This window comes from Podarcis tiliguerta, assembly GCF_965153285.1.
Source record: "Podarcis tiliguerta genome assembly, chromosome: 6".
NCBI classification, from domain to species: Eukaryota; Metazoa; Chordata; class Lepidosauria; order Squamata; family Lacertidae; genus Podarcis; species Podarcis tiliguerta.
The window spans coordinates 71,770,355-71,914,533 of NC_139539.1; the positions used below are offsets into that span (position 1 = coordinate 71,770,355).

Genomic DNA, 144,179 nt, shown 5'->3' on the forward strand with positions numbered 1-144,179 from the left:
GTTTTAATTTTTAAAAATTCCAATCATCCCTGACCACTGGTCCTGCTAGCTAGGGATGATGGGAGTTGTAGTCCAAAAACAACTGGAGACCCAAGTTTCGGAAACTCTGATCTAGTCCAGCCTCCTGCAATGCAGGAATCGTTTGCCCAGTGTGAGGTGTACTGTTTGTCAATGGTGATGTGGCTCATTGTGAGACTCTACCCCATCGGCCTTGCTGTGTACCTGAACAAAAAAGTTTCCATGCCAAACTACAGCATTCCTGCATCTAACCATTGTTGTTGCATGTCTCCAGAAGGCATGAGATTCATTCTGAGAAGGTGCTATTCATTGATTCTTCTGTTCAGCTTTTGCAAATGGGCATTCCTCCTAGTAGGGATGCGGGTGGTGCTGTGGGTTAAACCACAGAGCCTAGGACTTGCCGATCAGAAGGTTGGCGGTTCGAATCCCCACAATGGGGTGAGCTCCTGTTGTTTGGTCCCAGCTCCTGCCAACCTAGCAGTTCGAAAGCACAAAGTGCAAGTAGATAAATAGGTACCGCTCCAGCGGGAAGGTAAACAGCATTTCCGTGTGCTGCTCTGGTTCGCCAGAAGTGGCTTAGTCATGCTGGCCACATGACCCAGAAACTGTACACGCCCCTAGCTGCAGCAACTTCAAAAGAAACAATTAGGAGGAAGCGAATGCACATATTTCAAGGAAGAAGGGGGAGTAAAGACTGCTAACTGAAGAGATCTCTGATAAACAAGATGGGTCGGAGGAACAAGGATAAATCATGAGAAGACACACCAAGACTCGGTATGGCAAAGGGACTGGATGGGGGAGGGGGGAAAACTTTCCTTTCTTTTCTCTATGTGAGAACCAAGAATCCCCCCCCCCCCAAGTCACAAGTTAGTAATGCCGTGTAAATGACTTAAGCTGTGGATTTATGACTGTGTGGAGATAATTTTCTAACCAAAGCATGTTTCAAGAAGATCGTGGAAAGTATAAGAGCTTCGGAATGACGCAGTAAAAAATACCGTCGCCATGTTGGCAAGTTCTGTAGGAAGACTTAAGTCTGGGAGGAGGAACAGAGCTGTTTTTATATTGTGGGTGAGACTCCTCAGAGGGACTTAAGAGCAACAGTTTTGCGAGATTAATGATGGAAAGAGTGATGTTATTTATGAAAGCGATGATATATGGAAACCATCGTGATATGAGGACTGGACGAACGGAAAAATTCACACAGGATTATAATTGGTGTTTATCTGCTTAAGGAGATTATCAGAAGAGGTCATAAAGGGAAAAAAAAGAAAAAATATACGAATAAGATGAGATGTGGAAACAGCAAGATAAGACTGGATAGAATTATGAACATTATTTGGACTGATTTGTGGATATTAACGCAGTAGCAAGAAGATGATCGGAATCCCCCTTGAAATATGGGTCCCCTCAACAAAAATTTAAAATTCGGCTTTGTAATTCGGAATTTATGTGATGTGATTTGATTTGATTTGATTTGATTGGTCGGTTAATAATTTTTTTTTTTTAAAAAAGAAACTGTACGCTGGCTCCCTCAGCCAATAAAGCGAAATGAGAGCCACAACCCCAGAGTCGGCCACGACTGGACCTAATGGTCAGGGGTCCCTTTACCTTTTTATTCCTCCTAGTACAGAGGAATTTTGTCTTCAAGAGCCTGTGGGTTGCTTCACGTGGTCCTTGAGACCACTGTAGTAGGTAGGGGCTGATATTTCATTTGAAGTAAGATGACAGTTTGATACGGTGACCGTTTCTATGGTGGTAGCCTGAGTGTTTGAAAAAAGTTATTTGAGGTAATAAAGGTAGGCAGAAAATGCAGTACTGGGACTGTTGGTATTCATTTTGTGGTGGCCTTGTAGGCATCTTTCTGGTGAACCAACAGACAACCTCATTTTGCAATTTACATAGAAAATTATAATATTGTCAACCAGCCCACATAAAAAACCCTGAGTAGTTTGTTGAATGAAGATAAAATTAATCACTTTGCATGTTTCTTAAGGGCATCAGTAAATCAGATTGCAAATGTGTACTGTACTGTCACCAAAGATTAAAAATGAAGCTGTTGTCAGATGTATATTCTATAGCCAGTGAAATATTGCTAAAAAATAGAAATTCCTTATAATTATAGTATACAAGACTGCTGACTTTTTGCCTCAGGGTCCCCTTTTACCTCAGTTATGTACAAAATGGGCCCAGTTTGATTGTCTGTTACACAGTATTCATTTATTGACATAATTAATTCCATTTAAGAATCATTTCCCAAAGAATATCTCAAAGCAATTTCACAATAAACACACCAATGATAAAAACAACCAAACAGTTTGATATATGAAAACCATTATAACATATGTCAAAACAATTTAAATCCAACACAGATGCAAACTGGGATAGCACTTTTATTTATTTGCATTCATTGATTGATTACGTTGTATGTACAGTATTTATAGGCCACCCTATATCAATCCTTTTTTTTAAAGGAATGCTACGTTAAACAAAAATGCACTGGACCTAATCTGTCTTAATGTCTCCTGTCTTCGCTTAAAGTAGTTTGTAATGAATAGTGAATTGTGAGGGTCAGGTTTCAAGGTCCAATGCGGGGGGGGGGGGCCTTCAAAAAGTTTCATACAAGTTTAAACTTATTCAGCAGAAACTAAACTTGGAAAAGTGCTAGGTTCTGGCCAGAACAGATGAGCTGTGTCAGCCCTGTTATATCCTAACCACAAAAGTGTGCAGAATCTCTTGTTACCTCTGGTGCATATCATTTTCTGATCCTTAGAAAGTACCTGAAGCAGCAGAAACTGTCAGGATTAGCCGCCTCCCCTTTTTAAAGTTTCCATACAATGAGAAAATCAGGGCTGGCCCTGTCATTAGGCAAAGTTAGGCAGTCTCCTTTGACAAACAGCGGCAGCAAGATGGTGGAAGACTAAGATGGTGGAGGGTGTGCAACTGTTCCAAATAAGGTGGCCCTGCTGCCTTCAGGTGTGGTGATGTTAGGGACTGGACTGAGGAGGAATGGTGGAGGCCACCCCCCCTCCCTGAACCTTCCTGAGAAGAGGAAGACAGTATAGATTTACAGCAGAAAGTCATGACTCTGAGACAGAAGAAGGATAGAGCTGGGAGATAATGGAAGGGGAGGAGAAGGAAGCAGCAGAGCCAAAACAGCTGACTGACACGTTATCATTAGAAAGCATTCCCGACCCCCCTTCTCATAGAACCAGGAGGGCTGTGAAAGTGGAAGAGCAGAAAGCAAACAGACAGAGGGCCTTACGCAGCTACTGTATATAGGGTGGCGCCACAGGCGATGGAGAGTAAAAGGGGGAAGAAGATTACTTGGGAAAATGCCATGAATGAATGAATCTTTATTTGCTTCAGCCATCGGCCACACCAATAAATCAACAATACAATATACAAAGAACAGAAATAAAAAGTCAATTATATAAAATACATTTTAGGGTTTTGAATCAATAGTCAAATAGTGGATCTTATTCTGATTGCCCCAGCTAAAAACCTTGCAACCTTTGCTGTCAGCTGTTCATCTTGATCTGCCAAGAGAAAGGACACTGTGGCAGTGGCTGGGCGACCCAGAATGGACAATAAAAGAGGGGTGATCATCTCATTCCTCAAGCCTTTATAAAGAGTGCAAGCCAGAAGGGCAGGCACCATCAATTTGGTACTGCCATCTCCACAGGGACATAAGCGTTTTTTGTGTGGAATCTGCTGGAATTGTCCCTCAAGTACAGCCGAGGGCAATATATTCCATCTTGCAAGAGTAAAAGCATGTCTATATTTTAGAATTGCTAGGTTATGCAATTGATTAATAGGGACTACATTCCTTTCTCTCTGTGTGTAAGTCCAGAATAAATTACGTGGTAAGGACTCTTCTTGTTACCTGCTTTGTTTTGCTGCCACCGGGGGAGGGAAAGGATTCCTTGAACCTTGACAGGTGGATGCAGCCGCTGTGTTGAAGTTAGAAACATGTGATGGAACTGCAGGAGAAGGCGCCATCTTGCTTCTTACTTCAGGCAACAAAATGCCTCGGTTCAGTCCTGAAAATACTGGAGACTTGTGCTGGTTTTTTGAAACACATTTTTCTTTACCAATATTTTGATTGAGTGGAAAACAAGTACAGTGGTACCTCAGGTTACATATACTTCAGGTTACATACACTTCAGGTTACAGACTCCGCTAACCCAGAAATAGTGCGTCAGGTTAAGAACTTTGCTTCAGGATGAGAACAGAAATCATGCTCCGGTGGCGCGGCAGCAGCAGGAGGCCCCATTAGCTAAAGTGGTGCTTCAGGTTAAGAACAGTTTCAGGTTAAGAACGGACCTCCGGAATGAATTAAGTATTTAACCCAAGGTACTACTGTACGCAGGTAGACAATCCAAAGGCAGCATCAAGGGCGCTGCCTACTATGGCTTTGGAGATGAATAAGGCCTAGTCCTCTTTTCTTGGGTCTTGTACACTGGCTCTATGATATTATCTATGATCCCCACAGATATGTCCCCATCAGTGTATAAGAGGAATGGGAAGCTAATGGTCCTTCAGATGTTGTTGGCTTCCCACTCCCATAAGCCCCAGCCAGCATGACCAATATTTTGGAATGATGGAAGTTGTTGCTCAACAACATCTGGAGAGTCACAAGTTCCCCATCCCTGGTATCTAGAAATGACTTGATGTGGATATACAATCTGGAGTAAGTGAAAAACAAAACAAAAATAGCAACACCAGAACAGAAGGGCTGAATTAGACCAAAGGTCTATCTAATCCAACAAACTGTGTCCCTGTGGCAAACCAGATGCATGAGGGCATTTCCTATTGGTATTCAGAAGCATGCTATTCCTGATCCTAGAGGTTGCATATTACCATCATGACTAGCAGCCACTGATAAACTCATCCTCCACAAATTCAGGGCATTTTTAATCTGGAACTATCCGGAACTCAGCTCTGGCACCTCTCAGGTGGGCACTATTGCCATTCTAAGAGAATAAAGGAGGTGCTCATTGTGAGTTCTGGAACCCCTTTTTCTAGAAAAATAGCACTGCATAATTTTGTATAATCCCCAAAGCCATCAAGAATGGTGGCTGTAAACTAGGGGCCTTAACCCAAACCCTGAACATCGCATGGTAAGCCTAGAAGTCACAGGAGATTTTTTTTTTAAAAAAGCCATAGAAGAGAAGAAGAAGAAGGGTTTTGATTTGATATCCCACTTTATCACTACCTGAAGGAGGCTCAAAGCGGCTAACATTCTCCTTTCCCTTCCTCCCCCACAACAAACACTCTGTGAGGTGAGTGGGGCTGAGAGACTTCAGAGAAGTGTGACTAGCCCAAGGTCACCCAGCAGCTGCATGTGGAGGAGCGGAGACGCGAACCTGGCTCGCCAAATTACGAGTCTACTGATCTTAACCATTACACCACACTGGCCATATAGCTAAAATGCTGTTTATGAAGTGATTTCTGAATTTCTATGATGTAGTCCCATGAGTTTTTCAGTAGTTTTTTCAGTGATGTTGGACAAAATGAGAATTTTAAAATACAGCTGATCTTTCTTTTTCAAAAATGAAAATGAGGCAACCAGGAGCCTAATAAGAGTGGTGGCAAGAGTTCTAGGCCTTGTATTTCCTGCCTGCCTGCCTTTGTAAGTGCGTGTGAAAGAAAGAGTTCAATTGCTACCATTGAGAGTACATGAAGTCAGTATGGGGAGAAGAACTCACAGTCTCACAGCAAATAGGAACTAGAAAGGTTTTTGTGAAGTCATGGAAAAATGGCCTTCACACATCTTCCCAGAAATAATGAAGCCAGTCTCCTCAGTTACAGTTAGCTTGGACTCAGACATTTGTCTTCATTTTTCTCATAATTGGCTGGGCATAGGTATCAATTTTCAAGCAAAGGGCTTAAGGCCTCTACAGAAGTGTCGGGAATTGAAAGTTAATGTGTGCCCGTGGACAGCTAAATATTGAGAGAGAACATAAATCTCCACACATAAAGGTGACTGGCGGGAGGGACACAGTCTTCCTTGGTTTGAAGCTTCAGGAATTTTGGAAGCTGATAAAGCAATCTTTTTGTAACCATGATAGAATGGCGGGGCAGCCCCTTTATGTTCATCTTTATTCTACCTATACAAGTTGATTAAACAATTGGTTGCGTTAAGTTCTGCCTGTGTGTGGACATAGCACTTGTTTCTTTCACAAAATGTCCAAAGGTCAAACTGAGTGATATACACCAAATCCGCCATGTTAATCTTGATAGGTGGTGGTGGTTGTTGTTGTTAAATTCTAATACTGCGTTTTTAGTGTAGAATTGTAATGTTCTATATGAATTGATGTGCATGGCCTATATTCTATAAGAATTCTATATGAATCTGGTCTGTATTGTGAAATTCTACATTTTATTTGAAAGCATGGTTTATAAATCTTTAAATGAATAAAAATTAAAATCAGAGCCAGGTGCATGGTGGTCTTTGGAAATGCTGGTGTGCTGAAAACAAGCATGACTATACTTTGCAAAGTTCTGAAAGCTACCAGTCTTCAGTAGCTGGGCAGCTGCTCTGGGGATACTACCAGACAAAAGTGTGTGCTGAAATGGAACTTCCAACCTGCTAAACCAGAGGTTCTCAACCTTTTTGAGTCCATGGCTTCCTTGACCAACTACATTCTTTCTGTAGCTGCCCTGGCCAGCCCTATTCACCTGGGGAGCTTGTAGCCAGGGCTGCTGCAACAAACAGATGTGCAAGCCTTTGGGAGGCAGATACGCGAGAGGGCATCAGAGGAGGGAGGGGAGGAAAGAAAGAGGGATGGGGCCAGTGTTGCCTGTGGCAACCCTGACTATCCTTCAAGGCACACTGGTTGAAAACCACTGTGCTAAACGGTTGGGCAACTGGTCCTGCCCAGTGAAATAGCTGCAGCACATGGGCGTAGCCAGGATTTATGTTGAAGGGGGAGAGGACACCCACCTGCCACCATCCTCTGTCTCTTTTCGTTAAGTATTTTTATTCATTTACTTGATTTTGGGGGGCAGTTCCCCCTGCTCTCCCCTGGCGCCGCAGTATTAAAGAAGGCAGGCAAGAGCAACAAACACGTAGAAGATATGGAGGCAGTTGTACATAGTGGTTACGTACACTTGATAGCAAGTGACCTTTTGATAAATGAATGGTCATCTGTTCTTACCCTCTTTGAATTAAGTTGGAGCTGTTGTCTCCTGTCTCTGTTGCACCGGTGGTGCTAAGAAGCTTTTAAATGGCAGAGGCACTGCTAGCAGCTGATAAAAACCGATGCATATGAAATGGTCCTGTAGTGTAGGAAGAAGATAGGTCCAAATGCTTTTTCAGCTGCCCATTTTGCTATTGAATAAGGCAAGAAGAGTTCTGCATATGTCAGCTTATTCACCAGTGTGCTGTCTCATCAGCCCTGGATAATACTACAGTCCCCAGGCTATTTCTTGTATCCCCGGGGGGGAATTGTTCCAATGAAATTACTTACACGTTTATTGAAAGCTGATGAGACTGGGTCATACGTTCTTAATTATACCAACTGAAAATTCAATTTCTACCCAACCAGTGGTGCCAAAAAGTGCGCCAGACTTTGACAAATGCGATGCAATTTACAGTTTTCAGTCCGGTGCCAATTTGTGAGCGTGATTCAATATTATATTCACCCATCTTGGCAATAAATGGGTGACGGTTGTAATAATTTTCTAATTCATTTCCTAATTTATATTTCTTACACCAGGCAAAATTCGGACTGCTTAAAATCAGGGTCAGCAGAAGAGAGAGAGCGGTAGAGTCATGGCCTGCTTGTGATGGATTGTTCAGTGCGGGCTAGATGCTATGATTTGCAGATCGCAGGCATGGGAAACCTGTGGCCATCTAGATGATGCTGGATTCCCAACCTCCATGAGTCCTAGCCAGAATGGGCAATGGTCAAGGATGATGGGACTTGCAATCCAGCAACATCTAAGAATTGGCTCTTTCCCTCTCACAGCCTCTGTTGGGATGGTTTCTTAGGAACATTTGAAGTAGCCTTTATACCAAGCCAGACCACAGGCAGGGGCTAATCTGTCAATTTCAGTTTATGCCAGTTTCTGCCATTTTCTTATTTTTCCAGCCTTAAATTCAGTTCACATTTCTGCATCAGAAAGCCTTTCTTTTTTTAAAAAAGGGTCTTCATGAAAATTCAGCAGCATTTTAGTGTGAATTATTTTGTATGCAGTTTTGTCTAATATACACATTTTTGTAAGCAAACTCCCCAGGGATAGGTCAACCTGTCAGTTTCGGATTATGTCAGCTTCGCATTTTTCCACTTAAATTCAGTTCTCCACATCTCCAGATCAGTTTGTGAATCTTTTCTTTTAAGTCCTCTTGAAAGTCTCATCAGCGCTTTGGTGCAAATTTCTCCTAATATATACAATTTGGTAAAGCCATTATTCCTAATATAACAATTTTTGCATGCTATTTTAATGCACACTTTACCCCAGTATGTGCATTTATATGCACATTAGCTGGATGGAGAACTGTGTTGCAAAATTCAGAGAACTGTGACTCTCAAAGGACGGCTGTTTCGGTTTGAAAATTAGGCAGGCTTGCCTTTAAATGTGAGTTGATTCCTTCCCAATGCCTAACAATTGGTCCATCCAGACTAGTGTTTTCCCAACCTTGGGTCTCCAGCTGTTGTTGGACTACAACTCCCCTCTTCTCTAGCTAGCATGGCCAGTGGCCAGGGATGGTGGGAATTGCAGTCTGAAACCAGCTGGAGACCCAAGTTTGAGAAACACTCACCTACATCAGTACTATCTGCACATGGAGCACTGAGTGCTTCAGATAGTCCTACCTAGTCCTTCCTAGGTCCTACCTGAGAAATGCCAAAGATTGAACCTGGAGCATATGGCCTTCAAAACATGTGCTCTGCCGCTGAGCTTTGGTCCTTCCCTAAGAGATTTTCCTCTGTGTGTAGGCAGTAGGGGTACCTGCAGGTGAAGATGGGAAACTCCATTATGCTAGCACTCATCCTTGAAGTAGCCTTATTATTCAGCTGAATACAACCCATAATAATAACAAGAATAATTTATTATTTATACCCCGCCCATCTGGCTGGGTCCCCCCAGCCACTCTGGGCGGCTTCCAACAAAACACTAAAATACAATAACCTATTAAAAAGCTTCCCTAAAGAGGGCTGCCTTCAGATGTCTTCTAAAAGTTTGGTAGTTATTTTTCTCTTTGACATCTGGTGGGAGGGCGTTCCACAGGGCGGGTGCCACTATCGAAAACGCCCTCTGCCTGGTTCCCTGTAACTTGGCTTCTCGCAGCGAGTGAACTGCCAGAAGGCCCTCAGCGTTGGACGTCAGTGTCCGGGCAGAACGATGGAGGTGGAGACGCTCCTTCAGGTATACTGAACCAAGGCCGTTTAGGGCTTTAAAGGTCAGCACCAATACTTTGAATTGTGCTCAGAAACGTACAGGGAGCCAGTGTAGGTCTTTCAGGACACAAGAAGCTGTCTTATGCCAAGTCAAATGCTGGTCCATCTAACTCCAGCATTTCAGACAGGAGTCTTTCCTCAGCCTTACCTGGAGATACCAGGACTGAAGCTAGGACATTTTGCATTAAAAGCATGTGCTCAACCACCTAGCTCCAGTCCTTCCTTGCCAAAACAGGTGATTGTTTTACCAAACAACTGATTCCATGAGCAGCATGATAAGTTAATGTGGCAAAGGGTCATTTGTATTCACTCTTACACATTTGCAGCAGTGTGCAGGATTCCTTTGTTCCCCCCTAGGAAACATTTCAATCCCTTTCTTTTTTTCTTTCTTTTTTTAAGGAACAAAAGAGTGACAATTTCAACTCCTTTGTGCCATCACTAATTTTGCACAATCTATGTGTGTCTTTTTCCCCGTTGAGCATTCATACACAGCGCCGCTCTTTGCTTCTTGTTCATCAGACTCTCTCCGAGAGCTTTGAAAGCATTAATTACTTTAGTCATTTAATCAAGTGCTAAACAGCCGATGGGCTGAGATTGTGACTCAATATACCAATCACAATTGAGTTCACTGCCACCTCGTGTCCTCCCGCCCCCGTCTTTTCCGATTTCTCTGCTCAGGCTCTATACAAGCTTCCTAAGCTCTTGGGAGAAGAGGGAGGCAGGATTTGCAGTGGAAAAAATATTGGAGGTAGAAGCTGCAAAAAAGGATTTCCTCTGACGGGTGCACTGGAAGTTCAGCCCCATTTCATTCCCACCAAAGCAGGTGTTGCAATCAGAGTCCTGCTTCAGTTCATAGAATCATAGCATTGTAGATTTGGAAGGGACCCCAATGGACATCTAGTGCAACCCCCTGAGATGCAGGAATCTCAGCTAAAGCATCCATGACAGACTGCCATTCAACCTCTACTTGAAAACCTCCACTGAAGGAGCCTTCAGAGAGAGACCATTCCACTGTCAAACAGCTTTTATTGTCAGAAAGTTAATCCTGATATTTAGTCGGAATCTCCTTTCTTATACAGTGGTACCTTGGGTTACAGATGCTTCAGGTTACAGACTCCGCTAACCCAGAAATAGTACCTCAGGTTAAGAACTTTGCTTCAGGATGAGAACAGAAATCACATGGCAGCGGCCTGGCAGCAGCAGGTGGCCCCATTAGCTAAAGTGGTGCTTCAGGTTAAGAACAGTTTCAGGTTAAGAACAGACCTCCAGAACGAATTAAGTTCTTAACCCGATGTACCACTGTAAATTGAAGCCATTGGTTCAAGTCCGGCCCTCCAGAGTAGGAGAAAACAAGTTTGTTCCCTCTTCCAAATGGCGGCCCTTGAGGTATTTGAAGATGGCTGTCATCTCTCCTCTCAGTCTCCTTTTCTCCAGGCTAAACATACCCAGCTCCTTCAACTGCTGCTCATAAGGCTTGGTTTCCAGCCCTTCCCAGGTTGATGAGCCCCATCTGCCCCTTCAGCACATGCAGAAACCACCTTCTTGACTGTTGGACTAACTCTTGGTCTCGTCCGCTTAATCCAGGGGAGCCTGTCTTCACATGCAGGGGAAGTCCCTAACTCACCGAGGGCAATGGGGTGAGTGTGTGAGTAGAAACAAGCTTCCTGTACAAAGGTAACATTTACATTCACTGACCCTCCCACTTTTGCCTCTGGCCCCGCCCACCACTGGCTTGTGGTCTCCAGAAATTTGTCCTGAAGGGGATTTGGCCCTAAGTCTGAGAAAGTTTTCCTGTCTTGGTCTACTGCCCCATTCTTCTCTTATCTTTCTTTCTTTTTTTGAATTTTAAAAAATTAGTTTTCCAAATTTATAACAAACGAATAAAAAAAGAACATCAAAAAACAAACAAACATTTATCCCAGCTGTAATAGTTCCACTTTTGTTAACATTGTTGGGTGACTTCCTTCAATCCCCCTGGCTGAGTTTCCATATAAATCATTGTAGCAGTTTTCCAAAACTATTTTCGCTAAGATTTACTTAATCAATTAACATCTTTCTTTCTTTTCATTTTAACTTTTAACATAGTATTCTACAACATCACATATTTAAATCCTAGGCCTATCTGATACTCACATTTATATTTAGCTAAGTAGTCTTTGAATTTCTTCCATTCTTCTTGGTACTCCTCCTCCTTCTGGTCTCGGACTCTTTGGGTCAAGTCGGCTAGCTCCCAAAAGTCCATCATCTTCATCTGCCATTCCTCCACTGTTGGTACTTCTTGTAATTTCCAATTTTTGGCCAATAAAATTCTAGCTGCAGTTGTGGCATACAAAAACAATCTGACATCTTTCTTGGCCAATTCCAAACCTGTTATTCCAAGTTGAAAGGCTTCTGGTTTCTTAATAAATGTATACTTCAACATTTTTTCCCCAATTCATTATAAATCTTTTCCCAGAAGTCTTTCACCTTGGGACACGTCCACCACATATGGCGAAAGGTACCTTCTTTTTCTTTACATTTCCAACATAAGTTCTCACTCTTGTGGTAGATCTTTGCTAGTTTTACAGGGGTGAAGTCATTCTTGTCTTATCTTTCAGCTTCCATACTATGAGTAGATTTTGTTCTCCTCTTCCACTTGTAAGATTTGGTTTCCAGGCAGACAAAGACGACTGGGTTGATATCAACAGGACTGAGACTCTGTGCCTGTTCTGTTGTGGATCTTGACATGTTCAGTTTGTTTTAAATTTTTGTTTCTAACCTTTATGATTCTGGGGGGCAGGGATCCCTTAGGGAACAACATGATTGGAATTCAAACATAGGAACTGGTACAACAGACAATTAAGCTATTTTTTCTTTTTCTTTGCTGGTATGTATGCTTGTAATCCAATGTTTTCACTACTAGACCTTAGTAAATGTCACTTCGGATCTCAATTAACTGATGATCAGTTCCAAACATCCTAAGACCTGCCACTTCTCATCGCACTTTAGAAATTGCACAAATGGCATTGCAGAAGCAGCACAACATGCCTGCAAGCTAAATGCCATTTAAGAGGGAAGTAAATAAGTTCATACCCTGGATTCTGGGAGATTGGCTGCTCTGCAACTGAAAACAGTGTTTCTTTTTTTAATTTGACGTTTGTTGGTGCTATCGAAAGGTTATGAAATTCAAGCTCTTTGAAAGGAAGCATCCAGGCCAGACTATAAGAAAGCTCAAAGTTGGAGACAACACTAATACACAGAACTATATTCCATCAGCTTCATAATTCCATATCTACAGTAGTGTATCAGAATTTCTGCATACAACCACAGTGGGGACTCCATTTACAAAGAAATTTTGTTACTAATGCCTTATTTACCCTCAAGTTGAAATTAGTTACAGCAGTTACCGAATAAAATAGATGCATGCAAGACTCAAAATTAAACAACAATAATGGAAAACATCATCACAAAATAGTCAACTGAGACAATCAGGTTGACGGTTTGCGTAAATGTTAATATCACCCTGTATTTATTAATGGAGACCACACATGAGGACCAAGTGACCCATACAACATCACTTTGCTATATGCTATTACCATTAGCATTTGGGGAGGTCACAGTTTTCCCACCTGTGGGCTAGAGGAATGATGAATGACTTGAAACACCTTTATTGTTCTAAGATCAACCTGTAGGCCTTTTTGAAATACCTGGGGTTATGTGAACGTAGGGCAAGTCCTCAACTTACCAACTTCTTAGTACTAAGACAGTGGTTTTCCACCAGTGTGCCGTGGCACCCTGGGGTGCTTTGAATGATGGTCAGGGGTGCCGCAGGCAACATTGGCCTCTGTCCCTCTTTCCTTCCCTCCCTCCTCTGATGCCCTCTTGCGTCTCTGCCTCCTAAAGGCTTGCACAGCAGTTTGTTGCAGCAGCCCTGGCTGCAAGCTCCCCAGACAAATAGTGCCTCTAGGGCTGGCCAAGGGCTGCTTCCTAGGCCCTTGTGGGGCAGTGGGAGGAGACACCTCTCTTTGGGGCAGGGGTGCAGATCAGAGACCAGGTGTGGCAGCAGTAGTTGCCCGGAGGACTCCCAAGGAGATGGGAGAGGAGAGGAGGCTGAGGGAACACTCCACAAAGGAGGGTGTTTGAAAAAGACTGAGAGGCTACCGGCTCTGCAGCCAAGGGGTGACACATCTGGGCTCCTGAGCCCCAAAGGGGTGCTGCAGAACTAATAGAGTTTGTTAAGGAAGCCGTGGACTCATAAAGGTTGAAAACCTCTGTACTAAGGGAATACCTGTGAATTATAAGCTTTACCATTACAGATCTCCACAGTCCAGCCTTAGCTGCGCCACTGCAAAGAGAACATACCCAATAGTTTCCTACCAGAGGATTCTAGTCCATTTATGCTAGGAGGCAAGCATGAAAAAAGTCATGCAGAAAGCCTGACTCCTTCATTGCTTCAGACATGTTGGGTACACCTCTTCAAGTGTGCCATCGTGTGTTGCTGAATCAGTGGCGTAGTGTGGGGGGTGCGGGGGGGCCGGCCGCACCGGGCGCAACATCTGGGGGGGGGGGGGGCGCTCGCTCGCACTTGCAGCTCTCTGCCCCTACCTGGCTCACTCACTCTCTCTCACTGCAGTGCTGGCTGTGCGAATCCGATCCGAGCCGCCGGGTCGCCGCCCACTGTGGAGGGGAGGGTGCCAGGTGTGTGGTGCGGTGCGGAGAGAGAGCAAGGGACTATCTGGGGGAGGGACAGTGCAGCGGGGGGGGGGGGCGCAAATTACTTGCCTTGCCCCGGGTGCTGACAACCCATGCTACGCCACTGTGCTGAATGCATGGGAGTCTGGTCATCTATACACTGGGATTTTTCAAACTAGTGCCCTCTAGATGTCATTGACTCCAATTTCCATCAGCCAATGGTGAGGGATGATGGGAGCTGTAGTCCAACAAAAATCAGGAGGGCACCAGGTTGGCGAACGGTGATCTGTGTGCTCATAGGTAAAGTGGCTGGAATGTTTTTTGACTACGAGTTCTAGTGAAGTTTATTTAAGCAGTCTCTCTCCCTCCCTTTAAGAATGCAGATTTCCTATTCTGGAAGAACAACTTTCTCTGTAAGAACATACAAGTGAGCTGAGGACAGTTATACGTTCGGAAATGTTTGCTGCACCTGTCTAGTTGCATTTTTTCATCAATGAAAACTTTCTTGCTTTTTCAGCACACTGTCTTCCTTAAGTAAGGTGCACAACAGCTGCTTGTCAGCATCTGGTTCTTCTGAGCTACGGTTAAGTGCAACTGAATGTTGGAATAGGTGACCTGCATAAATTTAGGTTTGCCCTTTCGTATTCAGAAACTGTGCTTGAAGACGGGAAGGGGAGCTTTGCTCAACTTGCCTTGCCCTGCCAAAGCTTTAGCAGCGCAACTGTAACCAGGTCTACTTGGAAGTAAGTCCTGCTGAATTCAATAGGTCTCACACCCAGGTTAGTGCAGTTAGGATTGCAGCCTTAGTGACTCGGGAAACTTGGCAAGATTCTGCGGTTCTTGTAGTGGCTGCTGTGAATGTTCTACTTCAACTTGCGAGACACATCCCAATGATTAATTCAGCTCATTAGGAAGCAAGCTTACCTAGCTTATGCATGGCACAGCACAACGCTGCTTATGTGAATGGCCTGGGGGGATATAATGCCTCTCCCTTTAAATAGATAAACAGGAGTGCTTTTTTGCATTGCGTTATTCAACTAACCGGGCTAGATGGGGACATAAAGAAACACCATGGAAAACTAGGTATTTCAGAAATCCAAGAGGCAGGCAGTTTTGAATTTTTATTGCAATTCTGCAAACACTTTCCACTTCCATATTTTGTGTTTTACTACCATTTAAGCAATTGTTTAATAAAACATCTGATTTTTAGTAGCCAGCATTTGACTTTTTAAAAAATGCACTAAAGTTTTCCTCTTGATAATATCAAGAAGGCAGCCCTGTATACGGAAGTTTTTAATGTTTGATGTTTTAGTATGCTTTTATATTTGTTGGAAGCCACCCAGAGTGGCAAGGGCTAACCAGTCAGATGGGCAGGGTATAAATAAAATAATGATAATTATAACGATAACGATGATAGATTTATTTGAGTTGGGAGAATGTTTCACTTCATTCTTTCATAGCAATCATTCAATCCTTGGCTGTTCCCCCACCTCTCTGAGGCTGTGCATACACACACACACACACACACACACACACACACACACAGGACCCCTGGACGGTTAAGTCCAAAGGCGACTATGGGGTTGCAGCGCTCATCTCACTTTCAGGCTGAGGGAGCCGGTGTTTGCCCACAGACAGCTTTCCGGGTCATGTGGCCAGCACGACTAAACTGCTTCTGGTGCAACTGAACACTGTGATGGAAACCAGAGTGCATGGAAATGCCGTTTACCTTCTTGCCACAGCGGTACCTATTTATTTACTTGCACTGGCATGCTTTCGAAGTGCTAGGTTGGCAGGAGCTGGGATTCAAATTGCCAACCTTCTGATTGGCAAACCCAAGAGGCTCAGTGGTTTAGACCACAGCACCACCCATGTCCCAATCCTGTGCATATAGGAAGTGACTAGGAAGCATTGTGGATTTTGGAGGGGAAGTTCCACACCTGTCACAGGAAGTACTGGTGGGCATAGTTGCTCCTGTGGCACCACACTGGCAAACTCTGGTGTAGGGTAGCAATTGTGGCAGTGGGGGAGGGATAGCTGGAGAGCTGCAAATTCAAAGAGTACATGTAGTGAGGAGAAAAGTAAATGTAGTGATGGAAATTGTCCTTCTTTGTATGAAATCAGTACAACCTACATTAGAAAGCTCAGGTCATGCTCTCTTTAATGTCTTATTTAATTCAATAGCTAGATATTTGGGAAGTTCTTTTCACAGGGCCTTTTCTCCAGTCCGATAAAAAGAATTTGGAAAAGCCACACAGCTACTGGCATTGTAAGTCGCCTCAGAAACATACACCAGAGATGCCATTGGCAGCGTTTGTGTGCATGCTAACTGTTGACCCCCAGGAAAGTTTGCCACATTAGCCACAAACCCAAGCATAGCAAAAACATAATTGCTCCAGGACAAAACCAGTATTAATGTTCCATCAAGGCCAGATTTTCATGGTAGTTAATATTCCATAGATGTGCCTAGGAGAATATTTTATTCCGGACCTGCAGTCCCAAAAATACATTGCATAGAAAACTGCATGACTCTCGCTGCACTGCACTGGCTCCCGGTGGAGTACAGGGTCAGGTTTTAGGTGCTGGTTTTAACCTTTAAAGTCCTATGTGGCTTAGGACCCACGTACCTACGGGACCGCCTCTCCTGGTATGCCCCACGAAGGACCTTAAGGTCCACAAATGACAACATTTTGGAGGTCCCAGGTTGCAAGGTGGTTAGATTGGTCTCAACTAGGGCCAGGGCCTTTTCAGTACTGACCCCGACTTGGTGGAATGCTCTGTCACAAGACACTACGGCCCTGCGGGACTTGACATCTTTCCACAGGGCCTGCAAGACAGATCTGTTCCGCCTGGTCTTTGGTTTGGACTCAGTCTGACCCTTATGTTTCCCTCCCCTTATGGTTTTGATCTATGGGCTACTTTTAAAATGAGGCTGCATTTTAAATTGCATTTTAGCCTGTATTTTAAATTGGGTTTCTTTTCCTATTATGTTTTTACTGTAATTTTACTGGTGTTAGTTGCCCTGATCCCAGCTCTGGCTGGGTATAAATAAAATTATTATTATTATTATTTATTATTATTATTATTATTATTATTATTATTATTATTATTATTATGTGTGATGGATACACATGTAGATCCATTTCACCAGTGACACTGTGTGACAACCTTATCCTGGAGATATGCAGCCCTGCCCCACAGAATTGATGTCGGCGCAGGAAAGTTATCTTGTATGAAAACAGCTGCATTGATAAAGAAAGTATTACGCAGTATCAGTGGCTCAGCTACATTGTCTCATATGCAACTGTTGCATCCAGTAGTGTTGATGGAACAGAGAGGAAAACCTTACACCCACATACAAACACACAAAAATACACACACTGCAATACTCAAGCAATTGCAATCCCAAATGTAGCATGCAGTTTTCCAATGGAAGAAGATTGACTCTGTAGCAGTGGCTGCATCCACATTATACCTTCAAAGCGCATACCTCAAAGAACGAGGGGAGCTGTAGTTTACCTCACACAGAGCTGCACCCTTAAACTACAGTTCCCAATGATTCTTTGAGGGGAGAAACGTGCTTTGACAGCACACTGTGTATGCAAGGGAACTCTTTGTGTGCCCTTTGTTTATTCAGTATCCCGACCCTTCTTCCATCATGAAATTCAGGGAGGCACACAAGGAGATTCTGGGTGGCTTCTCATCTGGGTACTGGCCAAACCTAGGAGATTTCTGGATTGTCACTATTTTCAGGTAGGACTGAATCATGTTTTGGCAAGCCCAGGTTGCACAATGACTGCTGACTGGAGATTTTTGGGCTTTTTGCGATAAGGAAAGTGAGGAGGGGATTGCGCTAGAAAGTGTGGGTGCTTTGATGGAACAACATCTAAACGCAGGTCAATAGTGCTGCTGAAGCCAGAGCGATGCTAGATGAAGTTGTGGCTTTTCCCGTTGGGCAGCCCTTCTGTCGTTTGCACCAGTTTGCATAAGAAGCCTCTCAAGATGGTTGGATTCTGAGAAGCGTCTCTTGTGTTTCTAAGCAGCTAGTAGGAGCTGAGAGCCAGCTGCAATGCCAGAGCTTGCAAGCAGCTAGTTCTCAAAGCAGGAGGAGGAGGAGGAGGAGGAGGGAGAGAAGGAGCTATATATATTATATATATATAATATATTACACACATGGGAAGCTGATGCTTCGATTGACGAGCACGGGGGAGTTACTGCTTCCGCTTCTTTCTTTAAGGGGGAAAAAAGCCACACACAACCAAAAATCCTTAATAGGGGAGGAAAGACGCGAGCGAGAAGGAAGCGCCTTTTCAAAATCCACCCACCTCTCTCCCCACCCCCTCCTGCTCTCCGGCAGCCTTGGAAACGGCATTTGCGCTGCCTCCGCCGCTGCGTTCGGGCAGGGACCGGTTCAAAGCAAGGCAAGGGATTAAGCGCAGGGCGAGCTTTTCGCAGGCGCGGGGGCAGCCAGCGGAGAGGCGCCGGGGGGCCGCATCCCCGCGGCGAAGGATGGAACTTTGAGCGCGCCGGGGGCAAGGAATCCGGTCCTGGAGTGGAAAGGATCCCTCCGATCGTCTCCAAAGCTTGTTGGATCCAAGTCTCCAGTCTGAGGGATTTATTTAACTGGGGTTTTTTTTGGAACGACTTACTGATATATATTTTTTGCACGCAGGCAAATCTGCAAGAGGAGACTTCCGTGCGCCTGCGGGGGCCTGAGTCCACTACCCACTCTGATCTATACGGGACGCTGCGGGATTAAAGGACCGGCGACCGCCCCCCCCACAAATCCCCCCCAGTGGTCGCAGCGGAGCGCTGTGCGCGCGCGCGCCGCGACCCGTTTCCCCGGCGCGCAGTTGCTGCGCTCTCCTGCCTCGCTCGGAACGTCTTGGAGAGCTGCCGCGGACGGAGCGCGCTTAGGACCCCTTCCCCAGCCCCTCCAGCGGCGCCCGGGGCTCCGCCTGCCGCGGGGGAAGCCCGTGCTCGTTGCCTCCATCACTCCCCCGGAGGGGCCTTGCCCCACGTGCGCGATCCTGCGCCCAGGACCTCGCCGCCTCCGCCCCTTGCCATCCATGCGCTCGGCCGTGCGCCCGGACGCCTTTGGTCCTGTTCTTCTTCCTGCTCCTGCCTGGGACTAAGGCGCCTCCTCCTTCCCCCGGTGGATGCCTCCGGGAAGCGGGCGGAGCGCGCAGCCGGGGAGGGGGGCTGCCGCTGCCGCCGCCGGAGTACATGCCAGTGCCCTCTCCTCCTGCTCCTCCTCCACCTCCTGCTGCTGCTGCTGCTCTGCTCACCAGAATGCTTTACTTCCAGATGGTGATCATGGCAGGGACTGTGATGCTGGCTTATTACTTCGAGTACACCGACACCTTCTCGGTCAACGTGCAGGGCTTCTTCTGCTACGAGAGCGCCTATCGCAAGCCTTACCCGGGCCCGGAGGAGAGCAGCGCGGTGCCCCCCGTGCTCCTCTACTCGCTGGCGGCGGGGGTGCCCGTGCTGGTGGTAAGCGTCGCTGTCGGCAAGCGAGGTCCCTCCCCTCTGCCTCTCCCACCCTCTGGGTCTGTCCCCCTTTTTCTGGCACACCCCCACCCCCGGGAAATATATACAGTATGTGCTTTTCGCCTTTTAAGTTGCTCAACTTGTTGATAAGGTGTCAGGAGGGCACAGGGGTGCCAACTTGAATAAAATATGGGGGGGGGGGAGAGGCAGCTAAGCCCCATCCCACATAATTGATCACATGATGGGGCACACCCACACCATTGGAATGCCAATGCCTATCAACTTTGGGGAGGCCCTCAAATATTTTATTGGGGGGTCGGAAGGCAAAGGGACCTCAGCCCCTAGGAGTTGGCACCTATCGGAGGGCACAAGGAGAGAGCAATAAATTGAGGGGGGTGGAATCCACTGTCAGTGGGTCAGTTGTTTGGAGGTAAGACATCCTCCTTCATGCTATGCCTTGTTGTTAGTATTTTGAGTGCTGGAATATTATCCAACATTCTTGCACTTCTGTTCCTTTATTGGGATGAGATAGCGCAACCCCCCCTTTTTTTTTGCTTGAGTCCAAATATGTTCCCTGGTGCCTTTGAGATGGGTTCAGTAATTGGGCCACCAGTTGGACTCTCTCATTTGGGGAGGGGGCTCTCCACTCTTCTCAGCCATTTTCTAAGGACAGCTAGTTGAGAGAGGGCCTTCGGGTTTTCAGAAAAGCTAGATTCAGTGCTAGTCTGTTTCGGAGAAGGAATAGTGCCTCCACAGCCCCCATCCTTCTTTAAAAACCAAACCCAACCCTGACATGATTTTTGTTTGGCTCCATTCAAAGCATGCGTTAGTCACAGATCCGGTGGGTAGCATTCTGGAGGAGACCAGTTGCTGATAATAGCCACATGTTAATATTTCAGCCAACGGGAAAACAAAAAAAAAAAAGACAAGCTTGGTTATTTCTGACAGTAGATCGCTATTTAAAATGGAGCAGGTGCTTCTTCTGATTTCTGCCTAGTACATTTAAGAGATACACGGAGTGGCACGTGGCATGATGTGCAAGTGAAATCCTAAAATCCTGCTACTTATATGTGGTTTTCTGTACATATCTTTTTTAAAAATAGAAGTAATTACACACACACACACAGAGAGATATGTGGCTGTGTTGTAATGCAGTTCAGCTGGGTTCTCAGCTGGGGGGTGGGGAAGAATATCAGCAGCAAAGCAACAAAACATCTGCCTTTAAACGGCTCAGTGTACAAGTTGTAATGTCAGCTGACAAAAGCATTAGCATCATTTAATAATCCTTGACCATATTGAACAGATGAACAGAAAGGGGAGTGTGTGGCTGTTAGGGCTGGATTATATATAGACATGAACGCACACATGCGTGCATGTACACACACACACACAGATACTGCATAGAATTAGTCTTGTTCTCGAATCTGCTGATTTCCCCCTTGGTAGCAGTAAATATTAAGGCCATAAAGATGAATGGTAATATTTTGGAATTTGCAGTTTAATAAAGCCATGGTCTCCTCGGAAATTCTGAATGGAAAAATAAAACTCAGAGAGAATTTCCTTTCCATCACAGCAGGGCTTTGCTTAGGAGTCTCTTTAATTATAAATCAATCACACTTGCAACCCTGCGAGTCTTCATAGTGATTTTAAACCTGAGAGCCAACTTATGCCCTAATCAAGAAATAATTGAAGGCAGGGCTAGCACAGGTTGCCTCCCACCTTGCAAATGTTAAGGCAGAGTGTTGGATAGAATGATATTGTGCTTTTCTCAGGCCAGGAAGAACTGGAAAGGGGAAAACTTTTTGAGTGCCCTTCCAAGAAAACACACACAAAAACTTAATGTTTTAAACTATGCAACTGCCTGTCCTCTTTTTAAAAGCTTCTTTGCTTTTCAGTATATATATATATATATATATGCAGGTTTTGGTGTCCTCGGGTGTCTTCCGGGTTGGCGCCATCGCCGAATGGCGGACTCCCTCCGAGCTCCGGAGGGAGTCTGCTCGGCAGGGGCTGGGTCCTACCGCACCGGCGATGCGGGGACCCTTAGAAACCACGGCCACGGAGGCCGTGGACATGGAGACTCGGCTTGCACCGTTAGCGCCCTCCCGACTCGTGAAGGAGCCTTTTTAAAGGCTACGGATCGGGTGCCGGGGAGAAGCGTGGTGCCTTGAGTCCTCTGCTTCCCCTGCTGAGCGCAGCCGCATGCCATCCGGCGGAGAGCGCTGACTTCTTCCATTGAAAATTCGGACTTTTCAACAATAACCCGTGAGTAAATCTGGAAATCGGGTTCAAAAGGAGGAAAAAAGAAATTTTTTTTTCGAATTGGATACGAGCGGGGGGGATTCAAAAAGGAAGTCAGTCCCCTCCCTACTGTAAATTGTCTAAAACAAAGACGGGGAAACCAAGACCCAAAAAGGCTTGCATTGCTGATAAAAATTACAATTCCACGATGGGGAACTACAAGAACTGTGCTGGAGGAGGAACTGGAGAAGGGAAACACAACCCCCCCCCCTGGGAACCGGGGCGATTGAAGAGAGAGCCTGGTGAAAGGAGTCGGAGAGTTCGACAGTTTTCAAAATAGCTGTCAAAGTCGGAAAGTGGAGTGGATTTTATTATGAGAACTTGGCTGGTTAAATTTGCTTCAATTTGCTACAATTTGTTAAAATCTGGATACAAAATGGCGAATATGGATAACAACTTGACTTTTGGACTAGAGGAAACAAAGTTATAACAATCCCCCTCGAGGAGCTTCGGGACATTACAAGGACTGGGAAAGTGGAAAAACACCAATGGAATTTTACAGAACTGGTTACCTTCTGGGAAAGCTGCAAAACGGAAACAACATCTCGTCTGCAGGGTGTTTTCTGCAGACAATAGACTTTTCTATTGAAGAAAGGAAGGGACTGAACGTAAGGTTTTGCCCCTGAACAACAACCATCCCTGCAGACTTACCAAACTTGCGAATTACAACGTTTAAGCAGCGGAACAAAAGGAAATTAGACTACAAACCGGAAAGAACAACGGAGGGAGTTTCACTACAGTTTTCTTAAAGACTGAAGTTAAAGCTTTGGAGAATAATAATAATAATAATAATTTTGATTATCAAAAAATTTATTTCTAATTTTAAAAAAAAAAAAGGGAAAGCCAGCTGGAGTTGGGGAAAAGTTGTGATTTATGGCCTTAAGAATTCCAGGCAGATACTAGGGGTTGATGGTCAGGGGGAAATTAAACCGGGGACAGGGGGGGGGAGAACTAAAACTCCAAAGGCTTGCCAACTTTGTTCTTTTTTGTTGAATTGGTCTTTCTTTTTTATTATTCATTATATCTCTTATTTTTTACCTTTTCTATTGTTATTATCTGGGGTGTTTTTTTTTATCAAAAATGGAAATTGTGGAATGAAAGGGGGTGGGTCCTGGGGAAAGAACATTGGGTTGTTTATTATTATTAAGGGTAAAACAAATTAAGCTTTAATTTGAAAGGGGAATTTGTGTGGCCAACAATGTGAAACGGGAATATGGTGGGGGTGGGGGAAGGGGGGAGTCCCATAAGTGATTATGCATTTTTTGAAAAATTTTAATAAATATTATTTAAAAAAAAAAAATAAAAACGTACAGTGGGAGAAGATCCCTAAAAAAAAAAAAAAAAAAGTGTTGTGATGGTTTTGTTGCTTTTCATTTATCCTTGTAATCTGCTATTTGCCTGGAGCAAGTAAAATGTACGTTCTGGCAAATGCAAACTTTGTGTCTTTCTGCTTCTCCTCACCTTTAAGAGGTACTGAGCTCTAAACCAGGGGTGGGGAACCGAATCTGACTAGCAGACCAGATGTGGTGTAGTGGTTAAGAGCGGTGGACTTGTAATCTGGTGAACCGGGTTCATGTCTCTGCTCCTCCACATGCAGCTGCTGGGTGACCTTGGGCTAGTCACACTTCTCTGAAGTCTCTCAGCCTCACTCACCTCACAGAGTGTTTGTTGTGGGGGAGGAAGAGAGAAAGGAGAATGTTAGCCGCTTTGAGACTCCTTCTGGATATCAAATCCAAACTCCTCTTCTTCTTCATGATCTCCTCATAGGGCAAGTTTGGCATGTGGGTAGCCCCGCCAACAGTCAATCACTATTACATCACCATGACAACAGTTCAGCATCCTTCTTGCTCTGAACTCTGCTCCAGATAAGAGCGGCCAACTTAGGGGTGCTCCCAGAGTCCCCCAAACTCATCTTTCCTTCAGAGGTGTCTTGGTAAGTCCCTGGCTCCTAGCATAGGAGAGCTGAGACTCTTCTCATTGTCAAGCTCTCCTTGAGGTTAGCAGACAAATTCCCTTCTCACCTCCCTCAGTGTCTCTTCCAGTAAGGAATTTACTTCCTGGGTTTCTATATCAGGTTGCAACCCAGAAGGATTTCCCTGTCATCTCTGAGGCTGAGACAGTGTTTCTCTGTTTATCTCTTCCTTCCAAATCTATGCTGCTCCTCTGGCTGCCTCCTTCCCACCTTCTCTTACTCTTCATAGTATGCAGAGGAGCAAAAGCACCCCTCACACAGCTGTGAGGTTCCATGGAGGCAAGGCTCAGTTATGTCAAGCCCATGACAAGTCCCAGCTTTCAGCCAGCCTTTGACAGCCAGGTGACTCCCCCCCACCATGGGTTTTGCAAAGTGCTTTGCAAGGTGTTGTGTTAAGCAGCTGTTCTGAATTCCCCAAGCTGCATGCACTTTTCCTTGCCACGGGAGGGAGGTGCTTGGAAAATGAATCTATTCCCCCTCTCCAAATAAACACATTCAACAAGAGAAGGTTTTCTATTTGGATTGTGGCTGGCTGGTGCTGGTGCCGCAACACACTCACAACAGTTGCAAGAAACAGTTGAGAGAGCTGACTCAGATACTCAGCAAACAAAAGGGGCTTCAACATTCTCAGGGCTCAACAAGAGTTTCAATGAGAAGGAGGGATCAATATTTTTAAAAAACCTTTTGCGCAAGCACAGTAGTAGTTGACTTTGGGTGCCTGGAGTGCTGAACATTGACCTTGTAGCTACAGAATGTCGTTTAACATTCTAGATAGACATTGGCTTGTAATGCAACAGAGAATCATAAGCAGGACAAGTTCATAAACCAAACCAGATTCATATTCAAGCTTTGGCAATATCACTGCTTGAGAGACCAAGGACCATGTAGGAGCAGAAATGGTCTCCCTACTCTTCATTACCAGTGTTAGAAACTCAGATTTATAAGCTAGGACCAAATGACTCCTTAAACCAAGGTTACAGTCACCAAAACGAAATGTCTAGTTGTCATTTTGGGGCAAGACAGGTCTCAAGTCTTATTTTTGAAATGATGGACTGACTGTGAGTGATTATCAGTTAAACATCTGGCTAGTTCAGATGACAACTTTGAGTTAGGTTAAGAGCTTTGAGAACTTAAAGAAGAAAAGTCGCTTGATCCAGGGATAGTCCACATATATATTGGCTTAGTCCGACCTCTTTTCCTTAATGGTGACGTGGACCATTCATAACACAGGGATATTCTTCACAACTGTGAGCAGGGCAGTCGGGGCGGGGTGTAAGTGAGGATAGGCTAAAACAATTAACTGTAATGTTGTTCGCTGCTCCTGCTCAGGCTGCATAGAAAAAGGATTTTGGTTTCTGAAATTCATTCTGGCTGTGCGGATAAAATAGAACTGATAGAATTCTACAGGGTGTGGCATTAGTGTGTGAAAACAGTCAAGATCCAGTGATGCCCAGGCATGCAGTTCTAGATGGTGCAGATGTCTGGCACCCAGACATCTTTGCTTGGTCGTAAGTGGCCAATAGTCAGATGCAAAATGTGCCTGGCTAATTTCGAACATTGTTCATTACATAAAGGTTATATGGCATATCAACTAATAAGCAGAAACACTATCCAATCAAATGCGATTTACTTATAAATGTGATAACTGTGGATTATTATTATTATTTGCCAATTAAAAAAATCCACATAATTCATTAGAAAGGGTGTTTTGTTGTGGTTCCTAAATGTCTCGTTGCAGCTATAATGTGGCTTTTCAAGGACAACTTTGAGAGGGCAGTCAATGGCAGCAAAAACAACATGTCTTGTGGCACTTTAAAGACCTAACAAATTTATTAGGGCATAAGGTTCTGTAGAGACCAGAAAAAGTTTGTGCCATAATAAATTTGTTAGTCTTACAAATGTGCCATGGGGCTCTTGGTTGTTTCAAGGACAGTAGCACAGACCTGAAAACTTGAGAAATATGTCAACTTCTCACATCTCAAGACTTTCTCCCCAAGGCACAGCAGTCAGAAATCACCTTTCTTGGCACTGTTATCATTTGTCCTGTCCTTGTTGGCACATGATTTTCTGGCTACCGCTGTGAACACGTTTTGTATCATTTGAACAGAAAGGAAGGAAATAAATTTGCTGCCCAAACAATTCAGTGCTTTTTAAGTGATCACCACATATCTGTTAAAAATTGAGCTCAGAATCGTGAGCATGTTGATTGGGATTAGGAGCTTACATTTTGGATTTAGCCATTTGATGCCTTCTTTGAAGTTTATGGAACTGTCAATTTTAGTACTTGGTAGCATTTCAGGACTGATGGGGGCACATCCTGGTGACGTGTATATATAATGTCTGCTCACTGTGAAGTAGGGATGGGGAACCTGTAGCCCTCCAGATGGTGGACTGCAACTCCCATCATTCCTCATCATTGGCCATGCTGGCTGGGGCTGATGGGAATTGGTGTCCAACAGCCAATAGAGCTTCCCTGTCTCTGCTGGAAAAGATGCACAGTGTCCTACAAAGCACAATATATTGTGTGCTTCTTTCCCTTCCCACTTTCTGTCCTTCTTTCTGGAGTGAATTCTTGCTTCCTTTTCCTTTCAGCAACAACTATGATGTGGAGTTATACATGTACACAAAGTGTAGGTGATGATTTGGTTTTCTTGTAATCCTGGACTGCAGAAACTCTTTAAACTATGTTTTAAATCTCTACATTGCAGTAATGATATCAGCCATGGTTAGTGTTGATAGCATGAACCCTAAACCATGGATCATAGCAACCAGGGAAGGGAGGAATCTGTGAAGTGTGATTGCTTTTCCAAGGCTAGCCCCCTTTGTGCAAACCATGGCTTTCAGGAAGTCAGCTTTGTACATGCACTGGTTCTTGGCTAATCACTTTCAACCATACATGAGTAACAACGAATGCTGCCATATGATGCTGATATACATTTCACATTGCTTGATGTTGGGAGGATTCTGCACATCTAGCCTTTCTCGATCCTGAACACGTTGCATGGAATCTTTTAAAAAAATCTATTCCAATAAGATGTAATGCCACATTTTGTGCTAGAAAAGCTTTATTTACAAGGATAGTGACTGAGAATCTTCATACCTCTAGAGTAGGTCCCATTGTTTCAATAGCACGCAATAGCGTGTTGCCTGTTTCATGTAATGTAAAGGAAATGCACCGTGTATGAACATTGATTAATTGTATGGGTGAAACAGTAATCACAGAGCATCCATGGCAGACTGGGCTTTCATGCTTTTCCTTATCACCCAATCCTGAGCGATGGAGGCAGTTTATGCCTTCAGCTGTGATTTGATGGGTGCGTTATTGAACGATGTACAGTAAAGGTGTGTGTCAATCATCCATTATTTTCATGCGTTGCAATCCTGCTGTTTTCGAGACATGTCAGATTCCATTTGGACTTAATATCATCACTAATGTGTTTAAGATCAGGATGCCAGTCATCATTATCTATGCCAAATGAGGGCACCATAGATGATAAGGAGAGCGAGCGTGATCCTTTTTGTAGTCCATTTCTAAGGCAACTCAGATGGTGACATACTGATGTTGTAGGTGCATATGCCAGTGCAAATGCTTAGGATGAAGCTATTAGTGCAGGCTATGTAGAAGTACACAATCTATGCCCGTCTGCCTTTCAACAGACCAGTAGCCAAATACAATATTTCCTTAGACCAGGGTTAAGGAGTCTCTGACCGACTGGTGCAATCCCAGCCATCAAGGTCAGGGTAAAGAGGTGTATCTTCAGCATGTGGTAAAAACTGTCTAGTGAAGATGCCAGGCTCACCTTTGTGGGGAGGGAATTCCACAAGTTAGGGGCCAACACAGAGAATGCCATCACCTCAGTCAACATAACCCTTGACCTTCTGAGGGCAATGGAACTAACAAGAGGGCTTCCTCTGCTGATTTTCACACATGAAACTGTCTGTAGTGAAGAAGGTGGACTTTCAGATATTTGAGGCCTATGTCACTTAGGACTTTAAAAGCGCACATGAGCCCCTTAATTGATCAGTCTCCAAGGAGACACATTCTAGCCAAGTAAAAGCAAAATGAGGTGGGTGAGGGATGTAGCCTGGGGAGAAGTGTGTGGGCTGGGGAGAGTCCAGAGGGTGAGACAGAGAGGCCTTTGGCCTCCCTGCTCTAGAAAGAGCAAGTATTGACGTCTTCAGCATGCATTGTACATAATACTTCCTATAACCTCACTGTATACAGTGATAGACCAAATCACAATGCAGATCAGATGCCACTCAGAGGGCAAGAGTTCTTCCTTCTGCTAGACTAAAACTGTTTTGCTGTCCATTAAGCAGAGGCATATCAAGAGATGGGGACTTGCAATAAGTCCTTGCATTGGAGAAATGTGTGCTACTAAGGTCCCTTACTTGGGAGGGATGTGCCATAAACATAACGTGTTGGTCTTTTGAGCATAGAGCTGTGTCATATCCAGCCCCTTGTGGGAAGGTTAGCCCACCCACATTGTTTCTCTCTTCCCCCTTACTCCTCTCAGTTATCTACTTTTTCTAAGGAAATGGAGTTCAGAAGGTGTGCTTGCTTGAAATTTACATGTTAATTGGGTTTTGGGCTCTCAGGTTAATTAGGTTTAACATCTGTTTCACACTGGGATTATTCCTGTGATTGACTGAGGAAGCGATGAGGGTTTTGAGGTTACCAGACAGGCCGTTGCATGTCTCGTCTCTTAACCCCCCAACCACACATTTTGCTCATATAATTCCCTGGGCTTGGGAACAGGCTAACTTTTGACTCTGCATGTTTCAGCTGATGCTGTTTGTCACACAACTTTAGTGACCAACATCCAGCTGAAGTAGGATTTAGTCAACGTATCTTTTGTTTAATGTCTCCAAATGTAGTGCAGTAAATAATAATGAACAGCCGTGAAATATACCCAAAACTGAAACCCCAGTGAGTTCAATGGGACACTGTTTCAAGGATAGGGGTGCGGGGTGCAGATGCTTCAAATAGCACTTTTGCAAAGAAGCTGAGTGGGGATGCTCACCAAACCCTTGACTATCCTCCCCTCTTCTCCTTTGTACCCCTAATGTTGAAGGTGTAAAGGAGCAGTGCTGGGTAAGAGACTGCTAAACAAATAAACAAACAAACAAACAAACAAACAAACAAACAAACAAACAAACGGAAGTGTGTTTGCATCTGGATATGCAAGAGCTGATCTTGTTTTCCAAAGTCCTGCTAAACTTGTGCTAAAGAAGGATGATGAAAGAAGGGACACTTCTCTGAAATATGCTTCTGAATACCAGTTGCTGGAAACCACCGGAGAGAAAAGTGCTATTCTGCTAGTGTTCTGCTTGCATTTGGGTGCATTTGGGTGGTTATGGTGAGAAGAGGATGCTGCAATAGATGAGCCCTTGGCCTGATCCAGCAGGCCCTTCTTTTCAAACCTTGAACTAGTAGAAAATAATGTAGGAAAACAATTCATAACTGATGGTGCCAAAACAAATAATTAAAGCCTGTCTCAGTTTCAGAGTACATAGAACTTCTTCAGCCAGTATGCAGCAATTACCGTAGCTACTATTCTAAGGCCTCTGCCAAAAACCCCAGATTGGCTGTGGTTCCCTAGCACATGTCAGGTAGGTGTTGGGAGGAGGGAAAGGACATGCATAGCCAAAGGGAGACATGTCTCCAAACTTGATTTTCTGATCTGCTTTTGACCTTGTTTGCCTTTGCAGAAAATGTATTCAAGCAGCGATAGTTTTCTCTCTCTCTCATGATGACTGATTTATGCAGTAACACTGTAGACAGCAGCGGTTTCAAACTGTGTCCCAGGGAATCCTGCATTCCTTAGAGGTTTCTCGGGGTTTCCTCAATAGGCAGATAAATAATAGGGAGTGAGTTTCTCTGAAAATTTGCTTACCCACCACGACTGATCCTCTCTCCTGTGTGGCCATAGGAGACTGTTAGCTGAGTCTAGGGGTCATTTTTGGTTCATGGAAAAGTGACAGAGAGGTCCAACAGGACTGGTGAACCATACTTCATCTCCCTAGCCTTCCAAGTTTTGCCCTGTAGGGAGATGAAAATGCCCTCTGGGGAACATTCATTCTCTGCCCCCACATCCTGTCTCTTCAGCTAGAAGAAACAGGAGAGGAAGCACCAATCACTAATGATTCCTCTCCCCCCACTACTTCAGAACATAGAGTTTGGATTTGATATCCCGCCTTTCACTCCCTTTAACGAGTCTCAAAGCGGCTAACATTCTCCTTTCCCTTCCTCCCCCACAACAAACACTCTGTGAGGTGAGTGGGGCTGAGAGACTTCAAAGAAGTGTGACTGGCCCAAGGTCACTCAGCAGCTGCATGTGGAGGAGCGGAGACGCGAACCCGGTTCCCCAGATTACGAGACTACTGCTCTTAACCACTACACCACACTGGCTCTTGTCAAGCAGCTCTGTGGCTGGAAGGTTGAGATCCACTTTTGAGGTGCAAGAACAAGCTACTGCTGAACTGGCTGGCTATGGTTCTTATGCCAGAACACTTTGTGGTGGAGATCAAGTTGCATCTTGAGGATTTCCTTCTGATGCCCCTTGCACAGTCAGTTGTGCATATGACTTTGTGTACAGGCTTGTGAGGCCGCGTGGATGGTAAGTTTTCTGCCACTCATGGCCCTTTGGCTCCGAGCTTAAATGATTTATCGTAGCATGAATTTTTTCAGGCAACAGCATATGAAAGTTTATGCCACAATAAACCAGCTACTCTCTGAGGTGCCATAGCACTTTAAGGCTTACTGTAAATAGAAGTGCTGCCTGATTCTGAATATTACAGACAAATCATTTTGCCTTTTGCTAGGCTTTTAGTAATATTCTTATTTTTGAAAGAAACAACACCATGTATGAGCATCATTTTGTGTGTGCGTGTGTCCGTGTGTGCTTTCTGATTTGGCTCCTGTTAAAAACAGTCTTAAATACTCTGCAGTTTCGAGGCTGAAGAAGCAGATTGGATACGTGCTCACACCTGCACAAGAGGCCAATGTGCTATTCTTTTTGCGGTACCTCATATAAAAGATACAAGCTCAGTAACTCAAGCAATTTGTCTACCTGTTTGTCTCTGACGGGCCTCCTGACCCACTCATTTATCTCTGCAGTTCCCAGTTGACATGGAAGGTTTTGCGCATGGTGTGAAAAGACCAATGTTCTGTTGTGCATACAGCCTTCATACTGTGGCTGTGGGTGACATGGCCCTAAAACTGTGCCTGTAATGAGGGTTTCTCATAGATGAGAGTCATATCCAGTCAGAGAGAATCTGCAGATCTGCAATGATTATTGGGGCTCTGCGATTCAGCATTCCTTCCATTCTAAACTATTGAGTAATAGGGTTTTTGTCTGGAGTCCAAAGGAACAATCTGTCCTCTCCCCCCTGCTGGTTTCAGGAGGCACTGCCAGCCTTGGCGTTCTGAAAAAATGAGATTACTAACAGTTCTTTTAACTTTTCTCCCCCTCTACATAGTACATCTCTGAGGCTCGCTGGAGTCATGATGGCACTAAATAGGATGTGATTCACTCTAATCTATTGTCCCTGGGAAACTCGGAAATAAAATTCTGTACATTTCTTTAAGAAAAGCGATCGCTCATCTTCTCTAAATGAAACACTGAATGCAGGAATGCAGAAATAGCACTCCTATCCTGTATAGTCTTGTGCAACAGAGATTTGTAGCACTTAGCTCTGAAGAGGATAGGTTTCTCAGCTTGTCAGGGTTGGTGCAGTTTCCAGTTGGTACCCTTTGTAGAGTTTGTACAATTTGTCATGGATGCTTTAGTTGAGGTTCCTGCGCTGTAGGAGGTTTTCGGTCTAGGGTCTCTTCCAACTTTACAGTTCTATGACCATTGTATTAAGAAGAATATAGGATAATCTGCCACAAAGTCTAAGGCAAAAACCTTTCACTGGAAATCCAGAACTCGTCTTCATTTTAATCTCTGGCTGTTCAGCGGTTGAGTTTTTCATTGGGCCATTTGCTCTTCCTAGTCAAATATCTTTTTAAGAGGGGAAACATAAAGGGATATGTTCCTTAGAAATGGAGTACCACATGTGTATTATTTTTATGAAGTAGAATGATGGGTAAGCAAATGCCAAGGGAAAAAGAATGTAACGAGCTTCCATCTGTTCCACTTGGCATATAGCTTTGCGGATTTTAATGGTAATTTTGCCTGTTTAAGGGGAGCTGATAGATGTTCCATTCCGTTCACAGCGACATGCACTTTATAGGGATCTTTTCTTCCTAGGTTTTGCCTACGCTAGGAAGACAGGCTGAAATCTTCAGCCTTCCTCCTGTGCATTTAATTCCACCAAACAATGTCAATACTAATGCTGAATAAGACAATGATAACTCTCTTAATGCCATCTTCAGAATGCTGGCTTGGGTCCTAAGTTCCTCTGAGTCAAACTCTGCTCAGGAGATGTTCCTACTAGTGGAATAGGGATACGGCAATTGCGTGGCGAGTTCCCACCCCCCTCCCCCATGGAAATAATGACACATGACACAATTATTAAGGTTAATGGGCCAAATAAGGCCACAACTTTATTGGTCACAGGTGATGAGCGGTATTGGCTTAGGCATTGGTCCTAACCGACTATATATGACTTTAGCCCGTCCGCTTGAAGTCCAGGAAGGGTTAACCACCAGTAGGGGGAGTCCTGCTGATGCACATCAACTAGGAACTCCCCCGGGGTCACCGATTGGGGGTTTGCATTAAGCCCTCACCTCCCCAGGCTTTGGACAGAGCCACGCCCCCTGGAATCCTTTATCGGACTATCCTTCGATATGCGGGGCAGGTGATGGCGCTACCTACCCTCTTCCATCTACAGAACAATACCAATGCCTAATCGCCAATACCAAGAAAGTTGTGACAATTTGCTACGAGGTAGGCGAAAACCAAGTGGCTGCTGCCAATTTGCCAAGTGGAAAAATTCCTACCAGGCCTCTCAACGGTGACCAACCAAGGTCCATGGCAAGATCAAGGAACAAAAACCTTATAGGGCGGGAGGGTAGGGAAAACCGGAACAGCTGGCAGGTGGCAAACAGGGAGATCCCCAGCTGTGTTCTGCCTTAAATAGGGCAGGTCACGCCCCCAGAGCCAGCCGGTTGGCTGGCCAGGGCGTGACGCGGCAGGGAATCCCCCCAATCGTGTGGGGGCTGGGCTCCAGCCGCCGCATGCATGATGGGGCCGTGAAGTCCGCAACCCCACCTCCTCTGTAGGGCAGAAGTGGCTTTTTGGACGGTTGCTCCTACAGCACCCCTGTGCCACCCCAAAATGGTTTAACTGTTTGTTTGCTTTTTACAAAAACAAACAGATTGGTAACATGAGGCCTGGGATGTTAATACTAAATTAGGGTTGCCATACGTCTGGAATTTCTTGGACCTAACCGGTTATCAGCCATCGGAAATAGTGTCCGGGTGGAAATTGCTTTAATGTCTTGGAAAATCTGTATGTATGCCATGTCGGCAGTGTCGTTTGCAGAAGAAGCTTAACAACTTTGGTCAAAACTAAAATATGGCAACCCTATACTAAGTGCACTGAAATTTCAAATCAGCAAATAAGTAATCTGCAAAATCTGTATGGATGCCAAAGCTGTATTAAAAATCAACTAACAATTGACCAAGGAGAACCTGATTGTATCTTCAAAAAGGCAGAAGGTGCCTTGAAGGAAATGTCACACAATGCATTTCCAGGAAGCCAGGAATTTTATGCCACCCTAATAGGTCCATCAGCTTCTTTCATGGAGAAAGAAAGTAAGAAAAAAATCAAAAATTGAACTACTACGGCAATGGAAGCATTGTGCTGTTTTGTGTGTAGCATGACACCTATAAGAACTTATTTTAAAATAAAGCCCTTTGTTGTCATTGTCGAACATTGTCTGTAAAGCACTTTTGCCTGTCAGCATTATTAGACTAAGCATTAACTCTACACATTGTTATGTGTTGGTTCAAAAGAAAAACACTAAAAATAACATGGTTGTTAAATCACATGGAAGGAAGAAAGACCCTCTTCCCTGTTTTCAAAAGGCATATTTGGAAGGATGATACTGGCAGGAAAAAAAAATGAGTTGCAAAAGGCAGGTTTACAAGCATATTATGCAAAAACTTTGCAGAGACATTTTTGGAAATAATTCACATTGACGTTTAGGTGGCCATCTAGAGGCAAGTCTGTTGACAGTTTGATGAAATAGAAGCACGGGAAGAGATAAATGATCAAAGGCAGCAGTCAGAAGTGTCAGAGTAGATGTCACCTAAGATGGTTATTATATAATGTACGAGGAACCTACAACAAAATGTTGCTGGCAATGGTGTTCTCACCTCCTAATTGCTCAGGGTGCCTGCCAGCCATGCTCCAGCCTTCCATTCCACACCCAAACTTCTCTGTTTTGCTTTTCTGATAGCCAACCTCCCATGCAGCAGTGGTTGGCAAGGTGGGTGCCCCTCTGCTTACCTGAGCTCCCGTCATGGTTGTTGCTGTGACATACCAGAAGGGTGAGAAGGAGGCAAAGTTGGTGTGGTGCAATTACATTGGCAGGAGAGCTGGACTGACTCCACTCCATCTCGCTGCTGCCTCGCCCCTCCTTCTTGCCCTCCCAGTATGCCCTAGGGCAAACATTGATAGGTGGTCAGGTAAGCAGTTCTGCCATGTCAACCACTAACTATTTCCATGACTATTTCCTCAATGGGTTATTCTTGGGAGTTTTCGCTCCCTTGGATATTCTATCAAAAGGTTTTGTTTTGTTTTGTATTCCTGAACACTTAGTGGTTCGCCAGATACTCCAGTCTTTTTTCTCAGTGGCTCTGTTTTGGCTATATAGTGGTATCTCGTGTTACATATGCTTCAGGTTACAGACTCCACTAACCCAGAAATAGTATCTCGGGTTAAGAACTTTGCTTCAGGATGAGAACAGAAATTGTGCTCCGGCGGTGTGGCAGCAGTGGGAGGCTCCATTAGCTAAAGTGGTACCTCAGGTTAAAAACAGTTTCAGGTTAAGAACGGACCTCTGGAACGAATTAAGTACTTAACCTGAGGTACCACTGTAATCCTGTTGGCACTAGTTACCCGCACTCATTATTCAAAAAAAAGTGACCAAACATTTGTATAGCGCTTTTAGGTGTTCAAAGCGCTCCACATTCATTATCTATTTGTAAAGATTACAACAACATTGTAAGGCAACCCTGCAGTATCATCCCCCACACTGAGGGGGGAAACAAACAGCTTGCCAAAGGCTACTGTCGGGAGGAGGTCAGCAATAAAACACCCAGTGTCAGTGATGTTAACTCTTTATTCAAAGATGCCCAAACAGTGCAGGCCTAGCGATCACATCATCTCTTCCCTGTAGGTATTGCCCCAATGAGGCAGTTGTGAAGACTGAAGGTCGGTGCCTTCCACTGCTCTCTTGAGGCTCCTCCCCCAGTTCCTTCCCCAGCTTCTTTGTCTTGTCTCTCTTTGTCCCCCCCCCCCATTCCTCTCCATGTTCTGGGAGACCAGGGGGAAGGGGAGCTGGTCGCAACAGGAAGGGGAGACTCCCTGGCTCCTTCAGCAACCTGCTTCATCTCTGCCTCTTGGTCCTCTCCAGCCTCTGCTTCTGCCGCTGATTCTGAACTGCTCTCTGCCACTGCCTCCTTCTGCTCGCTAAACCCTGTTGCCTCTTCAGCTTCCTCTACCTCCTCCTCCCAGTCTGCTCCGTCTTCCCCCTCTGAACACTCATCATCATTCCACCACCAATCTCTGGGCTCTGAGCCTTCCTCCCTTGGGGGTTCCCCAGTTGATGCTTCCTCTGAATCCAGCCAGTCCATGACAGCTACTTACTGACCGTATGGCCCATGTGAGATGTTCAAGAGGCTTTACTGAAATATCAACAATAAACCAAACATCTGATCCTTTCATTATATATATATGCAGATATCATGTTTTAATAGTTGATGTTTCACTAAGATTCATCCACACTCCCTATTTTTAAAAATTTCCAATAGAGTGGAGCATTTGTGGCTTCCAGTTATAGCTGTTGGTATAATGGTTGCAGTGAAGCAACCATTTTAAAATTGCTGTTAGATTTGAATTTCAAAGGAAGTTAGTATTGAATATCCATCTGGCATATATTTGTTCTATTCTGCATTGTGCAAACACCTGACCATAGGCTGTTGAGTCTGCAATATCATGCTTGGATTCATTTCTTGCTCACCTATTAGGGGTTTTCATGCCCACTGCTACAGGATGGCTTTAAATTCATAGGGCTGAGTAGGGAAGGGAGCATGGAGCAAGAGTGTCCTGGGAGAATATTGGAGATGCTGTACCTTAAGCGATGTAATCACGCATGGATGGCCTGAAGATCTTAATGTGCTTTATTGCTGCTTGTTTGCACAAGAGGCAGAGGTTTAGGAAAGGACAGATTGTTGTTGTTCTAGGTTCACATCTTCTTTTTTGCCATTTGATGAGTGAAAGTATTCTTGTGTATGCATCAATGGAAAGGTGAGATATTTATTCATAAACGGCCTCCACAGAAGTACATAATTTTGTTTTGCCTTTACCTGGACAAACGACACAGAGCCAGATATGAGAATTGGGTGCTGTTCATCTGAGAATGTGCTTATATAAGGCTAAAAAATCCACCCCTTTGTTCTTTTAAAAAGTACCCAAGTGCAAAGGCTGAGCATCCTCTTCAACAATGGTCACCTGAAAGAAGAGGCTTGCTATGTATCACAGCAATTCCTACAACCTCCGGTCCTAGTTTGCATTTCGGCTGCCAGTTGATTACCAATAGCTGTTTAATCCACTTCAACAAGGTATATACCTAGAATTGCTGTGGATTCAATTCAAGTTTCGTACAACAGTAATTGCATTAACAAGCAAACACTTCTTCTAATAGCACATAAATATAGTCTAAGGTAAGCAATAGTGGCACTTAACCATTTCTTACAAAATCTAGATCTTAAGATTTCAGTAGTTCTAAATAGGAGAGCATTTTTCTAAGTTTCCAGCTCTTGTAAGATATCACCACTCAAGTGATGAAAACAGGCCGGTATGTTCAAACTTCTGAGTGTATACAGTTTCTGAGAATCTTATCATGTGAAGATAGTAAGTCACTATAAGTTAGGGTCACAATTGAAACTACCTTACTGTTTCTTATCATTCCCACAACTTGAACATATACAAAGGGAGTTGATTAATTAAATTACTGACCCTAAAAATTCCTCAACAACACATATAATTCTTCTGAATAAGACAAATTCTAAATTTATTTTTGACAAGTTTGACAATAGTGCATTTTTTGGCTGTTCTTATGACATCACTGTATTCAGCTTATCATATCCAAACATTCCTTCACCCCAAATTTATTGGTCATTGATTGATAAAACATAACTTTAAGTACCATTGTGAACTTGAATGATAGATTGAGCATCCCTTAAGCTTCATATAAACCTTTACACTCCAACAGTAGGGAGGAAGTCAATGTAGGGTTAAGTAGATTGCTCCATCAGCACAACCATATCTCTTTTCCTGGTGGAACAATTTGTCCCTCCTCTCCCCACATGCTGTTCTGGGATTCTCTTGACCTACATGGGGGATATGGGAGGAGGAGAGACGGAAAGCCCCATTGCTCTAGTGGAAGTACTTGCGTGGGCTTCTGCTGCTGGAACCAAAAAACGAAATCTTAGTTTTATTCTCTAGCATTCTTCCTCCATATATTAAACCATTCTGGCTTGTGAACGAAGTTGATAGAATTCATTATGAGCTTGCTTTGAGTCTATGTCCTTCCTTAGTATAATTATTGCTTTCACTTAATTACCTCTTAACATTTTTAATTATTTCTCAGGACCCGTTCCCATTTTGCAATGGCTTGCTTTTGTTCAATATCTTCTGCTCCTTATTTGGAGAAGCCATTCTTAGCAATTCCAGCAGAACTAAAGGAGATGCACTGCTGTCAATGGCCTGGCATATAGGTGGTGTGGTTGACTTAAAAGGGCTGTGTGACTGGATATGTAACAGCACAGGATGTGTGTTGCACATGCAAGCTTCTGAACATGCACTCTATTCTTTGTCAGAAGCTCATCCTGCACTCGAGTAGGACCCTGGCAGAGACACATGCCCGACTGGCATGTTCTCTGCCTCCTGGTCGATTGTTCAGGAGCTTCAAAAGCTCTCTTCAGCCTGAACATCACAGTGACTGATGCCAACCGACATCGGCACACAGAGTTTGTGTAGTTTGCATAACAGACCTCAGCAACTCAGCATTTTGGCTAATCTACTTTATTTACATAAAAACACACACAGAGCACTGCAACATGGCTCCCTCACTCTCTAGCATCAGACAGCAAAGAGAAAAAAAGAACAAAGGACAATAGTCCCACTTCACAGAACACAGTAACACAAATATCCTGTCTTGTCACTTCCCACTCTGTGGAGTCAAAACATATACCGTCATGTGATATACAAAAATCCCATGACTGCAAACATGGGGCAGGAATTCTAACATCCTTCCTCCTTTTTAATGTGAAGTGGGACATGTGAGTGTAGGGATGTGCTGAAGTATGCTCTTTAGCATGCAACATGTTCAGCAGAAATGGACTTGGATCCTGAGTTGCCCTTCTGTGAATGGAAAGAACTCTGATCCAGTGGATGCTAATAGTGGTAGAAAGGTAGGCAAAGAGATTTTCACCAATTGTTCCTGAAGCCTCCAGTGCCATCTCCCACACTTTTCTGGAGTATCCTCCAACCCCCAGAGCATCATTTTGTTGGCTGGTAAAGGTAAAGGTAAAGGTACCCCTGCCCATACGGGCCAGTCTTGACAGACTCTAGGGTTGTGCGCCCATCTCACTCAAAGAGGCCAAGGGCCAGCGCTGTCTGAAGACACTTCCGGGTCACGTGGCCAGCGTGACATCGCTGCTCTGGCGAGCCAGAGCCGCACACGGAAACGCCGTTTACCTTCCCACTAGTAAGCGGTCCCTATTTATCTACTTGCACCCAGGGGTGCTTTCGAACTGCTAGGTTGGCAGGCGCTGGGACCGAGCGACGGGAGCGCACCCTGCCGCGGGGATTCGAACCGCCGACCTTTCGATTGGCAAGCCCTAGGCACTGAGGCTTTAACCCACAGCGCCACCGGCGTCTCGCGCCACCCGCGTCCCGCGTTGGCTGGTACAGAGGACTATAGGAGGAAGTGATGGAAACCAGCTCCTTTTGCTAGCAGGGATATCTCATGAGATTGCTCTCTTTTGGCCCAAATTTACATTTCATATCTTCTGTAGAGTGTGTTACATGTGTTGGTTTGGCTTGAGGATGGAAACTCCTCCTGAATGAATGCATGAAATCATGATGAATAATTTCCGAGGCTTTTAATTTAGATTTGTTATCATGAATCAGTAATTATTTTTTCAAAATAATAATAATATTATGAATCATCTTAAAAGGAGCCTCTTTTGTTTTGGTGTGCTTGCAGTTATTTCTGAAGTTCATGCAAATCTGCATACCAGGCCTTTTTTCAGGGGGAATTCACAGCAGCACCTCTCTGGTGGGTGTCATTGCCATTCTAAGAGAATGAGGGAGGTGTTCACAGTGAGTTCCGGCACCTGTTTTTTTCTAGGGAAATAGCACTGCTGCGTAACATTAGGCTAATAGTTCACATCTGAAATCAGAGGAGGGGTGGCTAACCTGCAAGTTGGATACATTCCACCAAGAGGCATGGAGTGGACCACAGAATGAGAGTGAATGGGATGGGGAAGGGAAGAAAGATAGAGAGCAGGCAGAAGAGGAGAAAGAGGGAGTTGTCAACCCATCTGCTGTATTCCACTTTGTGTGTCAGTCCTCCCTCTCTCGTGTGTGTGTCTTTGTGTATGTTTGTCTACACGTGCTTGAAAGAGCGGCCAACCCACAATGTAAATTTGGGTCAAAAGAGAGCCATCTAATTTAGCACATTGCATTTTACTTGTACTCATAGGATCGAGGCCATGGTGTGTGGTGATGCGTCAAATTTTTCTTCCAATTTCTTAACGCTCATGCATTCCCAGCATTGGCAATCTAGGCTTGAAGAGAAAACCTCTTTCATGGGGAATGAAAGGGCATACTCAGACGATGTATAAAATATTAGAACAAAAAAGCTTTTAGCTCCGCTGTGTCACAAAACATGCCACTCTATACCACAGATTGTTTTTCAAAAGGCTGGGGGACTGAATAATAGATCTTGTCACTTGGTGTTGTGTGAAATGCTCTCATATAGATCTCCACCTGAAACTCCCAGTTCAAAATATCTGATTAATATGTTCTTTCCAGCCAGCCAGTCAATCATTATTTATGGCTTTTGCCAAATAATCCTTTCAGCTACAAGCTGCAATTTAGTCTTCCCTACTTACCTGTGGTAAGTAGCAATTTCCCCCTGGGGACTGGAATAGAGACAGATTCCACCGTTACTCCCTTTTGTCAACTCATAAGACTGCATCTATCTCATCTGTGCCTGCTGTCCTCATTGTTTATATCCAGGGCTGGCATTGTGAATTGCTACACACTTTTAATTTCTGTGATCTGTGTTGGCTGCCTCCTTCTGCCCTGATGTCATGGACTAGTTGGGCACAAAGGAATGGTGGGAGGAATCCACTGGGGAACCCCCAAGGGAAGAAGGCTCAGAGACGAGGTATTGGTGGTGGGACAATGAAGAAGGAGAAGACTGGGAAGAGGAGGTACTGGAAGCTGAAGAGGTAACAGGTCTGTGGCAGAGTCCAGAATCAGAGACAGAAGCTGAAGCAGGAAGAGGAGGAGGAGTTTGGACTTGATATCCCGCCTTTCACTCCTCTTAAGGAGTCTCAAAGCGGCTAACAATCTCCTTTCCCTTCCTCCCCGACAACAAGCACTCTGTGAGGTGAGTGGGGCTGAGAGACTTCAGAGAAGTGTGACTAGCCCAAGGTAACCCAGCAGCTGCATGTGGAGGAGCGGGGAAGCGAACCCGGTTCACCAGATTACAAGTCCACTGCTCTTAACCACTACACCACACTGGCTCTCTCAGGAGAGTAGGGAGGCCAACAGGCAGAGATTAGTCAGGCTGGTGAAGAGTCACGGGTGTCTCCCCCTCCTGCTGTGACAAGCTCCCATCCCCGCTGGTCTCCCAGAATCAGGAGAGGCATGAAGAGGGTGAGGAGAGGTTGGCTGCACTCAGATGCAATCTCTAGTTGCTTGGAGAAAACCCTGGAGATGAGGGGACTTAGGCAGCTGTGGTGGTGGGGCAGGGACCTCCAGTCTCAGCAACTGCTTCATGGGCGCAAGACCTACTGGAGATGAGTTGTCACAAGGACTCCCAATATCAAGGGTTCTATATTATGCACTCCCAAATATAGAGAATCCCTGAATTCTCCGTTGTTTTGCACAGGGAATGATCAAGGTTAAATCACCCCACACTTGGTCATGTTGCCCCACTCCCATCTGTTAAACAGCTGATGCAGGTTCCCGGGATTGTGCAGAAAAATATGGATTTCTTGCAAGCTGTGAGAGAAGAATGGAGAAGCTGTGTAGAGGAGAGATGAGATGATCACCCCCTCCAGTTGCTACTGAAAAGTCTGAATTTGTGTAAAATGAATCATGTTTACCATTACGTGAAGCGCAAAAGTCAAGGAAAACAAACCATTATAAACAAAGCAAAAGAAGAAAGTTGAGCCTTGTCGTGGATGTAAAAAGGAAAAACAAGGATATAATAATAAGAATAATAAAAGCCCATGCACTAAAACAAAACAAGTACAATACAGAAACTTCAGTTGGCTAAATCCGTGAACTGTAAGAATATAATAATGAAGGGCAGGATTTACCGAACCAGCCCCATTCCCCCCTCTCCTCCCCCATGTACCCCCAGGCCCCAAAATTGGCTGGAGAGGGGAATGGGAGAATCCTAGAGCAGTGTGTGAGGAGGAGGGGGATAGTTCCACCAGATGAGCCGCAATGCTTCCAAGGTGGAACAATTGTATGACATTGTATCCTCAACATGTATATAAGTATAGGTAAAGGTAAAGGACCCCTGGATGGTTAAGTCCAGTCAAAGGCAATGATGGGGTTGCAGCACTCATCTTGCTTTTTAGGCCGAGGGAGCCAGCGTTTGTCCACAGACAGCTTTCCGGGTCATGTGGCCAGCATGACTGAACCGCTTCTGGCGCAATGGGACACCGTGATGAGCAGTGGCGTAGCGTGGGTTGTCAGCACCCGGGGCAAGGCAAGTAATTTGCGCCCCTCCCCCGCTGCACTGTCCCTCCCCCAGATAGTCCTTCGCTCTCTCTCCGCACCGCACCGCACGCCTGGCACCCTCCCCTCCACAGTGGGCGGCGACCCGGCGGCTCGGATCGGATTTGCACAGCCAGCACTGCAGTGAGAGAGAGTGAGTGAGCCAGGTAGGGGCAGAGAGCTGCGAGTGTGAGCGCCCCCCCCGATGTTGCGGCCAGTGCGGCCGGCCCCCCCCCTGCACCCCTCACGCTACGCCACTGGTGATGAGTGCCAGAGTTGTTTACCTTCCTGCTGCAGCAGTACTTATTTATCTATTTGCACTGGTGTGCTTTCAAACTGCTTGGTTGGCAGGAGCTGGGGCAGAGCAACAGGAGCTCACCACTGCTGAGCAGATTCGAACCGCTGACCTTCCCTCACAGTAATGTGAGTAAGAAGGAATACAGGAGAGTACATTAAATGCCCTCAATATTCTTCAGCGGAGTTGTGTGAATACCTGGAATGCCAGATACATTCAGCTTCATCAGCCTTCCTCAGTAGTCTGCATTCTTACTCCAGTTCCTATGTTGTACGTATCCAAAATTAAAACGTTTCCTTAAAAAATAAATTTTAAAAATGAACAGATTGACCACATATCTTCCATTCCTATGACTTAAAATGATCTTATGCTCACCAAATACTTCAAAATCACCCTTGCTTATTGCCAGGTGAATGGTCAGTGTCTTCAAATTGCAATAATTAGCAGAATCACCTGTTAAGAATAACATATAAAAACCATATTTAAAAAACCCTCAACCTTCCTCATTGCAGCATGTCCAGGGGGGTCCCTGGCAGTTCCTCCCTCCCTGTGACACCAGCCCTGATTTTTACCATTTACCTCACAATGTCCATAAAGGGAAAGATGGGCCGTTTTATGCACCAGTGGTAATGTTACAATAGCAAATTAAGCTGACATGTGACCCACATTTTGCCCTAATATAGCTAGCTCCATTATACCTTTTAATGTATACCACAGGTCAATTGGTAAATAATATGCCGTGCAAAAGCCCCATATCCAAATATCAATAACAAGCTGGAGGTGGTGTGTAATATTTTACGCACAGAAATCAGTCATTGAATTCCTAATTCCATTCATTTGTTTCAGTCTTTTCCTGCCACCGTTCAGAGAAAGGCCTCATCATCAGAATCACCGAAACAATTTAGGCATAGAAAGCAGCACGTGAAACTTTAAACCAAGCAGCAGCATAAAAAGGTCCAGATAAAAGAAATTAAACAATTTAACATGATTTGAAGCAGAGAAGCGGCGACAATTTAAGATCACAATCGCAAAGGCAACATTAAATTTACGTGTGGTATCAAATTTGTTTCTTAATGTTCAGTTCCAGTGTCAATCTCATTATTTATTCTAATCAGCAAGATATCCAGCTGAATTAACAAGGAAATTGTTTTCCTTTCCCTTCAAAATGGCTGGTTATTTTCCCCAATAGTGGGGAGAAAAAACAGCATCCTGCTTATAAGGGAATTAAGCAGGGCATTCTGTGTCTATTAAACAAACAAGGAGCAATGGCAACAAGGAAATACAACTGAAATGGCCCCAGGGGAAGGCTCAGCATAATGAACTAGAAATTGCTACTGATAGTTCTTTTGCTGCTGCTCTTCCTGTCAGCGGTCTCACCTCACAAGCCAATATCAGTTTACAGAAAAGTGCAGGTCTCATTTACAAAACCTCAAAGGACCACAGTTTACACTGTTGGATTTTTCTTTAGAGCAATTGCCAGCATGCAAAGTAGATTTCCCTGAGGCGGCAACAGTTGCTAAGGATGCACAAATAAATGTCACTTTTGGTGAGTCCAAGGGCAGATCTTTAAGATACACCTACCTGCTATGAATCTGCACAACAGCAACAAGCTTGCATTGACTTTTCCTTTGTGGTGTTTAACAGGGATAGGGATTAAGGCACCAGCTATGTATGGGGACGTGGGTGGCACTGTGGGTTAAACCACAGAGCCTAGGACTTGCCAATCAGAAGGTTGGCGGTTCGAATCCCCGCAACGGGGTGAGCTCCCGTTGCTCGGTCCCAGCTCCTGCCAACCTAGCAGTTTGAAAGCATGTCAAAGTGCAAGTAGATAAATAGGTACCCCTCCAGCGGGAAGGTAAACAGCGTTTCCGTGCACTGCTCTGGTTCGCCAGAAGTGGCTTAGTCATGCTGGCCACATGACCCAGAAGCTGTACGCCGGCTCCCTCGGCCAATAAAGCCAGATGAGTGCTGCAACCCCAGAGTTGGCCAGGACTGGACCTAATGGTCAGGGGTCCCTTTACCTTTTTATGTGTGTTGTAGGGGTTAGAGTGCTGGATCAGGAATCTGGGAGACCAGGGTTCAAATCCCCACTTGTCCATGAGGTTCTATGGCACGTGTTACTGCAGCACTGGTGGGCAGTAAGGAAATTTTACCATCAAGAAAGATGCATTAGTGGGCGGTAGGTATAAAAAGGTTGACTACCCCTGCCATAGAGCATAAGGTCAAAGAAATCTAAGAGGTTACCCGCAGGGTTAACAAAGGGTACGGGCGGCACTGTGGTCTAAACCACTGAGTCTCTTGGGCTTGCCAATCAGAAGGTTGGCAGTTTGAGTCTGCACAACAGGGTGAGCTCCCATTGTTCTGTTCCAGCTCCTGCCAACCTACCAGTTTGAAAGCACACCAGCATGAGTAGATAAATAGGTACCGCTGTGGCAGGAAAGTAAATGGCATTTCCGTGTGCTCTGACACTCATCACAGTGATGCATTGTGTCAAAAGTGGTTTAGTCCTGCTGGCCACATGACCCACAAAGCTGTCTGTGGGCAATGTCAGCTCCCTCAGCCTGAAAAGCGAGATGAGTGCCGCACCCCTTTGACTGGACTTAACCGTCCAGGGGTCCTTTACCTTTTACTTTTAACAAGCAGAGTCAAAGAAGCTAGAAAAGTCAGGGAAGCTACTTTGAAATCTTGTTCAAAGTAAAACTCGAAGACAACATAAATTCTTGTAAACATATCAGTAATGCAAGCAAATAAACATTGAGAAGCATATTGATGACATCATTTCATAAAACAATAATAATTTATTTAAATACATGAGATAGAAGAGATAGTCACAGGGCTAGGAAGATTCCAAGATGACAGAGTTGTAAAAGTATTACTGAAGAAGGGTAGCAAAATTGCAGAGAAAAATGAATTCTTTACATCCAGCAGCAGAAGATGTTAGACAGGTACTCACACCTGAAGCACATTTTTTTCAGGAAAGGCATTTGAAGAACGAAGTCAAATGGAGGTGATAAGAGATGAAGTGCCAAGACTAACTGACAAATTAAAAATTAACAAGTTACTAGGCCTGGATGGAATATATCTGAGAGCTTCTGAAGAATTCGAGTGTGAAATTGTTGCTCTAGCAAAAATAGGGAACCTGTCACTAAATTGGTCTCCTTACCAGAGGACTGGGTGGTAGCAAGGGTAATATGAATTTTTAAAAAGGTATTCAGATGAAACTCAGAAATTACAGGCCCATTAGCCTGACTTCTGACACTGCTAAGTTGTTGGAAAGCATTATTGAAGCTAAACTGTTCAACATGCAGAAAAAAACAAGTATTGATGTGGAAGAGTCAGCATGACTTCTGCAAATGAAAGTCCGGCCTCACCAGTTCTTTAAGAATGTCAAAAAGAATGGTAGACATTATAAGCTTAGAAGCAAAAGCTTGTGACAAAAAGTTTAGCAGTCGTTGGATAAAAAGACAAGCCTTCTAGTGGATTGATCATTGGTTAAATAATATTAAGAAGAGGGTAGAAATAAAGATTTTTTTTTACAATTGAATGAAATAATCAGTGGGCTCCCCTAATAATCTATACTGTATATACAGTCAGAATTTAAGTCTTGACCGATCTTTAATTGACGCTTGGGGGTTTATTTTTGCTGTAACGTGTGGCTTGACAATCACTCATAAAAAGTATCTGCAGGAAACCTGAATGTGAACCCTAGAGAGAAATAATATTCAATGCTTTGTTATGTTTTACTCAAATGATTGTGCAAGATCAAAGAATTGTTTACTCCATTGGGGTTTGCATATACAGTGGGTTTTTGAGCCTCAGAATATGATATTTCTAAACTAAAGCACGCAAGCCTTTAGCAGAGAAGAAAGTCAAATTCGTATTTGCAGATTTGAATATTGAGATGCATACTTAGCAGGAAAGAAGTATTAAAAAATCACAAATTGTCCTTCACTGCCTGTACTTGGATTTACATTTAATAAATCCACAAAGAGCTTAGAGATTGCTGCCTTATATACTACTGTTTTGTGGTGTGTCGTTTAGCTCTCAGATTAGGTTTCACTTAGCCTGTTTAAAACATGGGTTAAAAAACTTAATAATTTTGAGAATAGTGGTTTGACACAACTAAATATTCAAAAGAGGTACTGTCCTTCAATATTATGCATAGTTCAGTTGAAACTTCAAAGGCAGTCTCAAGTGCAAAAAAGAAGCAGGTGAAGATTTTCCTGATGAGAAACGTAATTGACTTGGGGGAGAGGTTCCCCTATTTAATTCTGGTGTGTTAAGACCTTATGTGGCATTTTGCAGGGCACAGGGTAGTCATTGACATGAGTCTTCCACCAAGTCTTTCTTCCCCAGTTAACTTCCATTAAAAGAAACAAATAACATCATGCAATGAGGGTAAATGTTTATCTGGTCTGATCTCCAGTTTATTGGCTCTTGCCAGAATACGATACCCTGGACACAATAATGCTACACAGGGCACAGGTTGGTTTGTTTTTAAACCCAAGATGTGGGAAGGTTGATTGGTGGCAGCAATGCACCTCAGATCATGTCTACTTAGGCTGCTGTTATAAAAGGCATATAGGAAGTTTCCTTAGACTGAGTCAAACCACTAGCTTAGTGTTGCCTGCACTTGATTGGAAGCGGCTCTACAAAGTTTCAGGCAGGAGTATTTCCCAGACTTAGCTGGAGATCCCGGGGACTGAACCTGGGATCGAACCTTCGGCATGCACAGTAGATCCTGTACTGCTGAGCTGCAGCTCAGGAACAGTAATGAAGCTGGCAAATCCTATCCATAGATTATGTGGATCTAATGATTTGGCCACTGGAATCTATGCTCAAAGTAGAATTGTTTTGTTTTGTTTTTTAAAATATTTTTTATTAATTTTTCCATTTTAACAATCCAATCAAATCACATTAAATATTCCAAATTATACAAATACATATCATATAGTCCAAATATTCCGCCAAATTATAATTTTTTGGGGGGGGGGGACTTCCCATGCTTCAAGTTCGGTGGGGGCTCTGATCATCTTATAGCTCTACTGCCTTGAGTTTCCAATAGTTCCTTTAAATCTTCCTGTTGCTACCCTTCCTTCTTTCATGGCCTCTGAGTTGTTTCCACATGTGAGTTGAAGTAAACAATGATATGCTTCTGTGTGAAATTAGTATGCTTGATTCTCCCACTATTGCAGCTGGTAAGCCTATTGTTTGCAGTATATCCTCACACGCTGAGAGAAGATTGCGTCTGCCAGTGGCGAAATGGACTTTTGGACTGATTTGGCATAAACACCAGAATTGTTTTGTTTTTAATGGGTGTCTTGACTATAGGGTGTCTTGACTTTAAGAACTGCCAGGGGGTTAATACGGTAGGTACAAAATCCCTTCAAAAGAATCCACACACACACACACACACACACACACACACAAAAGTATGATTCCACCCCCTTGGTAAGTGGTAAGAGAATAGTGGTTGGAGAAGACTGCTGAGCAGAGTTGTAAACTTCCCAATACCCTCCATTTTCAAAGAAAGATAAATTGCCTTTCTAAAAACGAACTACTTGCTAAATGTGAAATAAAGCAGTTCAGCTATATTGAGCTATATATGTTCAATATGTATCATCTGTTCAGCAGCACATGGCAATTATTGGAGGAAATCCTGTCTCGTAAAGATGTCAGATGTGGCGTCCCTTTTAGACCTCAGAATTTATTGCCCCGAGTACAAGAATATTAGGTCTATTCTTGGATATTTAATGAGAACATCAGTCATACCTTGAGGCCATATGATATTTCACCTTCATCCTGCAATTTCCAAGTTTTAAAATTCAATGCATTTGGTCTCTTTCAGTAGGTTGAGCGCAAGGATAAGACAATGTGATTTATTCTCGGTGATGTTGGACCCAACTCCCAATGGCACCAGAAAGCTTGGTGAGGGACGGCAAGAGTCTTAAGGGGTGGTGGAAGGTGACTAGCCTTGTTTTAACATCATAAACTTCTTCTTTTAATTCAGCAGTCTGCTTGCAACATGGCAAAATAAGGGTTTTTCGCATTGGTACACAAGGCAGCTACAAAGAAGTTGCAGGATAAACCCATTGTCAAGACTGGGTTAGAAGACTGAATGCAGTGACAGAAAGCGTGTTCTCCTTCATGGAGAGCACGTGTTGCGGTGGGGGCCTTCAGGACACTCCAAAGTTGGAAGGCGGGCTAATTGATTGTTGGCCACTGATGCGATTGGGGCTTCCCTTGTTGTTGGGAAGAAGTTAATGTTGCCATTTATTGATTGACAGCCAGAAATACTAAAACTCCTTGCACGAGGCTAGGGCTTCCTCTTTTCGCCAGTGCATCGGATTGCCCATCCCTCCCTCCCTAGAATTAGGGTTGTTCGCTTTGACGTTGCTATTGCCTGTCATGGGGTCATCTGCTTTGGAGCGGGGGCCTGGTAGGAATTTGTCCATCTGGCTGGTTGGCTGGGGCCATTTGGTTTTGCCTACTGCGTAGCAAATCGTCACAACTTGTAAGGTTCGTGGTTAGGCATTGGTTTATGGTTTGGTTGGTTGAGGGGCATGGATTGGCTGTGCCTGCCCCTCTAATGCTGCTGCTGCAAGGGATTCCGTTAAAGGAATTGGGAGCTAACTATTGCTTGTCCACTCTGTCAAGGGGGCTCGGGCCATAGCAATGAGCTCCTGGTTGCATTTGGGGTGAGGGCGGGTTCTCTGCTCTGCGTAACCCCCAAGTGTATTCCCCCATTCTGACTTTTGCATCGTGCGGAATGTCAGTCTGTCCCCCATGGTGGGGGCAGATAGTCGCAACCAATGCCTACGCAACCACTCACAAATTTGTATTTTAATAAAGTTGTGGCCAAAATTATGCCAAAAATCTTAAACAAAAATTTCTGTGTGATGTGTGAGTTACTTGGGGTGGACCTGGGGACCTCGACACGCAAACAGGACTCATGGTTACAAGGGCAAAAGCCAAAAAAGGAGTAGTGATAGAATCAGGAATAAAAAATATGCAGGCCAGAATACTTTCTGTCTTTGGCTATTGGGAGTGGAAAGCTTGTCAAGATTAACATTGGATGATCCAGCAAAACAAACAGGAGTGGAGGAATGGGGGGCGGTGGGGGCCGTTCACCCCGGGTGTCAGCACTGAGGGGGGTGACAAAATTCCGGGCAGCACTCACCATGGGGCCTGCAGCGCGCCCGAGCCATGCGTCTCCCCTGGGAGTGACACGGTGGCTTGGGCGCCTGCAGGCTCCACGCTGCCCTAAACTGCCCGCCCGCTGTCTCCCCCTCAGCTGTAGGGCGGCGGAGTGGAAGGAGGAAGGCGGACTCCTCGGAGGCCCCACAGAGCATCCTGCCCCGGCTTGGCCCACCCCCGCATGTGGCCCCAGGCACCCAATCAGCTTCCTCCGCCGCTGAACACAAATAATATATATTTTTTCTCTGTGTTGGTTTGGCTTGAGGATGGAAACTCCTCCTGAATGAATGCATGAAATCATGATGAATAATTTCCAATGCTTTTAATTTAGATTTGATATCATGAATCAGTAATTATTTTTTAAAATAATATTATGAATCATCTTAAAAGGTAGCCTCTTTTGTTTTGGCGTGCTTGCAGTTATTTCTGAAGTTCATGCAAATCTGCATACCAGGCCTTTTTTCAGGGGGAATTCACAGCAGCACCTCTCTGGTGGGTGTCATTGCCATTCTAAGAGAATGAGGGAGGTGTTCATGGTGAGTTCTGGCACCTGTTTTTTCCAGGGAAATAGCACTGCTGCGTACCATTAGGCTAATAGTTCACATCTGAAACCGGAGGAGGGGTGGCTAACCTGCAAGTTGGATAAGGTAAAGGTAAAGGTACCCCTGCCCGTACGGGCCAGTCTTGACAGACTCTAGGGTTGTGCGCCCATCTCACTCAAGAGGCCGGGGGCCAGCGCTGTCCGGAGACACTTCCGGGTCACGTGGCCAGCGTGACATCGCTGCTCTGGCGAGCCAGAGCTGCACACGGAAACGCCGTTTACCTTCCCGCTAGTAAGCGGTCCCTATTTATCTACTTGCACCCGGGGGTGCTTTCGAACTGCTAGGTTGGCAGGCGCTGGGACCAAACAACGGGAGCGCACCCCGCCACGGGGATTCGAACCGCTGACCTTTTGATCGGCAAGCCCTAGGTGCTGAGGCTTTTACCCACAGCGCCACCCGCGTCCCCCAAGGAGGAGGAGGAGGAGTTTGGACTTGATATCCCGCCTTTCACTCCCCTTGAGGAGTCTCAAAGCAGCTAACAATCTCCTTTTCCCTTCCTCCCTCACAACACTCTGTGAGGTGAGTGAGGCTGAGAGACTTCAGAGAAGTGTGACTAGCCCAAGGTCACCCAGCAGCTGCATGTGGAGGAGCGGGGACGCGAACCCGGTTCACCAGATTACGAGTCCACCACTCTTAACCACTACACCAGGCCGGCTCCTTGCAAGTTGGATACATTCCACCAAGAGGCTTGGAGTGGACCACAGAATGAGAGTGAATGGGATGGGGAAGGGAAGATAGATAGAGAGCAGGCAGAAGAGGAGAAAGAGGGAGTTGTCAACCCATCTGCTGTATTCCACTTGGTGTGTCAGTCCTCCCTCTCTCTTTGTGTATGTGTGTCTGCACATGCTTGAAAGAGCGGCCAACCCACAATGTAAATTTGAGCCAAAAGAGAGCAATCTAATTTAGCACATTGCATTTTACTTGTACTTAGTAAACACATTAGGTGGAATTCAATGTAGCGCTCTTCAATAATTCTAGCTTGTCAGATGGAATGATGCCCCCACCCCCCCTCCATGCTGCTCTGGGAGTTCTTCTGACCCCCAGAGCCAATTTTGTGTGTGAGAGAGGGAAAAAGGGGGGAGGGGGGACACAAGCAGTTGTCTTTGTACAAAGCTTCCACTGATGGGACTGGTTAGATGAAGCCTGCCCGTTGAAACTTCCATACTTTCTGAATCTACTTTACTTGGGCAACTTGCATTTTCTGGTATGTGCTTGATGCCTTCAGAATGATTTTGAAATAAACCCTATTGTTTTCAGTGGGGCTTAAAAAGGACCCCTGACCATTAGGTCTAGTCGTGGCCGACTCTGGGGTTGCAGCGCTCATCTTGCTTTATTGGCTGAGGGAGCCGGCGTACAGCTTCCAGGTCCTGTGGCCAGCATGACTAAGCCGCTTCTGGCGAACCAGAGCAGTGCATGGAAACACCGTTTACCTTCCCGCCAGAGCAGTACCTACTTAGTTACTTGCACTTTGACGTGTTTTTGAACTGCTAAGTTGGCAGGAGAAGGGACCAAGCAACGGGAGCTCACCCCGTCACGGGGATTCGAACCGCCAACCCTCTGATCAGCAAGTCCTAGGCTCTGTGGTTTAACCCACAGTGCATTACTTCCTGATTAATGTGCTGCAACCAGAATACTTCATGCTTTTAAGTTTGTTAGAAAACAACCCTTTAAAACACCCACTTTGAGAGTCTTTGACTAAGAAGCAGGATAAAAGTGTTTTATTAAATTTATAAAATGAAAACTGCATCAGGTTGGCATTTTCTTTCATCAGCTTAAACAAGCATCAGAGACTTGACGCAATCCTATATGTTTCTTCATTCGGATATCACTGAACAAACGATTGTCATGAGAACACTGAAACTAAATGCTCATTTTATGGGGAAAGAGAAGGTTAATGAGAAATAATGCAGTCAAGATTTGGATCATTAGGTGCAGGTGTCAGCAGGTGCCTCAAAATTAGAAATAATCTGGGAGGGGAGAGGGAGGGGAGAATCTAAACATTGGTCTAACAGCGATTGAGAAGAATGTAGGTAGAAATCTACCGAATTACTTTTATGAGGTTAATAAATAAAATTTGCAAGACAGCTTGTAATTGGCAGTAAAGGAGATTCCAGAATAGAACACGGAACATTGCTTGACCTTCCCAGTGGGAGGAGTGATAACAGAATCATAAATAGCAGCTAATGCTAGAATACAGTTCAAAGTGTGGGCCATGTACTTGTACTGAATGAACTGGATGTAAATCCAAAAGCACGACAGTTTCAAAAGAGTAGAAAAGCCTACATCTCTATCCAAGCATAGACCTAAATCAACTTTTACATCCAAGGTCTAAAAAAACCCCCAGCATTTCGAGAAGGCATCTGTTGTGCTAGGATTTGTGTGGGGAACCTTTGGTTCCTGAAATACAGCTCCCATCATCCCTGGCCACGCTTACTGGGACTGATGGGAGTTGTAGTTCATCATTGTCTGGAGGGCCAAAGGTTCTTCACCCCTGCACTAGTAGGGTGACAAGGCACTTTAATCCACTTTGATTGCGGAAACCTAAATTTGTACTCTGCCCTCGAATCTGGTGTGCAAAGCAGTGTGGCAGGAATCCAGAAAACTGCTAATAAAGTTTAGTTGTGCCTCACAACTAAATTTTGTTGGTGGGATTCAAGTCCAGAACTGCAGATCAAGGCCAGATGTAATCTCCTGAGACCGAACCCATGACATGATCAACAGTCTAAAGATTTGACAACCAAGCCAGAACCAGGACAATCATCAGATGAGGCCCATTCCAGCTCTCCAGGATGGTCCATTTTGCAGGAAAGCAAATTCTATCAGTAAGGCAAACAACTCTGGTGAGGCAAGCAGGGCTCTGGGAATCAGGGAAGAATGGAGAGTCAGACAAGAACAACCAAGAGGCCTTAACTGACCTTAAAAGCCCTGTACGGCTCAGTATCCCAATAACTTTCAGAGTTCCTCTCCTGATCTGAGCCTACCTGGACCCTTCATCTGAGGCTTTCCTCTGGGTGTCCCCTCGGAAGGAGGTTCAGAAGGTGGCTTCTCCACTTGTGGAATTCTCTCCCCAATGAGGTCCACTGGGCACCATCATTGACATCTTTTGTGCACCAGCTGAGTGCCTATCTCTTCTCCCAGGTGTTGGACAGATCATGATCAATGTTCTCCTCTTTGCTTGATAACTGCTTGCTGATGCTGAAGTTCTGCTCTTCAAGCAGCTCCAGGAGATGTTCCTTGTCCTCCTCTGGCTCCAGCTTTCTGGCCATAATTCCAGCACCTTCATGGCTAGTCCAGCTCTGTTGACCTCACCACACATGCTCCTTATGCCTCACAGTACAGGCTCCTAGAAATCTCTGGCATCACCTTGCCACTGCCGGCCCTTGACTCAGGAACTACACTCTAAAAAATGCTCAAAAACTCAAAAAAATAGCTGGGCCCATAACCTGATGGACAGCGTCTTGCAATCAATCAATCAATCAATCAATCAACCAACAAACACCATGCAGAGTCAAAGGTCCAAAAGAAAAAAAAAACTTTTACTAAAAGGCAAAGGCTTGTTACAAAAAACTTCAGAAAAAACGTCAGACATATGAGGTACAAACGAAAGCGAGGGAGCAGCTCGCTGAGCGCAGGAACTTATCTCTCCTGACTCAGCGTGACCTTCAGATAGTCAAAACAATATTTGCATCAGAAATGAACCTTCTAGAATCTTCCAGAATCTTCTAGCACTTTCCAGTTTCTGCCCTCAAAGACTTTAGACATGACAAGTTTATGGGTCACTGTAAATGGTTTTACTGCAATGGCTTCTCTTTGTTTCTATGTAAATTCTTTTGTTAATTTTTGTAAGTTGATTTGCAGTGAGCAAATAATTAAGTCAAAAAATAATAATGAGCCCCATTCCCCAAGAGTTTGAGAGTCCTGAGGTAAAGCTGGCTGGAGTTTGCCCAGAGAATACTTCTGTCAGATTTCCTCAGGCATGAACACCAAATTGGAGCAGATTCTTCTGAACTTGCACCCGCTGCCTTGGCCATTTATCTGCTTCTGGACTCAGTTAAAGTTGCACTGGAAATGAAGTGTCTACATACAGTGCCAAATCCATTGTGTTCTTTACAGTTGCTGTGGGGAGATGGAAGGAGAACAAGATTACCTCTGAAATACACACGCTGTCAAGGCTTTCACTCAACATTTGAGTAAACAACACTTAAAATGCTGTTTTAGGATTGGATATAAAGAGCTCTCTTTGTTGTTGTCATTGTTCTGATTAATGCACATTCAAGGTGAAATTCATATTTACTCAAGGACTGAAGGCAGAGGATATCATAGACGATATGTGAGAGACGAAGCCCTGAATTTCCTGTTTATAAGGATTGTAGGACTGGTGTGTATTTGTGTGTTCCGTAAGAATCCAGAATTCATTTACTTCCAAGACTTCTAAAATTGTATGCTAAAACTGCCTGGCTTCTTTAACCAGATTATAAAAAAACTGCACTGAAGAAATTCCAAACTATCACCCATCATTTCTTCTGATCCCCGTTTCTACCTCACAGGTTGCACCTGAAAATATTTGTCTTAAATGCTCACTTAATAAAAATCTAGAAAGAGGAATTAAAAACAAACAAACATGATAGCATAATAATTATAATACGTAATCATAGAAAGCTTTAAATAAACGAGTAGCCTAAAGTTTATTCCATAGTGGAATACAAGGTTCATATTTATACAAATCATATCAAATAATCACGAGTGTTGCCAAATAAACTCATATTTAGTAGCAGTGCGTCCACCATGAGTTTGTTTGGTCATATAAATCAGAAACAAAGTCTGCCTTTAGAGAAGGGCTGCAGGTCATTGGTTTTAATACCTGGCCAGTCACTGAAGACAAAACTGAGCTGGGAACAACATCTTCACTTAGTATAATGCAGTTTCCTATGTTCCATGATGGTGATGGCTGGTGGGCACCAGTTTGACTATCCCTGCTCTGGCGTAATAAGGGAACAGATGACAATCTACAGCCTCCCTCCTCCCCCAACATCAGTATACTCAGCACCTCACTCGGTTAGACACTGGCTTCTTTAGGGACTGTTTGCACACACTTTTAAGCATATTTACTGAAGTCCTTTTCTTCTTTTTTCCCCCCCTTCAAGATCATCGTTGGAGAAACTGCAGTGTTTTGCTTACAGATGGCCACGCGGGATTTTGAAAACCAAGAAAAAACAATATTAACCGGAGACTGTTGCTATATAAACCCACTGGTGCGCAGGACTGTCAGATTTCTCGGTAAGACTATCATGCATTCTTTCCAGATCTTCATGTGTCACACAGGCTGTCTACCTGTCAATCATCCATTTTTGTTTAAAGGCATGCGCCCTGACGCAGCACTTTCAAAGCCCTGATGATCAGTGGATTCTCAACGCTTGCAAAGTACTGTGTATAGGGTTTTAGCGGTGCCTGCAAACCCCATTTAGTCCAGTTGGTTTTTCACCTGCCTCACATGTATATGATGCCCAGTGCAGGGCAGGTGAGTGTGGCTTCACCAAAACAATTTTGTGGGCCAAATGAGGAGGCCTGGTGGGATGAATTAGGCTTGCAGGTCAGAGGTTCTCTGCTGCTTCCTTTGAGGTTTTTGTGCCCTTTCAGGATGAAATTCTGTTGCTAAATCGTCTACACCAGACTAGTCTTCAAAAACTTCTTACTTTGTTACATCAGACAACCTAGAATTTCATAACTCTTACATTATTATTGATGGGACGTGGGTGGCCTACACTTTGTCGAAGGGAAACTCCCCACTGGAGTAGAAATCATATATCGAACATATGGAAAGCTCTTCAATCTGAGCAGGCTGAGTAAGAGTAAGGTTACCAGTTACAGGTAGGTAGCCGTGTTGGTCTGCCGTAGTTGAAACAAAATAAAAAAATTCCTTCCAGTAGCACCTTAGAGACCAACTAAGTTTGTTATTGGTATGAGCTTTCGTGTGCATGCAAGAAGAAGAAGTGTGCATGCACACGAAAGCTCATACCAATAACAAACTTAGTTGGTCTCTAAGGTGCTACTGGAAGGAATTTTTTTATTTTGTTTTGGGTAAGGTTACTGTAACTTCCATCATAGAGCTTCAGTATGCTGATGACAATGTAGTGTTCACACGCTCAGAGGATGACCTCCAAACCATCCTAAATACCCAAACTATATATTAACATCGTTATTGCTCATGCATTCTGGATGGTATTTTAATGGAGAAATTGCCATTGCTGTTTGAAGTAACGTTTGGTCAGCATTCCAGATTATGAACTCTTCCTTTTCCTCTTCCTTTTCTCCAGGCATTTATGCATTTGGACTTTTTGCAACGGACATCTTTGTAAATGCCGGACAAGTGGTGACTGGGAATCTTGCGCCACATTTTATTGCACTTTGCAAACCCAACTACACCGCTCTTGGATGCCAGCAATTTACGCAGTTCATCAGTGGTGCAGAGGCTTGCTCTGGAAACCCAGATCTTATCATGAAAGCCAGAAAAACATTTCCTTCCAAAGAGGCAGCTCTGAGTATATATGCAGCGACATATTTGGCCGTAAGTAAAGTAGACAGCCTCGTTCTGTGATGCCTCGGCTGCTTCTTGAGCAACTACTGTATCTTGTTCTTCCTAGTTTATTTAAACTTGCTCTGCCTTAACACACATGCCTCATGGGTCAGTGTCAGGGGTGTACTGTGGGAGGTGCCAGGGGAGCCGTGGCCTCGGGTGCACAATTGGGGGGGGGGCGTGAACACAGCGCCCCCCAGCACAGCCTGGACAAATGCTCCTCTCTCAGTTGGCCGGCTGGGCTGCCCATTGCTCAGATGGGCAGCTGGCTCAGTGCAGCCCTATTTTGCTCTTATGGGGGCGAGCAGTGAGGGCTGGGCTGCTGCCCTCCTGGCACATGCACCCACTCGCCCCAGGACACAGCAACCAACACTACGCCACTGGTCAGTTTTGCATTTCTTAAAAGTATGAAGACGCGGGTGGCACTGTGGGTTAAACCACAGAGACTAGGACCTGCCAATCAGAAGGTTGGCGGTTCAAATCCCTGCAACGGGATGAGCTCCCATTGCTTGGTCACAGCTCCTGCCAACCTAGCAGTTCGAAAGCACATCAAAGTGCAAATAGATAAATAGGTACCACTCCGGCGGGAAGGTTAACGGCATTTCCGTGCGCTGCTCTGGTTTGCCAGAAGCGGCTTAGTCATGCTGGCCACATGACCCGGAAGCTGTACACTGGCTCCCTCGGCCAATAAAGCGAGATGAGCGCCGCAACCCCAGAGTCGGCCATGACTGGACCTAATGGTCAGGGTTCCCTTTACCTTTCCCTTTAAAAGTATGAAATGCCTCTGTTTTCTTTACCATGTGCAGGTGTTTGAAACAATGGATTTTGGAGGGGGGGGGACAGATCATGGGGACCTGCCTCACCCCTCCTGTATCGGCACATTAGAGTGTTTTGTTTGGCATGGCAGCCTGTGAGAAGGGTAGAGTTCAACCTGTTTAGGCCAGGGATGGGCACAAGAAGCTGGGATAGCTCAGTTGGTAGAGCACGAGACTCTTAATCTCAGCGTCATGGGTTTGAGCCCTGTGTTGAGCAAAATGATTACAGAGGGTTGGAGTAAATGAACCTCCTGGTCCCAGATTGTGTACAGGTCTGCTCTAGATGAGGGAGGCCCTCTATAAATGTTTTGGAATACAATTCCCATAATTCCTGACCATTGGCCGAGCTGGCTGGGCCGATGGGAGTTGTAGTCCATGATACCTGGTGGACACAACAGTGACTACCCCTCATCTAGAGCATGTCTGCAGACAAACTGGGACCCACCAGCCATGGCAACAGCTCTAAGAAGTGTTTCAGAGTTAAAATGTTAAAATGACTGTAAAACGATTGAAATGTATATAACTGAAAATCATAAATTTTTTATTATTATTATTATTATTATTATTATGAAATGTTTCAGAGTGTGGGGCGGGTCTGGGATAGTTCCAGGCAAATGCAAGACTCTTACAGTTTTGGACACACTTAGAATTCCACCTAGGTTCATTTGTTCTTCAGATGGACTAAAATAATTAACCAAAATACCCAAGGACCGATCTGAAAAATGCATCCACTGTCAGATTGCGTTTGTCCCCAGATTAAGCAAGGGCATGTTTTAACCTATCAAATTGAATTTTCCTGCAGCTTCCCCATTAATGCTGGCACTGGAGTAGCAGAGAATAAGGGAGGGGGGGAAAGCTAATTTCATGCCGCTTTCCCTAGTTTCTGCTGGCCTGGTTTTATGTGGAGTCCCAGCCACAATCTAAGTCTTCCACATGAGTGAAAAATAGGCCTTGGGAGGGCAATTTGACAACACTGATGTTGACATCTGTGGGTCTTTTTCAGCAGCCAGAAGAGCACGATCACATGTCAGGGACTCTCATATGTACTTTATTTAGGTTTGTAGGTTGCGAGTTGTACATTTGAATCAATTAGGAAATAAATGATGGAAAGCAGGCAAGGAGAAAAATTCCAGGCATGCTGACACAGTTCTGGGTAGGGAGCGAAACTGAAGCAATATCGAATGCCTCATTAAAATGAGTTAAAATCAAGTGTAACGAGTAACAACATAGCAAAAACTAATAGTCTAGCTCTCAGAATGCCCTTTCTACAAGACTACCTGTGCCGCTGCAACCGCGTTTATCTTGTCAAACTGTTTCCCTTACACTCAACAGCTTTCTCTGCTGATTATTTCAGGAATAATTCTACGGTGGAAACATTTTCCTTTTCCTGAGATCAAGTACAAATAAGAAATGAGTCAGATCTCACACAAAGCAGGCTGTGTCACACATTCTTTTGTGGCCCAAAGTCTTTTCACAAATTCTTGGGTGTATGCCAACTAGAAATATTGAGAATTAAGATGGGAGGGAGAAAAATACCAAAAGCATAGGGAAGAGAAATACTCTTTGGTTATTCCCCGTAGTATATTTTCTTTCCTTTTTTATTTTTTTTAAAGAATGAAAACTTATATAAAAGCTACTTAAAAATAGTTTCTGCTTTCAAAAAGTTACTGGCATGCACTTGAGCACTTGTGCTGCAATTTCAGTGCTGGTAAAGCTTCAGAGTTATGTCATTACTAGAAATACACATGGCTCATATCTACCAGGAGTCATGTGTGGTGAGTCCAATTCTGTGAATTCCCCTCCCAGCTGAGATCAATCATCTCTCCCCTGCTCCCCCGATGGAAGTTTATTATTAATTATATTTGCACATTGTCCTTCATCTGAAGTTCACAGAGTAGTTCACAATATAAAGATTTTTTTATGTAAAATAATTTTAAGTAAAATGAAGTCTGCTTTTCTGTTGGATCCCATTGGTATGTCTTCTGTAATCCCTGTTGCAGACTCAGTGGTGTATAAATTATATAAAGATCAAAGTGCATACAAGTGACTTAGAAAAAATAAATCTGTTAGCATCTAAAGCCTTGGTCAAACAGCCTGCACAACTTACGGTTCACGAGTCCAAAGGTAGTCACAAAGTATGGACTTGAGGAACTTCCTGGTTTTTTTACTTCTCGCCAAGCATGCAGTAGTCCCCAAGACATGGGAGCTTGATTCATAGGTCATCAGGCTACATATTTGGGTAACGATTTATGTCCTGTCTTTGGAGGTTTGGAACAGAGAGTGGGATACTGCCATGGTTGCAGTGGTGCAGCAGGTGGACAGGTGGACAGGTGGACCCGGTAGTAGTAGTAGTAGTAGTAGTAGTAGTAGTAGTAGTAATTTATTATTTGTACCCCGCCCATGTGGCTGGGTTTCTCTAGCCACTCGGGGCAGCTTCCAACAAAGATTTAAAATACATTAAAATGTCACACATTAAAAACTTCCCTGAACAGGGTTGCCTTCAGATGTCTTCTAAATGTCAGATAGTTGTTTATCTCTTTGACATCTGACGGGAGGACGTTCTACAGAGCAGGTGCCACTACCGAAAAGGCCCTCTGCCTGGTTCCCTGTATCTTTGCTTCTCGCAATGAGGGAACTGCCAGAAGGCCCTCAGCGCTGGACCTCAGCGTCCAGGCAGAACGATGGGGGTGGAGACGCTTCTTCAGATATACTGGGCCGAGGCCATTTAGGGCTTTAAAGGTCAACACCAACACTTTGAATTGTGCTCGGAAACGTACTAGGAGCCAAGGTAGGTCTTTCAAGACTGGTGTTATGTGGTCTCGGTGGCCGTCACCAGTCTAGCTGCCGCTTTCTGGATTAATTGCAGTTTCCGGGTCACCTTCAAAGGTAGCCCCACATAGAGCGCATTGCAGTAGCCCAAGCGGGAGATAACCAGAGCATGCACCACTCTGGTAGGTAGGGTCTCAGCCTGTGTACCAGGTGGAGCTGGTAGACAGCTGCCCTGGACACAGAATTGACCTGCATCTCCATGGACAGCTGTGAGTCCAAAATGACTCCCAGGCTGTGCACCTGGTCCTTCAGGGGTACAGTTACCCCATTCAGAACCAGGGCGTCCTACACACCAGCCTGCCCCCTGTCCCCCAGCCCCCAGGCTGGCAGAGGAGGGTAGGCATGGCGTGGCTCACCTGGCTTCTCAGCTGTCACCATTAACTGAGAGGGGAGAGGCACTAGGCTGGTTGGTGCAATGCAGGTGCTGCGTTAGGAGTGTCCAATGGGCTCCTGTGCTGCCCTGGTACTGCAGAATCTGTAGCAGTTTCTTCACCACATTGATTCCCTCTGGGGCATCCAGGTAAATAGCAGTGCCCCATCAGCTGCTGCTGGGTATGCCAGTTGGCATACGTGAATAGGGAGCAGGGAAATAACTTGGGTATCATCCAGGACTACTTCACCACCCCACCAGAAACATCCAGCGGGGGTGGGTGGGCAGGACTATGGAACTTGAAGACCGGCATAGTGTCAAATTAATTTGAAACCCATTATCATTATTATTACCGTATTTTTCTGTGTATAAGACTAGTCCCCCCCCCAAAAATGTCAAAAATTAGGGGGCGTCTTGTACATGGATACATCTTTCCCCATTTTCTTAAATCTGAGTCCCCCAAAATAGGGGGTGTCTTATACATGGGGGCATCTTATAGACGGGAAAATACAGTATTTGTTACATTTGAATGCCACCCTTTATCTGAAGATCACAGCGTAGTTCACAACATACTTGCTGAGTTCAATAGGACTGACTACCTAAGTGGGTGTCTAGGTTTTAAGATACAGATAATCATTAAGGCATCTTAATGATGCTTCATCCCCTTGATCATCTAAACCAGGAAAAACCATTTAGGCTAGTGACCAGCTTACATTGGCTAATTCCATAAGTTCAATAACTGTTGAGTGAAGAAACATTGCACGCTGTGTTAGGATCCAACAGTGACCTTATGAAGTGACCTTGCATATGGGTACTGTGGGTTGGGAATATGGTGCCTCTGATCTCCTAAACAACAGCAGTGTAAGCATGGCCTTTTAGGCTGCTGGAGGCTGGGATTGAACAATGGAAAACAATGGAGAATGGTAGCCACTGTAATGAGTAGCGTTTTGGACATGGACTTGGGAGTTCAGGGTCAGACATCTGAAACTTGTAGGACAGATGGAGAACACATAGTCCTCCAGATGTTCCTCACCTGCATAACAAACAACATTTAGAGGGACGCAGGTTTTGGGCCACCATCTGCTAGCCTAGCATTTCTCATGGTGGTTGCGAGGAGATGAAATGGTGAAAACTCAGGAAAGCAGCCCTGACCTCCTTGGTGGATGGGTGTGAGAGAAAAGTACACAAATATCCAATTTTACTCACGTTCAGTTCTGTGCGTTCTGCACTCTTAACTGAGAGGAGTAGCCAATGTTATGTCTCACACCATTATGCCCATGTTAATTATCTCCAGGGTATCTTCTAGCTGTTAAATATCTTAGCATATTGTTTTATTAACAATAGGCTCCCTTTTTCCGCCACTGTTTAGTGTGGGTTGATGCTGCTATGACAACTTGGGACTTTCCCTCCTGCTGGATATGCAGCCTTCTACCAACAGCTTTTATATTGCCTGTTTGGAAAACTTCGTGGTTATTTATTTTATACTGTTGTTTTTTAACCAAGAATCTCCTAGGAAAGATGGGGATGTTGTGGAAGTTTAGGAAATTGCCTCCTTACCTTCTCTCATGTGTAAAACACTCTAAATCAATTTATTTTGCACAGTTGGACACACTAGCAAAATAAATACACTATGGGGGGGGGAATCAAATTGGATATCATCATTTATGAAGAGTTTTATCCCCTCTACTTTTGCTACTTTCCAATGTGATACAATTTGTTCTGTTAGGGATGTTGGAATTGGCATCAGCTTGTAAATCTGTTTCAGTAAACACTACTTGTCTCATCCTTCATTTTCAACAGAAACCCAAAAGCCAAGTACAGTCATAACCCTTAACTATGGCTAGTGATAATCATGGTATGTTGGTTAACACCCAGTAGCTAAGTGATGAAATTTGGCTTCCCTTGGAGAACAATGAGCCCAGCAATTGTCACCTCCGGGCATTTCCTGGAGTGTATACATGTCTTTGAGCTTGGGGAGGTGGCAGGGGAAAGAGTCCTTTTTCCAAGGACTAAATGGTGTTGGAATGGAAGAACTTGGCAAAGGTGTTGATTTTATATGATTCATAAAGCTAGGTATACTCCCCGAGCTGTCAAATCGAAAGGATACATTCAGGCATAATATTTGTAATTGTTAACAACTTTAAAGATGTGCCGCCCTGTAATTTCCGTAACAGTTTGGTTCTGTTATTGTTTGTATGTTCATGTGTTAGCTTGTAGATATATGGCAAAATAAAATAAATAAAGGAACAACCAGGACAGCATGGAAAGGTCGCGAGAGGGCCATTTTGGGTTTTGGTGGGCCACAGGTTGTAGCAAGCTTGCCCTAGGCAAATAGGACTGCTGGCTTTCACTTTAGTGATCATGCTGGTCCTTTTGGTAGCTCTCTGGCAGGATGAAAGGATTCACCAACTGCATCATTTGCAATGACTTAGGCCGCCTTCTCCCCTGGGCCCCCACTGCTCATTCACACAGGTTGAGAGATGGGAGAGAAGGGGAAGGAACTGTTGAGACAGCGATGGGGACTCAGACATTTCTCCAAGCTAGTCTCTTGTCTCCAGGCCATGCCCTTCCTCAGCCCCGCTTCCTCAGATGTTTTTGCCTTGGCTGGAAGGTGTGCTTGAACTCTTGACAATGCTTCTTGTTTCCCTGGATGGATGATAGGGGTGTGTGACTGTGTGCAGAAACTACTGTGCAAAGGTAAAATTTACACTCCTTTACCCGCCTACTTTTCTTTCTGGTCCCACCCACTACAGTGGTACCTCGGGTTAAGAACTTAATTCATTCTGGAGGTCAGTTCTTAACCTGAATGTTCTTAACCTGAAGCACCACTTTAGCTAATGGGGCCTCCCACTGCTGCCACACTGCTGGAGCACGATTTCTGTTCTCATCCTGAAGCAAAGTTATTAACCTGAGGGACTGTTTCTGGGTTAGCGGAGTCTGTAACCTGAAGCTTCTGTAACCTGAGGTACTACCATATTGGCATTTGGCCCTCAGAAGGTTGGCCAGAAAGGAATGTGGCCCTTGGTTCCCCATCCCTAAATTTAGGGCGGCAGAAGGAAGGAGACACAACTGCAGACCCTCTTCCTGTTAGAGCAGGGGTGTCAAACTCAAATTCATCGGGGGCCGCATCAGCAGTTTGTCACATCACAGGATGGCATGCGCTCAATATAAAAACAAGTGGAAGTTTCCTGAATGCATGTAAAGTGGAGGTTTCCTGTGTAGAACGGCCGGCGCCGCTAGTGGGCAGACGTTCTTTGGCTTGTAGGCTGCTGCGCATGCGCTGAAGAGGCGGCTTTCTTGTGTCAAAAAAGAAAAAAAAAAAGCAAGAATAAAAGGTGAAGGCTGGCGGCTGGCAGCGGCTACACGGGCCACATGACGACGTCTGGCGGGCCGGATTTGGCCCGCAGGCCTTGTGTTTGACACCCGTGTGTTAGAGCATTGTAAGGAGCAGAAAGAAGGTCCAGGTTGACACCTGAGATTCCTACTTCTAATTTGACTCTGTTTTAATTACACAATGAAAGGGAACAGGACACAAGGACACACATGTTGTTTCCCCCTTCCCTACCAGTTCTGCTTGTTGCTCGCATTCTTTGATAAAGGAGCAAGACTCCTTGACCTATTAACTGCTTTTTTGATTATGAAAAATGGCCAAGGCTGTGATTCTGGACAAGAGCAGAAGGCGCGGCACTAATTGGCTAACACCGCTGAGCGATTGATCTCCTGCCCTCCAATTCCAGTTGTGCATGAAGTCCTTCTGCATACTTCCCCTCATCTCACATATGTGTGGGGGCACTGCAGGAGGCTGCAGCTTCAGCGGTATGATGGTGACGCTGCTTTCTCCCTCGCTTCCAGATGGCACAGTCTTTCAGCTCACTCCCCCCCACCACACCTCTCTGCTCTGAGGCTGGGTGATGAATAGCTGCTGGCTGAATATCAATGCAAACAAGGAGGAGGTGGTCCCGTAGAAAACATTTGGAGGAAATGCCATCGTGGGGTCTGCTTGGAAGTCGGGCTATACATTAAAGATAGATAGATACGATAGATGATAGATGATGATGATAGATAGATGATAGATAGATGATATAGATAGATGATAGATGATATAGATAGATGATATAGATAGATGATAGATAAAGGTAAAGGTACCCCTGCCCGTATGGGCCAGTTGTGTCCGACTCTAGGGTTGCGTGCTCATCTCGCTCTAGAGGCTGTGAGCCGGCGCCGTCCGAAGACACTTCCGGGTCACGTGGCCAGTGTGACGAAGCTGCTCTGGCGAGCCAGCACCAGCGCAGCACACAGAAACGCCGTTTACCTTCCCTCTATAAAGTGGTCCCTATTTATCTACTTGCACTTAAGAGTGCTTTCGAACTGCTAGGTGGGCAGGAGCTGGGACCGAACGACAGGAGCTCACCCTGCCACGGGGATTTGAACCGCTGACCATACGATCGGCAAGTCCTAGGCACTGAGGTTTTACCCACAGCGCCACCCGCGTCCCTTAGATGATAGATAGATGATTGATAGATGATAGATAGACAGATGATAGATAGATAGATAGATAGATAGATGATAGATAGATGACAGATAGATAGATAGATAGATAGATGATAGATAGATAGATAGATAGATAGATAGATAGATAGATAGATAGATGATAGATAGATAGATAGATAGATGATAGATAGACAGACAGACAGATGATAGATAAAGGCATTTTACTTGCTTGATGTACAGTGGTATCTCAGGTTACAGACGCTTCAGGTTACAGACGCTTCAGGTTACAGACTCCGCTAGCCCAGAAATAGTACCTCGGGTTAAGAACTTTGCTTCAGGATGAGAACAGAAATTGTGCTCTGGCGGCGCGGCAGCAGCTGGAGGCCCCATTAGCTAAAATGGTGCTTCAGGTTAAGAATAGTTTCAGGTTAAGAACGGATCTCCAGAACGAATTAAGTACTTAACCCGAGGTATGACTGTAAGTGGTTTTCCCTCTGCCTAAATTCATACCTGTTTCCAGTTAAGCCAAGCTGGAGTTGAAAAGCTCTTGCATTTTTTTCAGGCAACAAGTGATAATTAAAAGACCCCCCCCCTTAACTCTATGGAAGGGCTGTAGCTCAGTGATACAGCATCTGGTTTGCATCTGGTTAGAAGAACCAGGTCTAATCACGAGGTCTGGTTGGAGAACAACTCTGTCTGAAACCCCAGAGAGTCACTGCCAGTCAAGATAGCAAGATAGTGCAGTCATCTGACTTGGTATAAGTCAACTTCCTATGTTCCTGTGTTGTGGTTGCAGGTTGTCTCCATGTCTAGCAAGTTCAGATAGAGCCTCAATACTTCATCCCACGACATACTTCTCAAAGCCAATCAGTTGTATACGCAGGAGCCATATTTGCTGCACGCCAGCATACTGTATCTGCACTAATAATAATAATAATAATAATAATAATAATAATAATAATAATCTGGCTGAGTTTCCCCAGCCACTCTGGGTGGCTCCCAATCAAGTGTTAAAAACAGTATAGCATTAAATAAAGTGTTCTTCTAAGAATAACAATTGGTGGGGATCACAAGTGTGAAGAGTGCTGTTGCACTCAGGTTTTGCTTGTGAGCTTCCCATTGGCATCCGCGTGGTCATTGTGACAACACTTTGCTTGACTAGATGGGCCTTTGACCCAATCCAGTGGGGGCGGCTCTTCCTGTATTCTTCAGAAAATACCCAAATAGTACTGCCGCACAAAATGTGAATCTCAGATCTCAGTGCAACCCTGCCCTACAACCATGTTGGCTTTATTCAATGAAGATCTTTGTACCCACATATAGCTTTGGATGGGGGAAAGGAATGGAAGAAATTTGAGGTTATCCTTTGAGGGTTCGTTTCCTTATGGCTATAGCCTGGTTAACACGTAATGCTAAACCACAGTTTAGCCTTTTAAGCATAAGCTCATGTGTTTACCCTTCCCCTTGTCCTGCATGCCTGCAAGGAGCCTGAAAGCTTTGTCTTCAGTTTTCAACTAAGCATAGTTACTGGTTATTTGACAACTGTGGTTAGGGTTAACTATGGTTTAGGAAAAGTAGCCAGAATCATTAACCACAATTTGAGGTCTGTTGGTTTCCCTAAACTAGGCACATCCTTGGATTTAGAGGTCACCCCCAGCTGTTACCATGATTTCTCCCCTGATGCTACACTTCCTGCTTCCTCCAGGGCTAGGAGAGCTGGCCAGGTCTGTTGGTGATTTAAAAATGGAGCTTGAAGGGAGTGAGAAAGCAATTGCACTCTGTAGTCACATACTATAGTTCCCTTTCCACTTATTGTCAGGAGTTCAGCCTATTCTCGAGTAGGACCCTGGCAGAGACATATGCCCGACTGGCATGTTCTCTCCCTCCTGGTCGATTGTTCGGGAGCTTCATAAGCTTTCTTCAGCCCGAACATCGCAGCGACCTATGCCAACCAACACCGGCACACTTAGGGATCCGCAGAGTTTGCACATTTCGCGTAACAGACCTCAGCAACTCAGCATTTTGGCTAATCTACTTTATTTACATATAAACACACACAGAGCACTGCAACATGGCTCCCTCTCTCTTTGGCATCAGACAGCAAAAAGAAAAAGAACAAAGGACAATAGTCCCACTTCATGGAACACAGTAACACAAACATCCTGTTTCCATCACTTCCCACTCTGTGGAGTCAAAACATATACCGTCATGTGATGGACAAAAATCCCATGACTGCAATCATAGATCAGGAATTCTAACATCCTCCCCCAATTCATGCTCTGTGTTGCAGTCATCAGTGTAACTGCAACAACCATACAGATGTCATAGACACATTATACCCCGTATCACCTGTTCCACCCTTGGAACTGCATGCAACTGGATTAGCCTTGGGGGCCTGCCTGATGCCTCTGTCTCCCTGGCAGTATCCCAACACTTATTTGTAGCTCCATTATCAAAACAGCAGCTGACCATTCAAGTTATCTCTTGTCAAGTTATCAATACAGTGGTACCTCGGGTTACATACGCTTCAGGTTACATACACTTCAGGTTACAGACTCCGCTAACCCAGAAATAGTACCTTGGGTTAAGAACTTTGCTTCAGGATGAGAACAGAAATTGTGCTCCGGAGGCACAGCGGTAGCAGGAGGCCCCATTAGCTAAAGTGGTGTTTCAGATTAAGAACAGTTTCAGGTTAAGAACGGACCTCCGGAACGAATTAAGTACTTAACCCGAGGTACCACTGTAAAAGTGTCACTTGGATTTTAAAGTGCATTTCCCTTCTTGGTGTTTTAAAAGCAGCAATGATTTCACTTGGGAGGTTGGCAGCAAGGTTGGACACCCAACCTTGGCTCAACCCAGAAGAAGAAATGAGAGCGGGGAAACTTTGGTCACCTCTCTCTGAGTGTGGAAGCTCCAGAGGTCGCAGAATTTGGTCTCCAAATCCATTCCTAGCAGCGCCACTGTGCTAAATCACAACTAACATTAACCACAGCTTTGTGTGAGGTTTTTATGTAGTGAGCAACCATGGTTAATGGACTATAGAAGCGAAAGGGAGAAGAGGGAAGTGCAGGAATCTACATTGCAGCTTGTCCTCTTAATGCTCAACTTCGGTCGAGCATTACATGCAAACACAGTCATTGTCATTTATTGTTTTCCTTAGGGTAATACTGCTTGCGTGGTCAGAAATCTAAAATCTGAGTTGTGAGCATTTCATAAATACTTCATTAAATGAAAAACTAAATTGATAATGAAGCATCTGAGCCTCTGGCATACAGGTACTTTTTTGAGATACAAAGCAAAGCGACGTTCATTATTCATTAGTAGTGTTTGTTTTCTTACCTTGATGTGGGCTCTGCATTGCATGAGAAAAGTTCAGCTCATTGTTGTCTTCTGGTAATCTGTGTAATAAACAAATATAATTAGGCCAGGTCAGTTTCAGGGAGATTTATCACTTGCCTTGCAGTGAAGTTTTATCCTTTAAGGTACTAGGAAGACGTAAATCTTGATGCAGCATTTGGGACTTCAGTCTTCCTCAAGGTTAAGGCAAATCTGACAGCTTTGGTTTCTCTCATTTTTGCATTTCCCCAGTCTTTAATTTGGTTCTCCACATTTCTGCATCAGATTGCCTTGAAATAAAAAAGTCCTCATGAAAATTCTGCAGCATTTTAGTGTGTATTATTTTGCATGCAGTTTTGTCTACTATACACATTTTTGCGAGTAAGCTCTCTAACCATAATTCATTTTTTTATGCTATTTTCACTAGGATATGCAGTTCAGTGCACATTTTCCCCTAATATATGTCTTTTTATACAATTATCTGGCTGGAGAACTGCATTGCAAGATTTGGAAGGGGGCACATTCTGAAGAATAACTGCATCTTGGTTTGTGTATTGTTTCAGGAAGTGCAAATTATGTAGGATTGCCTTAAAATAGGTACCAAACCAAAACTCTCCCCCATTCCTAGTCTCTGCTAGTAGTCCTAGCCCCAGTGGCGTAGCGTGGGGGGTGCAGGGGGGGCCGGCCGCACCGGGCGCAACATCTGGAGGTTAGGGTTAGGGGGCGCAAATCCACAGGTTAGGGGGCGCAAATTACTTGCCTTGCCCCGGGTGCTGACAATCCACGCTACGCCACTGCCTAGTCCAACCAGTAGAGGCTGGACACAATTTGAAGGGGGGAAGTGGAAGGTGAGAGGAATATAGGAAGCTGCCTTATACTGCGTCAGACCATCTATCTCAGTTTTATTTACATTGACTGGAGCAGCTCATAGGGTACCAGGCAGGAGTCTTTACAAGCCCTACCTGGCGATGTATCGGGGATTGAATTTGGGGCCTTCAGCAGGTACACCACTGAGCTATGATGCTTCTCCCCTTGATACCCCAACAATTTCTCTCTCAGCCACAGCAAGCATGAACCTCATATCCTTAGTAGAGTCAAGCAGTACACACCTTTCCTCTGCTGATTTTTATTTATTTTTTTTAATTAAATTTGTGTATCACAACATAAAAAAATCACAGTGGTACCTCAGGTTAAGTACTTAATTCGTTCCGGAGGTCCGTACTTAACCTGAAACTGTTCTTAACCTGAAGCACCACTTTAGCTAATGGGCCTCCAGCTGCCGCTGCATCGCCGGAGTCCGATTTCTGTTCTCATGTTGAAGCAAAGTTCTTAACCTGAAGCACTATTTCTGGGTTAGCAGAGTCTGTAACCTGAAGTGTATGTAACCTGAAGCGTATGTAACCCGAGGTACCACTGTATATAAAATGACAAAATACAAGCAAGAACAAATAAAAGCAAGAACAAAATAAAAGCAAGAACAAAACCCACAAACCAGTAAACCTCCCCTCCCCCGCAAAAAATAAAAAGTACATTTAAAGGGGTAGAAGATGTTAATCAGCCCAGACACTGAGGTCCAGCTCTAAGGGCCTTCTGGCAGTTCCCTCACTGTCAGAAGTGAGGTTACAGGGAAGCAGGCAGAGGGCCTTCTCGGTAGTGGCGCCCGCCCTGTGGAATGACCTCCCATCGGATGTCAAGGAAATAAGTAACTATACAACCTTTAGAAGACATCTGAAGGCAGCACTGTAGAGGCTGGTTTTTAATGTTTTATTATGCCTTTGTTTATGCTGGAAGCTGACCAGAGTGGCTGGGGCAACCGAGTCAGAGGAACAGGGTAAAAATAATAAAATTATTATTATTATTATTAAAGGCCTGGTTGAAGAGCAACGTTTCCATCTGGCGCCTAAAGTTGTATAATGAAGGTGCCAGCTTGCCCCTTCATCCTTCTAAATCATGCCTGCCTTTGCCACTTTTCAAGGTATTAGGTGGATACCCAATTCGTATTCTCTCATCTCCCACCAGATGCCTAGTCCAACCCTTAGGCTGCTTAAATCCTGTTGAAGTCCGTCGGATTTAAACAGCTTGGCTGTGCAGAAGCTTACAGCTTTTGTTTAGAGTAAAAGGAAGGAGAGGAGAAAACAAGCTTAGCTGTCCTACTTGCAACCCTGAAGTCATATCTGTAGAGTCACAATAATACAGTGATTACTATATTGATCAAGAACCTGAGATATTTTTATTTAATGAAAAACTAAGCCTGCAGTCACAGGAATTGGCTGTTCAGTTCGAAACCTGTGAAATTCAGCTCTGCCTCCTTCTACATTTATTTACACCCACTTTCTTGACCTGCCCTGTCTCTTGTACTTATTATCTTTTCCCTTGGCAGGAACTGGATATAAAGGCTTTCAGGAAAGGAAGTTCAGAGTATTGTTCATTGTGCTCAGCCTGCCCTGAAGGTGTTTGTGAATTTTGATGAATCTGATGAGGACTCAGCTATACAGCTGCAAATAAAACATTTTGAATGTGTTGTATAGTGCAGTACACAATTGTGCCATTAGATGGCAAAAGTGAGCTATGCCAAATTCAATATATCTTTCGAAACGTTTTTTTAAAAAAGCATTTTCACAGCGTTTTTTTTATATGTGTGTAGATTTAACCTCAAAGCAGCTAAAACAGAGATTTTAAGTGTGTGGTTGCATGTGTCTGTATAAAACAGGAAAGCTGTAGATTAAGGCTAGATATTACAGTTACAAGGCTCTTGATTGATCGCAAAAGCAAGATGCTCAGAATGTGATGGGATGCCCTCATACTGCAAAGTTGCCTTGCTGCTCATCTGCTTCATTGGTGACCATTTGTGGATAAGGAAGTGTAACAGTACAAGGGTGTTAAACCTTGAGTATCACTAGGTGTTACAGAAAAGGAAGGGAGTGGGTTTCTGTTTTCAGCAGCAGCCCCCAGCACACATCTGCCATAACTTCTTGCTCCAGTCTAATGCCTGCTTCAGAATTCTTGCTAGTTTTGAAATCAGTCCGGAATTCCCTTTGCATGTTTGGTACACCCTTTTTCTGAAGTGGCTCCTATTGCTGGGCGATATAACAGCGCATTGTTTGAAATAGGTTTGAAGTTCAGATCACAACAACGGTTTCAGAATTTCTGAGCTGGCAATATATTAGCGTTTTACTCCTGGACAGTGCTTTTTCCCCCCTAAAAAAATGTTTAGGGGTACTCTGATTTTCCTACACATATTGAAAGACTGTCCCTCAATGATGCCAAACTGAGATTCACAAAATGTTTGAGGGTATGCGTACTCCTGTCCCCCCCCCCAGAAAAAAGCATTTATTTAACAACATAAAAGCATATTATATATATATATATATATATATATATGCAGGTTTTGGTGTCCTCGGGTGTCTTCCCGTGTAAAAGTTGGGGTGTCTAGGCGACGTTTCGACGAGGTCTCACTCGTCATCTTCAGGCTGGTGCTTTCGGCTTCTTGTTACTGGAACAGAGCAGGATCTCAGTGTTTGAGTTCCTATAAATACTGTATTTATAGGAACTCAAACACTGAGATCCTGCTCTGTTCCAGTAACAAGAAGCCGAAAGCACCAGCCTGAAGATGACGAGTGAGACCTCGTCGAAACGTCGCCTAGACACCCCAACTTTTACACGGGAAGACACCCGAGGACACCAAAACCTGCATTCCTGTACCCGTGAAAATCTACGAAAGCAAATATATATATATATATATATATATATATATATATAAAACACTTTTTCTAGAAAAAAGCCCTCTAAGCATTTTACATAACATAAGAGAAAAAAATCATAAGAAATTGCTGATACAATCAACAGATTTTAAGAAGCTAAAAGATATAAGAAAAGCATCACAATATAAAACGATTTTTTTAAAAACAACAACCAACAAATATAATTTTTTAAACATGTGTCTGGGGAGGCTTGCCTAAACATAAAAGCTTTTAACAGGTGTCGAACACAGTACAGTAAAGTCAGTTCCAGAAAATAGGTGCTGCCACACCAAAAGATTGATTTGTCGCAACTGCAGAAATGAACATTATATGGAACTTGTTATAGTGCCAGTTCTGCAGATGGAAGCATATACTGAACATGGAAGATAAAACTTTGTGGTTTTTCAGAAATAAAATAATACGAGAGATTTTTTAAAATAATAATAATAGAACTTAAATACAGTGGTACCTCGGGTTACAGACGTTTCAGGTTATAGACTCTTCAGGTTACAGACTCCGCTAACCCAGAAATAGTACCTCGGGTTAAGAACTTTTCTTCAGGATGAGAACAGAAATCATGCGGCGGCGGCATGGCAGCAGTGGGAGGCCCCATTAGCTAAAGTGGTACCTCAGGTTAAGAACAGTTTCAGGTTAAGAACAGACCTCCAGAACGAATTAAGTTCTTAACCCGAGGTACCACTGTACTTAAAATAAAGGTTTTTTTTTCAACAAACAAACAAACACGGTTGGGTTAAAATTAAACCTGAATTATACAAGCACTTTATTTCCTTGAACTAAACCCACCTCCCTTAGACAAAAGCTGAATGGGGGTGGGGGGGGCAGGGTTGCGCAAAGAATCATGGGCAATACATTCCTGGAAGCAAGCATTGGAAATATGGCAGATGAGGTCATATACAGTGGTACCTCGGGATGCGAACAGGATCCATTCCGGAGCCCCGTTCGCATCCTGAACATAACATAAGACGTGACAGTGCGTCTGCGCATGTGTGGGTTGCGTTTTGCCACTTAGGCGGATGCGTGTGACATCATTTTTACCATGTGCGCATGCGCGAGTGATGAAACCTGGAAGTAACTCACTCCATTACTTCCGGGTCGCCGCGGAGCGCAACTCGAACGCGCTCAACCTGAAGCATATTTATCGTGAGGTATGACTGTACTATATTGCTGGTGGAACTTGACATGTCAGGGACATGTCATCACGTGCACATCTCTAGTTCCTGGTTCCAGGACATGCCCTCCTTAATTATCACTAGGAGGAGGATTCTACCCATGCCAGTGAGCTTGTGCCCTTTTATTTTTATAGCTACCTGAGCTGTTCAGTTTGCTTAGTTCTCGGAATATGTATCTTGACCCTTTATTTGCTTTTCAACCTATGAAAGGAAATGATTCTACCCAGTAACTACTAGCTCTTCATTCTGGCACTGTCAGGGGCTGGACAGAGGAGGAATGGTGGGAACATCCCCCTCTTCCTGCAGCTTCCTGAGAAGAGGAGGACAGTATAGATTTAGAACAGCGGTTTGCAGAAGGTCATAGTTCAGAAGCTGCAGACGGGAGAAGTTGGCGAATATTGGGAGAGGAACAGCAGGAAGAAGAAGGATCAGGAAAGGGACAGCTGACAGACTCAGTGTCTTTGGAAAGCATGCCAGACACCCTCCCCTCCAGGTCCTGGCAAACATTGAGAGCAGTAGAACAGAAAGCTCAGAGGCAGAAAGCACAGATCAGCCAGTGCAGGGGTGATGTAGAATAGGAGTGACTCGGAGTGGGGGTGGGACTTTACTTGGAGCAACGCCATTATCTAAGAGAGACCCTGCATTCCTTCGTGTCTCTCTGTGAATATTGAATAAACTACTTGGTAAGAACTCTTCTTGTTTATCTGCTTCTTGGCATCTCACCGTGGAAGGGATAAGATTCCCTGATAGGCAAACAAAATCAGCAAAGATCTTAGATGTTCAATAAGTGATACACCATTTTCTAAAAGGAGTAAAGATGCAACATTTATATAAGGTTAGTACCAACTAAGTTCTGCCAGAGTAGAACCTTTGAAATCAAATTACCCCAGTTTCTTTGGCTCTGACCACACTGAATTTATTTGTTGGTTACTACCATCTTGGTCATTTCAACCACCACTAAAAAGGAAATCTATACATACTGTACAAGCTATACAAAATATACATAGAGACACCATTACAAGGCAGTATAACCCAATTAGTGCATATGTATATTAGAAAAAAACAAGCTGAGACAAATAAGTTTCTCAAATTCATTGCTGATCAAATATTTACAGTCCACCATATTACCCTTAATGTACCTTTTCGGTTTTTGAGCAGTAGTCGCAAATCTTGCAATGTTGTGTGCCACAAAATTATCAAAGCCAGACAAAAAATACATGATATTCAATTGGTCGTCCACTTCAAAGTTTGTAATGCTCATCATTTTGCTGGGTCTGCTCTAAGTAGAATTATTATTGGGTACGACCCAAAAATTATACAAAGTGTACACTCCTAGGTAGTATAAATGCTCTCTTTAGGTGTGAAATTCTAAACACATTTTAGTGGTTAGATTAACCAAGAAGTTAGCAACATTGGTTCCTTCCTTCCTTTCCATTCATATATCATGTTTTCCTCCCAGTTGCCCAAGGCAACACACCTTGATCTCTTTGCTCCTTCTCTTTGTTTTACCCACCAACTATTTGAGAAATAGTTACCATTGTCAGCCAATGACTCTCATGCCTAGCCCAGAACTCAAACCACTCCATAATGAAACCCAGCCAACTATTCTGGCCTTTTCTTTTCTTTTCTTTTCTGCTGCTTTAAATAGCCTTGATTTGTACTGACCTGCTGCACTATGAACCTGTAATATAAAAGTTTCAAATGCATTTTTCTAGTTATGATTTCCACAAGCCGTTTTCTCAGCAAGATTCGTTTACCTTTCATCTTCCAGTATGTGTAACGGTGAAGATGATTATTCCTGACCTCTAGTGGAGTTTAGCACAAATTACCATGTTATTACATAATTAAGACAACCAATTGTTTTGTCTAACTTTACAAAAAAGATTTAACATGTCTAGGGTGAAAGAATGAATTTATTTATTACCATGCCATGGGCTGGGAGATGATCATTTATTGTGCATTTATCAACATGAGAGGCTGCTATAATAAAATATTCCCTCCTCTCTGATATTTGCTAAATCGGACCGTTTGACCCAATTATGTAAAATTTGGTTTTTTGTGCTTTGTTTTTTCTTATTTAAGAATTTTGAATTTTATTTAGTGTGGTTTTTAAAAAATAAAACCCCCCATGAATGTATGTTTGTATGTTTGAGCATATAATTTTCCAAGCAATTTCAGCAACGTGCTTAGCATGTTCCTCCCTTTGTTTCCTCCCTTTACTTCTGGCCAACAGGACTGGCCCATAACATTTTGTTGCCCGAGGTGAAAGAGTGTGAACAGTTAGAAAAAGATAATGGCTGCCTAGCAACTCCAGAGCAGCATATTGTGGATTTCTCTGAGCAGATGACTTCTGTAAGTCCACTGAAGGATTCTCCTTGGTTCTTGGTACAATCATCTACTCTAGGCTGTACCTGTCATGCTAGGCATATTAAGGTAAAGGTAAGGTAAGGGACGCGAGTGGCGCTGTGGGTTAAACCACAGAGCCTAGGACTTGCCGATCAGAAGGTCAGAGGTTCGAAGCCCCGCTCCCGTTGCTTGGTCCCTGCTCCTGGCAACCTTGCAGTTCGAAAGCATGTCAAAGTGCACGTAGATAAATAGGTACCGCTCCGGCAGGAAGGTAAATGGCGTTTCTGTGCGCTGCTCTGGTTCGCCAGAAGTGGCATAGTCATGCTGGCCACATGACCCGGAAGCTGTACACCTGCTCCCTCAGCCAATAAAGTGAGATGAGTGCCGCAACCCCAAAGTCGGTCATGACTGGACCTAATGGTCAGGGGTCCATTTACCTTTACCTTTTAAGGTAAGGTAGGACATGGGTGGCGCTGTAGTCTAAACCACTGAGCCTCTTGGGCTTGTTGATCGGAAGGTTGGTGGTTCGAATCCCCACGATGGGGTGAGCTCCCGTTGTTTGGTCCCAGCTCCTGCCAACCTAGCAGTTCGAAAGCACATCAGTACAAGTAGATAAATAGATACCAATGCAGTGGAAAGGTAAATGGTGTTTCTGTGTGCTCTGGTCCCCATCACGGTGTTCCGTTGCACCAGAAGCGGTTTAGTCATGCTGGCCACATGACCTGGAAAGCTGTCTGTGGACAAATGCCAGCTCCCTGAAGGCGAGATGAGCGCTGCAACCCCATAGCCACCTTTGACTGTACTTAACTGTCTAGGGGTCCTTTACTCTAGGCATATTGAATGGAGCTTGTTCCCAGTAAGGATGTTTACTTTATACCAACTGAATTTAGTGAGGGTTACTTCCAAGTAGACTTGTATAAAAGTGTGCTATTGTGGAGAAGTAAAATTAAGGATACACAGCTGGAACTTTTGCATTATCATCATGGTGTTGTTAGTATGTTTGTTTGGTATATGTGCCATTGTACATACCTGCAGACTAAGGCTGGGTAAGCCCTAAGGCACATTCAAAGCACATCCCTCAAGGCACATCCCTCAAAGAATTCTGGGTGTTGTAGTTTGTTAAGAGGTACAGTGGTACCTCAGTTTAAGAACAGCCTGGTTTAAGAACAATTTGGTTTACAAACTCTGCAAAACCAGAAATAGTGTCTTGGTTTGAGAACATTACCTTGGTCTAAGAATGGAATCTGAAAGGTGGAAGGGCACTGGCAGTGGGAGGCCTGATTAGGGAAAGCGCGCCTCGTTTTAAGAACAGTTTTGGTTTAAGAACGGATTTCCGGAATGGATTAGTTTGTAAACTGAGGTACCACTGTACTTGGAATTACATACCCTCCAACATTTCTCTGATGAAAATAGGGACGTCTCATTCTGTAATGATAATTTCGCTATTCATACCTCACACATCTTACTAGGTTGCCCCGGCCACTCTGGGCAGCTTCCAACATATATAAAAACATAATGAAATGTTAAATGTTAAAAATAACTTCCCTATACAGGATTGCCTTCAGATGGCTCGGGAGTCAAATAACTCCATAACCTCCAACATTTCTCCAATGAAAACAGGGATCTTAAGAAAAAGCAGGACATTCCAGGATCAAATCAGAAACCAGGACAGCTTCTCTAAATCAGGGACACCCCTGGAAAATAGGGACACTTGGAGGGTCTGGAATTGTATCTATATGAAGGGTATACTACAGTATCCAGGGAAACTTTGAGGGAAATAATGTGCTTTGAATGTGCTTTAAAGGTATATTGCATGCACAGTTTGCTTCTGTGTGTTCAGAGACTAGCCTCTTCTGGAGTAGAAAGGACTGGGGGGGGGGGGGGCGGGAATTAGACCAAATGCGCTAGGGGAAATGTCCCTGGTTCTATTCTGCAATCCTGGCTCTGTTGCCAGAGGAGGTGTTCATGTCTATCCATAGAATCGACTCATAAACTTAAGCACATTTAATTAAATACACGGGATCACAGGCTGCATTAACTTTGGGTCGAAATCTGAGAAGCAGAGTGCCCTTGTACAGTGGTGGGGAGCAACAGAGACAAGATCAGAGCTTTCCCAAGAAGTGAGATTTATTGGGAGAGAAGAACAAAGTGGTCGTATAATAATTGACTGTGAAGGCTGTTCCACAGAAGGGAAGGAGGGGTGCGGATGCGAAGTGATATGGCTGTCAGCCACGGAGGCTGTAATGTACAGTGGATTGCTTCAGGGAGGGGAAAGGAGGAGGTGTAGTGGGAGCAGGAAAGCTGGAGAGAGAGAGAGAGAGAGAGAGAGAGAGAGAGAGAGAGACTTCCTTATGCTTTGTCTGTGCAAGGATCAGTAGCATTAGGGTAAACTGAAAAATAAAGTAAAAAGGAGAGACTTCCTTCAATCTCAGCTAGTCTTCATGGCACACACTCTACTGTTAGCAGCAGTGAGGGAAAAGAAAATGCAAAGCTAGGCATCCCAGAGTCAGACAGATTGATTTTTTTGTAGCAAGACTTCTCCTGGGATCACCTAGAGTTCAGGGATCCAGAGGTTCAAAAGCAGGAACTCTTCCAGGAATTCTAGAGGCCATACAAATAGAGTGTTTGCAAGCACGGCGCTAACTACTAAATTGGGAAACGATTGTAAGACTGTGGAAAAGAGAATTCCTGCAAAGCAAAAACAGTCAATTTCACATAATTATTTCATCTCTAAAGAACGTTGCATCATTTCCGTGCACTGTAATTTAAGATGGATGTGGACAAACAAGAGTGTGTCTAGAAGAGAGGGCCTAAACGGGGGAAGGGCCTGGAGACCAAGGGTTTGTTCACACCAGAGTATGTTGTGGATTCAAAGTTTGCTTGCGTTCTCATTAAATGAGCATCATCAGCATGACCCCCACTGCGGAGAGCTGCAATTTCACACATTTTCTCCACTGAATTTGGATTTTTCCAATTGGGGGATAATTTGATAAGGGGAGAAATAAATGACCCCAAACTGCTGCACTGTGGTCAGTGGATGATTTGCATCAGGTTCCCCCCCTCCCATGAATGGATCAATCCTTCCCTTGTCCTTTCCATGTCCCACACTCAATTACAATCCCGAGTTGCGAGTGTTGCTTTGATTTTTTAAAAATTAAATTTTTTTTAAAGCGTTCACTGAGATTGACAAACAAAGAGGGGTGGGGGAAGGAGAAAAGCATTAAGAATAAATAAAAAATGCCCTTGCAGGTACAAGAAGTGGGAAAGAGAAAGGGGAGGAAAATAAGTGGCAATCTTTCATGTGAGCGACTCCAAATTCCACCAAGCAGCAGTGCTGGTGAAGAGTTAAAACTGGGGAGAATCCCAAGGGGCTGAATGAGAGGCTTAGACTTTGGTCCTCAGACTGAAAGTTCCCTGCCCCTGAAATAGTTAAAAACAAAACAAAAGTAGATTCCCTCCTGATGTGTCTTGCTTTTTATTTGAATGTCTCAAAATGACAAAACGACAGGCAGTGATTTCCCCCACATTTCAAAAAACCAACAACATAACTTTAAACAAAGTTTAGGCAATCCTTGCTGAGTTTATGAAGCCTCTATTTACCAGGGAGCTTGAATTTGAATTCCATTACTAAAAGCGTTGTGTAGTTTTTCCTGAACATTCTGTAAATGTTTTCTCTTGACAGATACACAAGCTCTCATTTCTATTTCTCTCTCTGCCAGCACACAAAACCTCTGTAGCACTGCGCAATCAGAATCAAGTTCAAGAAAGACCAAGATTAAAAATGGCAACAGTACTGGAGGGCAAGATTTAACAAGAATATGGTACTGCAGGAGTTAGTACAGTCTGTGAAATGAATACAGTATCAGTTTTGACTGAATGCGGTCACAGATTTATTTGCTTGTAGGTTGCCTTTTACATTAAACCCCTCCCAACGTGATTTCCTATATATAAATCCATGGTGTAAAACTAATAACCAATTTAAAACAAGAAGAGGAACCCACAATACCTTTCAGGGGAATCCATTGCATAATCCTGCAAAGTTTTAGTTCCCCTTCCCAGTTCTCCATATTTTTAATTGCTGCCAATCAATGAATCAATCAGTCATAGATATGTTCAGTCTATGGCTGGCTATTGATTTGTTTATATACTGCTAACAGATGTATCTTAAGCAATGTACAGTAAAATCAACACACAAGAGACAAAAGAGGTTGAAGAACAACTACTTTGTGATTGCGTCTCACACACATTTCACTTGTGTGATTTCAACTATACACAGTTGCATAACTATTGTTCTTCAGTATCTTTGCAATTCTCCTTGGCATCCTTTCTAGTTTGTCAGTGTCTGTCTTGGATTGCAGTAACTAAAAGGAGTAGTGTTTAAAGATGCCAACCTGTTTTGTTAAATTCCTGCAGAGTTTTTTTTTTTTTAATAAGATGTGTCTGTTCTATAAAGACAATTAAGAATAATGGAACATTTTGATACTGTTCACTGGCATCACCAATAGGTATGAGACTGATATTATTATTATTATTATTATTATTATTATTATTATTATTATTAATAGTAGTAGTAGTAGTAGTATTTAGATATGGTTGGAGGCCTTGATCTTACAGGATTTATAAGTTTGGAAAATGCACCTTTTAGGGTATTCTCAATATGATGTGTAAAGGTTGAGTATATTTTGTGTGAAAGTGAAAAGCCAGTTTAATTTAGAATAAAATTTTTGTTGTGGTGGTGGTGATTATCCCATTGTGTGTGCTATTGAGGCTCACAAGGAAAGTAGACATTATGAGGTGAAGTCAAGTAAAAAAAGATAATGCCCAGTTGAGATAAGCAAGGTTGAGTCACAGTAGGCCATGTCAGGTTCATCAGGTAAGGTGTAGTTTAGCCTTTCTCAGACTTGGGTTCCTGTGTTATTGGACTACAACTCCCATCATTCCTCACCAGCATAGCCAGTTGTAAGGGATTATGGGAGTTGTAGTTTAATAACTTATGGGGACTCAAGGTTGAGTAAGGCTGGTGTAGAAAGTCAAAGCAGGCCAGGTTGGCAAAGTATGGTCAAAATTTCGCTTAACAAAAAACAGGACCTTGGATAGCTCCAAGTGAGCCCTGCTAGCTGAAGTTCCCTTCCACTAAAATAGCTATGGGAATGAAATGAAATAGCTCATCCAGGAATGAAACAGAACCGAAATGTCTGTCAACCAGAGCCTTCTGACAAGACCTGTAACATGGTTGGCTTGGCTACCCCTAGAGCAGCAGGCTGGTTAGTTAAAAGGCCCTTGCCTGATTTTGCAGAAAGCTATTCCCAGCCCTGCCCAACTCAAGGCCCTTCCTGGAGACCATCTGCTTCAGATCCAACCCCAAATCAATTCAGGGGCGGGGCTAATGCTTAACTAAGATGCTAATTAAATGTATGGTTAGAAGAAATGCGCCTCCCTCACCCCCGACCAAGGGTGCTTCTTCGCAAATTCCTTCTCCACAAGAAAGGTGCTTGTTAAGAAAGTATGCCCAGCAGGATGGAATTCCAACACTCCTTCCCCAAATATCTCCCTTCCAGGCCTCCTCACAGTCCATTCCCAAGGCCCCATTGCCATAGCAAACCTACAGGCCTACCTCCATATGTGATGCAGCCACCACAGCAGGGCCAGGCTGTATTTGGGCTCTACCAGCCATAGCTCTCCACTTACTTCTTCCTGATTGGGATGCATTTTCACCAAGTTTTCCTGCAGCCCAATCATAGGCCTGGATGGTTGCCATGGGAACAGGGCCTTGGAAGAGGCCACAAGGAGGCCTGGAGTGGGGATTATATAGGGCACTCCTTCAAAAATGCCTTCCCTGTGCTGAGAGTCAATTCCACACTTTATGTGGCAAGTGTTTTGTCCCCCCTGCTGGTTCAGCATAATGTGTGAACAGCGGCACATAAATACAGTAACTCAGAGCAGGGCTTTAGATGTGGCTGCCTCTGTTCTGTGGGACAGCATCCCTGCTGACATACAAAAGGCACTCACTATTTGTACTTCCCAGAAATCATTGAAGACATCTTTATTTTGACGAGTTTTTTCAGCTACGTTTAAAAATCTCTGCTTATTCATTTTGTATTGTTCTTAACACTATCTTTACTATTGCATCTAAAAACCATTTTTAGCTTTTCATGGTATGTTTGTAAATCACCTTGACACATAGTAATCACTGAATAATAAATTATATAATAAGAATAGTACATTTGAAAACATTTGGCAGGAAGCCATAGGCTTCCAGGGATATGCACCAGGTTTTTTTAAGGACAAACATCTGTGCTTTTGAGTTTGCTGCAGGAGAAACCATTGAATCTTGGCTAGTAGGATGGCCACATAAGGTTTGGGTCTGTGTTAAATGCAGACCCCCAAAAGCAGCTGAGTGTTTATTGGTATTTGAAGACAGATGCTGTGAGAAAGACAAGAGAAACTGAATTCTTTCTCGGTTCATCAGTATTATATGCTAATATAGCAACTTATCTTACTACAGAAGAGAGAATTCACTGCAATTTGGGGAACAGAAATAAAAGAAGAACTGCAAAAACAACATTGATTCCCGACTGCAGGGAGAAAGAAGGAAAAGTGGTGTTAGAGATACAGCCTTTTTAAATCATTGTTTATTCTCTATGTTAGGCAGAATTGTTTTGTTAGCTTGCCATTCATAAAGGAGCACATTCACAAGCAGATGATGAGCTTCAGCATTTTCCTCTCAAGAAAAAAAATGTAATGTTTGCTACTATTTTTTCTTTTTTTGCTTATGAAAATGTAAATTAAGCAAAATGACTGAAGTGTCATATTCTGCAAAAGACTGGAAGTTTAGCCTTCACAAAGGATCCCAGTGTGTATCATGGACAGAAACATGTGTGCACATATACAGACAGAGAGCCTTGCAAAAACTAGCCGGACAATGAAAGTAAATAGTCTACATGCAGGGACTGGAGCTACTCCTTGTAGCCAGCAGTTGCCATGAGGAATGGTTCCAACCATATTATCTATTTCTTCTTAAACTGCCACCAAGAATATCTGTCAACAGCATGGGGGAAAACTTGGTGCGTGGTGTGGGCTTCGACTTGATGAGATGCTTACAAATTTAGTCAGCATATAAATTCAATTTCAGGTAGTGCATCATGGACCTTGATTTCCAGTTCTAGTTTAGCCTTGACTATGACCCATTGAGAAGGGAGAAAAACTTTAGTTTTTAAAAAAGAGAACTGGAAGTACAGTGAGGGGAAAAAGTATTTGATCCCCTGCTAAATTTGCCCGTTTGCCCTCTGACGAAGAAATGACCAGTCCATAATTTTATCGGTAGGTTGGCAGTTATTTTGTGTTTCTTCCGTTTGCGAATTATTGCACCAACTGTTGTCACCTTCTCACCAAGCTGCTTGGCAATAGTCTTGTAGCCCAGTCCAGCCTTGTGCAGGTCTACAATCTTGTCCCTGACATCCTTGGACAGCTCTTTGGTTTTGGTCATGGTGGCTACTTTGGAATATGCTGGTTTGATTGCTTCTGTTGACAGGTGTCTTTTGTACAGGTACTGTAACGAGCTGGGATTACAGGTAAGACCTCTCCCATACAGCAGGTGCTTCTAATCTCATCTAGTTGCATACAGTGAAGATACCAGGTAGCCTGACATCTGGCTGGTTGATAGGGGATCAAATACTTATTTCGCTCATTATAATGCACATCAATCTCTGATTTTTGTCTTCTGGGTTTCTGGGGTTTTTCCTGTTGTTATTCTGTCTCTTACAGCTACAATAAACCTACCATTCAAATTATGGACTGGTCATTTCTTCATCAGAGGGCAAGCGGGCAAATTTAGCAGGGGATCAAATACTCCCCCCACCCTAACTGTAGTATGATGAAAGTCATTGATTCCCTTGGTGTATATCAGCCTATCCTAATCTGGTGCTCCCCAAATGTTTTAGACAGCAACTTCCACCATCCCTTTTTGTTGGCAGTGCTTGGTGGGAGTTGTAGTCCAAAAACATATGGAGATTACAGTGATGGGGAAGGATGATGCACACCAGGAGAAACAAGCATGGCGCCCTTTAGATGTTTTGGGCTACAACTTCCATCAGCTTCAACCAGCATTACCAAGGATGATAGGAGTTGTAGTCCATAAGATCAGGAGCACAGCATGTTTGCTACCCCTGGTGCACATCCACCTTTCCTTTGTCCCACTGCCATCTCTGGTCAAATAGGTTTTGCAGGCATTTCAGAAACTCCCCCAAAACTGCAGAACCCTGTTTTCCAGGAGTGGCTATCATACTGCCTTCAAGATGCCTTAGAAAGCATCTCTAGCCATTATCAGTAAAGCTCCCGATCAGTGTAGATTACTTTCTTCATAGGATTAATCTTCAGGATGAATTGGGTGATTGCCTCTTAGATGTAACCAACACTGATAACAGGTTTCAGACATTGTTGCTGAATGGTTCTTGCATCCCGTGACTAGAAGCAGTGGAGAGCCATCAGGAATTCAGAGTGTAGCATTTTGTTGTTTGCGTTTCATTCCTGAGTCTGTTGAACACATTTTACTGGGCAGCGAAGAAAGATGTTAAGTCACAGTTTAATGCAGAGTTATGTGCAATCAGTCCATTGATTTTACTTAAAAGTGCGCCAGTGTTGGATGGCAGCCATAGACTGCAGCAAGATTACTTGCTAGTCTGCAGCTTGCTGGAAATGTTAAGAGCAAAGATGTTTCTTGATTAACCATATAGACATTTCAGCTTATGTCCTCTCCACACAATGAGGTTGATTAGCATTAATTGCCCTTAGTGAACATGAAGAGGCAAGAGGCAGAAGTGCATTAGTTCTCCAATAACACTGAGAGTGGTGGGCGCAATTTTTCTTGCTGCTGTCAGGGCCCATTGTTAGCTTATTCAGCCCAGAACACTGGATGAGTGCATGGTGCTGTTTCAACTGTGTGCACAAAGGAGAGGGGTGGGGGCAGGCAAAACAACACTAAGCACTTGTTTCTGCTGGGCTTTCCACTCTTCCTCCCCCATGACCATCTACCACCAACTGCCCTGTGGGAAGGTACAGGGAAGTGAGGGAAGCAGAGATGGATTCCCTACTCATGTTCAAGCTGGACTCCCCTTTCTGACAACAGCATTTTACCAACAATTGCTCTGCAAGAGCAGGTAAATACATCAATCTCCGCCTGCTGGTTGGTTCCTTCTCCTACCATCTATCTATCATCTCTCTCTCTAATCATCTATCATCTATCTATCTATCATCTATATATATCTATCTATCATCTATCATCTGTCTATCACCTCTCTATCTATCTAATCATCTATCTATCTATCTATCTATCTATCTATCTATCTATCATCTATCTATCTATCTATCTATCTATCTATCTATCATCTATCTATCTCTATCTAGCTATAGCTATCTATCACCCATCTATCATCATCTATCATCTATATCTATCTGTCTATCTATCTATCTATCTATCTATCACCCATCTATCATCATCTATCATCTATATCTATCTGTCTGTCTATATCATCTATCTATCTATCTATCTATCTATCTATCTATCTATCTATCTATCATCTATCTATCATCTATCTATCATCTATCATCATCATCTCTCTCTCTCTCTCTCTCTCTCTCTCTTATCACCAACGGCCTGGTGGAAGTTAGTAGATAACAAAGGAAGCGGGTTAAGACAACATCCACCTGGTCCTAATGCAGCTAGACTGCCATTGTCCCCACCATACACAGGGTCATTTACCACTAATTGCCTGGTGGGAAGGAGCCAGAAAGAAAGAAAGGGAGGAAGGTGAGGACAACATCAGACATGTATTCTTGCTGGTTCGGTTTTGTTTCAGGTGTATTACTTTTAGTGTATCCATTTGATAAATGGTTTCAGGTGCTTTGAGCACTTCTGTCTAAGTTGCAGGGGTATATAAACAATTAAATGAATCAAGGCTTAAATTTGTATGTTCTACATTGGATTGTTTAAAATCATTATGTTCTATTCCCCACCAACCAACAAAGTAAAAATTGCCTTTTTAAAAATCTGAGCAACGCTTTCCCCACTTAAGAATGAAAACTCACCCTGCTTTCATCTCCTCCCCGATCTTTTCACCCTCAGATGTATATCACCAACACGATAAAGGCCAGAGGAACAAGACTGGCAAAACCAGTCCTTTGCTTGAGTTTAATGTGCATGGCATTTCTTACTGGTATCAACAGAGTAGCAGAATATCGAAATCATTGGTCAGACGTGATAGCAGGATTTCTAGTTGGCATTTCTATAGCAGCGTTTCTGGTAAGTACGGCTGCACGTGACTCTTTCTATGACTATGAGTTTGACCATGAATGGGTTCCTCACATGCTTTATTCATCAGAATGCAGGCGGCATGCTTGAATAACAATCATTCATAAATATAAACAAATGCACAGTTAATGCTAATCCTGAGCTCAATATGTGCTCCAGCATGGAACACGTTCATATGCGAGATCACTGATTTCACTAGTTTAAATTGTTACATGCGTTCATCCCTTTGCCTGCAGTGAAAGTGTCTCCTCCACTGAGCTGTGTGCATCTGCAACTACTGGATCCCATGTTTAAAATAATATGTTAGCTTTTTTAAAAGGTTATTATCTAAACCTCACCATTCAGTTCCAAATGAGTCCACTGTATTGGAAGACTTCAGCACAAATTGGGGCTGAGGCCAATGTGAGTTCATGTTTGTCAGCAACGTCACTAAATTATTGTCAGTGCAATGTGTTAACTGGCTTTCCTTTTTTTTAAAAAAAAGTTCAAAATACTATGCAGTCATTTAGAAAATGGCATTTTTGTTACAGCCTTCGGACAATGTGGATCCACATTGCACAAGTTGAGTACAGAAAGTCACCATGTGCTGGAAGATATGCCATGTTATTTACAATAGTGGGCGATGCAGGCAGAACTGCATTGCTAACCTGGTTTCCCAAAACAGTATGTCACTGCTGGCTGTTAAGAGGGAGGCGAGAGGTAGTGGGAAGCTTGATGTGGTTCAGGTGCAATAGTGGGGGTGTTGGATTGGCTTCGCTGCTGTGAAGATTGGCTTCGCTGCTGTCACCTTGTCTCTCCCTCTCGATAACTGGCAGTGATGTGCAGTGTTGGGAAACCAGGTCAGCAATACCACACCAGCCACTACTGTTTATTTTATCTATGAGCTCTTGATGGTTAGACTATTCTGTTCAAAGAGTGCATGTTGATGGATAAGTGCATATTGAGAAGTGCATTAAGTTGATGTATAAGTGCATGTTGACGTTTGTTGAAAAAACACTCCAGAGGCATCTAAAAATGTCTATTTACAAGCAATTGTTGATAGGCATCTAAAAATGTCTATTTACAAGCAATTGTTCGTAAATTCGAAGAACGACAATGTACACTGGCATCTTCTTGATAATTATCCTAAGCATATACTAGCTGTGTTTTTACAGTGTTGTGCTTGTGCTGTAATCTCATTCATTATGGAAGAGTGATTTAATAATTAGCATTTCTACCGGAGGACATTGTACAGTTGATGTGGGTGTTCAGGATCCAATCTATTAAACTCTCTCGTAATATCTGATTTCTTCCTTCTCTTTCTAGGTTGTGTGTGTGGTAAATAATTTTAGAGGTAGACAACCAGAACATGAACATTCTCACATGGACAATCTGGCTCAAATGCCTATGATCAGCCTCCCTCGAGTAGAGAGTCCTTTAGAAAAGGTAATGGATGCTCTTCTTGAATTTGACATGTCACTTCCTTTCTAAATTCTGCTGACACAAAAGGAGAACTTTCTGATTCATAGCCACAAGCTACTATTCACCGAATGCTAGGACAACTGCAGACTTGGGATAGCAAGGGAAATCTTGTATATAATGCCAAGCCGGTATTTAGTGCAGGGGTGGAGAACCTAGGGAACATGGGCTGAATGTGGCACTCCAGCCCTTTCTGTCTAGCCCTTGGGAGTCTTCCATGGCCACACACCCTTCCCAGGCCACACCCACTCTCTCCAAACCACACCCTCACTTTGATAATACCTGTTGCTCATCTTAATGGGAGATGGAGAAGTGTGTGTGTAGAAACCTCAGACTTCTGCATGGTTGGAAAATAACCTAGTGTACAAAGTAAGAGTCACACCCATTGGCTTTCCCACTTTTGTCTCCAGTTCCTGCCCACCAGCTGGTTGCCCTTGAGGGAATGTGGACCTTGGATTGAAAAATGTTACCCATCTCCCCAGGTTTTGTGCTCTGTGCATGAGTGGCATCAAGTCTTGGGTTTCCACACTTTTCTCTCCTCCTTTGGCAAACCCTGAGGGGGAAATCAGAAGCAGCATGTTGTGATTTAAAATTGCCTAGAAGTCTTTGGAACTCAGGGGAGCTGCAAGTATTTTAAACAAAGGTTTGTTCACACAAGACAACTTCACACCACTGTGTATGATCAGGCTTCCCTCCAACCTGGTCTCTTCCAGATGTTTTGGACTTGCCTTCCAATATCCCAGATGATTGGCCATGGTGGCTGGGGCTGATGGGGGTCTGGAGGATACCAGGTCGTGGAAGGCTTGCTGAAACTATCTAGTATTCCCCTGAGTTCAGATGCAACCATGAATTATAGGTGCTTTAAAACCCGGTGTGGATGCTTTCAAAATCCTCTCGCCATGCCAAGGTGGAGCTTGTGGTTTCCCATTATATGCAGCACAGGCATGGTAGCTTCAAACCAAAATCCAGTAGAGGGTACCAAAGAACATCTTCATTGCTCCTCTCCCCCCAACATATTCTTTCTATGAGAAGAAACATCTAGTGGAAGAAATTCAGGAAGTGAGTCAGCCAAGAGACAGCTGCATGAAAGAATAGAAGGTTCAGGATGATAGACAAGTCTTCCAGCAGTCTCCCCCGCCCCCACTTCCCAGGCACAGAACTGCTAATGAAGTGAGCAGAATTTTGGTCTCTGGTAGGATTAGGCAATCAGGCATCACACTGCACTTCCTTTGATCAGGACAGCAGAACTGTGAATGGTTAGGAGTTATTATTACCTTGCCAAAGCAAGGGCTGGAAAGCCTGCAGCAATCACAGGTGATTCTAGGAGATGTCAGTCAGAATAAATAATACATGGGTATATTAGGCAGTAAGGAACATTTTTAGTTCCGAAAAGATGCCACATGGTTACATAATAGAAAGTCAGATTGTGCCAGAATGGCTTTTTGTGACAAAAGCAACCACTGAAATGGATAATGAGGCAGGACAAAATGTTTTAGAAATATTAATTACCTTGAAAAAAGTTAGATTACCCCTTATTTGCACAAATCTGTCATTATCCATTAACCTAGCATGTAATATACAGCCCATTAGTGGTGGTCAGTGTTCCTATCATTTATTTACTTTTTAACCTTATACACAGTCTAGAGAACTAGAGAACATTTAGAGCATCTTACATGTCAACACAAGGGACACGGGTGGCGCTGTGGGTTAAACCACAGAGTCTAGGACTTGCCGATCAGAAGGTCGGCGGTTCGAATCCCCGCGATGGGGTGAGCTCCCGTTGCTCGGTCTCTGCTCCTGCCAACCTAGCAGTTCGAAAGCACATCAAAGTGCAAGTAGATAAATAGGTACCACTCCGGCAGGAAGGTAAACGGCGTTTCCGTGTGCTGCTCTGGTTCGCCAGAAGTGGCTTAGTCATGCTGGCCACATGACCCAGAAGCTGTACGCCAGCTCTCTCGGCCCATAGAGCGAGATGAACACCGCAACCCCAGAGTCAGTCACGACTGGACCTAATGGTCAGGGGTCCCTTTACCTTTACATGTCAACATGAGAGGTCGTTTTATTACTGTTCATTATACTGCAAAATTCTACACTTAAATGTGCCCCTGGAGTTTCTGCCAGGTGCACTCACCAGGGAGTTGTGGGCAGTGAGTGGCATTCAGCTAAGTTTGACTCAGAGTGTATCTATTGGAATGAATGAAGATGGCTAAAGTAGGTCCATTAAATTCAGCGGCTCTGCTCTGAGTACAGATTCGTTGAATACTAATCACTTTTCATAGACCCACAGGCAACTAGTCACACAAAACAACTTTTTGCCCCAAATGCGGATACACACTCCCGGTTTCCATCAAAAGAGGCACCCAGCCAGCACGAGAGAGCTCAGAAGATCAAAACAGTGTAGGTGAGGTGTATATCTGCATTGCCAGGGTGCGTGAGAAGCAGCTTGCCACCATGGAAGCTCCTGGGTTGCAGTGGCAATACATGAAGTGGCTTAAAGAAAGAGATGAGAGTTGTTGTTCCTTGCTATGGTTTCACTTGTTTATTTTACCACGGCACTCAGTATCCTTGCCTTTGGGATATAACCCTGTGATTTCCCTGAAATTTGTGGGAGTTACAGATGATCAGGGACAAGTGTAAGAGCCTTTGTGTGTTTCAATGCCATCGGAGAATAAACAGATTTCTTCTTGGAATTCTTTGACACACCACTCAACGCAAAGATGCCTGAGACGCTTTGTCATAAGGAGGTCACCATCTCCTTTGCTCGAGCCAGCATTTGCTTGATGAATGTGCATCTTCTACACAAGCCATTCTGTTAGGCCTTTGCTAGATGTCAGAATGAAGCAAGATACACATACACACTCCGTCCTTCAGTGGGTCATCTTGTGCCCCATCACTTTAGGCAATTTACTGAGAGCCCAGCTCACTTCCACTCTCAGAGCTGGACTGAGAGAAAAGTATCAAGGAGGAGGTGAGGAGCTCCATTCGAAGATGAGGTGGGGGAGATTTCAGATTCCCTCACCCATGGACTTTTTCTGATGTTAAAAAAGCCAGTCCCCACCTGCTGCTTTGTTAATGAGTGGGGAAATTAAATGACCCACTCCCACCACCACTCCATGAATGTTGTATTTCATGTACACACTGTTCCTTCTCAGATGGAGAGGAGAATATCCATGGCTGGGAATCTGGGCACATCATAAATCACACCACCTTGAGGAATCATATGGATTATTCCAAATCTAGCATGTGAAAGGACTCTACCTGTGTGTTTCAATGGAGAGCACTTTCTTGTGAGGGGGAATCCTGATTGGCCTGGGATTCCCTCTTATGTGGAAGAACTCCAGAAGCCTGTCTGAAGCAAAAATAAAACCTCTGTGAGCCTATCGGAGCTGGAGCTGGTGGGGGGAGCATGTGAAGGTTGTGTGTGTTTGTGTGTCCCCCTATCAACTTGTTAAATAACCAAAGAATAGTGGGATGTATTGGGAAGGAAACTCTTTCCTTTCAAGGCAGGCGTATGAAAGCTCAGACATGGAGCACAAAGGCGGCCTCCCAGGCCTCTCCATCCAGCCCTCAAGAGACTCCCCAGGCAGGCCACACTTCTTTCCCCAGACTCCACCCATTATTTCCCCTGCTGCATGCCTCCCTTGGGTGCATTTGCCTGATCAGAAAGTGTCCCTGAACTGTGATGATTCCTCTTGCTTGTCTGGGTGGTTGGCTGGCTGGCTGGATGACTGGCTGGCTGGCTGGAGCTTATCCTTCCTAGCTGTGGCAATTGCAGAGCAGACGGAACTCAGGGCACTTATCTGGCTTTGGCTAGAAGACTAGTGTTGTGCTCTCGGACACTGCACAAGCTGTCAGCTTGCTCCTCCTTCTTCCCCAGGTGATGGCCAGGACAGTGGGGGCCCACAGTGAACCTGATAGAACACAAACAGGAAGACATGTTTTGAGACAGTAGGAAAACACAGAACTGGATAAGGAATGGCACTGTGAATCATTAGTGAAAAAAATGGCAGCTTGGCGTTTCCCATCTGTCTAGCTGAAATGCAGTATGTTACTTTACAAAGGGGAATCAAAGCCTGGTATGAATATTAGGAAGCCTCCTCTTGCCTTTGCTTGTCAAGAGAGCAATAACCTCTGCTTACTGCATTTCAGGCTTCAGCTCTTCCCTCTCCCAGCTCAGCCACTGACCTCAGGAAACCAGAGCTAGAAGGTCTAGATTTGGCACAGCTGCCCACAGGCCTGCCTTATCCCTTATGTTCAGTTTGAAAATTCAGTGTGACATTTGCATTGTCTCTGCTTAAATATATCCTTGGATCTATTCAAAGCGTTGGAAGGTCAGGAAATTCTTGTTATGCCCAGCTTTCTTCTCTGATTCACCAGGCATCTGTACACCTGTGGTCCTCCGATGAAGGGTGGTACAGGAATTTAATGAATAATAATGACAATACTGTAACGATGATGCTACAAACAATGGAAATTGTTGAGCTGGTTCTGCTGCTCTTCTAAAATATTCTGACAGCTGAAATGAGTATTCACGGTGTTTGGAGTATGATGCAAACCAAGAGCTCTGTTTGCTGCACCTTTCTTTGTCTATCCTATATAACCAGCCATCTCTACAGTCTAAACTACAGTGATGCCCCGCAAGACAAATGCCTTGCAAGACGGAAAACCCGCTAGACGAAAGGGTTTTCCATTTTTTGATGCGCTTCGCAGGACGAAAATGTCTTGCGAGTTTTGAGATTTTTTTTCGCTCCCCACCCCCTTTTTCTAAGCCGCTAAACCGCTAATAGCCTTTTAGCAGCTAATCCGCTAATCTGCTAAGCCTTTAATAGCTGCTAATAGCTGCTAAACCGCTAATAGCGCTAAGCCGCTAAGCCGCTAATAGGGTTGCTTCGCAAGACGCGAAAACCGCTAGACGAAGAGACTCGCAGAACGAATTAATTTCGTCTTGCGAGGCACCACTGTATATTTCTTTCATTTGCCATAATGATCCATACCTTTTACTATCACATGTACTGTCACTGTGGCTTAGGATATCTTCCTAAATTGCATTCCATGATGCGCTGGGACTGCTTGTGGAAGAGAAAATTGACAAACCTCCCACACTTAGCATGCAGAACAACTTTGTATGGATCTTTAGATCCCAGGCTAGTAGAAGTTAGCACTAAGGGAAAACTGACCCATTCCTCTATCTTGAGAGGCACACATTTACCTGCTTTGCATTTTCTAAAGCAAACACACACACAAACATAAGATAACTATTACCAGCAGCTAGGGACTGGGCAGAAATGGGAAAAGGTCTCATTTAAAGGTGAACTTACCCATTTCAGACTACCTGAAACAATATGCAACCTGAAAGGGCTAACAAATTAGCCCTTTACTGAATTTTGCAATGTATTTCCTCAGCCATATGTGTACACAAATGAATATGTTTAAGAAAATCATGCATAAAAATGCATATATTAGCAAAAATAACAAGCGAAAATTGTCATATCTGGGGAAAGAAAAATGTGTATATTAGGGGAAATTGCATGCAAGCCTTCTGTATTAGAAGAAATTTGCACTAAAATGCGGATGAAATTGCATGAAAATTATTTTTTTTTAACAGTTGCAATCTGATGTCGAGAACTGAATTTAAGACTGGAAGACTGAGAAACTGAGATAAACCAAAATTGAGAGATTCACCCATTCCCACTGGCAACCCAAGAAACTGAAAGGATAAAAATTCCTTGGCCCTCCCACCTCTCTCTTTATCCCCTGTACACTGCCATCTGTGCCACCTTGTGCCCTCCCTCCTTAAGATGTGCTTGGATGCAATCTCAAACTAAATCAGGAGTTTTTTTAAAAAGCAAGCAAGCAGAAACTACTGCTCTGTTGCCCAGACAAAGGCAAAAGGTCAAGCTTCTGAAATTTATACTAGGCCAGGCTCATCTGTGATTTTCCAGTGGTCCAGAGAGAACTTGCATTCCAAACAGACAGAAAAGACCAAGAATGATTTAAAGCAAGGCTCTGCTTGACTAATGATCCACAATGTCATTCTTACCCATTGAGCACAGAGGATGTAAACATGCCTAGGGTTGTGCCATTTTTAAGAAATGCAACACTTTCAACTGTTGCCTATAGGCTGTGATTGTACTTTGTGCACAAAAGATAATCATTTTCCCACTGTAACTTTAAAAAAAGAACTTAATTGAGAGTGTTACCTAGCACAGAGAATGCAGACTAATGGTAATGACCAGCAATTAATTATATGCTCATTCTATGTAATTGACAGTCAAGCGATCAAGTTTAACGGAGCTAGAGACAAGCTTTATGTGTTTAGCATAAAAGCTGGGGAAACTATGCCTCACCTCCAAGGATTGCTAATTAACATGCTTTTAGCCCCAGCTATGAGTATATTTATCCTTAGGATTGTAAGATGAGGGATGGGAGGCAATAAATATTTCCTGTGTTCAATTCTCCCTGTGCAAAACTCTTCTTTGCCACTTCCAGGTTTCTCTTCAGCTCAAATATGTTCTCTTTCTCTAATTGCTGCCCAAACCAAGCTCTGCATTTTGCAATGAAAGAAAGAAAATACTTCCAAAACGAAAAACACTAGCTTCTCTACCTCCTTATGATCACTGCACCCGGGTCTTGTTTGCAGGCCAAAGACTGAGAATCCACTACACCCTAGGGAAAAAGAATCAGAGTAGGTAGAAAAGGCAATGAGAAATATCTTCCAAGTAGGACCTTGCACAGAGTCAGTGGGTAGACCACGAGACTCTTAATCTCAGGGTTGTGGGTTTGAGCCCCCATTGGACAAAATATTCCTGAACTGCAGGGAGTTGGTCTAGGTGACCCTCATGGTCTCTTTCAACTTTACAATTCTATGATAGAATGGAACAGATATGCCTCTGTGCCTGAAGCTACATGGAAGTAGAAAGCGCCACTGGTATTATATCCAGTGTAAGTTGGTTGGGCATCCTGACCTCAACAAAGAAATTGGGCTGGGGACATAGGCAACTGCCCTCTAACAGGGGCAAGGGAGGAGCAGGGCCAATGAGTTGTTTCTCTCTCTCTCTCTCTCTCTCTCTCACACACACACACACACACACTGTCAGGAGTCCAGGTTCCCACCTTGATAACACAGTAAGCGTAGGTAATTAAAAAGGAGGATTTATTGCAAAAACAAACAGATAGCTCTGGACGGCTCTAACAAAGCCTCCGGCATCATCACTCAAGATGACCCTTCTGAAGATTCCTTCCAATGTCAACAGAAGATATTGAAGTTATTGTGCTTATGTCTCTTGTGTTGCTTCCTGTCTTGTAGCCCTCCCATTCTCCGACTCCTTGGACCTATTGGATTAGCTCCAACCCCTTCATGTTCTGACATGCTATCTCTGTGTTTATTCGTGCCTGTTTGAGCTTCCTGCAAGCTTTGACTGTGTTCTAGCCTGCTCTCCACTATTGCCTTATCAGCCTGCCCTTCAAGGTCAGGAATAACCAAAGACTGCAGCTGCCGGCTCTCCCCTGCCTGACTAACATCTAAGCCTCTCTGTTCTTGGCTGCTTTCTGCAGTTGGCTGCAAACCTTTGTTAGGAGCTGGCTCATTCCTGACACCCACACACTCAAAATAGTTTAAAGCAGACATTTCCCCCCTTTTGGTGTCTTCTCCTTCTCACTGTACTCAAATCTCTCCCTTTTCCATTCCCTTCTTTACCTAAACTTCTGCCATTATTTTAAACCATAATGTTCCCTCCCCCCAGTAGCCTTCCCTTCTCACTCCCATGCCATAGCCACTGGTGTTGTGCAACTGCCTTCACATTTGCTTCCCTATCTCATCCTGATTTCACATAATTCCAGGATTCTGATGAGGCACTACAAATCCTCTGATAGGGGCTACACAATGATATTCATACATTTTGTTAGAGAGAGAGAGAGAGAGAGAGAGAGATTTAAAGCATATTTTTTCCTGTTCTTCAGTCAAGAAAATCTTCCAGAGCAGCATACAAAGATCAGTTATGAGACAATCCTTGTCCTCCGGTTTATAATCTTAAAGACATGACATGAAAAGGGATTCGAATGAGAGAGATGACACACAAACTTGGGTGTTAGACTCACTTCCTTTATCGCCTTTTGTTTTGTTTTGTTTATTTATAGTCTGCCTGTCTGTCATATATGTATATACTTCCCACAAGAATATGAATAAATATATTTTCACGTGGGAAGTGCTGACTGTTCTTGTTCAGATGTCACTAAATGTTAATACACAAGCCAACCATAAACCAAGGCCACAATCCCATGCCCACTTACCTGTTGGTTAGTCCCATTGAATATAGTGGGATGTACTTCTGAGTAAACATGTCTAGGGTTGCAACTGTTATTCTCAAAAGAACTGGAAAAGATGTTATTTGAGGTCTCAAGCTGCAGATGGGGTGCAAAAGACCTTTCTTCAAAATAGCTGTTGCATCATGATAAGATCACATGGAATTGTTCTCATATTGCCTTATTTATTTATTACATTTATATTTATATACTGCCCTTCCTTCCAAAGGAGTTGAGGGTGGCAAGCAATAAGTGGCAAAACAATAAAAGCATCTTTAAAACATTGTTTAAAATCTGTACAATCTCAATGTAGCACTGGTTGTCTTTACATGCAATGCATCTTTCTTTTCCTCCTAAATATATATACATTAACTTGCCTGAAGGCTGAAATAAAATCAGTCAATAGGCATTTCCACAGTTCATAATCCTTCCCACTCCACTTAAACTTGATTCTGAAAGCAGCTCATAGCAAGCAAGAGCCAGTGTGGTGTAGTGGTTAAGAGCAGTGGACTCGTAATCTGGTGAACCGGGTTCGCATCTCCGCTCCTCCACATGCAGCTGCTGGGTGACCTTGGGCTAGTCACACTTCTCTGGAGTCTTTCAGCCTCACTCACCTCACAGAGTGTTTGTTGTGGGGGAGGAAGGGAAAAGGAGATTGTTAGCTGCTTTGAGGCTCCTTAGTGTAGTGATAAAGCAGGATATCAAATCCAGAATCCAATACCATACTGTCAAACCTTGGTTCCCGAACGGCTCTGTTTTCAAACGTTTCGGCTCCCAAACGCTGAAAACCTGGAAGTAAATGCTTCAGTTTTTGAACGTTTTTCAGAACCCGAATGTCCTACATGGCTTCCGATTGACTGCAAGAAGCTCTTGCAACCAACCGGAAGCCACGCCTCAGTTGTTGAACGTTTCGGAAGTTGAACGGTCTTCCGGAATGGATTATGTTTGACAACTGATGTTTGACTGTACCTGTTAAATCAGTTCAGAATGCTGATTGGGATGGTGTGAGGGTTCGTTCTCAACTGGGCTTGGATCCAGGCACAACTGAAAGGTTAAAATATGCTCCACAGGCCCAGAATTAGGCAGGAGGTTATTTTTGTCTGCTTGGTTGCAGATATATCAGTATATCTAGAACAACTGGAATGTATTACAGCGAACTCCACAATATGCAATATTGTTTGCACAGAACACCCACATTTCTTTCCCCATCACATATTTCTCCCCATTCGCCAGCATTTTCCTTCAGGGAGCTGCCTATAAACTGCTGTTATTTCTCTTCATGCTTTGTGCTTCACCTTTCATATTTTATTTTATTTTTTGCTTCACTTGAAGTGCTGGTTAGATGACAGTACATAATGTGGAAAATATGTCTAACTCGATTCTGTCTGTGTAATTATTGTACATTTTGCAGAGTCGAGGCATTGGTAATGGTCAAGAGGAGCCATTCCAGCAGAGCTCTTTTAAAACACGCCTCTTTAGGGTTTTCTCCTGGATAGTAGGAATGGACCAGTTTGAGCATCTTCATATAAGGCAATAAACGTATGTGCGCATATAAGCGCACTGGTGTGCTTTACATGTGTTCTCATGAAGGCGGACATGTTAGCCTTCAGTGCAGGCTAAGGGCATTTTGAGAAACGGAACTTTTGTGAAGTATTCTTTTGTATTCTATACTTGGTTTGCCTCTGCTGTAACAGGGGGAGGCAAAAAGAATTCATTTGCTGAGGAGATGTGCATTTGCAAAATTTGCACTTCAGTACCGACATCTCTCATAAGATCGTTTTAATGCTCTGAAATCAGATCTAGAATACAAAGTATAAATAAGGAGTCTGTAGTCAAAATTTATATACAGATCTCCAATATTTAATACAGCCCCTTTCTTATTTTTCACAAAATATATTTTATATGACTGTGATACTCCTTCATTTATATATATATTTAAAAATTAATAGAATAAACATTTAGCATAGTGCTAAATATGCTGAAATGTTTGATTGAAAACCTGCACTTGAGGTTCAGCCTTCGCCTCCTGCTTTCCTAATGGGAGGGTGATTTTACTGGTTTGATCCCTTTGGGCTTTCATGTTATGCCATTTTCTCTGGTTCTCCCATGATGCATTGGTGGGAAATAATCATTACAATGCATGCTGTGCTTCTAATCTTTTCTGTTGCTGCTGCCAGTTACTGCCTCTGACGATTAGAACAAAACAAACTCATGTAGTGCTCTGGTAGGAAGCCAAAGAGGAGGCTGATGCGAACTAATTGTGAGCACTGACGGGTAGAAACAAACATTCATTTGGGAGCCTGTGTGTGTGTGCTGCTTGCTCGCACGACATTTCAATTTGTCTGCTGTGTGTGTGTGTGCTGTGGGAGTGCACCTCAAGGACTTGCTAAAGATTGCATGGATAGAAAACTCTGGAGTTCACCAATTTGGGTTCAGACATATTACAAGCCCGCTTACTTGATCAAATATCTGCATTAGAATATATATCTCTTCAAGCTTAGATTTCACAAAGTAGCATTTTAAAGAGCAAGGCTTGTAGCTCATTATTGCAGGTGATTCAAGGCGTTCCTGAAGACTAATCGTATGAATGATTATTTGAACAACCGGCACCGGTGTGTGAAGGTTTGTGGCAGGATGGCAGCAGTAGCCTTCTGGTGACACAGTGTGCCAGGACAGGAATGGAGCGCACACAATTGCAGGACACCTTCGCCCAGCCCAAAGCTCCCTCAATGTCATGGACTTGATGGACGCAGAGGAATGGTGGGAGGAACCCGCTGGAGAACCCCCAAGGGAAGAAGGTTCAGAACCTGGGTATGAGTGGTGGGACAACAAAGAGGGAGAAGACTGGAGGGAGGAGGTGTTGGAAGCTGAAGTGGTAACAGGGCTTAGTGAGCAGGGAGAGTCTGTGGCAGAGAGAAGTCCAGAACAAGAGGCAGAAGCTGAAACAGGAGAGGAGGGAGGCCAAGAGGCAGAGATGAGTCTGGCTGGTGAAGAGGCATGGGTGTCTCCTCTTCCTTCTGCAACAAGCTCCCTTCCCCTCTGGTCTCCCAGAACTAGGAGAGGCGTGAAGTAGGAGGAGCATAGAATGGCCTACAGGCACAATCTCTGATTGCTTGGGAAACACCCTGGAGAGGAGGAAACAGCTGGCTGTCAGGAGGCAATGACCTTTAGTCTTGGCAACTGCTTCATGGGGGCAAGACTTGAGTTGCCGTGCTCATTAGGCCTGACACTTCTGTCCAGATCCTGTTTTACTAATACAGTGGTACCTCGGGTTACATATGCTTCAGTTTACATACGCTTCAGGTTACAGACTCTGCTAACCCAGAAATAGTACCTCGGGTTAAGAACGTTGCTTCAGGATGAGAACAGAAATTGTGCTCCGGTGGCGCAGCAGCAGCAGCAGGCCCCATTAGCTAAAGTGGTGTTTCAGGTTAAGAACAGATTCAGGTTAAGAACGGACCTCCAGAACGAATTAAGTACTTAACCCGAGGTACCACTGTAGAGAGTTAACTCCAGCTTGCTCGGTGTGATTAACTGCTGGGCTGCTCCTGTCACTCAACTTCACTGCCATCCCATCCAAATGTTGTAACCTGCCCTGGGACGTTCGGGTTATGAGCGGGAAATAAATAAATAAGTAGGTCTTAACACTTAATTCAAGCGCTGGAGACCCAGCTGAAATAAGAGAAAGCCATACAAAAGTCCTGTTGAAATTAATGGGACATAAATTGGTCACAGTTAACTTACCATATTGACTGCAAGGGGACTTAAGCACCTTGACAAATGTATGCGCTGTATCTTCCGTCTAGAACATCCATTTTTTTGTCATCAACCTTTTCTGGTTAAGAACTAAACCACAGGCTTATTTTGAATGTCACAATTTGCTATTGAGTAATTGGTTGTAAATGCAAAATACCATGCAAATCTGTGACTGTGGGCCTCAGATAATTTGTCAGTATAGTTAGACTTAAGTTTCTGTTTACAGAAGACCATACTTTGTGTTTTATATACAAACATATATTTTTAAATGTTTGCTAATATGCACAAACAATGGAGAAATAAAATCAGCCTGTTGAAAGAAGCAGAGTGAAGATCAGATCAAATAAAGGGGGCATCTCACTGATTGAAAAAGAAGAAGCATTGTTAATGTGTACTTTCAATGAGCAAATGTCATTTTCATTCTAACATTTTGCTGCTTCATTCTGTGCCATGTGTCTCTCTGGGAGTAATTAATACTTTTTAAAAGTGAAAATGAAGGAAGAAAGAAATGCAGCATTAAAATTGTATTAACAATGAAACACAATATGATCCGCTATCAAACACTGTCTAATTTGTTGCCTGGAATTTAAATCCTAATTATTATAAGATCCTTATAGAATTACACCTAAGTTACCCAATACTCACATTGCTAAGCAATGGCAAATAAAGTAAATGTAGAAACAAGGTGAAACTAAATGTTATAATAAAAGAGAAACATTAGGTCCACAGTCCCATATTTTCCTTGTAATGAAAATACAGGTGGAGGACCTCTGGCCTACTCTGTGGTCCAGCATGACAAAACCCAGTTGGGGTGGAAGGTGGATACAAAACACTGGAAAACAAAGATCTCTGATGTTGTTCCAGCAAGGAACAAGCTGAAACTGAGTCTTATATAGTTGCAGTAACAGCAGGTGCAGCCTGGAAGGAGCACCTGTTCTACAAGATGCTATTTGACGCTAAGGGCATCAGCCTTCTCCTGTAATCTCCTACTTTTCTGGAGTAGAGGACCCTCTGAGAGCCTTCCAGTGGAGTTCTCTGAGTCAGAAGATGGCAGTGCCCAGAGCCAGCCCACCCCAGAGGCAAGGTGAGGCGAAGACCTTGGGTGGCAGGATCCATAGGGCAGCAGATCCTGATGTAGTTCTTTATCCCCCCCCCCCGCTTGTTCCTGATGTAGAATTTAACTCTCCCCTTCTTCCCAGGCAGAAAGTGGGGGAGCCATTTTGTTGTTTGCCAAAATGTCTTCTGCCGGCCCTGGCAGTGCCACATCCTTGGGCCAGGGGGAGGGGGCTCTGCTGCCCCCCAGGTTCATCTGATAGCAGTACTTCTGGGGCTCTGCCCCTCAGGTTCCGAGTCCTTGCCTCCATCACCTAATGAAGAGAAAGAAGCCTGACTCTGGGCCTGACAATATCCAAGCGAGAACTGTCGGATAGGAAAGTAGTGTTTAACCCAGGCACAGGCAAATTTGGCCCTCCAGATGTTTTGGGACTACAATTCCCATCATCCCTGACCACTGGTCCTGTTAGCTAGGGATGATGGGAGTTGTAGTCCCAAAACATCTGGAGGGCTGAGTTTGCCTATGCCTGGCTTAACCCTTCTCCTACCTGCTGATTCACCCTGCAAAAAGAGACCCAGGCTGTTTTTCATATTTTTTTTACCTCAAGTGGCCTGCAAAACTGGAAGTCAGTCAGAACAGAGGAAAATCAACTGGGGAGGGTTGGGAGTTTCAAGAGAGAATTGGCCGCCACAACATATATAACACACTTGCCAATTCTCTCTTGAAACTCCCAACCCTCCCCAGTTGATTTTGTTTGTCTGTTTAAAAAATTCTTTGGAAAATGAATCAACAAAAATTTGAAAAAGGGAAAAAAAGACTCCACCCGTTTTAGGGCACTGTCAACGCAATGTGAATGTGGGGAGGCTGAGGGGACATTTGAAGGAAGAATGAACATTCCAAAGGAGTGTGCTGTCCCCTCAACCTCCTCACATTCACATTGCGTTGACAGTGCCCTAAAACGGGTGGAGTCTTTTTTTTCCTTTTTCAAATTTTTTAATTAATTTTCCAAAGAATTTTTTAAACAGACAAACAAATAAACAAACAAACAAAAATCATTACCTTAGTTAAACCAATCTTAGTATTCTTGTTAAGTGACTTCCTTGTGTCCCCCTGGTTAAATTTCAGTGCGTATCTTTTTTAACGGTTTTCCAAAAGCAATATTCTCTTAAAATTAACTTAATCACTTAACCTCTTTCTTTCTATCCAATTCTGCATTTAAACATATCAATTCATCACATTACATATTTTAATCCTAAGCCTATCTGATATTTGCAAGCTTTCCAATTTTAATTATCTTAACATATTTAGCTAAATAGTCTTTAAATTTCCTCCATTCCTCCTGGTAGTCCTCCTCCTTCTGGTCGTGGACTCTTCCAGTCAGGTCGGCTAACTTTGAAAAGTCCATCATCTTCATCTGCCAATCTTCCAGTGTTGGTATTTCTTGTGTTTTCCAGTTCTTTGCTAACAAAATGCTTGCTGCAGTTGTGGCATACAAAAATAATTTAACATCTTTTTGGGGCAATTCCAAACCTGTTATTCCAAGAAGAAAGGCCTCTGGTTTCTTAATAAATGTATATTTCAACATTTTTTTCAGTTCGCTAAAATGGGTGGAGTCTTGTGAAACATTTTGGACTTCTTGCAGGAATGTGTTCGCACCACTGCAGCGCAACAAAACTCCGAAAGCATGTGACTGTTCCCAAAGTGGTAGGGTAGGAAATGCCCTGCCTTATTTCTTCCCCCAAACGCCAAGCGAAGGGGGTGGTGGTGGCTTAGATAAAGTAAGAGGGGTGAGGTTTAAGCGCACAGTCTATTCTAAGCCCCGGCATCCTTTAAAATTTCACAGGGGGCTCCTGATTTAAGTGGTACCAATGGAAGGGATGGCAGGGTAAATTAAACCCACGCTAAAAGAGTAATAAATCAACAAACGGCAGGCACAAACACATGCTGCCAGCACACACACACACACACGACTTAAAATTAGAGAGGAACAGGGAAGGGCAATGGAGGGGAAAAACGCACAAGCACCCTGGCCAACAAATTAAAAAGTAAGGCAAACCCACTCAGTCACCCAGACCAGCCAGGCAATCGGACGGGCAAGGGCAATAGAGGGGGGAAACATACAGGCACCCTGGCCAAAATTAAAATAAAATGCACAGCCACCAAGGCAGAGGCAGGGGAAGGAAAGTGAGGAGACAAGGGAGATAGAAAGACGGCACTCACACTCAGACCTCGCTGGGGGTGGAGAGACCATGTGCCGGGCAAGGGAACAAGCTGCAGCTTAAGAAAGGTAATTCGCACTTAGACCGCCCAAACAAATCCAGCACCAGGAGTGGGGGAAAATAAAAGGTTAAATGTGGGTTTTTACACAGAAAAGAGGACACAGCAAGACAGCAAGGCAAACTTGGGTGCCTAGGTTTTTAAAAGCAGTAAAGCAATGAGCTCACACAAGCCTCCTAAATTTAAAAAGGCAAGCCAGGAACCAGACAGCCTCCACACACACAAACACCCCCGACTCCAAACCTTGTGGCTGAGCTCTTCCCTGTGATGACTCCTGACTCAAAGAAAATGTGTGTGCAATGGTGGGGCTGGCTGGCGCGGCTGCGTTTGAGCAGCAAGCCACGCCCCCGCCGAGCTTCCCTATTGGGTGCCCAACCGGGGAGGGGCGTGGCATGCCAGCCCTGGAGTTGAAGCAGGGGGCAGAGCGCCCCCTGCATGACGCAGGAATCGTCTCCCGATCACAACCCTTTCCCTTCCTGGGAGGGGGAAAGGCTTTGTGAAACATTTTGGACTTCTTGCAGGAATGTGTGTTTGCACCACCGCAGCGCAACAAAACTCCGAAAGCATGCGACTGTTCCCAAAGTGGTAGGGTAGGAAATGCACATTGTTGTTTAGTCAGTTGCTGTATAGACTTTTAACTGTTTTCTTCTCTCTCTCTGTCTCCCCCAACCCTACGCCTTTTTTACATTTTTGTAGAACCACATCACGGCCTTTGCAGAAGTCACATGATGTTGAGACGGATGTCTATTCGCTGCACTGGACGTCATCCCTTTTCACAGTTCACTCATAATAACTGACATGTTTTCCAGCAGAGGAGAAAAATAAAACTTTTGTCTGGTTTTATGACCTGATTAGCAGCATTAAGATTTACATCAGCCTATGAAGAACATGCCAGAAATGTCAAAAGTTAGGAATATTTTCCAACAAAAAGCATTGCACCATTTAGGGGATGAGGGTTTTGGGGTGGGGATGTATTGTGAAAGCATGAATCTGTTCACATCACATAAATATATCATTTCCCATCTATGGCTGCCCCCCCCCACCCCCACCTAGCCATGTAAGTATCCGACGGAACATTATTATGTCTGATTTTTCATTGTTACTTATTTTTACATTTTAGCATGGCACTTGTTCCCATTCAAACAGATTTCAGTGTATACACTTCTTTTTCTTTTCTTTTTTCATTTCTAAAAATCCCATACTCAAATGCTGTTTGCACTTCGTATTATGCCGTGTTTCACATACACATTTATATCTTAAGACTGGTGCTTCTGAAGAAACAACAAAAACAACCCGCCAATTTTTACTGTAATAAGTATATTGTATCATAATTTTAAAAGAAATTATTTATTTGGATATTTTCCTGACTTCATGTGGTTGAATAGTTGATTTTGTAGTTCTTGAATGTCTACAATGTACCCTGTAGTTAGGATTAGAAGTGAGAACACTTAGGCATTGGGATATCCTATTATTTTAGCGATTAACAATCTCATACTGAAGGTTAATGGCTCTGTTCTGAGGTCCAGCATATTCTCCCCCCCCCCCCACCGCCATTCGTAACATAAAAGTAAAATGATTGCTTTCATTGATAGTACTTGAAGGTTAATGTGGCATAGCTAGCAACCTGTTTCCAAAAGTCATCTCAAAACCTTTGATTCTGGCATGAAGAAGGAGCAATATATAAGATGTGCTTGGCTCCCAGCCTGAGGGGTCCTCACATCCTTCTCCCTTGTTCTGATGATGATGGTGATCTTTGTTGTTATTATTTTAATTTATCACCTACCCTTCACCACAAGGTTCCAAGGTGGGTTGCGACAATTTAAAATATTATATTACAAAATACTTTAAAAACAAATTACAGTCACAAGAATAGTATGGGTCCTAAAATATATGTTGTAGCTGTGTAAGGCTAGGGTTATGAGTTGTTTCTTCCTTGTTTGGTGGAAACTACACAATGAAGGTGTTGGACACACTTCTGTGGGAGGGAATTCACAACCATAGAGAATACCCTCTCCTGGGCTGACATGCCCCCAAATCTCGGAGGGTGGTGGAACCATCAAGAGGTTGCCTTCTGCTGATCTGATATCTGTCCCCATCCTTTGTGTGAAGCAGTGATGAATGGTGAGTGCTCCAGTGCTAGAGAGTGAAGCTTTATAGGGTAAGGAGAATGTTGGCCAACATGGAGTAGCCAATAGAGGAGGCCAGAGTTCCTCCCCGTGGCACATTACTGCTGTAGCAATGGGTTTCCCTATTCCTTTTACAAGTACGTGGACTTAAGATGCCCAGCTCTGCTTCACTGATATCAGTTTCAGCACATTCCTCTCTTCTGCAGCAGCTATGGCTAGGTGTATGATCAAGAATAAATCGCTGACAACTTAATGATATAGTCCTTCACACCCTAACAGTACCAGATCAATGTGAATGGTTTGTAAGGATCCTGTAGTCATTTCAATACCTAATATAACCATGTTCTATCGCAGTTCTCTGCTATTTCTCCTGGAACTGGATTCACCATCTCTTATGACTTTCTCCCGACTCCTCTCTTCCCCTTTCTTCTCCAAAAAGTGGAAGCACCGCTGCTATGGTTCACCTTAAGTCATGTTGTAGCCCTGTTGCAGGTGTTCTGGAGCACCAACTCCCATTTTTACTGAGGGTTAAAATCTGGATTTGTTTTTTTTTTTTATAAATATTTTATTCGTTTTTGCATAAAAGACAACAAAGCAAAACAAAACAACAAACAATACACCAAAAACATACAGAATTACACAAACATAACATACTACAAAAAACAGAAATAAAAACAATCTTATCTTCATATTAATCTTGCATTAACTTGTTTCTCTGACTTCCCCGAGTCTCCCTTCCCTGTATTCCAATTCATACAATTAAACAACAAATCCCTTCCCTCTGTCATAATTAACCTCTTTTCTGATTTGAATGTCTTAATATAGCTTATTCAATGCTTAGAACTTAGAATGTTGGGTCTTCTGATCCTTAAGATTTTACTCCAATAACCTTCTACATTCAATCTGATGTTATTTTAACATTCATTAATCTTGTAGTGTTTCTGTAAATAGTCTTTAAATTTCTTCCAATCTTCCTCCACCGTCTCTTCACCCTGGTCTCTGATTCTGCCAGTCATTTCTGCAGATTCCATATAGTCCATGACTTTCATCTGCCATTCCTCCAGCGTGGGTAATTCTTGTGTCTTCCAATACTTTGCAATAAGTATTCTTGCTGCTGTTGTGGCGTACATAAAAAATATCCTGTCTTTCATACGTACCTCTTGGTTGACCATGCCCAGGAGAAAGGCCTCCGGTTTCTTTGGGAATGTGTATTTAAATACTTTCTTCAGTTCATTATAGATCATCTCCCAAAAGGTCTTAATCCTTGGGCATGTCCACCAGAGATGAAAAAAGGTACCTTCAGTTTCTTTACATTTCCAACATTTGTTATCGGGCATATGATAAATTTTTGCTAGTTTGACTGGTGTTATGTACCATCTGTATATCATTTTCATAATATTTTCTCTTAGGGCATTACATGCCGTAAACTTTAGCCCAGTGGTCCATAACCGTTCCCAGTCGGCTAGCATTATGTTGTGACCCACATCTTGTGCCCATTTAATCATTACTGATTTCACTTCCTCATCCTGTGTATTCCATTTCAGCAGCAGATTATACATTCTTGACAATACCTTAGTTTTGGGTTCTAGCAATTCTGTTTCCAATTTTGATTTTTCCACCTGGAAGCCAATTTTTCTATCCAATTTATATGCCTCCATTATCTGATGATAGTGGAGCCAATCACGGACTTTACTTTTTAATTTGTCAAAACTCTGCAGTTTCAATTTATCTCCATCTTGTTCTAGTATCTCCCAATATTTTGGCCAATTGGCCTCCATATTGAGTTTTTTGACTGCTTTTGCTTCCATCGGAGATAACCACCTTGGAGTCTTGTTTTCAAAGAAATCCTTATATCTAATCCATACATTAAACAATGCTTTCCTGACAATGTGAATCTTAAACATTCTGTGAACTTTAACCTTGTCATACCATAAGTAAGCATGCCACCCAAACGCATTATTGAATCCTTCTAAGTCCAGTATATCTGTATTTTCAAGAAGTAGCCATTCTTTCAGCCAGCAAAAAGCTGCTGCTTCATAGTAAAGTTTCAAGTCTGGCAGGGCAAAGCCTCCTCTTTCCTTTGCATCTGTTAATATTTTAAATTTTATTCTTGGCTTTTTGCCCTGCCAGACAAATCTGGATATATCTTTCTGCCACTTCTTGAAACAGTCCATTTTATCAATAATCTGCAGTGTCTGGAACAAAAATAACATTTTTGGCAATACATTCATCTTTATCACAGCAATACGACCTAACAGTGAGAGTTTTAGATTAGACCATATATCTAGATCTTTTTTTATCTCCATCCAACATTTTTCGTAGTTATCCTTATATAAGTTCCCATTTTTTGAGGTCATAATAATTCCCAGATATTTCACTTTTTTCACCACTGTCAAACCTGTCTCATTCTGAAACCTTTCTTTCTCTTTTTCTGTTAGATTCTTTGTCAAAACCTTAGTTTTTGTTTTGTTGAGTTTAAAACCTGCTAATCGACCAAACTCTTGAATCAGTTCTAAAACCCTCTTCACACTGGACTCTGGCTCCTGCAATGTCAAAACCAAGTCATCTGCAAATGCTCTTAATTTAAATTGTTTAACTCCGACCTGTATCCCTCTTACCATCTGGTCCTTTCTAATCATATTCAGCAACACCTCCAGGACCGATATAAAAAGCAGAGGGGAAATAGGACAACCTTGTCGTGTTCCTTTTTCTATTCTGAACTCTTCAGTCAAAACATTGTTAACAATTAATTTTGCTTTTTGTTCAGAATAGATTGCACCTATACCATTTTCGAACTCTTGGCCTACCCCCATACTATGGAGATTCTTTTTCATAAAACCCCAAGAAATGTTATCAAAGGCTTTCTCCGCGTCCACAAATACTAAAGCTGCTTTTGTGTTTATTCTTTCCTGTAAAAGTTCCAAAATGTCAATTATATTCCTTACATTATCAGATAGGTGCCTTCCTGGGAGAAAGCCTGCTTGGTCCTTGTGAATCTCCTCCGCTAAAACCCTCTTTAATCTTCTAGCCAAAATGTCAGCAAAAATTTTATAATCCACATTAAGTAATGATATAGGCCGATAGTTCTTAAGTTGGTGTTTTTCCGATTCTGTCTTTGGTATGAGAGTCACAAAAGCTTCTTTCCACGTTTCTGGTGTCCTTTTCCCCTGTAATATGTCATTACATATATCCTTCAAGGGTTGAATTAGCCAGTCTTTCATTGATTTATAATATCTTGCCGTCAACCCATCAGGTCCTGGGGACTTGCCAAGTTTCATATTTTGGATGGCGCTCTCTACCTCTTGTTCTGTTATCCTGCAGCTCAATTTAAATTTACTTTCTTGAGATATTTCTGGTAGCCCATTTTCTTTCAAGAATTCCTCCATATCTGCTTCCTTCTGTGGTTGTTGTGAATAAAGCTGTTTAAAGTATCTTTGAAAGGTACTCCTAATTTCCACTGGGTTCTGAATAATTCTTCCTTCCTCTTCTAAATTTGTTATTGTATTCATTTTCTGTCTCTTCTTTATTTGCCATGCCAATAACTTTCCACATTTGTTTGCTGATTCGAAAGTTCTTTGTCTCATTTGTCTGACCTTCCATTCAATCTCTTGATTTATCATTTGCATGTATTGTACTTGATATAACTTTATCTCTCTCAAGATTTGTTGTGATTTTGGATTTGATCTCAGTCTTTTTTCACCTTCCTTAATCTTTTCCAATATCTTTTCTCTTTTTTCCTGTTGTAATCTCTTCTTGAGTGCGTTCTGTTGTATCAAAAATCCTCTCATAACAGCTTTACTTGCGTCCCATACAGTTCTTTTTTCCACCGTAGTGTTTAAATTTATCTCAAAATAGTCTTTCAGAGTTTTCTGGGCCTTCTTGGTTATTTCCTCATCTCTAAACAGAGAGTCATTCATCCTCCATCTGAAAGAACCAGTTGGTTGTAAGTTCATTACCATCTTTACAGCATTGTGGTCGGAGTAAGTCTTTGGGCAGATTTCTACTTTTTTTGTCTTTGGTGCCAGTCCTCTTGTGATCCAGATTTGGTCAATTCTTGTCCATGTCTTTTTGGCTTCAGAAAAGAAGGTTCCTTCTCTTTCTAAAGGATTTTTGGTTCTCCAGATATCCACCAAGTCCAGGTTATCAGTCAGTTCAAAAAAGGTTTTCGGTAGTCTCCCATCTTTGGTGACTACCTGCCGTTGTGCCTTGTCCATATTTGTAGAAACAACTCCATTCATATCTCCCATCAAGATCACATTGTACTCCAGATAGTCCATCAATGTCTCATGTAACTTTTTGAAAAATTCCGATTTTCCTTCGTTCGGTGCGTATACGCCAACAATCAGATATTTCTGTCCATGGTGTTGAATTTCAATTGCCAAATATCTTCCTTGTTCATCTTTAAAAATTAATTTTGGTGCTAGGCTCTCTTTTGCATATACCACCACTCCTCTTTTTTTAACTTTGTCCGATGAAATAAACTCTTGACCTAGTCTTTTATTAATTAGAATTTTTCTATGGAGCCTAGTTACATGTGTTTCCTGTAAACAAATCAAGTCCAATTGTTCTTTTTTTAAAATGTGAAAAATTGATTTTCTCTTAGAAACCACGTTTAGACCGTTGCAGTTCCAGCTTAATAGTTGCAGAGACATCTTGAAATTGGTCTGCTATATTCCTCCAGAAGCTCCCAATGTGTCTTCTTTCTCTTCTGGTCCCGGTGGTGTCGTCTTGTCGAAATCCAAGATTGCTTTAGCTATATCTCTCCTTTTTCTCTCTTGTGTATCGGACGGGTCTTGGTCTTTAAAGAATTCCTTCTGTAAGTCCTCCTCGTAGTCCTTTAAAAATCTGTCTTTATCTTCCACTGATTTTATTTTTATTTTCCTTCCTTTTATACTGAACGAAAGCCCTTCAGGGAACTCCCACCTAAAGATGATGTTGTTCTTTCTCAGCTGTGTGACCAAGTCTCTGTAGCTAGATCTGAGGTCTAAGAGATGTTTGGGGATGTCCCTGAACAATTCCACTCTTGATTCACCAACTTCCAAAGGCCTTTGGAAATGTAGTCCCAAAATTTTATCTCTCTCCTCTTTAGATCCAAAGGTGACCAAACAGTCTCTTGTCTTGATTCTCCTGCTTGTTTTACCCAGTCGGAAAGCATTTACTATTTTGATTTCTTCTTTATCCAGATCCAGTTTCCAGAAATCTGCAAATTCCTGTGCAAGAAATTCCTTAAGACCTTCTTTTTCAATTTCTGGCAAGGATCTGATCCTGAGATTCGTTTGTTTATCTTTTAATTCAAGCATGGAAAATCTTGTTCTATAGTCCTCAAGTTGCCTGTTAATCGGTGGTATTTTTTCTTCTGTGGCCTCTGCAGCTGCTTTAGCTTCTTCTGCAATTTTCCTTGTTTTTGATGATTCCTGCAATAATTGCTGAATTAAATTCGTATTTTGTTTAATACAAGCTGTATTTTGATCTATTTTAGAAGATGTCTCTGACACCTTTTTGTTTGTTTCTACAACCTCCTCTGTCAATTTATTTAATGATTCTTGAATTTTTGCAAATCCTGTATTGAAAAGGTCCTCAGTTGAAGACATAGCTTTTGGTTTAGGTTGTACAGATGCACCTCCAATTGGGTCAGGTATAGAGGCTCTTCTTCCTGAGTAAAAGGTTTTCCCAGATCTTGTAGTCTTCTCCTGCAGCTGGTCTACTTTTCCCTTATCACTTGCCATACCACAGCAACTTATTTCAAGGTCACTCTCAGCTGAGGCTAGCTGTCAGACTTGAAGTCAAAACAGTGGAAAGTCCCCAGTCACTTTCCCAGCTGCAGCAAGCTGTCAGATTTTAAAACCAAACAGTGGAAAATTCCCAGTTGCTTTCTGTTTCTTTGTATCAGTCTTTGTAACAATCCTTATGTCCACCAGGGGGATACAATAGCCCCTGGGAACAATGGCTCCCGTCTTCTCCTTCTCCTTCCCAGCAACTTTGCAGCTAATTCCTCCCAGTAACAAGACTTAAACAGTCTCAGCTTTTAACAGTATAATCCAGTTTGCAGAGCTTAAAATCTCAGAGTCTCTCTCCGCAGTCCCTCCTTTACCCTGTGTTTTCAGATTGACAGATCAGAGCCGGGCGCGCCGGGCGGTGGTTCTGGGCGCGCCGGGCGCGCCGGGCGGTGGTTCCCCCACAGTCAGCTCTTTCTTACGCAGGCAATACAGTTTCCAGTCCTTCCCCCCCTTTCCCTGCCACTTAGGGGGGGAAAAGATCCTTATCAAAACGCCAGATTCCGTTTCTTCAAAAGCACTTTTAAAGGTTTGGCACGCAAAAGTCTTTGTTTCCAGCTATATACAGAGCGGAAGGCTGACTTCCTGGTTAAACCTTACCGCTTCGGTTCTAATTTAGCTTGCTTTTTTAACTTGCCAAATCCAAAAGTTCCTTAATTTGTTTCTTTCCCTTTTAAAATTTGTAATTCTCCTACTCACGGAAAGTTCTTTTATAATCCAATTTGTCCCAAGAAGAAGTTGAGCGCTCCTCCGATCACGGCTGTGCGACGTCTCTCCGAAAAAGAAGCGATTGACTCTCAGCACCGCGTTACCCCCTCCACACTCCGGAGCTCTTCCTGAGCCCCAGAAACGTTTTAGGGGATCGCTGTTGGTGCCCACCGAGTCCCACGGACGTAGGCTTCCTCCGCCTACGTTTTCAGGGGTTCACCACGTCGCCGTAGCGGTAGAACCCTGTTTTTTTCGGAGCTCCCCCTCCGGTGCTCAGCAGGGGGCCGCCATGATCGCTGGCGCTCAACTCGGAAGTCCTCGTTAAAATTTTTACTGAGGGTTAAAATCTGGATTTGGTCACTTCGGGTCCCATCTCTAAGTCACCAATGCCAAACCCCTTGTTGATTTGTTGACTCCAACCCACAGTGTGAAGATCACCGCTCCCTACTGCTTAAGGCACTCTTGAAAATGGGATTCGGGCTTCCAAATAAAGGGTCTTTTCACATTGCCTTTCAAAGACCATAACAACCAAAGTAAAATGGGGCTATATCACAGCCTTTCTATGCCAGGAGGCTTCACGTTTCAATTTCTTTAGTCTGGGAGGCAGTAGGGGGTGGGTGCTTTTTTTTCCCTTTTAAAGGACTTGTGAAAAAATGGTCTTGAAAATGGTAAGAAGTTTAACCAAAGTACTATCATCCTTCCAATTATTTATTGTATATCTCAGGAATTTTTTCAGTTACGCCAGGAAAGTATGTGAGAATACACAAGAGAAGGCCTAGTGAACAATTTTGCACGTGTTCCTAATTTTCAAAATCACAAAGGAACATAAAATCCAAAACATCTTCACAACAACAAAAGTATTTTGAGATCTAATTTACTCTGGCAACCTACAGACATAGTTTCACATTTCCTCCCCGGTGTGTCAACGTGAGCTAGGCCTTTCTACAACAGACTTTGCACACAATCCAACTTATGCACCTTTATATTCCCTTGATTTCACTGAGAAAGTTAGGCATGCACTTAATTTCCTCCATTTGAAATCAGAGGGAGGAAAAAAATGCTGCCCTTTGCCCTGATTAGCTCCCTTCCCTTTCCATTAATTGCTTTGAGCAAACATACTGAGACTTCCCTAGTAAAAAGGTAACCCAGCTCTTTGCTCCTGCGGAAGTGAAATTTGTACAGGGCAAATGTCCAAGGAAAATTGTCCCTTGAGCCATGCTTTACCCATATACTTAATGTTTTGCTCTGTCTGGCAGCAGATGAAACTGCAACATAAATTCTATGTGGCTCGTGTACACTTGCCAAATTTTTAATCAAATGATGTGGTGCTCCGTGCCATCCACAATTATTCTCATGGGCATTTTATTATCTTCATTCAACATGGCAAATTAAACTTTGTTCTCATCAACAGAAGATCCGAATTCTACGATCATCAGAATTACATGACTTTAGCCTTTTCTAGAGTTTGCTACTTCAGACTGAGGGTTATGGGGTGGGGGGAATCACGTTGTTCAATACACCCTCTTGTTAAAACCCTCCTAAATTTTCTCAGACTAGCATGCCATGAAGGTTGCAACATAATCTTCAACATGTTACCTTCCCGTGTGCAGGAAAGTTAATTGTTGTCAATGTTTCCTTATGTGATCTCCCCCTTGCAGTCTGAAAGAGCTTGTACCATGTGATTCTGCTAATCGTGTAGCTTGACTCATGATATTTCTTTCAGAGATAGATCAAATGCACTCTTGTATCCAGCCTGCATGATGGATGGTGATGACCATGTAACTTCAATAGCCAATTTCCAGCTCTTGGACTAGGAACATTCTTAAGGAGGGGACATGTCTTCTCTAGGGATGGATCCAGTTGTGTGATTTTGGATCAGAGGCAGTTGGCATACAAGTGTTTCCCAAAGATTATGTGATACTGTGTGGATCTTTTTAAAAAGAAGGGGGTAAAGTGCTCACTAGAAGCAAAGAATTGAGCCCTTAACTATAAGTCCAATGTGTGTTAAGAGCATCATTTCTTAAAGGATCAATTACGTTTGATAAATCATAGCATATCCCATATGCTCCCCTTGCTTGTTTCATTTCTTGGTCTAGCTGTTTAGGACCCTCCTTATGTACAATTGTTCACAACGAGGATTTCAGGGAAATCCTCGCTTGGTCAGTGCAGTACATCAATTCTGCAGATTTTATATCTGATTCTTAAGTTCAGGAAGAGACTCTTTTATGTTAAAAGAAAGACTATTCTTTTTCAGCATATTGTCTTATGTAAATCAGCATGTAACTGAGTCTGTCTCTCAGGATTTATAAGAGCCTAGTATTTGGGTTAAATTGATCATGTTATCTTTGTGAATCAGCAGTAACAGGGTGGGGAAGAGACACACTGCTGTGTACTGTATTTTTAAATAAAGTAATTTTTTTCAAGCATACGTTGCAAGTTTCTTTCTTAGAGAAAGTCCCCTTGAGGGACTCAAAATTTTGTCAGGCTGCTTGTTTGTAAGATGTGATGAATAAATGAGGTACTGGCATTTACAATGGGAAAAAACAATTGTGCGGGGGAACGAGCTTCAGTAATAAGAAAGAAGGCTCCATATTTGTCTGGTGGACTCTGTATACATCTGATGGGCTGCGTTGAGCTTGAGTCAAGTAGGAAGGCCTATTTGTGGCAGTTCTCTGCCTCTACTCTGCCCCAAAGCTCACAGGGTTGTGGGCTGGTGAATATCTCTGAGCCTCACCTATCTCTCAGGGTGGCTGTGAGGATAAAACGAGGAGGGGAGGAACCATGGAGAAACTGCGGTATGAATAAGTAAATCTATGTCTCTCAGAAGTCATCTCTGATGAGTTCTTCCATTATTCTAGATTCAGGTAGGTAGCTGTGTTGGTCTGAAGCTGTCAAGATAGATAGATAGATAGATAGATAGATAGATAGATAGATAGATAGATTACCGTATTTTTCGCTCTATAAGACGCACCAGACCACAAGACACACCTAGTTTTTGGAGGAGGAAAACAAGAAAAAAAATTATTCTGAATCTCAGAAGCCAGAACAGCAAGAGGGATCGCTGCACAGTGAAAGCAGCAACCCCTCTTGCTGTTCTGGCTTCTGGGATAGCTGTGCAGCCTGCATTCGCTCCATAAGACGCACACACATTTCCCCTTACTTTTTAGGAGGGAAAAAGTGAGTCTTATAGAGCAAAAAATACGGTAATTAAAAAATTGCCCAGTAGCACCTTAGAGACCAATTAAGTTAGTTCTGGGTATAAGCTTTTGTGTGCATGCACACTTCTTCAGATACATCTGAAGAAATGTGCATGCTCACGAAAGCTTATACCCAGAACAAACGTAGTTGGTCTCTAAGGTGCTACTGGGTAATTTTTTGAGTTCTTCCATGCACAGCATTTGAAATGTGAATTTGTGACAAGGCATATGGGGATACCAGCTGGGTGCACATCCATACTGATGTCCGTAGATGTATTTTCTGGCATTTCTGCAATTATGAAATGCAGAAGGCATATGGAGGCAGCAGCTGGGCTTGCAACTCTCTTCAGCTTTTACAAAAGTTCCTTCTAGAAATATATATTAAAAAAGGTGGGGATCATGTCACTCCCCACCCCCACCCCCGACTGCAAATTTCATGGCTATTTGCAGTTTCATTCTCACTCTAATGTGCTTTACAGAGAACCACTTCATGGCCATTTTCAAGTCATTTCCTGCATTTGTAACGACAGGGAGCTTTGCAAATTACTTAACAGTATTATGCATATGTGTCTGTATATTCCCTCCTCCTTCACCACCAAATCCTCCTATATACTGTGCTGAATGCAGGTGTGAGTATAAGTGCTCTCCTGCGTTAGCATAATATATTCAGTAAAAAAAACCAAACGGGGCGAAAGATGATCAAGCATCTGGTGTGGAGGAAAAGGCAATGCAAGAAAGAAGAGGTAGATAAAAATCCAAAGCTGCAGAGCAGAGATGCAGAAATTTACATTAATTTCTTCAAGTGGCACAAAGTCGCAATGGTGTTGCTTTGCAAATTGGTGTATCTACGGTCGCCATATATACCGGAAAATTCTGGTAGTGTCCAGAGGCTAACATGGCTGCCTGAAGGGGAATTTAAATTTAAGACGAAATGTCTGGGATTTTGTCTGTTCCCCAGTGGAAGCGCAAGCTCTGTGGAGAGGTTGCTTCCTTGTTGCCTCCCAGATGGTGATTTCACTGCACTGCTGCCAGCAGCTGCCAATCTCTGAAAAAAAGCTCAGCAACTGTGTCTGTTCTTACTTCTTGAAATATGGGAACCCTAGCAAATATGGCTGCCTTCTCTTTCTCGTAATGCTGTGCAGAGCAGTTTGCAGCAAGTTCAGAAGGCAAATTAGAGAAGGTATCAAGTGTTTAAGAGACATCTTAATGAAACCTCTCAGGAGGCCCACGGCCAGGCATCTAGGCCTGTTCGACTGCAAAATGGCAGGATGTGTCAGCTCTCGACACTGGTCTGTGGATGGTGGTGCCAGCTGGGAGTTGTTACCTTCTTTCAATGACTAGTTCTTTTCCCTCAAAAAACTGAGGCATGTGAGCTTGCTGAGACCTTGCCATGCATTAATATTTGAGGAGATTTCCAGGCTCCTTGCCAGAGCCACACTGGCAGCCATAACAGATATTGGTGCATTGTTGTCATAATGCACTTGGTGTTCTAATCCTTTCAGGGACCAGTGACAACAATTCTGGAAACTACATAAGCACACACACAGGTTATAGGCACACACTTTGAGAGTAACTGTTGTCTTGAGGATTGGTTTCTTCTCATTTTGTCCTGCAGGCCTTGGAGATATGCTGATCTCATTCTAGAAGCTGGGCTTTTGGTGTTGCAGCTGCAGCCCTCTGAAATCAATTTACAGCCGAAATTAGAAAGTTGCCTAGCATCATTATGTTGCGGGGCGGGACTGTTGAAGACATTTTTTGTTTAAGAAGGTTCTCCCTGAAGTGTGACCCCCATCATATAAGGAATACAGTGGTACCTTGGGTTACATGCGCTTCAGGTTACATACGCTTCAGGTTACAGACTCCGCTAACCCAGAAATAGTGCTTCAGGTTAAGAACTTTGCTTCAGGATGAGAACAGAAATCGTGCTCCGGTGGTGCGGCGGCAGCAGGAGGCCCCATTAGCTAAAGTGGTGCTTCAGGTTAAGAACAGTTTCAGGTTAAGTACAGACCTCCGGAATGAATTAAGTACTTAACCCGAGGTACCACTGTATTGATTGTCTAATTTTAGAAATGGTTTTATTATTTTTAGAATCTGTATTTCATCTCATTGCACACCACAGATTGCTTGGGCTGCGAAGTGGTTTAATAATATTTGAAATAAGAGTAATATGAATGGGGAGAAACCTGGCATCCAATTTTCTTCACCTCTCTTCCATACCTGGAGGGGCTGCCTTTAGTGAGGTAGGTGTCCACTTCAAACTATACTTAACGTATATAACATATATAAAGGGCTGTCTAGTTTCAAAATAAAGAACTGTAAGAAGGGAGTTGTCCACCAACCATTAGCATCTAGATAACAGACTGTGCAGGCAAACAGATCTCATGATTTCAGTCTCCCCACCCACAAGATGAAATGTGTTTCTATTTAAATTACAGTAATTATTTCTAAATTTGCATCTATACATATACATTGGTAGCATTATTATCAATTTATGATGGGGTGGAAGGTTCACAGGCTACGAAGGACTTCCTCACAAATTTATTGACAGCTGCACGAGTTGCTATAGCTAGGAAGTGGAAGGGGAAAGGTGAATATAAAATGGAAGAATGGTATGAAGAGGTGTGGGATATAGCTATTAATGATAAATTAACATGTGCTATTAAGGTAAGACGGGGAATATGTGGGAGAAATGATTTTGAGGAGATATGGAAGGTGCTTGTAGAATTTGTACTCTTAAAATGGAAAAGGGTCACACCATTGCAAGAGGTGTTGACATTTTGGGAGTTGGATAGTTACAATGGACTGGTCTTGCAGGTGGGGTGCACATTTTTATTCTTATTAGTTATGATTACTTTGTCAAAATAAAAATAAAAATATAAAAATATACATATAAATGTACTATGATGAAATGTACAGTTGTATCTTCGAAGTCGGACAGAATCCGTTATGGAAGTCCGTTCTACTTCCAAAGTGCGGCTTCTGATTGGCTGCAGGAAGTTCCTGCAGCCAATCAGAAGCCTCGGAAGCTCCATCAGATGTTCGGCTTTGGAAAGACCGTTCGAAACCAAAACACTCACTTCTGGTTTTTGAACATTTGGGAGCCAAAACGTTCGACTCTAGAGGTGTTCGGGAGCCAAGGTACGACTGTATTGCATTTCTATTTAAATAATAATAACATAATAATTTCTAATTTTGTATTTATACATATTCATTGACATATGCAATTTTTATGAAAACCTGACATTTTGGGGGTGGGGAACGATACATAAATGGCCACCCTACCAACCAGCTGAGGGGAACTGGAGTCCAAATCCAGCCTTTCCTCTTGCTCTGTTAACAGCTGATTGATTGGATTTCACCTTTTCCTTCAAAAGGCTGAGCTCCTGAACAGGCTGAAAAATTGTTTGCACAACCCCCATTGGTTCCTGTGATTCCCCATTCACACAATGAAGCATACACTGAAGTCTGCTTTTCTGACCTTACAGCTCCCAGTTACAGTTAAATGGCAAGCAATAACAAATGTAATTGTATGTAATTGTAAATGCAACAAATGTAATTTTTTATAAAATGCTTTGTCATTATTGTTTTCGATAGAATGCAGAAAACAGGGAAGAATAGCCTTTTGAGCCTTGCTGTGAATCTCTCTTTGTGTCCCTCCCTCCTGGAAACTGAAATGGTGCTCTAAAATTGTACTATAAATATCATAATCACATCCATTTGGATCAGAACTCAATATTCAGCTAGCACTGAGACACAGTTGGTCTGCTTGTAAGCAGTAAAGACACCAGTCAGTAAAGAGAAGCAATGCATGATCTGAAAGTCAGATTATTCCTGTTTTCACGATAATTTTGCTCACAGGGGATAACAGACCAAATACTCTGAGGAGAACGCAGGATTTTAAACAGAAAGGCCATCAAACAAGTCAAAGGAAATATTGATTGTAGCTACAATTTAAAAATCTATATGTACCTCCCCAAAAAATATATTGACCTCAGCCATCTGAAATAATTTCACACATTTTCCTTTATCTAAAGTTTTTCTTAACTCCCCCCACCTTGTTACATACCACCCCAATCTCCAAGCAGGGGTATCAGGCATACTTACCGGAGTCTGTGCTTCCTTTCGGACAATGAGGCACAGCAGAGACTGTGGTGTCTTTATGATATATGGTTTATTTGCACATATATACAACCGGAGCCTGGATGGAGAGAGTGCAGAGCATTCACACCCCAAGAGGGTCCTGTTCCTTCCATTGCTTCATCCTCAGATTCCAAGAGACCCCTAGACATTGTGTCTGGCCCCCTCTGCAGCACAAAACAGACAGCCCTGCCTCAAGCTTGCAAAACTGACACATTTTCCCATGTTCTCTTACACCAGCACCCACTGCAAACCTGGATTTCCCCCCTCACTCCATTCTGGCATCACCTTCTGTTAATTGCCCAGAGCATGGGATGGGTCACGTAGTCTTAGACTTGCTGATGGCTTCTTTCTCTGTCTTTTCTTAGATCAATGACTTGGCCATTCCAATGATTACCTCTTGATCATTCTTCTTGATGGCGCCTCTGCCAGGCAGTTTCCTGGGCAAGGAAAGCTGAATCCAGCTATTTAAAGAGTACTTTCAGTTTAACCCGCCAAGCAATAGATTCATTCTAACTTTTATTGGACGCAGGAATTTAGGGGAATCTGCCCTGTCCCATACTCACAACAGAGGTGTGAGTATCTATATGGGGGAGGGATGAAAATAGGGCAAAATGTAATGATGTAACATTAGCTATCTGTAATAGGAAGGAAAACTCAAACTATTTTTTTCTAGTCTATAAAATTATAAAGAAGAATAGATAGGCATGTGTAGCTACCACTCATTTATTAATTCTTTCCTGTTTTTTCATTCCTGGACAGAAAATAAGTGCCTTCTATTATTATGGACAAGATATAAAAAGCTTTCACCTCTGGGCTAAAAACAACTAGACCAGCAAGAATTTGATTAAACTGAGTACTATAAATGCTGATTACAAGTGAGGTTTTTTTATTAGCTGCGCTGGCAATAAAAAAATATCTACCAGTTCTATTACTGCTATTCTTCTGTGATGAGATTTCATCTTTCAACGTAATACATTTGGGGATCTCTTTCCTCTTATCACTGTTCAGTATCACAACAGTGTACACAACACATTTCTCTTGAAACTGCTACCGCAATGGAATGCAGAAAGCATTTCCGTGCAGAGATGACTTAGGGGGGCTGTTAAAGGGTAGCGAATTGGCAAGTATTTACTGAGATGTGAGTCCCACTGAGTTAAATGGAGCTTTACTTCCATGCATACGTGTCAATTTGTGGGGGGAGATTGGGGGTGCCAACATTGCACACAGCTTCCTGACATCATGTCAGGTCAGAGGAATGTGGTGGCAGCCCAGCTGTGTGGTTGTATTGGTTAGAGTGTTGGACTATGACCTGGAAGACCAGGGTCCAAACCTCCACTCAGCCATTATTATTTACAGTGTTACCTTGGGTTATAGACACTTCAGGTTACATACGCTTCAGGTTACAGACTCCGCTAACCCAGAAATAGTACCTCGGGTTAAGAACTTTGCTTCAGGATGAGAACAGAAATTGTGCTCCAGTGGCGTGACGGCAATGGGAGGCCCCATTAGCTAAATTGGTGCTTCTGGTTAAGAACAGTTTCAGGTTAAGAATGGACCTCCAGAATGAAATAAGTTCTTAACCCGAAGTACCACTGTATTGAATTTATATACTGCCCTATACCCGGGGGTCTCAGGGTGGTTCACAGAATAAAATCAAGATATAAAACCACAAAATACCTCATAAAAATAAAAACAACAACCCAATAAAAAAGGTGAAGGTACCCCTGGCCATTAGCTCCAGTCACGGATGACTCTGGGGTTGCAGCGCTCATCTTGCTCTATAGGCCGAGGGAGCCACCGTTGAAACACATTTTAGAAAGGCATAGGATGTAAATCAAATCAATCAAAGGTTAAAAAAGAATGTTTTTGCCTGGTGCCTAAAGGTGTATAATGAAGGCGTCAGGCGAACCTCCCTGGGGAGAGAATTCCACAGACGGGGGGCCACTGGAGAGGAGGCCCATTCTTGTGTTGCCATCCTCTGGACCTCTTGAGGGCCTCAGAAGGAGGGCCTCAGAAGATGATCTCAGGGTCTTGGTAGGTTCATATGGAAAGAAGCGGTCCTTAAGGTGAGCCATAAAGCTCACTGGGTGACTTTGGGCCAGTCACCATTTCTCAGCTCAACTTACCTCACAGGGTGGTTGTGTGGATGAAACAGGGAGGAGGAGAAACACATATACACCTTGAACTCCTTGGAAGAAAGATGTGGCCCATAAATGTACCGGTAATAAAAATTAAATAAACTCCAGGACATATCCAAGACTCTTCGGCTTACTTGTGAAGTACAGTAAAAAAGGTAAAGGTACCCCCCTGCCCGTACGGGCCAGTCTTGACAGACTCTAGGGTTGTGCGCCCATCTCACTCAAGAGGCCGGGGGCCAGCGCTGTCCGGAGACACTTCCGGGTCACGTGGCCAGCGTGACATCGCTGCTCTGGCGAGCCAGAGCCACACACGGAAACGCCGTTTACCTTCCCGCTAGTAAGCGGTCCCTATTTATCTACTTGCACCCGGAGGTGCTTTCGAACTGCTAGGTTGGCAGGCGCTGGGACCGAGCAACGGGAGCGCACCCCGCCGCGGGGATTCGAACCACCGACCTTTCGATCGGCAAGCCCTAGGCACTGAGGCTTTTACCCACAGCGCCACCCGCGTCCCTGAAGTACAGTAGTGGTGGGCAAAAGACCCTTCTGGAAAGTTGGTTCTCCATTATTATTTTCTTTCTTAACTTCACAACCAACCTCCAATAATCCCCAGAGTTCCCCACAACATCGTTTAAAAATCCCTGCCATAGAGTGCAGCCGTTAACAAAACCAATTAGTTACAAAGGGAATTTATATTAATCCTAATCTTCATTTAACCTCTAAAGTGTCAGGATGTATTTGTGTTCCTTTTGGAGCTACAGGCTAACAGGATTACTGGACTTCATCTATCTCCTACTATTCAATAAGAGAAAAGTATTACTTTCACTCTAAAGCAAGTAAGCTTCGGGGATATTTATTCCATCGTCTCCTCTCCAATTCTTTGCGGAAATGATTGAAGAAGGCTGCCTTCCCAGGAAACGAGAGGTTTATTAAGATGGTAACCTTGTCTGTGCTCATTCATGACTAAACCTAGTTTACTGTGGGACATAAAGTCAGGGAGCTGACCTTTTGTCATCATTTTAAAAATCCCTTGGCAATCTCTGCACGGTTATTGTAGAGAAGTGGCTAAATTTCTGCTAGATTCTACCCATATGAGATCAGTCAGACATCCCACATCATCTTTTTTTGGGTCTCAATCCCCCACCCCAAGTCTTGGCCTATTCCTCGTATCCAGTGATGGCTTTTAAATTTTATTTTAAGAACTTAATTTTGTCTTTCATGGTTGCGCCCCGAGGGCTCTTCTGTTGTTGTGGGGTCATAAACAGGAAACATAAATAAATATAACTCATATGAAATAAACCCAAGCAAAGCTTGTGAGCTCCCAGAAGAATATGGCAGGTTTCTGTTGCAAGCAGGAAGCTGGACTAGATGACTGATGGTCTGATCTAGCAAGGAAGCCCTTTCTGAATGGCTGTAGCTCAGTAGTAGAACATCTGTTTTGTGTGCAGCAAGTCCCAGGTTAGATCCCCAGTATCTCTCTTCCTGGCTATTGAAATCTGTCAGAGGGAGCTGGGCATATGGACCTTGGAAGTGGTGAATGCCATATTGAGGGGCAGGGTAGTCCCTGCTATCCTAAAGAAGGCATTGGCCAGATCCTTGTTACACAATCCAATTAAGTTCACATACCCTCCAGTGTTCCTCTGATGAAAAGAGAGACATCCTATTCCATAGCCTCCACCATTTCTCCAATGAAAATAGAGATAGCCCCTCCTACATTTCCCCCATGAAAATAGGGACGTCCTAAGGACATACTGGGATCAAATCAGAAACCAGGACGGCTTCTGTAAATCCAAGACTGTGCCTGGAAACTGGGGACACTTGGAGTTCATTCCGCGTGAGGGAACTGTCACCCGGTCTCCAATATTGAGTGCTTTAGAAAGGTAGTAGAGCAGCTAATGTCTGGATAACTCGAGAGTGAGGCAACTCATATGCTGGGAGGTGTTGGTACCTTCAAGTCTCCCTCCTGAGCTCCCTGACCATACCCTTCTGTTGGGGAAGAAAGCCGTGTGTCACATGCCTTCCCTTCCACCTTTATAACCAACTTGCTGATCTCTCTCAGAGGCAGGGCAGTGCTCCGTTGCTAGTATTGAAGTAGGATTCACTACTAGATGTATAATACTGTTTGTGTGTACATGCCATTTTGTCATTTGCCTCAGGCTGCAAAACAACTTGGACTGGCCTCGACTCTAGGCAGTATTGGGCGATTCTGATTATTTGGATCCATTGCAGTCTGACTTGCTGGAAACAGCATTGGTCACTCTGAAGCCTGACTTACACCAGAGGTGGGAGCATAGCATTGGTCCTCTTGGCTTTTAGTAACAGCTTGAAATACTGTTTTGAGATTTTTTTTTCCCTTTGGTGTGTCACATTTTTGAGCTGTATGTTCAGTGTCTGACTTGTAAATCACTTTCGGAAGAATATTTTCCTGAAAAGTGGTTTACAAATGTATGAAATAAATCAATTTACCCCATCTCCTGCATTATATCCTTATCCGCCCCCAATCACCAACAGTATTCAGTATTCCACAGTGACTGAGCATGCTCAGTCTTCATTGTTTTGGGTATTCCCTGCTCCCTAAAGATGATTATTTTTTGTACTTCTGAAAAACTTCTGGCCTCTCTGAGCCTGCTGCAAACTCTCTGCTATGCACGGATGGTTCCATCTTGGCCACACAGGAACCAACATTTGAAGAACTGAGATTGCTATTAGAATATATGACCCTGAAAAGCAAAATAAACAAAACCTAGAAAGTGATAAGAGGGAAAGCGTGCAGGGTGGGGCAGGGGAGAGAGAGAATCAAAATAAAAAAATGTCACCCCCATACAGCAGCCGATATTATATGTCTGAAATTAATGAAGGGAAATGTTAATAATTGAGATCAGCATGAGGGAAGGAATAGACTCGATTATTCCCTGGCATCGTCAAAAAGCACAAAGCAGCCCCCAGTGAAAGGACCTCTCATTGCAAATACCATTAATAATTCAGCGCATTACTTGCATATCTGAAGGCTGCCAAATCCCACCTTCTAAGACTCTGTTGAAAGCGATGCTGCTTTTCATTCTGCCAATATATTTGATGATTTTAATAAAGTAGAGAGGAAAAAATTGAATTATCGGGAGAAAAGAAGAAGAAGAAGAAGAAATTAAAAATTCATGGGGGTCTGGGGAATGGAAAAGACAAACTACTGGAGATGTGGAAAGGGCAAGGTTACACCAAGCGAAGAGGAAAAGGAGAATCCACAAGCAGCGGTGGGCTGGCCCTCAGGGTGTTGCCAGGTGACAGCTCCCATCACCGCTGACCACTGGCCGTGCTCACTGGGGCTGATGGGAGTCCAACAACATCTGGAGGACCACTAATTCCCCACCCCTGATAAATGGAGAGATGGCTTGTGGACCACTAACAAGAGAACAGAATGACTCCTGAGAAATCCAAAGTTGGTCCTACCTGGTTTCTAGGGATCTTGCCATTAGGAACAGAAGGATCTGCCTTATACCAAGTCAGAGAAATGGCCAGTATTGCCTACAGCAGGTATCTTCAGGCTATTCAGACCCAGAACCTACTTTTGCCTATGGTTGACCGACTGTATTTCTTAATCTTTCACCATATATTTGCATGGTGGTAATATTCCTGTGTGGAAGACAGGAGTGCCTGGCGTGCTCTGGTCCATGGGGTCATGAAGAGTTGGACATGACTAAACAACAAGTATTCCTGTTGTGAACTACCAGCTGAAGACCACTGATCTAAACTGACTGGAAGCAGCTCCCTGGGGTATGAGGCAGGAATCTTCCCAGGTATACATGCAAATGCCAGGGATTGAACCTGTGACATTCTGTCCTCTGGCATGTGCCCTGCCATGGGCAAAATAAATAGCAAAAACGAAAGCATCAAACTTAATCCATTCCAGAAGTCCATTTGACTTCTGAAATGTGCAAAAACCAAGGCAAAGCTTCTGATTGGTGCGGGCACCCCAGAAACAATAGCCGACAGCCACATGGGACGTTTGACTTCTGAAAAACGTTCAAAAACTGGGACACTTACTTCTGGGTTTTCGGCATTTGAGAACCAAGGCATTTGAGAACCAAGGTACCAATGTATTGTAAACCACCTTGTTTTCCTCAGATGAAGAGCAGTATGGAAATTAAATAAATAAATGGCTGATTATATATTAACAAATAATGCATGACTTATTTAAACCAATAGTTTTATTAAGGCAATCACAAAAATGGTTGTCTTCCAGAAAATTCCAGTTATTACTGGAAACTTTACAGCAGGCCAGAGAACAGCAGATTGACAGTAACTCATGCTTCTGTGAGTTCAAGAAAATATACAATATGAGGGGGATGGGACCAGAAAGCATGTGTGGCTTTGAGATTTTTTTAATAAAAAAACCCACTGCTTGACATTTTCAGTTGGAGAGACGGTCACAGACCAGCCTCCACTTTCATGCAGCTGTTGTGTTAACTTCAAGAGCCATATGCATGCAAAGATATAGGATTCCCGAATATTTCCACCTCCAATTTCATCACTATTTATATAAATGTGAAAGCATAAGCGTACAGATATAGCTGCCCATTCTTTTCCACATCTGAAAATATTCAATATGACCTTTCCTTCTAACAAGGAGCTGTGGCTTCCCTTCTCCCTCATTCAATTTTATATGCACCACAACCTCTTTCAAAAAGTAGTAAACACATGCCAGGGAATTTTAAAAAATTGTTGCTGTTTATAATCTATTGCTGGCTTTTGATCTGTTTTTATTCTCTTCCTGGTTTCATTCTGTTTTAGAGTTCATGGTAATGACTTTGTATCCAAGATAAAGTGCCCATCGACCCTTTGTTATTGAGCAGTATAAGAATCTTAAAAAATAAGTAAACTAAAACTAAAATAACATTTTCAAAACTGGCTCACCATGAAGAAGCAAATAAACCCCCCAAACAGTACTAACCAGCACCAACCATTCCAAGAGGGCATTTATTGATCATTTTTAATTGATTTTAGCTTTGATTTTTTTTAAAATGAGTGCCCTTTATGCATTTGGAGCTGCCTCAGTTCTCAGATAAACCCTCCAAGTGTATATTTGTCAATAGGAGGTAGTGCAACGGAATGATTTAATCAAGTATGCTGAAAGACTGGACGCTTTCAATCCATAGGCCAAATAATGGAGTAAAACGGTTTGTTGGTTTTTTTAGTTTCTTATTAGCAAGTACATGAGGTTTAAAAATAAAAATATGTTCCCGGAACCTGCTGAAAAACAAAATTTCTTTTCCCCATGACAGGGATAAGGTTTCTACTTGTGTAGTAGTTACAGGATTCTTGAAGTTAAACATTCACTTTCCAGACTTATATTAGAAACAATGTTGTCCGAAGAATGGTGAGGGAAAGCACAAATAAGGAAGATTATCCCATGGTAACAATTCCCGGTGGATGCTAAATCTGAATCCCCTGGGGCAGTAGAAGGTAAAGGTAAAGGACCCCTGACAGTTAAGTCCAGTCACGAACGACTCTGGGGTTGCGGCGCTCATCTCGCTTTACTGGCCAAGGGAGCCGACGTTTGTCTGCAGACAGTTTTTCCGAGTCCTGTGGCCAGCATGACTAAGTCGCTTCTGGCAAAACCAGAGCAGCGCACGGAAACACCGTTTATCTTCCCACCGCAGTGGTACCTATTTATTTACTTGCATTGGTGTGCTTTTGAACTGCTAGGTTGGCTGGAGCTAGGACATAGCAACGGGAGCTCACCCTGTCGTGGGGATTCGAACCCGACTTTCCGATTGGCAAGCCTTAGGCTCAGCACCACTTGCAGCCCTGAATCCTCTGGGGCAGTAATATATATCAAAGCAAGGATTTCTGCTTATGCAATCAGACTTATCCCTGTCTCCTGCCGTACCTCACCCCCTGTGCCCTCAGATCTTCTCCAGAGTGTTGGGAGAAACCCTAGAACAGATTTAGGGGGCACGGAGGAGGAGGAGGAGGAGGAGGAGGAGGAGGAGGAGGAGGAGAGGAAAACCCTGTTGCACAAGTTGAAATCCTTGCGCTGAAGGGGTGCATTACTTAGCTCTACTTTGCATACAACTCCCGGGCACTAAATCCACCCGATGCATCCCCAAACAGCTAACAGGTGTGATTGCAGATTTATAAACCAAAGCAAACTAGAAGGCTTTAGAAGTTTGATCGGCAACAGTAACTATGGCACTGGGCTCTCTGTGTGGTTCATCATCCAGCTTAGTAGCGGAGTCCAAAAGCCTGCGTACATGTGTGTGTGTTCCCCTCCTCCCAGCTGTTTTGGAGCATGTGCTTTTTTTCAACTGAAAGTTCCCTCTTATTCCCTTCATTAGGTCAAAACAGGCATCTATCCTGGGATTTTGTAAGATGCAAAACAATTCCTTTAAATTAAAGCCAGACTATTAATCACCTAAAAATTCTTTAAAAATTGCCCGACAGCTCTGTTATTTATTCCTGGTGTGTTTATTTTATTTCCCAGTTTGTGTTCAAATCGATTCACAGATTTTAACGGGCGCCGCCTGGCTATTAGCTTGATGGTAAGGCAACTGCTTTTGAAGCTGAAGGTCCCAGGTTCACACCTTGGCACCTAGGCACCAACTCTGTTGGGCTGAGGACAGCTCAGCCCCCCCCCCATTATGTGGGGACAGGGCTGAGTCTCCCCCTCCTCCATCTTAAGGGTTTGGGCCTCCTCATGGTGGTGGAGAGCCTCGCCTGGGCTCCCCACAGTGGTGATGTCCCCTTGAGGACACAGTGGTGGAGGGTCCCGCTGGGCCTCCCCACTGTGATGTTGGGCCTTGTTGAGCCTCGCAGCCTCCTTCTGACCTGTGTGATATCATGTGTGTCATGTGTGATGTCACGAGCATGCAACGAGCACCGCCAATGTCATGCGGATCTTGGCACCTCTGCCCTGGCATGTTCAGGTAGGGCTTGTGAAAGTTTCCTGCTTGGAACCCTAGAGTAGCACTGTCACTCATCATAGACAGCAGTGAGCTAGATAGTCCCATAGTTTGACTCAGCATAAGGCAGCTTGCTACCATGACAGCCCGATTTCTGGCCTGGGAGCTCCTGCTATTAGGAAAGGATCTCTGTTGCCATTCTTGAATTTTCACTCTTTCATAGAATCATAGAGTTGGAAGAGACCACAAGGGCCATCGAGTCCAACCCCCTGCCAAGCAGGAAACACCATCAGAGCACTCCTGACATATGGTTGTCAAGCCTCTGCTTAAAGACCTCCAAAGAAGGAGACTCCACCACACTCCTTGGCAGCAAATTCCACTGTTGAACAGCTCTTACTGTCAGGAAGTTCTTCCTAATGTTTAGGTGGAATCTTCTTTCTTGTAGTTTGGATCCATTGCTCCGTGTCTGCTTCTCTGGAGCAGCAGAAAACAACCTTTCTCCCTCCTCTATGTGACATCCTTTTATATATTTGAACATGGCTATCATATCACCCCTTAACCTCCTCTTTCAATTGTTTCTAAGAACGGTCCCGTAGAGAGGTGTCGGAGGAGACGGGATCCAAAAGTGACAAGTTCTGTGAACTTGGAGTGACGATCGTTGTTGCCAAGAGCACTTGGAAAGCATGAACTCCCAGCCTCAGCCGAGCTTATTAAACTTCCTAATGATTGATGCTGTTGAATCTCATTATAAAGGGGAGGATTCAGTCGAATCCTTGATGGAATTGCAGAGCTCAGAACTTAGCCCGTGGTTGTCATTTGCTGTACGGCATATTCCCAGCTAAGGCCTTTTGATTTTTAAAACCATTCCCCCCAGGATTTGCATCTCAGCGCTCATTATTATATTGCTGCTAGCTTGGGAGTTGAAAATATTGTTCCAGTTCCCAAGAGTTTGAGTGCCATGTTTATTATACCGCAGGGGATATATTTCACCATTTCATTTTCCACAGAGATATTAAATAACGGTTGGATCTGACTTTTCTCTCTCTCATAAAGAGCCCATCTTCTGAATTTCTTAATTGCTAGGAGGAATATGGCTGCATTAAGCATTATGTTGGTAAGCTATGTGAAGGTTTGCGCCACAGAATGCGAGCTTATACGGCTCATATGTGAATCCCAGGAAAATGAGTGTTCCTGCCATCATAGACTACATAATGAAGTCTGTAGTAAGTGCCTTTCTTGCTACTTGAATTACAGCTACTTCCCATGTTGCAAGATGGAAGAGTATGAGCCATGATTCAGGTGCTTTTCCATACAGCAGCAAGAAAAAGCAGGCAGCAAAACTTCCCAAGTGGTACATGTTTCTATTTGTACTGAAACACAAATATGGCTTGCTTAAGCTATGTGGTCTAAACTTGGAGCATCCAGCTTAGACCTCCTTACTGGTAAGGTTTGCATGGTGGAAGTGAGAGAACAAAGTGTTTGGTAACTGTAATGGTTCTAGGGGTTGCTCGTGCGTAAGTTGCCGTTACTCCTGGCTAGGTTGCCTGGTTGAACTCTTTCTGTCTGAACAGCCTCAAGTTCCATGGCTGCCTCAGTCGCTGGCAGAATCCATCAGTGGGCGTTTCTTGAACCTCTTCCAGCATAGAAGCTGTTTGATGCCCAGTCTTCTCCTACTCTGCCTGCGTGGAAATCTTCTGCGCAGAGAGGGTGTGGGCAGCGGAGTACTCGTGCCCTCTCCGCTGGTCTCCGGTGAAGAGTCCTGGAGCCACCTCTCCGATTCCCCCATCTGCCCCCCTTCTCCACTGGTGTTACGCTGATTTCCTTCCCCAGCGGATGGGCTACCTCTCTCCCTACTGGGACCCTCTCCACCATCCCGCTAGAGCCTCCTCTCCGCCTCCAGCTCCGATGGCAGTTCCCTGACAGTAACCTTAGGAAGAACTTCCTGACAGTAAGAGCTGTTCGACAGTGGAATTTGCTGCCAGGGAGTGTTGTGGAGTCTCCTTCTTTGGAGGTCTTTAAGCAGAGGCTTGACAACCATATGTCAGGAGTGCTCTGATGGTGTTTCCTGCTTGGCAGCGGGTTGGACTCGATGGCCCTTGTGGTCTTTTCCAACTCTATGATTCTATGATTCCCTTGCAAGATGAGGGGGTGTGAGCTAGCCAAGCCTAGCAGGAGAGCTTACTCTATGGTCTTAACCCCTTCATGCATTAATTAGAGTTAAGCATTTTGGTTATAAGAGGTATCCCACAGGAGGGACATGATGGAGGGTCCAGGGCCAGCCAGCATGTCCCTGCTCTCCCTCAAACAGTTCTAATCACATAAGAGAATTGAACCCCTCAATGGGAACTGGAATATTCTGCATTTGTGGGCCAGGAGTGACAGAGGATGTTATCAATTACCAATTAGGTTTCCTTTTATATCATGCAGTACATTTCTCGCCAATAATTTACAGTCCCTTCCTAATAGATGCCTATTTCAGATAGAGATGTGATTTTCAGGAGCTGGTCCATGACACCCAGGCAGCCCTAATCGTTCATATGTACGTTTGTGTGTCTACTGGGCTTTTCAGGTATTGCCAATCAACCGATGGCTGCAACCCTCCTTCAACCCAGCCACATCTTTACCTGTCCCACAGCTGATGTAATAATAATAATAATAATAATAATAATAATAATGCTGCTTGTGGGTCACAAGTTCCTCACCCAAGTGGTACATAGCATGGACAAGGGTGGCATTCAACTAAATATTTGCATTAGTGCATGGACTCTTGCCATCCCAATGGGATTTCCTCTATCTCTATTCCCTGCATGGACCCTGCACCCTATACCAATTTGTTCCAGAGGGCTAAGGGAAACCCCATAACAGATTTAGGAGGTTGTGGAGGGTGGGAGGGAGGAGGGGGAATGGTCCATTGCTTATAACACTGTTGAATGCTACCCATTGTGATCACAAAGTCTGACTGTCAATTTCAGTTTTAGACATGTTTTCCACTGCAGATTAAATTTGCCTATGTGGCATCTTTATGGAGCAATATTTTCATTTGTGGGAGGGGAGTATAATTGCTTTGTTGTTTTTGTTTTAACTATTTCCTTGTGTTTTCACCTTGTATTTTTATCCTGTGAACTGCCCTGAGATCTTGTGATTAAGGGCAGTATATAAATCTTAATAATAATAATAATAATAATAATAATAATAATAATAATCTCTGCTTCTACAGGTTTGCTTTATGTCTGTGCTGGAGGTTCCTCTCATGCCCATTGCCAGGGAGATTTCATTTCGGAATCTCATCTTGTCTATTGACAAATGAGTGTTCCTTAACAAACCAGTCCATTTTTAAAAAAAGATTGCTTTCATTAAGATGCCTACCTGTGACTTCGAGTGATTGGCGATAAGAACATTTCTACTTGGAAAAATAAGTACACCTTTATCCAGCAAGTGGGGGGGGGGGGGGATAATTGAGAGAAACAGAGATATACGATTGCCGGAGAAATCCCTATGGCAATATTCTTTATTAATAGTACAAATAAACTCTTTTGTTTTGAGGAGATGAAATGAAGTTCTGTATCAGCAATAATGCAATCGAGTAGCATTTTAATAGAGTTGAGTGCATCTAATTTGAAATGAATAATTTATTGAGTGAGTTTACCCGTTTTTATTTATTTGTAGGTTTTTCTTGAGTTCATCCTTTACTCTCATAATTGCATTGTAAATTAGAAGCTTGCGGAGATATGCGTACAAGGGACTCTGGGAATAGCTTGGCTTAAGGCAGGGCAAGATGATGAAGAAGGACAAGATTATGATAAGACAACATAGTGAATTATATTACGTTGTAAGGTGTGAGACAAATTGCAACAGCGAAAAGCAAATCATAAAGACATATACTAGGTAAATAAGTCTTGTCCTCATGTAGCCCCTCCTGTTTCCCTCGCACACTCTGATTAACACTTGGTTTTGATTTGGGAGCAATACATAGTTATGACTTACATCCGAACCAAGTCAGGGCCATCTTTACCCGCGGGGTGTGTGTGTGTGTGTGTGTGTGCAAGCGCCGAATTCTGGGGCAGCGGCAAATGTATACCTACTGTATACTGGTCCCTCTTGATTGGCAGCAGTGAAAAGCAGTGGAGCAAAAGTCCTCCCTCCCCCCCTCCCCGTTGCTCTGTTACTTCGTAGCATCAGATATTCCTGTCGAGTCAGAAAACAAAAGCAGTTACAGTGGTACCTCTGGTTAAGTACTTAATTCATTCCAGAGGTCCGTTCTTAACCTGAAACTGTTCTTAACCTGAAGCAACACTTTAGCTAATGGGGCCTCCAGCTGCCGCCACACAATTTCTGTTCTCATCCTGAAGCAAAGTTTCTTAACCCAAGGTACTATTTCTGGGTTAGCAGAGTTTGTAACCTGAAGCGTCTGTAACCTGAAGCTTATGTAACCCAAGGTACCACTGTACAGGTGAGCGATTTCCCTCCTAGGAAAAAGGTCAACAACTTTGGCTTCCCCTTTCCCAAAAAAAGCTCAATAATGGTTAATTTGGGGGTGGCTAAACTAAATTTGGGGGTGCTGGGCGGATCTTTGCACCCCAGTGGCACATATGCGAAAGACGGCCCTGACCCAAGCAAACTGTGGTTGATGCAAACCAGTTTTCCAGCCAGCCAGGATTGTAAACCCAATTCAAGCTGTGGTTTGCCAATTGAGATATGATTGGCTTAAAATGCAGTTCGGATGAAGCAGAAAACTATGGTTTGCTGTTGAATCAGAAGTGAGTGAAGGCACTGGGGACAGAGAAGAGAAAACATTTGTATCACTTTAAGTCCATCTTTAGTTGTTGGGGTTTTTTGTGTTTGTTTTAGTATGTTCTTAGCTGTATTTATGGCATCTTTGTGAATTGCCTTGAGATATATGGCAAAGGCATTTCATAAATAAATAAAACAAATGAGCACAGGGCTCATTTGCATAGGCATCCCTCCTCCAAGGTTCAGTCTGCATTTTGGTCTAAAGTGACTCTCTGCTTATTCTTAATTTCAAACATTTCATCTTCTTTTCAAAGCCACCCTCAAGCCTTGCTGGAATCAATCACTTATGTGCTTACCTTGACTGTCACAACAGGCTTGACAAATTGAGTTGTTTGGAAGAAGGTGTTTTCAATAACAAGCTTTTTTTTTTAAAAAAAAGAAAGAAATGAAAATCTCCCACCTCTATATTTCACCGGACAGCAGAACAGACAGGGTATGATTGTCTTATAGTCGAACACCTTAGCCTTTTTCACATATACAACAATTCAGGTAGTAGGCCGGTTTCTGGGCTCCATTTCTGAATCTAGGTGGGAGAAATTTCAGAACTGAAATGGATACTATGGAAGTGGGATCTAGCTTAGGCTTCCCCTGAGTACGACAGTCTTCTTGTTGCAAGACAACAAGGTAACAGGGTAGTTTTGAGGGTAAAAGGGAGGAAGGATGAATTGCAGAACCCTGAGGTTTGGAGAAAGCGTGGAATGGTTATTAAATAAATTAATTAGCTGCTAAATAAATCCATGCAATTATGAGTTCCTATGTATATTAGAAAGAGTGCCATGATATCCTTTTTGTGTGTGCGCGCGCATGGAAAAAAAGGGTATCCTTTACTGAGCTTTCAAAAACTACAACATACAAACAAGACGAGCAATAACACTGGGCAACAATTTTTTACTTTTTGAATGTTGTCTAGATTTCTACAACTGATTTAGTGTATTTTTGCACTGCTGAATCAGGAAATGGCATCCGTTTCTCTCCATCAGGTCAGGTTTTTGTGTTATGTTGATTTGAAAAAAATCAGATCTTGTGACAAAATCGATTACATTTTTGTGGCATTATCAGCTGATTTTTGTCAACACATATCATCCTAAATATGTTTTTAAGAGAAAAAAATGTTTTTCCAACAACATATATTGATTACCTGATAGAAACATTGATTACTGTAAACTGAATGGTGGGCATTGATAAAGGTAAGTACACATAAATTGCATGTTGCTTCACCATTTTTCAAACTTCAGGACTTGAACTTCCATTTCTTGGAACTCCTGGAATGCTCAGCGGCAGGGAGGTCTCTCTTCAGAGTCCAACAGTAGTCAGCCATCATGACTGCGTCCCAGTGACCCTGATACCTGGTCTCCATCTCTTTCATGTCCTGATGGAATCTCTCCCCCTGCTCGTCACTCACTGATCCCAGGTTCTCAGGAAACCGGTTCATATGTGAAAATAGGTAGTACATCTTGACACTCATGTTGCAGCCCAGGTTTCTGAAAGCAGTCAGCATGTTGTTGACAAGTTCTGCGTAGTTTCTGGCCTTATTTTTGCCAAGAAAATTCTTCACTACCAGAACAAATGCCTTCCACGCTTCCAGTTCCACTTCGTTCATTGAGTTTCCGAACTCTGGATCTCTGATGAGCTGACGGATCTGAGGACTGTCAAAGATGCCAGCTTTCAACTTCTCCATGGTCAATCCTGGAAAAGCCTGGCACAAGTAAGTGAAGTAGTCACCATCCTTGTCCAGAGCCTTGGTGAACTGCTTGATTAAGCAGAGCTTGATGAACAGCGGTGGGAAGAGTATTCTGTCTCTGTCCACCAGAGGGTCGTTGATGACATTCTTTTCTTTGCAAGACACCAATTCCTCCCGCACAGGCCAGTCCTTCTTCGTGTAATGCTGAGCACGGTCCCTACTATCCCACATGCACAGAAAACATGGGTACTTGGTGAAGCCAGACTGTTGTCCCAACAAAAAGTTCACCATCTTCAGGTCAACACAAATAAACCACTTATGCCGATCATAACCAATTTTCTCCAGCACATACTTCACCGCTTCATAGTTCTCCTTCAGTGTACTCGAGTGAGCCAAGGGTATAGAGGCAAACTGGTTGCCGTTGTGTAGCAGAACACATTTCAGTGATCGGTTGCTGCTGTCAATGAACAGTCTCCAATCTTTGGGTTCGTACTGTGGCACTCCAAGCTTGAGCAGAAGCTGCGCAATATCTGCACAGTACACCAAGTCCTTCTCTTCCAAGAAAAAACGGAGGTACTCTTGATGCCTGTTGCAGAAGAAGCTGATGTGAGCACTGTCACAGAGGAGGTTTTTTTCCCTTCAATCTGGATGCCAACAGTTCGGCAGAGTCCTTTGACAAGCTGAGGTCGTGAACTAGATCATTCAACTCCTTTTGGGAAAATGGATGTGGAGCATCATCTTCAAGAACCACTTCTTCTTCTTCATGACCTTCAACACTGGAGGCATCTTCGTCACTAATGTCAGGAAGTTCTCCAAAGATAGACACTGGAATTTCATCACAATGAGCTACAGGATGATGTGCTGATTGAAGATCAGGATACTTGAGGCTGTTCCGGTTCTTTCTGTTGATCCCAGTCACATCAACAGCGCAGAAGTAGCAGTCAGTGACATGGTTTGTCGGCTCCCTCCAAACCATGGGAATTCCTAAGTTCAGACTACTCTTGCCATTGGTCCACCCATGTAGAGTCTCGGTGCATGCCTTGCACACCATGTATGGTGCCCAAGCTTTATCCTGGTCACCATGTTTAATACCAAAATAACTTTATGCTTTGCCACACCAATTTATGGAAGATTCTGAAGTTTTATGACTTCAAACTGATCTCTTTTCGACATAATCACCCAGAACTATCGGACCTGAATACTTCTTGACATTAAAATAATCATTTCGAATCAAAACAATTATTTGACATGGAATTTTACCCCCATCATCAATAAGGTATTGATAAGGTAGCCTCGCCATAACCAGTGGCACCTCGGGTTAAGAACTTAATTCGTTCTGGAGGCCCGTTCTTAACCTGAAACTGTTCTTAACCTGAGGTACCACTTTAGCTAATGGGGCTTCCCACTGCCGCCATGCGATTTCTGTTCTCACCCTGAAGCGAAGTTCTTAACCCAAGGTACTATTTCTGGGTTAGCAGAGTCTATAGCCTGAAGCGTCTGTAACCCAAGGTACCACTGTACAAGCATTTGGCACTGAGGGGCAGGCAGGGCCGGATTTAGGTTTGATGAGGCCCTAAGCTACTGAAGGTAATGGGGGCCTTTATATGTCCAGCTGTCCTTTGTCAACAACAAATTGCCACTGTTTTTTGTTGTTGAATATATGCTATATGGTAATTTATGGACCTAATGGGTACCTAAAGCCATTTGCACATAACAAAATATGTATTTTATCAATACAAAACACTGTTGCTGTATGTAGGTTTTATTTTATTTTTTTTATCTTATATTTTGGAAATGTACATCAAGCATTTTTTGCCTTTAAATTTTTTTTGAGGGGCCCCAAGAGAGTGGGGCTCTAAGCTATAGCTTGTTTAGCTTATATGTAAATCTGGCACTGAGGGCAGGGCACTCTGCAGTGTGTTATTTTTATTTGTAAAGCATGTAAACGGTGTCCATACAACATCACAATGGTCTCACTTCATAACAGCTCCTAGATCCCTTCTGTGATTGGTTCAGACAAGGCACATGCTCTCAAACCATCCATCCCTACAGGGATCAGATGCAGACTCCCAATGTTTGGCGATTTTGAGTCTGGCTCCAGCCAGCAGCAGAGCTGGGTGGCATTTAAGTGCCATGATGTCCCCCAAAAAGAGAATTTGCTCTATGCAATGGTTGTTATCCAGCTCAGGATGCCATGACACTTCTGTACTTGGTAGAAGCCATACATGCTCTTGCGACATCGCATTCCTGCCAGAGAGTTAAGCCCATTGTTTCTCAGAAACCCAACTATCCCACCCATTAACAAAGTCTTAACTTGTGCTGGTAGGATTGCGCAACGACAATACACCCAAGCCCTGGTCACAGTTTGCATCATGTTTATTGGCATGTTGCCATTTGAGAAATTGCTTTGAAGGTGCCTGCATGGGCAGGGAAGCATCTGATTAAACAGATCGGCTTTCCAGCTTAAAAATTCTTAACCATAATAGCATCATAGGAGACTTAATTGTATAGCATGTCAGACTGCACTTTATGGCCAAGCTGACAGATTTTGGCAGATAATGTTTCCTATTACGTTAATTACAGCCTAAACAATCCATGATTAGTGCTGGAGAATGAATTTTGGTTGTGAAATCTCCTCCTGCCTGAAATGTTTAGAAGCATATTTGATTGCTGTACAACTCATTTTCCTAATTATCGCGTGCATCTCAAAACGCAGGCTTATGCCCAACTTCCATTCCAGCTGCCTTTACGACACGAACTGTGACAGCTATTTTCCCCTCAATGTCAGGTGAATTGCTACAGTTATATACATAGTTTTTCTAAGGTTTAATCTTGTCTGCTTTTTCTTATGTCTTCATTTAGTGCATTTATGCTGCAGAATCATTGATATCCCCCCCCCCCCGATTTTACTGACTTCCAATTATAGAGGTTTCTGAACATAAACTTTGATTAATTTGTAGCAGTAACAAGAAATGCTACATCAAAAGACACCCACCTGCTTACTGACAAACATTGCAGTTCCTTCGTGGTGCTTTTTCAGGAATCACATGCTGTTTGGGGCTATCCATGACTAATGATCAAAATAAGATTTAATAGCAGGAAACAGTGAACGGGTCATGCAAAAGTACTGTGTGATTTGATAAATGATGCTCTTAAAAATGCACCAGCCATTAGAACCTAACATAGGCATGTGGAACTTTTTTCAGGTTGATGACCACATTCCTGTGGGAGAGCTTTGGATGCATATTTTGCTAGTTAGTATATGAAGGAGTTAAGGATCACAGAGTTCTAATTGCTAGAGTTGGTTCAGTTGGTTAAGCTCCACCCCCCCCACCCCGGTGAGGGAGGAAGTGGTGTATTTCTTATCTTCCTTTCCTCACTTCTTTATGATGTGGCCATGAGGGGAAGATGCACCTCTCAGTAGCTCCCAGATTCAGACCCAGTCTGAAGCTAACTTCCTGTATCTCCTCTACTAAGCTGCTGTGGGGCATGGCCTAGAGCCGTGGTTTCCAACATGGGGCACATGCCCTACAGGGGGGCAATTTGATTTTTAAGGGGGGCAATTTGAGAATGACTTATGAACAGTGAATGGCCTTTTAGGCTTCTTCTACGTGAATAGGAGTTAACGTTTGAATAATAAGAATTATATGTCGCAGGGGGCAGGCATCAGGATTTTAGAGATACTTAGGTGGGGCATGGCCAAAAAAAAGGTTGGGAACCACTGGCCTAGAAAGAGGGTGGAAAGAGTGTCAAGGGCCAGCTAGAGGGCTACATTTGATTCCTGAACCAAAGATTCCCCACTCCTGCCCTTTTAACAGTCTGGGTTTGTGGAAGAAGAAGAAGAAGAAGAAGAAGAAGAAGAAGAAGAAGAAGAAGAAGAAGAAGAAGAAGAAGAAGAAAGAGGAGAAGGAGGAGGAGGAGGTGATGGTGATGATGATGATGATAATACTCTACCCATCTGGCTGGGAAACCCAGCCACTCTGGGTGGCTTACAGCATATACAAAACATAGTAAAATATCAAACATAAAAAAACTTCCTGATACAGGGGTGCCTTCAGATGTCTTCTAAAAGTTATGTAGTCCTTTGTCTCCTTGACATCTGATGGGAGGGCGTTCCACAGGGTGGGCACCACTATTGAAAAGGCCTTCTGCCTGGTTCCCTGTAACTTCGCTTCTCACAATGAGGGCCCCAGCAGAAGACCCTCGGAGGAGGACCTCAGTGTCTGGGCTGAGTGATAGGGGTGGAGACCCTCCTTCAGGTATACTGGGCCAAGGCCATTTAGGGCTTTAAAGGTCAGCACTAAAGGTATGCAAAGGTAGCTTTGCATGCACAGGACAAGATGAGTGCTCTAAATGTAATTGTACACGAAATATCACAATGTAACACATACTAATACTCTGATCGGCATGAGCTTAAACAATACCGTATATATTGTCTCTGGTCAGTCTTGAAGTGATATATACAATTCTACAAATGACTTTCAATGCCTCCACGTCCAAAAGTTCAACTATATTGTACCGAAGTCCAGAGTGCAGATTCTCTGTATTAAATCTTGTAGTTTTAATATTTTGGATTATATTAGGTGGCATTTTGCATATAGGATTGTATTATATGAGTCATTAACAGCATGTCATGTATCATATAGCAATGTACTTGGACCGACCTGATGAAGGGTGACAGGCCTTTACAACAGGAATTTAATCCAATCAGTATTTGTTGATGCTTTCCAGACATTTTTAATGGTTATCTTTGTTGACTTTATTTGTACATGTTGCATTCAGCCTTGCTATATTTTTATGAAAGTGCAAATTATAAATTCATAAGTAAATAAGGAAACAAACTCCAATTTCCCTCAATGTTTCAGAAAACACTGGCATTGAGAGTTCTGTAAGATGCCAATTTATTTAATCCATTGCAAGGCAGATAAGACAAGGAATTGACTAAAGTTGTTGATTTGTGGTGTCACTGATGAAAGCATAAAGGATGTAATGCTGTTGCAAGATGTTATTGATGGGACTTTAGCCATTGACTTCTTCCAAAGGTCACTGTAACTTGAAAAGGATTATACATGACAGCATTTTAAACACCAGGATTTATAAGTTTACGCCTACAACCCAGAACCCGTCAAATTCCCAGTGATGCGTTGGGTTAAATAAGCTAACATTTGGCAAGGGAGTCCAAGCGCTGTACTTGAGGCTTGTGGGAGACTTCATGTCTCATGAATGCTGGGAAAGTTTCATAAATATCATGAAATTGTAAGGTGTGCTCTTGGAAAGGAGCAGGTGGGATTCATGACCCTTGAATAGCCTCAGTAAGCCAAGTAAATAACCCAAGGTACTATTGTCATTGTATACCCCCACCAGACTCTTTCTTCTAGGTCTGCCTGTTTGCATGTTGAATGGAATTTAAGATACTATCCTTTCAAATCTGCACTCCTGAATGTAGTTTAAAATGCATCTATTAGGGATAAATGTGCAAGGCATTCATATATCAGTAGAAAACTACATACAAAAAATACATGACTAAATCGCCTGAAGACATATGTGCAAAAGGCAATTTATAAATCCACCAACCAATAAATATTAGAGGAACTTGTTTGCTATAACATCCATATCAAGCAAAACTGCATACAAGTGGGTGTATCAGGTGAAATGCAGACTAAAATGCATTTTTGTGAGGACCTTGTTCAAACAAAATTTGCAAACTAACATGGAAATGTGGATAACTTTTATTAATTTCAACATACCAATTATTATACATTCCACAGAACTTCATGTCTTATACAATCTTTTTGGACTTCCATCAGCACCTCTGGTGATCCACCATTTTTATAATTTCTTCTCCATTTCTTAAATTCCTATTGCCTTTAATTATCTTAACTCACAATCCATATATATATAGATATGGAATATCTATATATATATATGGAAATGTGGATAACTTAAAATTGGAAAAATGAGAAACGGAGAGAAACCAAAACTGATTGATTGATTCAGCCAGCACTACCTGCAATTAATGATGCTAAACCACAGAAAGAGAGTAGTCTATGCAGGTGTTCTGCACTAAAAACAGGCCCCAGCATTTCTGCTTCTTCTGCATGTATCTGGGCTGATCAGGTGAAACTACAGGATGGGGAGATGAATGTGAAGGTGAGAGATGTGAGAGACTTGGTGGAACCAAGAGAAGCCCAAGGGAAGAGTGCCAGTAGTGAAATGAAGCTGAAAAGGCTGAGACGTTGCTGATCCCGGGAGCCTGAGTGGGCTGAATGCAGAGACACTGCCTAAAGTTTGGGATTTCAATACTGCTTGATGAACAGCTACTGCAAAAAGTGGAGGAGAGAAGCGGGGTGGGGGTAGGGAGCTGGACAGAAAATTATATCGTTCCCTGATAAAGGCTCCCTCATCCAAAGGAGGTGTGTGAGAACCTCTCATGCCCAATCTACTAAGCATTAGGAATTTTGCCAACATTCAAGGCAGTTGGAGCCACATTCTTGGAGAAGGTTCTTGAGCGGGCACTCTTGGCGGAAGCTGGTTTTCTAGATCCATTTCAGTCGGCATTTAGGCTTCATCCAGTTAAGAGCCAAAAGTAAGGGTCAATGACATTGGTTGCCCTGTATGATGACCTCTGTTGGGAGAGAGACAGGTGGAATATGTCCTTGTTAACTCAACTTGACCTCCCAGCGGCTTTTGATACCATCAACCATTATATCCTCCTGGAGCAGCTGTCCGACTAATTTTTTTTAAATTAAGAATAATTTTTTATTAACTGACCAATCACATCAAATCAAACCAAATTACATAAATTCCAAATTACACAGCCAAATTTTAAATTTTTGTTGGGGGTACCCATATTTCAAGTTCCAAAGGGGATCCAATCAACTTCTTCCTTCTTACTGCTGTTTTAATGTCCACAAATCTAACCTTAGGATGTTCACAGTACTATCCAGTCCTTTCTTATTGTTTTTCCACATCTCGTTGTTATTTTCATATATTTTTCCTTTCTCTTTGTGACCTCTGATAGTCTCCGCAAGCTGGTTAGAACAGTTTGTAATCCTGCGTGGATATTTTTTTTTTATCCAGTAGCCATATCCAGATGTTTTCCATATAACATCACTTCCATACATCAAAACAGTCTTAGCGTCATTAATCTTCACCAATCTGCCTCCTTTCTCAAAACCTCTGAGGAGATTCACCAGGAATGCAGTCTGAAAACAAGTCTGTTCCTCCTCCAGCTATAAATCCTTTGGCAAGATGGCAACTCCGAATTAATTGCTGTGCCATTCCAAAAGCTCTTATTGCTCCTCGATCTTCATAAAGAATACTTTTGGTTAAAGTTTATCTCCACACAGACCTTAATCATCCTGCTTGGGTCAGTTCAACCGACGATTCTAATGAGGGGGGGGGGTCTTGTAAATCACATAGAAGGAAAGTAAAAAAGGTCCCCCCCCCCCATTCAGTCCCGTTGTCAACATACCCAGCCTTTGGTGTATCTTCATCGTAAAATATTCCTGTTTCTCCAACCCGTCGTCTTCTTTCGCAGAGGTCACTTAAATTAGCAGACTTCACTCCCCTTCTTCACTTGAAATATGTGCATTTGCTTCTTTTGTAATTAATTATTCCAAATTGCTGCAGCTAGTGCGCGATCAGAGACAGCGTCCAGGAGAGCCGAGGTCCACACGGGGGCATTCTGCCTAGGGCTCTCACCCCCTTCTTTCGAATTAGGGGATGATTTATGGGCACAGCAGGCAAGGGCAGTGTTCCCCATTTCCTTGGGGCAACAAGGGAGGCTGCCTACTCCCATAACAGCCTCTTAATTACCCCGTGTGGGTCGGAGAGATGGTATTGTCGGCCATCTTCCAATGCGCCCCTAGTGCCCCCCCACCCGACTTAGAGGTGAGTGGCACTGCTTTGCAGTGCTTCCAGTCCTACTTGGGTGTTTGCTTCTAGAAGATGATGCTTGTAGAGTGCTCTTCAGCCCTGGAGTCTTCAATGTGGGGTTCCTCAGGGTTCAGATTTATCCCCCATGCTGTTCAGCATCTGCATGAAACCACTGAGTGAACCCAGAACAAATGAAGGCCACACAATTTTTCTCCTAGCAGAGAAGCCAGTGTGAGGGCAGGGAGCCCTTCTGAACCATAGGGATATGCTTTTCAGTTGGGGGATAAGTATTTGTGAAACTGCAACACTTTGGTGTCTTCAGTTTCTTTGCATGGAAGAAGGATGGGGAGAAAAGCAAAACAACTGGCTACAAACGATGACCTCTCATTTGCCACACACCCCCATGACTTCCTAGCAGTCCTGCCAGGTTTCTTGGGCACCACTGCACATGGACAAATGAGAGCCAAATTACTTCTAATTCTTTTATGCGGGTGCAAATTGCTGGTGTTACTTTTCACCAGATTGGGAGCTTAATGGAACAATCAGTCAGATGCAAATCCATCCAGAGGCAACAGCACAGTTGGGGTGGCACTGCTTTTAGCCTAACCCACGTTATAGGAAATGCTAGGCTGCTATTAGTTTTGTATTCTACCTATAATACAAAACTAAAAGTTCTCATCCCTGCAGTGTGCTAAAATCAAGCTACCATCCCCATGCATTTTTTAAAAAGTACAAGAGATCTAGTTCAGATGTGCACACAATAATGCACCAGTTTTATTGACTCAATGGAGCAAAGCCGCAGATCAGAAGCGGACCAGAGCTTATTACACATTGTATGTCTAATGATTAGGTTTGGAAGATAGCATTTGGAAGCAACAAGTTCAGGAGAGTAATTTTGTTCTCACATGACATTAAACTACCCAAAAGGGAAAATGCAGTGGAATAGGAGAACAAAGCATTTCCCCACAAACAATGAAATCGAATGATTTCTAATCTCCTGTCCCACTTTTTAGCATCCGGGGGAATTTCAGAAAATCACCCAAATGTTCGGGATTTTGAGGTTTATTGCCTAAGAAAATCTTCAACAACTTTGAGTTTCCTAAAAAAAAAAAAAAAGCCCAACACATTTTACGTCCTGAATTTTACTTCTAAAAACATGGCAACCCTAACCCAGAGGTGCAAAGATCAGCATCCTGACCCAAATATGTACACCTAAGCTGGTATAGGCATACATAAATACTACCTGTTGAATTGAGAGCTTCCATTTCTGTGTTATTATTGGAGCAAACAAGAATTAAGCCACATTATGTTGGATGAGACTTACTCCCAGGTAAGTGAGTACAGGATATCAGCATGAATGACTTTTTAGAATACTACATTGACGGGGGGGGGGGCAACTTCTGTGCAACCAGCTGGGAAGATGATGGACAGTGACTGGGTCTATCCTTGTAAGGAAAAGAGCCCAGATGGGGAGCGGTTCTGTGCCATACAGCAGTTCCAGCTGTCACCTCTTCCCTCTCCCTTCTAGTTTATAGCATTGATGAATTAGCCCATTAATGAAAAGCAAATGTTAAAAACCCATGTAGCACTTAGCAAGCACCTCCAAGGGACACGGCTGGCCAACTCTCTCTCTCTCTCTCTCTCTCTCTCTCTCTCTCTCTCCTCTCATATTGGCATTTAAAATCACTTAGACAGATAAGACAGAAGCACCTAATAAAACGTGACATTTCATTTTATTATCTATATTTGTTAAGCAAGTTCTTAACAATCCATCTCATTGCCGTCAGTGCTGCAAAACACTCCGATTCTGACAGGCGGCAATTGGTACCAGCCCGAGATGATTTCCATGGGTCA

The 144,179-nt window shown here is 43.4% G+C and overlaps 1 protein-coding gene and 1 long non-coding RNA gene across 2 annotated transcripts; one reads left to right on the forward strand and one right to left on the reverse strand.

Annotated features, from left to right (window-relative positions):
• Nucleotides 1-18,322: 18,322 nt before the first annotated feature.
• PLPPR5 (phospholipid phosphatase related 5) lies at nt 18,323-114,030 on the forward strand. The gene is made up of 7 exons (XM_083445058.1): nt 18,323-19,589; nt 55,301-55,433; nt 56,471-56,721; nt 85,968-86,144; nt 87,459-87,578; nt 103,696-105,652; nt 111,946-114,030. Exons 1-6 carry the CDS (start codon nt 19,320-19,322, stop codon nt 103,726-103,728), a joined length of 984 nt encoding a protein of 327 aa, XP_083301184.1. The 5' UTR covers nt 18,323-19,319; the 3' UTR covers nt 103,729-105,652; nt 111,946-114,030.
• On the reverse strand, nt 53,765-81,904 carry LOC310679621. The gene is made up of 3 exons (XR_014512411.1): nt 81,462-81,904; nt 68,575-68,633; nt 53,765-54,272 (listed from the first exon to the last, which is right to left on the reverse strand). It is a non-coding gene; the product is annotated as an uncharacterized lncRNA (long non-coding RNA).
• Nucleotides 114,031-144,179: the final 30,149 nt, after the last annotated feature.

Excerpts from the sequence above, each read along its gene's own strand:
- PLPPR5 (XM_083445058.1), top strand. The coding sequence starts at position 19,320 with ATGCCAGTGCCCTCTCCTCCTGCTCCTCCTCCACCTCCTGCTGCTGCT. Across the intron at positions 19,590-55,300 it reads CGGGGGTGCCCGTGCTGGTG|ATCATCGTTGGAGAAACTGC; the intron begins GTAAGCGTCGCT and ends CCCCCCTTCAAG. Across the intron at positions 56,722-85,967 it reads ATGCAGCGACATATTTGGCC|ATGTATATCACCAACACGAT; the intron begins GTAAGTAAAGTA and ends TTTCACCCTCAG.